At 33.2% G+C, this 144,179-nt stretch overlaps 9 protein-coding genes, 1 long non-coding RNA gene and 1 pseudogene across 14 annotated transcripts; 3 read left to right on the forward strand and 8 right to left on the reverse strand.

Annotated features, from left to right (window-relative positions):
• Positions 1-898: 898 nt before the first annotated feature.
• LOC128158168 (uncharacterized) lies at positions 899-12,058 on the reverse strand. The gene is made up of 7 exons (XM_052820919.1): positions 11,953-12,058; positions 6,727-6,793; positions 6,552-6,631; positions 6,233-6,466; positions 3,848-3,959; positions 2,174-2,282; positions 899-1,867 (listed from the first exon to the last, which is right to left on the reverse strand). Exons 1-7 carry the CDS (start codon positions 11,972-11,974, stop codon positions 1,694-1,696), a joined length of 798 nt encoding a protein of 265 aa, XP_052676879.1. The 5' UTR covers positions 11,975-12,058; the 3' UTR covers positions 899-1,693.
• Positions 12,059-19,370: 7,312 nt separating this feature from the next.
• LOC128159908 (uncharacterized) lies at positions 19,371-24,082 on the reverse strand. The gene is made up of 9 exons (XM_052823131.1): positions 23,950-24,082; positions 23,770-23,842; positions 23,454-23,536; positions 23,139-23,348; positions 22,963-23,022; positions 22,129-22,230; positions 21,510-21,633; positions 21,143-21,254; positions 19,371-20,887 (listed from the first exon to the last, which is right to left on the reverse strand). The coding sequence occupies exons 1-9, from the start codon at positions 23,969-23,971 to the stop codon at positions 20,573-20,575; spliced, it is 1,101 nt and encodes a 366-aa protein (XP_052679091.1). The 5' UTR covers positions 23,972-24,082; the 3' UTR covers positions 19,371-20,572.
• A 2,804-nt stretch (positions 24,083-26,886) lies between these two features.
• LOC128161565 (uncharacterized) lies at positions 26,887-29,960 on the forward strand. Of its 3 annotated transcripts, XM_052824876.1 has the most exons (6): positions 26,887-27,188; positions 27,494-27,568; positions 27,774-27,845; positions 28,449-28,578; positions 28,750-28,861; positions 29,503-29,960. In XM_052824876.1, the coding sequence occupies exons 1-6, from the start codon at positions 27,074-27,076 to the stop codon at positions 29,527-29,529; spliced, it is 531 nt and encodes a 176-aa protein (XP_052680836.1). In that variant the 5' UTR covers positions 26,887-27,073; the 3' UTR covers positions 29,530-29,960. The 3 variants fall into 3 exon arrangements, with proteins under 3 accessions (XP_052680836.1, XP_052680834.1, XP_052680835.1); XM_052824874.1 differs by having other exon boundaries at positions 28,750-29,960; XM_052824875.1 differs by having other exon boundaries at positions 27,515-27,568; positions 28,750-29,960.
• A 1,399-nt stretch (positions 29,961-31,359) lies between these two features.
• Positions 31,360-35,409, reverse strand: LOC128161566 (uncharacterized). 2 transcript variants are annotated; one of them, XM_052824877.1, is made up of 8 exons: positions 35,252-35,384; positions 35,078-35,156; positions 34,810-34,874; positions 34,177-34,386; positions 33,049-33,159; positions 32,198-32,324; positions 31,899-32,025; positions 31,360-31,683 (listed from the first exon to the last, which is right to left on the reverse strand). In XM_052824877.1, exons 1-8 carry the CDS (start codon positions 35,256-35,258, stop codon positions 31,411-31,413), a joined length of 999 nt encoding a protein of 332 aa, XP_052680837.1. In that variant the 5' UTR covers positions 35,259-35,384; the 3' UTR covers positions 31,360-31,410. The 2 variants fall into 2 exon arrangements, with proteins under 2 accessions (XP_052680837.1, XP_052680838.1); XM_052824878.1 differs by lacking the exon at positions 35,078-35,156 and having other exon boundaries at positions 35,252-35,409.
• Positions 35,410-36,363: 954 nt separating this feature from the next.
• LOC128160505 (probable ATP-dependent DNA helicase RecS) lies at positions 36,364-39,327 on the forward strand (annotated as a pseudogene).
• Positions 39,328-41,570: 2,243 nt separating this feature from the next.
• LOC128160727 (uncharacterized) lies at positions 41,571-52,060 on the reverse strand. The gene is made up of 9 exons (XM_052824073.1): positions 51,676-52,060; positions 51,468-51,535; positions 50,799-51,378; positions 50,030-50,749; positions 49,862-49,942; positions 49,676-49,750; positions 45,502-49,563; positions 44,749-44,841; positions 41,571-41,986 (listed from the first exon to the last, which is right to left on the reverse strand). The coding sequence occupies exons 1-9, from the start codon at positions 51,752-51,754 to the stop codon at positions 41,571-41,573; spliced, it is 6,174 nt and encodes a 2,057-aa protein (XP_052680033.1). The 5' UTR covers positions 51,755-52,060.
• Positions 52,061-55,928: 3,868 nt separating this feature from the next.
• LOC128160276 (uncharacterized) lies at positions 55,929-58,559 on the reverse strand. Its single transcript, XR_008240264.1, has 3 exons — positions 57,939-58,559; positions 57,438-57,537; positions 55,929-57,029 (listed from the first exon to the last, which is right to left on the reverse strand). It is a non-coding gene; the product is annotated as an uncharacterized LOC128160276 (long non-coding RNA).
• Positions 58,560-74,446: 15,887 nt separating this feature from the next.
• On the reverse strand, positions 74,447-75,212 carry LOC128158888 (uncharacterized). Its single transcript, XM_052821862.1, has 2 exons — positions 75,158-75,212; positions 74,447-74,984 (listed from the first exon to the last, which is right to left on the reverse strand). Exons 1-2 carry the CDS (start codon positions 75,210-75,212, stop codon positions 74,485-74,487), a joined length of 555 nt encoding a protein of 184 aa, XP_052677822.1. The 3' UTR covers positions 74,447-74,484.
• A 1,318-nt stretch (positions 75,213-76,530) lies between these two features.
• Positions 76,531-79,732, reverse strand: LOC128160728 (uncharacterized). Its single transcript, XM_052824074.1, has 3 exons — positions 79,608-79,732; positions 77,205-78,006; positions 76,531-77,091 (listed from the first exon to the last, which is right to left on the reverse strand). The coding sequence occupies exons 2-3, from the start codon at positions 78,003-78,005 to the stop codon at positions 76,531-76,533; spliced, it is 1,362 nt and encodes a 453-aa protein (XP_052680034.1). The 5' UTR covers position 78,006; positions 79,608-79,732.
• A 22,613-nt stretch (positions 79,733-102,345) lies between these two features.
• LOC128160294 (uncharacterized) lies at positions 102,346-106,935 on the reverse strand. Of its 2 annotated transcripts, none has more exons than XM_052823583.1 (7): positions 106,856-106,935; positions 106,706-106,765; positions 105,633-105,713; positions 104,487-104,627; positions 103,589-103,712; positions 103,383-103,485; positions 102,346-103,059 (listed from the first exon to the last, which is right to left on the reverse strand). In XM_052823583.1, the coding sequence occupies exons 1-7, from the start codon at positions 106,908-106,910 to the stop codon at positions 102,865-102,867; spliced, it is 759 nt and encodes a 252-aa protein (XP_052679543.1). In that variant the 5' UTR covers positions 106,911-106,935; the 3' UTR covers positions 102,346-102,864. The 2 variants fall into 2 exon arrangements, with proteins under 2 accessions (XP_052679543.1, XP_052679544.1); XM_052823584.1 differs by having other exon boundaries at positions 103,604-103,712; positions 106,856-106,934.
• An 18,054-nt stretch (positions 106,936-124,989) lies between these two features.
• LOC128160729 (uncharacterized protein K02A2.6-like) lies at positions 124,990-125,658 on the forward strand. The gene has a single exon (XM_052824075.1). The coding sequence runs from the start codon at positions 124,990-124,992 to the stop codon at positions 125,656-125,658; it is 669 nt and encodes a 222-aa protein (XP_052680035.1).
• The last annotated feature ends 18,521 nt before the right edge of the window (positions 125,659-144,179 follow it).

Consider the following 144,179-nt stretch of genomic DNA (forward strand, 5'->3'; position numbering starts at 1 on the left):
CATTTCCTTTATTATTATTTTCGTAATAACTCAGATTTGAAACAGAATTAGCACTTAATTTTTGCAATTTATATTTTCCTTCCCATAAGGATAATTTATGTTAAACTACGTTGAATTGGAATCAGTAGTTCTTGAGAAGAAGATTTTTAAAAATGCACCCCCCTTTTTCTACAGTTTCAAGGTTTTCTCCGCTTTGAATACAGATCGGACTTTTATTTTTGCAATTTATATTCGCCCTCACATAAGGATGCTTTGTGCCAAATTTGGTTGAAATTGGATAAGCGGTTTTAGAGAAGAAGTTCAAAATGTAAAAAGTTTACAGACGGACAGACAGACGGACAGACAGACGGACAGACGGACAGATGGACGACGGACAAAATGTGATCAGAATAGCTCACTTGAGCTTTCAGCTCAGGTGAGCTAAAAATCAGAATGCAGTATACCTCGCAGTGATTTTATCTTTTAAGTTAGTTATAAGTTGTTACCAATTCAATGCTTTAATAATTCTTAAAACAGCAGCTACATGGATAATTGTTACATTATGTCATTTGGCATAATTGATAATGTCATTCAAAGACATCATCAAACATGCACAAAAATGTACTATTTTTTAAAATTTTATCCATCTATTATAAAATGAAAGTATACCATTGAGGGAGTCAGCAAAAATCCAGTTTTCAAAGAGCAAGTTTATTTCCCGAGACGAAATAGACTTCCTATCGAGGAACTGGAATCTTGCTGACTTCTCAATGGTATACTTTAACTGTTTTATTATACCGATAAAAACAATCCAATATAAAAAATTAAATCAATAAAATAATAGTTGTTCGAGTATCAAACAATTTATAACGTCAAAGTAAATTGAGTTAAATTGCACGTGCGTCATAATGTGACAAAGGCAAGTTATGTTATACGGTAAAGATGAATTAGAGTAGAGCCAATCAAAACGGACTCTTTATTTAAACAATTAATCTTATTCAATATAATATATTGAATAAGATTAGGCAGCAGGCACGGCCTATTTTAGCTCTTTCCCTTGAGCGAACGTTGTCACTGGAATTAAATCATATAATTATAAATATTAATGACTTTCTTTGGGATAATTCGAAACTTTTCTTATGGCTAACAGAAATTACAAAGTGTTCCGAATAGGTGTGTATCAGTTCATCAAACTGATGCACTTCTTTCCAGGGAAAGAGTCTGTTTTGCAGGGAATCAGTCCCTTCACGGCAATTTTCAGGGAATCTACAAATTTAAACATTTCGTACTCTTATATAGTGAAAATTAAGTGGAGGAATAACAAATAGATTTTGTCATATAAGAAGTACTGTTTGTTCGTTTTACATGTATAAATTAATTTCATTTGAAGATTGGTTGGCGTATGATATCATTATATCGGTAGTACCTTATTTTAGGGAATACATATACATGTACTTCTCACTGATACTATCTACAATATCGTTTCCAATAAAATCTTGAACAAAGGTTTTGCCTGCCTCAAATATATAATTATGCAGATTAATTTAAAATTATTTTTGCTCAGTGAAAAGTTCAAATACATCGATTAACAACAATCGTTTTGTCAGAAGATTAATGAAACGTTGTAACAGTGATTATTAAAACATTTTTTTCCAGGTCGATTCAAACCACTTTTAAACATGTTTCTTCATTAAATGTTTCGCTTGCCAAAAATTCATTGGCACAATTTATTGATGTGAGTGTAATTATCCTCCAGAACATTTCCTCGTGTTGATTGGATCTCTGTAAGGCACTGAGCATGGTCATACGGAGAATCGTTCAAATCTGAATTTATCCTTGTTTCATGGAGATGGTTATAGATATCATCTCTCGTTTTGGTATTTTTCTCCTGAATAACAAAACAAACTATAAATTGTAATCAACAAAACATACGTGACATACGTTTTATTTCCATTGAAATATTGCGCTTTAGGGTGTATCTTTAATTGAAAGTATTTAGCTACAAATTGTCCGATTGATAATTCCCTATATCTCTTATTGAAGAAAAAAGTAAATGCATATTGTACATAGAAACAATGTTTGTTACATTGGTACAGTTTAACATTTTCATGTAGAAAACGACTGTGCATTTAAATTTTACTTATGCATACAATTTGTTTTTAATAAGGAAACTAAACATTCCGAAATACAGAACCTTATGCGTGTTGAGTTCAGTTGTCAAAGCCTTGCTTGGCATCTCTGTATCTGAAGATCTTTGACGTATATTTTCAGTATTTTTTCGAACACTAGAACTCTGTGACACGCTGTTCAAATGAAAGAGATACATTATGTCACTATAGTTTCTTTGTATAGCATTTACTTTTAAGAAATGTACATGTTAAATTCACTGTTTTCAGGTAGCAAAAATAAGTAATAAAGCAGCTTAGGTAACATAATATAAATTACGGTTTACAAACTTAGAAAAGCTTACAAAAATAGATCGAAATGAAAATATGTCATTGTTTAAAAGATAATGGTGTACGTCACAAATCGTACAAGAGGCCCAAGTGTCACATCTCTCACAAGATTTACAATGCCCATAACTCTCAGTAAACAAATTCAGTTATTCTTCAACAAGCCGCCAACAACTTTTTTACAAAAATTATGCCAGCTTTTTCATTCTATTTCAATTTAATTAATTTTTCCCCTACACTTAACAGAGAGAATTATATAACTTGAGAAAAACAATTAGCAACATAATAATTTAAATGATAATATCAACATAGAGGAATATAAGACTGTTTCCCTGTCATTGATTACAGTGCGCTTGAACTCGAAATCTATAATAACAAAGCAGTCTATTGTTTGAAAATAGATGAAGATTTTGATCCCGAACTTAAATAAATTCAGAATGAGAAAAAAGAGTGTCTAACCTATTAAGGCATTCATTTGAAAAGATAACTCTAGAGGTAAATTGTAACGTGTAATTTATATTTGGATATAATGTATCACATTGTTGCTTCAACTTCCTAATAACATTACTAAGAAAACGATATTAAAAGTGTGCTTTAGACGATATTTTATGCATATACATGTAAACCTATAATTCAATTCCACTCCACCCTCCGTGCCCCATTCAGACCCAGAGGGATAAAAGCAATGCTTAATTTAGAATTTACTATTATGGCTGTCGGTCCTTCAGAAAAATTATTTAAGGGTTCTTTTCACTTATTCCATTTATAAACTTTTAATCCCAGTTAGGGTCCCTTCCTGACCCCTTTGGTCACAATTTGAATTAATTTTAATATTAAAACCAGATATCAGAAATATAATTTCAACTTTGGATATTACGGTCTACGTAGTGCTTAGTGCTGTCCACCCTTATTTTACTATTTATTAATAATCTTTTCTATTAAAGAGAAGTGGTTCTGCGTTGAAAAATATTTGAAAGATTTCTCCCGCAAAAACTGTTGTGCCAAGTACGGCAATTTTTTATCCAAGTCTTTCTGAATATTCTTTTTTAAAGTAACCCTTTATTTTCATTAATTTTTTTATTATTTAATGCGCATTGTTTTTGTTTCTATTTCCTATTTATATCTTCTATGTAGACGAAGTGACCCCTCATTTAAACAAACTTAAACACTCTTCTCTCAAGAATGATTCGATTGAAATTGGACCAATGGAGAATATTAAAATGTGAACGGTTTCAATACAACGACATACAATTTGATAAGAAAAGTTCATTTGAGCCTTTTGCTCAGGTGAGCTTAAACCGGTAAAGTATTGTGAATTCATCGAAATAAACTTTTAAAAATTAAATAAGTAAAAATTAAAAACAATTATTACTTCAGTACCAGTTAGGTGTCAAGTACATGTATATTAAACATACCATAATATGCGTTTTACAAACTTTGTTTTAATCAACCAGAGGCCCAGAGATACAAGTATTCCGAATACGAGTCCTAAAAGTGATGTAAGGACTAAATATCCTGTCTGTATACCTGTAAATCACAATGCCAAAATCAATGTACCATCATTTGTAATTTGCAAACCAAACATACATTCATTGATAAGTTACTTGAAGTTTAATATTTTTGTCATAATTACATTTATAATTTTTTTTTATATATTAACCAAAAATTGAAAATATTTATCGTAAGAAATAAGTTTAAAGCTTTAGAAAGCATTCACTAACTTTCATTTACATGCCATGAGAAATCATACATGTGACATTAAACGTAGCTCCGTACGTCGACGTTCTTGCAGTATCAAAGTTTGGAAGAGAGGAAGTTTCTATGGAAGCATTATCCTTACATTTGTACTATTCTGACTATTACTGCAATCTAACTCATTGTTTAATTAGAATTAGGCTTGTTTTATAAGAATTATAATTTGCATAAAATATCCAGGTTTTTTAACAGTATATCATTAATCTTTGATTACTTTTAAATTGGCCGTTAAAGTAAATTAAAAATATACTGTAGATACCTTCTTTTTTTCGCGAGTACTAACACAGGATGACCCTCTGTCGTGCAGTCAACTGAATAGTAACTGAATGGTCTGCAAATGTGACTGAAGTCAAATTTTAGTCATATTTAAGTCATATTTCAGTTGACTGAATGCCACAGCTTCTTCCTGTGTTAATTCCGCGATTCGTTCGTTTCGCGTCTAATCAAGAGATCATAAAAACCGTAAAGCTGATTAGTTTATTATAATTTCATTTAATTTGCATCTGTCGGAAAAAATGAAAGATTTTATTATCTGCAAAATAGTGCTTCTCAATAGTTTACGCAGATATTAATTCATCGCGTTAAATAAAGAATATTAAGTACTAAACAACACCAAAAGTGAAGATGAATTAGTCTCTTCTTCGCTTTACTTCGTCAATAACGAAGTTTTTTTGTTGAATATACCGGTTTAAAAAGAGTTTTATCTCTTGTTTGCAGACTGAAAATTATGATGTAGAAGTGTGACCTTGTGAGGAACCGAAAGTATAACATCGTCTGCTAAGTCTTTATAGTTTATCAGTTTAAGAATGGCAACAAAATGACAAGCTTTAAGAGCTGTCACTATTCAAAAGAACTGCCATTGTTGAGTTAAATAGAGCGGGTTTCCACGGGGTCACAGATCGCAAGACAGTAGACATGACATCAACTACCAACTGTGAATGGATGTACAAGACGTTTGAAAGACCGTGGAAGTGTCGAAAACTAGATTTAATGTAGATGCCATCTTTGTTGTCTAAGAGAGATACTCAGAAACTTAGATCTCTCGTAAAATCAAACATAAGGCACCCCCTACATTATATATGTGCAATATATACTGAATTTATACCTTAAATTGTGTCAAAAGTACATGTAACAATCCAGGGGAAATATATTTAGAAAAGTTCCATAGATGTGTTTTTATTAAAAGTATTCCAATTCGTGCGGCCATTAAAAAAAGTGAGTTGCAAGGTGATTGAATAGACAGCAAAAATGTAAATTAAATAATAACTGGAGTAGAGTAAACTTTACTGCCGATCGGAAGGCGGGACTGAAAAAGGACAAACGTGATTTGGTTTGAAGACGACCAGAAAAATAATAGATACCTACTTGCTTGAATCCCAGTCACGGAACATTGATGACTCAAAGGACCTAAGGGTGTATTACTTACGAAGGTATGATCAATTTGAAAAAAAAAATTGACACCAATGCTGCAAAATATATAGATATCATTGATAACACTTCTGACGAGTAATTGCTCGCCTTTTCCAAAACACATGTTGTTCTTAAATTAGGTCATGCGGATCGAAAAACAATTTTTTAAAGAATTTTCTAAAACCAAATTCGTTTCATGGATCTATTTTTTATAAGTCTAGAACTTAACATTATAGAAAATGGGCTGCGGAACCAATATTATAACGAGTTTTGCAATGCATTTGGAACGATTCGAAACATAGAAACCTAAACAATTTTATCCCAAAGCGTATCCAATCTGTAATGAGGGCAAAAGGAAACGTTACAATGTATTTTATAAGTCATGTAACTTTTATTTTTCGTTTGAAATGGAATAGAAAGTTCAATTGGCTCAACGTCTAAAAACAACCGCTAACTTGGAGTTATCGTCACTTCTGACAAATAAACTGTTTATGGCTTCACATTTTGAGTATGTTTTATCATAATATCATAAAAGAGAGAGAGAGAGAGAGAGAGAGAGAGAGAGAGAGAGAGAGAGAGAGAGAGAGAGAGAGAGAGATGTGGAGTGGATATTGTTGAACTTATATCTATTTTACTTTTGGCATTAGTACAATCCTTGCAGGTAATTCCATCCGTTTTACACGTGATGAGGACCAGTCTTAGTTGATGGCAATTGGAACATTTCCCAATGGTATACTCTTTCACAATAACATTACTCGTCATTTCATTGGTAAGGTTAAATTTTACAGATCCATCTTCGTTTTTACATGAAGTATCTATCTGCACTGTGCATATATCTTTACAAACTGCTGGGAGCCAGCGGTTAGGATCTAAATGTTCGTATTTGATTGTATTCAAAATAACAATAACTAATGGTACAAATTGCAGAAAAGGCTGGAAAATTAATAAACTTACCACTGTTTTCATATGATGTATTTTTGCATACAGTTTCAAGGAAACTGTCATAAATATCGATAGCTTGTGACCAACAGTATCTGTGCAATGTTGAAATGGAATAAGAACACATCTAAACGCCTCAACACATAAATTTGTAGATAAAAGTATATAAAAATAATGGAATATACTCAACTGATTAGAAGTATCCCCACGGGATTGCATTAAAACTACAGTTGAAATGAACAACAGAAACATGTCACCTAGAAACACAGTAATTTCAGGTTACAAAGTTAACACACAAAGTGTTTCATATACGTGTAAACTAAGGGCGAATTTATTGACGAAAAACTGGTTTAGGTTTTAATTCGGTTTTGCAAACTTTTCATTTATCTGCAGAACCGGGTTTGAACAAGTTTCAAACCAAAACTTGTTTTTGTATTGTTCGGCTTTAAACTGAAACTAGTTTCCGGGAAACCTAAAACCACCTACGGGTGTGGTTTCGGTAGTTTTAAATTTGTTCAAGGTGGCAGAAAAGAACGTGTTCGAAAGAGAATTGTTGATTCTCAAGTGTGGAACATGCGGAAAAGAATTCAACTAAATACAGGAATTTTCTGCTCATATTCGCTGTGAAAGAAGGGGTAAGAAATCAATTTGTTTCATGTATAAAAAAAACTTGGTTAGGATCTTTAAAGATGTTAGCCACGCGAATTTGTTCAGTTTTTTCGTACAAAAACATGTGTTGTTGAAGGCCCTAGCGAACTGTTTATCGAAATGGATAAAAAAGAATATTGTTTTTTAAAATTGAATTTACGAGTATATCATGGAACAGAATGATTATGTTTTACAAAAGTTTGCTTTTGAATATCGAACTATTTTGAAATGTACATGATATAGGGCTAAAGGCTTAATCAATAAACAGCTGAGAGCAGTATAAGAATTTTACCCGAAGAAACTTGGAGAAAAAAATTTCAATTAAAACTCTGAGTTTTTAATGAAAATTTCGACCATGAAAAAAATTAACAAGAGTTCCGGCATGTAACATAATTACCGATAGTTATTTTCAGAGATGCATCAATCACGGATCAATAGCTCATGAACGGTTACATATACCAGTAGCTCAGGCATAATTACATATTGGTTTACACAAGGAACATGATCAATGGAATTTGTTTATCAATGGATTTTCTATTTAACAATGAGGGTTATATACCTGTTAGCTGAACATAGTTCATCGTACATATACTTTCCAGTTTGTTTATAAACCAGGCACTTAGCATCAAGTGGGCCGAAAAGGGTGCTCCCTCCCCCCCCCCCCCCCCCACACACACTTTCTTGCGCGCAAGTATTTTTCGTTAATATATATACAAAAAATTGAATTAACATGGACCCCCCCCCCCCCCGCACACACTTTTAAAGGACCATGTTAAAATCGAATTGAAGATAAGGAAACAAAGAGTACAATTGAAGTTAAAGGTATACTTTCCCCTCCCCCTCCTACCCCCACAGAGATTAAGAATTTTCAGGATTTTGTAAAATAACCTTTTTTTCTTTTTCTTTCTTTCTTTTTTTTTTTTTTTTTTTGCTAGTCAAGATTTTTTAGACGAGCCCCCCCCCCTCCACACACATTTAAAAAAACCGATGCTACGTGCATGTAAACAGAAAGATACTCTATAACAAGACCAACACTTGTTTTAAATTAACGTAGATTTGTTTTCCACAAGTTGGAAATTTTCACTAAGAAAGCGGAAGCTAGACACACGAGGAAAAAACTCATAAACTGTATATGTTTGAGTGAATAGATGAAACTTTTGTTATTTTTACAAACACAGTTGAATCTGGTATTGTTTCAATTGAGCAGTGAATATACGATTCAGTTAAATTAGTGAATCAATCCTTAGACAATATATGACAGTCTGACAGTAAATAAAAAGAAAAGATTGGATAAAATTAATTAAATCAAAGTAACAAGGTATTTTTATCCTTTTATAGATTCTGCAGATCCTTCCAATGATTATCCAGGCCCGTCTACATCAGCTGTCTGTGAGAGTGAATCAAGCTCAATTTTTTCCAGACGTCAAACGTGGGCAAAAGAAGCCATCTTAAAATTGATAGAATTGCACACCGAAAACGAGAAGCTTTTTGTAAAACCTGGTATTAAGAACAAATCCATATGGGAAGATATAGCTAAAAAGATATGAAAAATTGATTCATCTTTCTCTGTCAGTGGTGCCAAATGTGAGCAGAAATGGAAGAGCATCACTAAACAATATAGAGATACTATTGATTACAACAATAAATCAGGAAATGATCATAAAGAATGTCCATTTTACAATGAACTGAACAAGGCATATGGGTATCGTCCCAATGTTAAACCCATATGTCTCAAAGGATCGATGATAGTTCAAAGTCCTGACCAAAATGATAGTAAGGAAGACAGCGGATCCGATATTACTAATAACAGTGAGAGTCACTATTTGCAATCAACAACAGGCAAACGAAAACGTTGTGAAATGGCTGAGGAAACAAAGAGAAAGAAAACAGCATCGTCTGAAGAATCCATAATAAATTTTCTGGAAAATATGCACAAAGATATGAAAGAAGGCCTGAAAGAAGTTTCAGATCAACTGAAACGGCAACATGAGCAAAAAATGAAAACTTACGATGCGAAAATCAATTTAATGGCAAAGCTAGGGGACAAAATAACAGAGAAGAAATAATTTTGATAGATAAAATGTGTATTTTTGGAGAATTTAATACATATCCAAAATAATTCCTGATAAGCCAAAAAGCATGTATGATTGAAATTGGGTGTTTAATACATTTTGTTTTATTCACTAACAAAGTGTTATTTCCAACTTATGTCAATTGTATGTGTTTTTTTATAGCCCCGGTCTTTTTATGTGTTTGTCTGTAAAAATAAAAATGTGTGTCACTATGTATTGCAGGTGATTGACATTTTAAGACACTGTTTAAGTAACACCATATGGAGGAATTTGCATTGAAAAAATACAATGCCATTTTCCTTCGTTATTAATTGACTGTATATTTTGTGCATTCACATAAGAGGTTTTTAACAAGTGAGCATATATTGCACAAATATATAGTTCCTAATCATAGATAATTTTTTTTTTAATGTACATTTATTCATGAATTCTGTAAAAATTTTGATGTAATTTTCTTCAATTAAAAAATGAAAGAGGTTTGATTAAAACCTCACTTCTATGTAATAAAAGTGTGAAAATGACCAATGCGTCTAGTCCCTATATAGTTGTCAGTTTTTGTCATCACTTTGTGGTGTGAATATTCATTGATAGATTTGGTCTAAAAGTTTAATTTTAGTACACATTGTAATGACAAAGTCACACCTATTATGATTATTTAGAAGAACAGAGATGCTTTCTCGTTTTAATTCAGCAGACAATGGAACACCAAAAGCATACTGAAAGTTGTTTATTTCTTCTTCATCCCTTTCACCTTCTTGAATGTATTCATCGCCGCTATCAGAGTTGTCTAAACAAAACTCGTGCAGGGTACAGCTGCTAAGGATAACACTTATAATTAATGCGTTCCATATCAAGCATATCAATAAATTTCAAACGCCGGAATCTGCCTTTGAGTGAACCAAACGATCTCTCTATTGACATGCGCGTAGAACTATGTATATAATTATAATTTTTCTTAGCTGCATTCAAATTTCCATAATCTTTTTATGGTGTTAAGAGCCAATCTTGCAATGGGTACGCAGAACCTCCTAGTATGTGGGTATTGCCGGGGAAAAAATTTTCTGCACTGTTTGCTAGAGCATAAAGACTTGAATTTTTTAGCACCCTTGAGTCATGCACTGACCCTAGCCAGCCACAATATACATCAAGAAAATGTATTTTTGCATCGCATACTGCCTGGAGTATAATTAAGTGGAATCCTTTACGATTTATGTAATTTTCTTGATGTTCAGTTGGAGAACGAATTGGAATGTGAGAACCATCAATGGCACCCAGGAAACCCTTTCAACTGTTGAAACTCATTGATAGTCCTTTGTACTCGATGACCAGTAGGCCATTTAATATGAAGTGGCATTAATTCAGAACAGATAACAGATGAAATACGCTTAACAAGGTTAAACACTGTTGCCTCACACACTCCAAATATATCTGCAATTGTTTGTAGGGTTATCTGAGTAGAAACATATTTCACATATATCAGCAACTGCTTTTCAACATTAATCTTCATGCAACCATCTCGATCACCACGTGTCAAATAAGGTGCTAATTTGATAACTAGAGACTCAAATGTATGTCTGTTCATCCGAGACCTGTCTCTGATATCGTCCATTCTATACATGGGTAATATTGCCTCTGCATAATTAGTGATGCGAGCCTTCCTCTGTCGCTTCTTTTTAATAAGAAGTGTTAAACTGAGTATAGTTGTAGTGTGTAAAATAAAGTTGAAAAATGATCTTCCTCAGATTCCAAGAAAAAATCCAGTAAATATGTTAGAGCTGTGTCAGCCATTTTTCTAAACTAACTTTCCATTTACTGCTTAACCTTGAAACCATCTAACTGGTTTCAAACTGAAATGAAACTATTCTAAAACCATAAACCCAACCCGAACTAGTTTTAAACAATAAATTCGCCCTTAGTAGTATACATTTTACTTATGAATAACAGATTAAAGTTTATATAAACACTTGCAAACTGTTTGGTATACTTAAACACTTGTGCAAGAAAGAAAATGCAAATGATACCTTGTAATTTTATCTAAACCAACAATAAATGATTTTTTGTATACATGTTTAAATATTGGCATTAGATAAAATTTACATTGTCAAATATTTAAGGACAAGCCTAAGTGTGGTAAATACAGGAAGGAAATGTATCCTATAGCTACACGACCAGTAGCTCATGCACAAAGTGTGACTGATCTATGTGAGGGTTGCGGCGACTATAAGTGAAAATATAAAAGGGACACGCACATGTTAAGTTTATGGCAATTTTTCTCCATGGATGGCATGTATATTACCATTACAAAAATATATGTTTTTACTACATCACTTATATTACACTTGTCATATTCTGTTAGAAACTAAAAAGATTACATTTTCAATTGTGGCTTATGTTTTATAACGAATGCTTAAAGAAATGAGAAAATGAGAAAGGTACAGGTAGATATATCTTGAATTTCATCTGGTTTGAAAAAAAAGTATTTCTTCAGACAGAGTAGCACTGTTTTTATACCTTACAGGTGTTCACTTCATTAAAACAAATCATGTCCACATTGAAATTTATTTCAATATCAGCACATTGTTTATATCTTTATAACAAAAATCAAACATACAATCAATCAAAATTTCTTAAACTTCACCACCATAGGTCTTTTTTCTATCTACACATTCTTCTAAAATAGATGAAATAGCGATTACCTTTTGGAGCTGCTTTTCTCATTCTATCATCTATAGAAAACAGGTTTACATCCGTGTTCTGTTTTACTGATTATGGTGTAGTTGTATGTAAAGTTACACAGCGTATAATTAAAAACTAGAAGAAAGAAGACGGAAGTAAAATCCACTGTCATACATGCACATAACCATGAGTTGTTCAAAATACAGTCACCTGAGTGTTATAAGATCTAGTAAAATTAAGGATTAAAAAAACACCAAAAACAAAATACGCCGATTTAAAAATCATACGTTAATGATATATGATAGAATAAAATATGTGCACAAAAAATATTTTGGTAAAAGAGAATCAGTGAAATAAGTAGGCCTGGTATTCAGGGGCCCGTTTCTCAAAAAGGCCTACGTGCAGGCGTAAGCTTAGTCCAGACTGAATCAGGGACTAAACCTCAAAACCAGATTAAGTTGCGTTTCACAAAAAGGCGGAAACTTAGTCGGGACTAAATTTGGGTTTAAATCTACGCCTGCTAATGGGTTGGCACAAGTCCTTAGTCGGTATACAAAAATGGCGAGCGTTTTGTTTCTAAGGCATTTTTAATTTTTAGATTGTTTTACATCTTATTAAGGAAACATTCACATTTATTGGATATTTGCTCGTGTACATATAACTTTTTTATAAAAAAACAAAAAACAAAAAAAAAAACCTATTGTTCGATAACTTTCCTTTTTCTAAATATATTAAGATTAATTCACTCAATTCTCAATTCACTAAACGTATGTAATATACATTACTACTCGGTATACCCCGATAACCAATAAAAACACAATAATTAAAAACAGGCTATAATTCTAAAAAATACATGTATTCAACATCAATAACTCCGAGTTAATATATCGAATAGAATGATGTATACAAGCATGGATAATTAATTGATGTTTAAATCAATACTCAGTAAGCGAAGTCTGAGACCATTTTAATGTTTCTAATAAAATTTGAACCCATGAAACGAAACTGATTTCAAAACATTGAGAATACATCTTTGATAGGAGCATCTCAAAACGTTTACAGTTGTAATTTGTGCTTAGTTCTTCGACATTTAAACCTTGGACAAACTTAGACATCTACTACTAGAGTACTAAGCATGCACATATCATATTTCGTTTTGCTTTGAGGCTATGATTATATGTGGTGGATCAATTTTCAAATTCATAGTACATGTAGTACCCGAAAGTACGCATGTTATACTTTACCACTGAATGTGCATAGTTAAAGCTGTTCATGACATTTTATATTAATAAAAGTAAAACAAATGCCTATACACTTCTTAACATAATGAAATTTTAGAGAAAAACAGTTGATATGTAAGCGGCATATATAAGAGGTTTCCGAAACCAAATATGTGACAATTAAACGTATTGTAGATGATATTGAGGTACAATCTTACATATTAATTGAACGAAACAATACATAGAAATTAACTTCAATGTTTGTTTATGAAAGCAGCATATATAAGAGGTTTCCGAAACCAAATATGTGACAATTAAATGCATTGTAGATGATATTGAGGCACAATATTACATATTAATTGAACGAAACAATACATAGAAATTAACTTCAATGTTCGTGTAAACTTCAAATATTTATAGAATACAGGGACAAGGTACAGTGGATATGCCCCAATACGTCTGCAGAATGAGACATATGCTTCATATACTCTGTACATCTTTAGACATTTTCAGATGCTGGGATAAGGCTTGATTCTTTTTTATCAATTCACTATATTATTTATAGAAAATAATATGACCATGAGTATAATAGCAACCAACTGAAATCGAAAATATCTACTGTATAAATAATATTACATGAACCTTGTCCATCCTCTGTTCCAATATTGAAAGAATGTAGACAATGACTTGATTTTCTGCGATTCAAATGATAATAGTTTTGAAAGATACTTTAAATAGTCAACAATTAACAAGACAAGAATTTTCAACATTTGAGGCCGGGAAGACCCCCAAAACCCCTTTCCTGTTTTTGGTTTAATCGATCGATTGTTTTGTTTTGGGATTTTTTTCGGGGGGACGGGTTGAAAGTAATATACACCATAAACAGGGAATAATTCGCCCTGTTTAACTTTCAGTTGTCAGCGGGCGAATTTATGTTGATTTTCAATATTTTATATTAAGTAACTTAAGTAACAGCTGTGAATAATCGAAGTCACGTCAGAGTGAAACTGTTTGCTAGTGTAGAAGGACGGAAATTACATGGGACCAAAATAACCCTGAAAACAGTGTCTTGATTAAAATAAATATATAAAAGCAGTTATCTAAGAACACCCTTCCTATTTAAAGAAAGTTTTAAAAATAAAAGGTTTTTACAAATTTAATGGAAAAGGCATCTAAAAGATGCCCTATCCCCCTCCTGATAAGACATTTAGCATATTTGCAGTTTTAACAAGTACATGTGAGTTTTACTGTTTTCCTTATCTGCTTTGGGTTATTGGGGTGGGGGTGTATACAATTGTTTATATATGTATGACAAATGCAAGCTAGTTAAATTTGTAAAGAACGCACACTGTTGAAAAACTATTAAAACAACGCTGTTGTATTGCAAGTCGACAACTTCGAAATAAAAAAAACCTATCCCTTAATATACGTACATCTTAAACATGATGAAACAAAACTATCATGAATTTAAGTAATTAAAGATCAATTCAGTTAAATGAGTACAAATAAACAACGCATATATGCATATGCACGAAGATCATTGATGGTACATGTGCCCCATACCTTTTAAAAGAATTACGATCGATGTTAAATATGAACGCAATTGATCACTTCATCCTAGAATTAATAAGATTAATGAATTTGATTTCCAAAAATTCAAGGTGTGCATGCGAAAATCTTGAAAAACGCTTGTCAATAGATGTAAAATTGATGCACACTCTGCACGCTTCTAAAACATATTTTAAGGAATATTTTAACAAACAAAAATTAATTGTATATAAATGCGAGTTCATAAACAAAATTACATGTAGCTTTCATGCGGTTTTATAAAGATACATGTACTACATGTAGGAGTAAAAAAAAAAGAGGATGCATACGTGTTGTAAAGTTATAAGTTATATAGGTAAATATACAAAACATACAACCACACACAAGGACAAATTACAACTGTAAACGTTTTGAGTTGCTCCTAGTCATAATTTTGAAATCAGTTTCGTTTCACAGGTTCAAATTTGACTAGAAACGTTAAATTCTAGTGTATGCTTTCTGAGTATTGATTTGTACTTATAATTTATACATCTATCTTGTTGGGGAATACATGTTTACTTTGGATTTATATCATCTTATTTTAATATTGTGTTTATATAACTTATCGGGATATACCCATTCTTCATACTAAAGGTAAATTTCACTAACGAGTAGTAATGTATATTACATACGTTTAATATGATGAACCTATTATCTATCAAATTGATTAAATTTTAATTTATTTAGAAATAGAAACAGTTATCGAACGATAGGTATTTTTTTAAGTTATACGTACATGTACACATATTTAAATAAAATTAATGTGAATGTTTTCTTAATAACACATTAAACAAACCAAAAAAATAAATAAAATTCCCTATTTATTTTGCTCTAGAAACAAAACACTCGCCTTTTTGTGCACAGACTAAGAACTTACGCCTACCCATTAGCAGGCGTAGATTTAAGTCCACATTTAGTCTCGACTAAGTTTCCGCCTTTTTGTGAAACGCAACTTAGTCTGGTTTTGAGGTTTAGTCCCTGATTTAGTCCGGACTAAGCTTACGCCTGGACGTAGGCCTTTTTGAGAAACGGGCCCCTGATGTTTTCAAAATATTTGGTTTTCCTCATTGGTTGAAGGGGAATAAACTTTAATGAGTTTGTACGACAAACCTAGACAGCAGAACACAAAAAGTAAATGTCATTTCAACATAATAAGATGCAGGTCATGTGAGAGCAGCTTCTAATGTCTTTAAAGCTCTATGTATTTGACAGACAGAAATCGAGGAAGGTTACTTAAAAATATAAAAAAACCTTTTTCTATGAAACAAATCAGAATCTATAAATTTCTTTCTTCCAGGTCACATGTAAATTTCTATTATCAAGAGAAACTTTGCAATTTTTTGAAATTATAACTTTGAACGAAACGACAAATAGCTTTGGCAAATAATTTATTTTCTTTTAGTTTAAGGTTAATATATATATCCAAGAGTATACATGCATGCTGTTACCTACTTTTCAAGTTTTCAAGTACATATATGTAGTTTAAAAATTTAGTACATGCAGTTATCAACTCATGTTTATAAATTACAATGCAAAGAAAAACATTTCTCTATCAATGCAATATGAAATGAACCATGATGAAGACAAAAATGAGTCTCGATTTTAACCCATTCTATAAAGCAATTTCTAAAACACAATCGGTTTCTTAAGAAATAGAGGAGAAAATACTTACCAGAAATAAATATATATTTATGATTTTTTTAAAATGTTTTATTAAATATATCGTTTTTTTTTTACTATAAGCAAATGAATTGATTCACAATCTTAAAAAATACAGATTTAATATCCTGATTTATAGGTAAACCAAAATGGAGAGAAAACATTTTACTTTAAATAGGAATTTTTAAAATTTGTTATATATGCCTGTATACCGGTGAAATTCAGAGTTTTACAAGGTTTTTTTTTAAATGCATGTGCAAAAGAAAGCCTAATAAGTTTAATGTTTTCCTAGTGCAATTTAGAAAAGGAACTCTTAAATCATTAGAGTTTTGTATCAATCAACTTTTCTCTAACTTTTTTTATTTCGGTTCGTTGAAAACCAACAGTTATGTTTGCATTAGTTGCTGATCTTGGAGCAACTTCGTAATATTTTTCTCGTTCTTATTAATAATTCATGTTCTATTTTTATTTCCTATGCTCTTGGAAAAAATCGTAACAATCATGGTATGCCCACGCATGAATCTATCAACAATGGTACATTTTCTATGATATGAGTATCAATTTTATACCTTTAAGAGTAAAAGAGTTTGTCAACTAAAAATGATCAAAAAAATACGTAGTAAGAACATTGTTTACCTATTCTGCAACAACAATTTTGGTGTTCATTTCTCCAAGATTCCAACATGTGTAGCGTAATGCAAAAAATCCGCTTAAAGCAATATGAGCTGTATTTTTTATAATTTTATTTTAGTGTAAAAACCTGCTTGTATAATAAGTCTGCATGTAACTTGAACTTTTATGATAAAAAGGATTACAAATTATTAATTTTTGTAAAAAGAACGATTTCTCTTCTAAGGAATATATTAATAGCAAATCAATTTTTGTTCAGGACGACAATAATTCAATTTTGTTCCAATTAAGGCTTCTTAACGCCTTTTCCTACAAAAATATGGATAACAGAAATTTAAAAGCCATGATGATATTTTTTGTCTTTTAACTAGAAAATAACTTTTTTCGCGAAAAAAAAATTCAACATGAGAATTGCAGCTCATATTGCTTTAAAAAGTCGACGTCACAAAATTTTCCCGCTTCGCACTTTTTATTATGATCCTAGATCTCAACGTGTTTATACATGTATAACAAATAAATTTGATTGCAAACAAGATCTGCAGAAGATTGTAGAAACTTTATCAAAAAACTGAACTGAATATAAAATTTGAAGAAAATGAACAAAAAGTCAACAAAATCAAAACAATAATTTTGAAAATCCCTGATTCCCGATCAAAAAAGGATTGACATCATATGTACTGCAGAATTGTGAAAAACGCATGGTTTTTAACGAGAAAAAAATGGGCATAGTATTTGATAAGTTTTTAATAACAAAAAGATGACTGTAGATTAAACCGGGAACCTGTCATATTTAGTCAGTGATGAATCTCAGATGTTAGTAGGCTAAAACAACTGGGTAAATTCCATTAAAAAGTAAGAATAAAACAATCCAGTCATATTTAGTAAGTGTTTTCACGAATACATGTACTAGAATCAATAAGCTTTTTAGAGGGCCAAAGAAAAACCAAGATGATGGTAAATTACAAGTATTCGATCCATATTCTGCAACATTCATAAGAAAACCCAGCTAAATTTATTACTTTTAAGTTATATACATATATTAATTAATGTTATTATGCTGATATTATGTTTTCACACAGATGTTGTTGCTGTTTTAGAAATCTTTGATTATAAAAATAATGTATCGAGGAAAACAGATGTTCCTGAGGTTGTCATAGCAACTATGATGTCATTTCATTGAGTTGTGATTTTATCCAAATTATCTGTAATAAAATACTGTTTTCTTGGTAAAATATTAAAAGGTTTATATTTCACCCAGAATTGAAAAATTCAGATTGTTTAGATTGTACTGAGTAATTATTTTTAGGATTTTGTATACATATGAAACAAAAACAAGTTATTTGTTGGCATTTAAATCAAGCAGAACATTAAAACTCAATCTTTTGTTATTTGTTAATTGCTTCCCCGTTTTAAGACTTGGTAATTGGTATGGTTTTCATTGATGTTTAAAATTGCTTCTTAATGTTTACTGACATTTCGTCTTTAATGCTGTGATATATTTAAACATTCTTGTGTCATCAGCAGTCTGTGATTTATTTGCGCGTTATTTACTTGCAAACATCATGCAGTTTTTTAAAGATGCCCAGGGCTTGTGTTGTTGAGCAGTATATACATTGTGTATGCTGATATCGTTAGAGTATAATATGGCCAGCTATTAATTATTTCGACGTAAATGTCATAAAAATATGTTAGCATAACTATAACATAAAATAACTATCCATAATCAAGCAGAAGAAATAAATACTTTAAATGAGCTGTTCGAAGTCACTTTCAATATATGACATAAGGTCACCTTACAATGCATTCAAAATAAAGTACAAATGCATCGCAAGACGCAAATGGCATGACTTTTGAATTCGGACCAAATAGGCAACATCATAATTTGTTTTGTTTTATTTGTAACTTTAATGTTAATGCAAGTGCGATAACTCTTAAATCATTTATGCAATTTCCAGTATATACATTTGGGACTACGCAGTACCATTTTACAAGGAGGAGAGGCAAAACAATTCATTATTGAATAAATTGTAATTCTTAAGAGAATGTTGCCAAAAGAATGAGCATCTAAAACAAGTGAACTAAGTAATGGTAATAGCTCCTTATGTAATTTTAATCTTTTAACGATAAGTTTAACGTTCGTGATCAATTTAGTGTCCTTTACGTTCCAAATTTGATTCATATGTTAGACGATTGATATGTAAATAGTATCATATTGATTCTTAACGAATTCGACATATTAATTATGACTGAAGAAAATTCATGTTATGAATTCAATACAATGTTACGAGAAATACAAAACTTACTGCAGATATATGATCATCTTCTTTTGACAGTTCATACATGTAGTTATCTTCCCTAAAGTTTGAGGGATGAATGAGCAAAACAAATTGAGGAACAACATGATTTATAAAATAAAGGATTGATTTAATAGATAAAATACAATCTAAACAATTAATACGAAATAGCTAACTGTTCTGCCGTATTCGGTAACCTGCAATTACTCGTTGTATCCTCTTTCATGACGTTGTACAGGTTTACTTCCTATCTATTTGTAGTATGTTGGATATTTAATATATTGTCCTTGTTAAATAAAGAGACAGTGGTTACTTACACTCAAACTCCAAAAGTATCATTGGTTTCAATGTATTTCAACATATTTTTATATTTAATTTAAAATATTCGTGGAAGATAAAAACAAAAGGTAAAAATTGAATATTAAGTCCTTTTTTCACAGCACAATGGTGAAGTGGTTATAACTATCAGAGATGGGATGTACGCATAAGCTTTGGATTACTTGAATCACAGTAGTCAGAAAACATCGAAATGTGGTTATAACGAAGTTTTGGAGTGTTCAAAATCAAAAGACCAAAGGAAAAAAATATAAAACAGTAGCTGATCCAACACGAACAAAAATTATAGGTATGATCAGGTTACAAGGAGGTGTGAGTAACCTCTGCTGTTTTAGAAATTACAAGCAACAGAATGTATCATTTATGTTGCAAGAATATATTGGTAGTTTGTAATCAAATTAAAAAATCATCCTATCTACTTGCAACAGTAACTGTATTTTTTCAATTTCTCGAATGATGAAAATATTTGAAAAACACATACAGTAATAATGCAGTGTTAAAAATAAGGATGAATAAATGACGAATGATTAGATAAAATAATAATAGGACTTTTATAACTTTTGTTCTTCATTGTTAGACAATTTCAAAACTAGATTGATATTTCAATGTTTTTTTTCTGAAAGGAAAATAAAATATTGAGACTGTTAACGTCGTGGTATTTATTACATGTTGTTCTGAAAGACTTACATGTAGTATTTAACACAAATACATTTTGAACTTTAACATCCAAGTCTGATCGAATAACTCTGTGTGATTTTTATATAAACTATATGTAATACAGATTCTCATGCTGTTAAAGGGATATTTACGGTGGTTGATAAGATATTGGCATCATGATTATTCTTAAACAATAATGATTTAAAATTAATTTCATATCGCTGATACGTGAGAGCTACCTGCCTAAATTTTATGCACTATGATCTTTTATCATCTAGAACAAAGTAGTGATCATTTTCTTCCTCACTTCGGTATCTACTGTGCTCAGTCTCGTCCGCAATAACTTCTGTGTAATTATTGGCCTGTGGAGGCAGTTTCAGTGTTTCGTAATCCTTCTCTGTTGCAGTGAGTTCGAATGGTACACGGTGAGCATGATCATAGTGATCACCTGTATCTTCTATTTCCTTCTTTTCGTGAAGATGATTGTATATTGACTGACCAGGTTTTTCTTGATTGTACGTTCTTTGTTCGTGAATATTTGCGGTACCTTGGGTAACATTTTGATAAACAGTCTAAAACAGAGACGTTTTAAATGATTTTAAATTATTTTGAGGCATATAAGAATTGTCTTATAGAAAAATTTAGGTCTTCATTGATTTATTCTTGCGTTTTTTTTTTTGCCATAAATGAAAAAAAAAAACAATTAAAACTTATATAAAACTGATATGAAAAAGAATTATCGTTGTATTTTATTATCTGTAATATTTCTAGCCATAAAGAACTAATTAATGTATTATAGCATAAAAAAAACCAGACAAAAAACGTACGTTTGCGTTGACTACTTGTGCGTAGTATTTTTCGTCTGATTTCATAGGGTCCTTGGTATTTTCACCACTGTCTGAATATGCAGGGTTGTATTTCGACATCCCTGTAATGTTTCTGTAATATATGCAAGTTCGTTTGTTTCAAATATTTTTTTTCTCACAATAATTTAAAGCATATCAAACGACACTGCATTATTTTTTTCCACATTGAAAATGGATTTTCAACAGTTTAAACTTTAAAACAAAACCATGAAAAGGTGAAGATAAATAAATTTGTAAATGTGTGATGTTGTAAACACATCACATGGAAAATAAAATGAAGAATGCAATATGCATATGCTTTTTTTTTTTTTTATAAAACTAATATTACTCTTTAATCTTCTTGTTTTTTGAGTGTCGATTTCTTCGCAGCAGTATGATCAATAGATATTCCACGCCTGCTCCCAGAACTACGCCTCCAATAAGGGCACCAGTTATGGCGAGATAAGGTGTTTCTGTATTATATGAAAACAAATTTTAACTGTCAACTTTGAGTGTAAAAATAAAGTCTTTAAACAATTACATGTATTTATTTCGAAAACAACAATAACAACCATAATCAGGTTATAAATAACGTAATAATTTGCATTTCACGTCAAAAAAAATCTTGGCGTGCAAATTGCAACGTTGCTCGTATATGCCAAAAATAATCTGGCATAAGATTGTATAACATAGAAGAAAAAAAGAGTCATAACAAACGCAATTTTCGTTACTAAGCCTTAAACCAATTTATAATTTCACGTTCTTGCAGTTGCCATTCGAATCCTGTGACACAAAGTAAACTTTGAAACGTTTGCACCAGTATGTTTATTGATATTAGTAGATAGGTTTGAATATTACTTAATCAAGGAAATAAAGTGGAGAAAGGAGTATCCTCAGTGAAATTATGAAAGGGTTATCGTTTTCATATCGTTGGCAAATGGAGGAGATTTTAACACAAATCAACCTACCGCTATTTTGAATTGACCGATTTCCTAGCATTCCTGGGTTAATTGTTTTGCTCGAGTCTGTTGTGTAAGGTTTGTTCGTTGTTGGTGCCATTGTAGTAACAGCTGTATGAAATACAAGATATATGTACTTTTAACACCTTGCCAGATAATTATGCCAGTGTCAAGGTGGAATATGCCTTATGATAATATACACCATTAACACAATTGCTTAGAAAATGTATAGCCACATCTGTTATTGGCGTATCTTATATGTACTTGTCAGGTAAGATTTTTTTAAAATCCTACAGAAAAATATTTCCCGTATAAAAAAAATTCCCAAATGATTTTGTAGCTTTCATACCGGAATAGAAGACTAGCCATTAGACTATAAATTATGATAAGATTTGACCAAATCGTCCATAGGGTTTTAGATTTCAATAAAAGGATAAACTGCAAGTCTGTAATAAATTCCTATTTAAAAAAAACTTTCCTCCAAATGAAATATAATCATACAGCGTTTACAAAATGTTTTTGTTAAATATGTTCCTCCTATGGGGTTTGTTATTTTCCTACGGCATATTATATTTGGATAGGTGAGACACACAATTTTTTTTTTTACATCTTTTCTAGACAATGATTTTTTTGAAACAATCATCCGTTACATAGTTATGGAGTTTTAGGGAACTGCATCTTAAGTGGATGCAAAAATGACACCTTCATATTTACAGAAGTATCCAGCTCATTAATCGTTATATGCACAAACATGTACTGAATAACACTTTAATTAACCTAGTAGTTACACAAATTATTGCTAAACCTTATATGCCATTTCTGTTTGCATTTGGTGAGTTTTACCTTCTGTCGTTTCCAGTGATGATGAAGATAATGTGCTTGTTAAGAATGCATCTTTATGTACTACAATCATGAGAAAAATTGATGGTTGTCAATTAAAAAAAAGCAGTAAATTTCAATTAATACAAGTTTGACAATATATTGTAAAAATCGGTATGAAAAATTCACGAGACTCTTACCGATACTTTGTATAAGGACCTGACTGTTTATGGTACATTTAAAGATATACTCCTTACATTCACATTCATTTGTTAAAGATTTCGATGCCTGTATGAACTTTGATGTTGGAAATTGAATGAAGATAGACACATTTGTTCTGTGCACTCTCCAATATCTACAGTTCTCTTTCGTAGCATGGCAAGTAATCTCATCGTCATAACAATATTCACCTTAAAAAAAATTCAATTCAAATATGCAATTATTTCTTAAAAGAAAAAAGTTTTTCAATATATCTAGTATTTTCCACGTATAAAACGAAAAGTAAATAGTATTACCTTTAATACTTATATCAGTTGAACACTCTGAGAACAAGGGAAAATCCTTGTAGTTTCGTATTACGTTCCCCAAACAGCCAAATCTATTAGAAAAAGTCAATCAAAACATTGTATCAAATATACGTTTTTCATTAGTGCATATGTGACGGCTTGTGTTCATGTATATGAATAAAGGTTGTCACGCTTGCATTCCATGCAGTTACAACTCTATAATCCTGTCTACACGTACATCATTATAAGTTTATATTTAATGCATGTATTTCAATTTTATAACATCAATTTTGATTGCATTTAATTCCATATCGCGAATACTTACGCGTTAAATAATTCCTCCTGAGGCCATAGCTCAGAAGCATTCATCCAACATGATAGAAACAGGAAGAAAATTCCTGAAATAAATGTACATGAGCTTTTGACAAACAAATCTTATTCTCTCTCTCTCTCTCTCTCTCTCTCTCTCTCTCTCTCTCTCTCTCTGTCTGTCTCTCTCTCTTACCTTGAAGTAGAGTCATACCCATGTTGATAACGATTGACCTTTTTACTTTCCATGTATTTATAAATGAAACCGTCTTTTAGTTTGAGAATGTGGAGGTATTTAAAGGTCGTGTACACGTGTACGGTTCAGTAAATTGTATTTGTAAGCCATTGTTGTGGACTCAAATTTAAATGTCTAGCTTTATGTTTATCATGAAAAATGCGCTTCTCTCCCTTTAATTTATAAATTAAATAATCATGTATATTACATTGTATATTACACTTTTTATAGATGATAAATTTGAATATTATCCTTCGCTAAAGGTTACAGTAACCAGGCTGAAGCTAGCAATTATTAACAGCAGCCACTAAGCCCGTAGAAGCTAGCAGCCAATAAGGAATATCATCAAAATACTGGATTACTCGAACAGAAAATTATATTTTACTTTTTTAACGGCATATTTTAATTAATATCAAGAACATTTATGGATGAATAATTTTTCTGAGCATGGACAACCTCGGAGGCAGTAAAGCTCGCCTGAAAAAAATAGTAATGCGTTTGTGTCTAATGAATTCAATTGAATATTGGTAGCTGTCTATTCGTAAGCATAAAAATTGTTCCCCAAGTCTGTTTACTTTTCTCCAAAAATAACATGCATCAAAAATCATAAAATTTTAGGGCACCTATGACCCCTGCAAGGGTCCAGTTAGCTCACCCCAAATTTGCAGGTTTTAGCATTTGACAATGATATACGGATGAAATGCTAAAATATGGCAAAGTTCGGGTGAGATAACTGAACTCTTGTAAGGGTCATAAGTGCCCTCTAATGCTTATTATGAAAACATCTTGAGGTCCTCTACCAAATCCTAGTGTTACCAGGTTCTTGTGGTCAATCTCAAGTGAGATATAAACCCCTGAAATGAGCCAGAACCCCTTGGAGCCACTTAGTGGTACCCATACAGCCCAAATATGAGACCGGGAAATAATAGCCCCATAGGTCCCATACACGGCCCTGGTATTCGTTTGATGCACACTTCAAAGATAAAAGAGATAACGGTCCGCCTTTCACCTCTATATCATTGTGAAATGCTAAAACATGACAAAGTTCGGGTGAGCTAAACCGACCCTTTTTCATTGTCATTGTTGTATTATTCGAAGGTTCACGTCAAAACATGGCTGAGACAAAATAATCCCAATTTCACCTGATGATTTTCGCTGTTTTTGACTGCGACATATGATAATTTTTTTATGAGAATAAAATCACAATGCTGGGTGTTCTATTGTTTCATATAAGTAATAATACGATGTCTTTTTTGATTTTCGATTGATGTTATTTCCGGGGAGTGAAAAGGCCCGAGGATAAATTTTTAAAAACGCACATGTTCAACTTTGATGTAAACAGGTTATTTTGCCACATTGGATTGGCTTTCGGTTTTTATTGTTACTGTATCATTTTATGCCTTTTTATTTACTTTAATTTATCATATCATTTATATCATAATACGTTTGCATATCACTTTATACGATGTATATAGTTTTTCTATTTGTATCAATAAGACTTCACTTAGGATAACATTGTTTTCATTACTTATGACTCGTATAAACGTATTTCTTTCTATCCAACAAAGACGCATTTATAACTCTTATCCAGGCGAGCTTAACTGCTTCGGAAGTCGTCAATGCTCGTACAAATTTTTGAGCATTAATCATTTTGAAATTAGTTAAAGTATGTCGATCATTAAGTAAAATATAATTTTTTGTTCGAGTACTCTCAGTACTATGATGAATTTTCTTATTGTTTGCTAGTTTCTACTGTCTTAGTGCCTGCTGTTAGCGGCTGCTAGCTTCAGCCTGGTGTTACAGTAAGCTATAATCATTTAATGAACACATATGCGTATAGGTTCTGAGGAAATGCCGGGCGAATGTTCAATATCTAAACATAGACTAATTGTAGATAGAAACATATATAAATCTTAAATCTCGTCTGTAAAACAAAAATCTCACAAAAGTTACATCAATTAATTTATAGAAACCTATACAGCATACGATGAAACCCATCAATGTGTTTGCCCAAATTAAATAAGATGACTCAAGATATTGTGTTATGATTTCTTAAACTGCGTTTAAATTTTCAATGAAGAATGGCATTTAGCTCGTTAAACACAAAAAGCTTGATATGAAGAATGTCATTTAAAAACGAACTAAAAAATCATTACATAAAGAAATAAATAGTTATTACCGACCAGATAGAATTACTTCTCAAGTCACGACCGTTTAAACAATCAATCAAGCGAATCATTTACGAATAAATCAATAAGACGAACAAGTGAATCATTTAAGTGTTGTATTTTTGTAAGACAATGCAGTCTCAATAGAATCAAATAATAGAATTAATTTAAGAATCTTCTTATCCAAAACGTTACATAAAAAAATAATGTGTAAATATCTTATTAAAAATATAATCAATAGAAGTAAAACATACGTGAACCTCATAGCATTGCATGCATTACATTTAACAATGACAACTGGTTTGAGTGTAAACTGTTGACAAATTGTTCACTCATTAGACATGACTGACGTTTAAACCCCGAACATATTATGCAGGTGGAAGGTAACATATCCTCATGCACGGGGTCTAGTCCGTCGTATATGTATCAATCTCATCACTTGTGAGGAAAAAGTATATCATGATATAGGCTAATTTTAAGTGCAATGTTATTGCAACCCCATAGCGGGGTGCATGTGAAGACAGTGAATTTTTGCAGTGATATATAATGTAATGAATTTTAAAATGGCATGATATTTAGTTGAACATTGCTGAATATAATTTGCTTGGCAGTTTTATGATGCTTTATTTGTGTGAGGTTGACAGTAATCTCAACATGTATTTATTATTTAAAAAATTAGAAAAACCTGCCGTTATAAAAAGGAAATTATGGGGGTGTGAACAAACTTTATACTTCCATTCTTTGATGTTTGAATCATGGCATCACGATATGCAAACTAAGATATATTTCATAAAGTAAAAATAATTCCTTCCTATACGAAAACAAGATTGAAGGATTAAGTATCAGTCATGAATTTTAAATTGAATTTCAAAAATCAAGGCAACTCTTGAAGAACGCTTGTGCCACTGTTCGTTGGTATGATTCCAGGTCTTAAAAGTTTGCGTATATTTGTATTGAGTGGAATGATAATGATCATCACCTCAGACAGACCTTGGGGATATAGAAGGCGTTTTTGGAGTAAACGATGCTTTAGTAAGCACTGATTAATTGCTATAAGTAGGCTTTAAAAATGATTCAAGGTTAAGTATCGTTTAAAACAATTAATCCAGCAAAAGAAGTAACGAAATGAAATACACGTCAGTTTTAAAAGCTGTATTCAGTACAAATACAGAATATTTCTAGATTAAACGCGAGGATTTGACATCTTCATAAAATCGCGAGAGGTACATCTCGTGAGTTTCAAATTTCTGACTTTTATTTTTCGGACACATGTAACCATGTAAAACTAAATATGTATAATTGCTAACTTTTGACTTTCATATCCAAATCGTTCTTAGATTGTCCATGCTATAATGCAGATCAGCCAACAGAAGATGATCTCATTCCAACACAGGAGCCAGCCTTTATTACAGGTTAACAATCTCTAAGATTTTTTTCTCTCCATTTTTTAGACTCTTTAAACTAAGATAGAGGTACTGCCCATTTAAATTATTTTTCATTTTTTACCGTAAACGTCTATTATTTTTAAACTATATGCTATCAAAGAACTTTTATTTGTAAATGAACAAATATATTAAACACTAAGTTAATTTCAATATTGCTCACCGAAATTTGAAGAAGAGTGTCCGTGTCAGGAATCAAGTCAACCAGTAACAACTTGTCCATCACCTGCTACATACTTTGTAACAGGTAAATTTACCTCTCTCATCTCTCTCTCTCTCTCTCTCTCTCTCTCTCTCTCTCAGATTAAAAAACAGAACATATACTAGACGCTCATTGCGTGTTGAAGTTTTGTAGATTTCCTAGAAATTGATCTTTACGTATTTTTTGAAATATTTTAACTGTTAACAAGAAGCATTAACATCAACAACATTAAAAAAAACCGCATGAGAAATACAATTTAGGAGGCTCCGATACAAACACATAGATCAATTGTAGCAATGAAACTGAAACCTTCTTAACGAAAACGTATGCAAACCATACATCGTAGTATTTTCTTTGTTAAAATTACTTGTTTAACTACATTTTAAAACCTTGTTTTATAGTTTATTAAATAGATGTAGACATTCTAGCTTAAATAAAACAAATAATAAATAAGCCATCCAATTAAGATAGTTTCGATTACCATGAGCATCCATTTTATTCTATTATTATTATTTATTTTAAATAAATGATCAAAAATTCAGTCTAGTGGAATTAAGAGCGCATGATGAGACCATCATTGATATGACAAGAGGTATACATCAATTTTATTACAGTTATAGCTTCACTATTTCTTTTGTTCCAACTTAGATTTTCAATTCTACTTAATCCTTGGTGCTGGATTGGGGAGTTTTGTATTTGGAGTACTTGTAACCATTGCTATACATGCAATCATTCAGCGAAACAAACTTGCTATCGAAGAAAAGAAGTCAAATGAGACGTAAGTTTACTACCCCTTTTGTGTTTTTTTCGGGGATTTTCTTTTTGTTCTGCGTATATGTATAGATGATGTATGAATGTTGTAATAAAGATAGTTTAAAAACACACACACTAGACGTGTCACGTTTTGTATGTCACGATGTTGAGACGAGATGATGGAATATGATTTCAGTAGTAGCAAACAACTTCCTGAACACACCCACTGTGGATATATCCAGACGAGAAACCAACACCAGGTGCCTGGCGTGACTCAAGGGATCTATTTCTTTGACAGGGTAGAAGAGGTATTGTGCTGTGAAATTCAATCGATTCAGATTTTGTTGTTTTTGAAGGCAGGATGGTCAACAAATTTATCATCAGATCTACCTTAAAATTGTTGATATGATGTTTAACCTATAAACCTTTATTTGATATAGATATTTTTAAAAACCTTTATATAGAGCTCAATAGACTCCCAAAAATGGCCATGGTTATTCAACTCTCTTAAAAATAGCCATATGTATTGAGAAACCTATATATTAATTTTTTAAGAGGGTATTTGCACTTTTCCTAACAGCATTATACCCGGCATTTTCTCAAGCCCGTTATAAAGTTACTATTTTTTAGGATACTGGAAACTGAAATATAAGACGTATTGCGACGAAAATAAAACTTAACACAATAAATGTTTGTGTGTTTCACATGTAAATTTTCAAAAATGTGTTCGATATTAACAAAAGAAAATCAGATATTTGGAAACAATGTTTTGTAACTGTTGGAGATAAATAACTCAAAAAAGTTGATCAAGTTTCTTGTATGCTTTGTATTATTTCATATCATTGGCATGCTATCATTTCATAGTTATTTTCAGTTTTTTTAAGATATTTCTTTTTAAAACATTAACCATTATGTGGCTTAGCTGAGATTGTTTAAATTTGAAATGCAGGATGAACTGTATGAAAACGTTAAATGATACACCACGGATAGAAGTTTGGAAAAGATGTATTCTGCACGAAATCCACACAAACATGATAAAAATAGAAAATAGACAAGAAATTGTTTAAGTTACTGTTTGCCTGTTGTTTGAATGTATTGAGGGCAAACTGTGATGTAATGCACCGTCATTTAACCGAAAAGTCTTGTTTAAAGAAAGTACTAAATATGTATTTGACATAAAACTTGCTTGAATGGTTTTTTTTTGTATACATCGCTTAGCAAAATGCAGATTTTAAAAATATTTTTTTTTCTTCAATATTATAGTTTCTTGCTGAGAAAGCATGTATGTAATTTTTTATTTATCTGGGAAATTTCGTATTTGTATAGCGTCAAATTTTCTTTGAGTAAAAGATTAGTAAAGTGGTTTTTAAAATGAAAAGGTCAGCGTCAACGTATTTCTCTCTCTCTCTCTCTCTCTCTCTCTCTCTCTTAGAATATTTTCATGTATTTATATGTATGAGGCAATTCATAAGTGGTATTTTTCTTTAAAAGAATGATTTGGATATTAACAGTGAGTAATTTGAAGGAAACACATCTGTATTTCCGCTTTAATTTTTTTAAAATCAGATTTATATAGATTTAGTTTGGGAAAGTTGACAAAGTGTTCCCTGTTTTCTTTGTAATTTTATTGTCAAAACTCATAAGAAGATTTATTCTTTATTTGTTTTCCGTGTTGTATTAATAAGTAAGAACATTTGTTGCCCAGAACGTTGATACACGTAAGGAATAAGGAATCATTGTATGATTTTAATGAGGGAGATTATAAGGGTCGGACACGTGATCAAATTTAAGATAGATTTTATAGTAATAACCTCCTCATAAATGTCAAAGAATGATTCCTTATTACTTATAATTACAATATTTTTCAAATAAAGTGAGAACCTTTAAAAATCTTTGACATTTTTACATAACTTTCATCATAAAAACCACTTGAGTTTTTTAAGCATAGTTCATTTGGTACACAATCATATATATTTTTATAATTTTAACTAATATTACTACGCGGCAATCATCAACGATATTCTGCTGTTGGACATACCCATTTCATGATCAGGGCATGTGCCAATGTTGTAATCATTGAAAGAGAATAATGAAATTTTATTTATAGTTCTAACAAAGTTAAAGACAATGGAAAATATAAGCAGATTGAATATTTCGTTTAATTCAATGCAATATGCATGTATATATGAATATATTGTTCAGAACACTTATGAGGTAGAAACTTAAACATAAAAACATGTCAAATAAAAAATATTTTGTGAAATATCCAGACTAATGACAAATTGCAACAATTTTACCACTTAACTTAGACTTAAAAAAACCAAAATCTATCAGTGATTGTAGATAACACTAATATGCAACTTATTTTTAAAATGAGTGTCACTGTAGGCTCTCTTTAAAAAGTAATTGTACTTGAATATGAACACAAATACGTTGAATGGCAACAAAAATAAGGTTAACGTCGAGATGAAAAATTATAGTTTGAGAAATGTATGTTTTAATTATAATGAATTAGTTGCATATTGCAAGTCAAATATGGGCAATATACTTGAGATGAACTAAATTCACTCTCAGATTAAAACAAATCCGTTGCTGATCTTCTACATTTCAACCGTTATACTTCATGTGGACATGACACCTAGGATAAAAACTTGCATACTTATGATAAACCAGAGCATTTCACATAAACAAATAATCTCATGGAATGTAATAAGATAAAGATGATACTCAATAATGTGTACTTTGAAAAATTTTATATTACAGAGAAACACGCTTTATTCTTTATAACTTTAATGATAGGATATCTATATTTATAGATAAAGAACATGATTTAGTGTCCTTCTTTCCATGGCTTGGCTTAGTTACCATGGCATTCACCATGATTTAAAAATCCGTCTCCCACAACTTCCGTATATTCATTTACCGGATTAGCAAAAGCGCTAGAATTATTTTTCATACCATTGCTGTCATTCATTGATGTTTTCGATATACCCCCTGGTGGTCTAACGTGATCGTAGTTATCCGTTGTTTCTTTATATTCTGATTCATTCAGATGACTGTACGTTTCACTGTAAGTTGCGTTGTCTTCTTGGTCATATCTCACTATAGGTTTGACGTGGGAAACCTTAGGCTAAAGCAAAAACATATATATATTTAATAAAAATTAAAAATGAAAAAAATTTAAAATAAAACAATTGATAATGCAATTATTTTTCAGATTGTATAAGCAGAAAGATTAGCTATATGTAAGGATGCTGTAAAAGATGATTTCATTGTGCTTTCAGCAAAACAAAATAAAGCGGCTGAAATATTGTTTTCATAATAATAAGTAAAAATACCACATACAGTATTGTCATTGATCGTCGTGTAAACATGGGAAGTATTTCTTGGTCTAGAATTTGATTGTTGATCGACAGGCACAGTGTACGGTGTGGATCCATATGCTGGATTCGCTGTTCCTAATTCACTTTTTCTATGAATCAAAACAAAATGCACTCTTTGAATTAAATTACATCTTTTGCAACGGACTCTCTTTTATTGATTTCATTTATCCACTATCTATAGAATTTCTATGTCAGAAAAGCCAAAAAAAAATATTATACGAGGTTAGAAAACGTAAGGCGTTCTGATCTAGGCAATCTTACCTGGTGGTATGCTTCGGTTTTGCGTTTCGATACCACTTGATCCCAAAATATGACAAAATAACCCCCAAGACACCCAGAACAATGCCACCAAATAGAGCTCCGACTATTTCGCCAGCAGAAGAACTACCTTAAAGCACAGATTTCTTGAAATGAATGCAACAGTTCTAATTGATGTCATTATTATGTTGTTTATTCAGAATTATAAAGAAATTAGTCCGTCGCAACTATAGCGCAGAGATGTGTTTTTACTGATAGGAAGAAATAGCCAAATAGTAAATATAATGATGAACATGATTCTACTGTTTTTTAAAAACATAATCAATGTGTATTTCTGCAATGCTGATTATTCTTTAAACATATATATTATGAGGCCAAGTGCACTGTCTTTCCTTTGTAAATTGCTTATTCATAAACATTCTTATGAAACCTACAGAAAACTGAAATTTTGATACCTGTATATATTTCGTTAGACATAAATATACTAGATCAAATATTACAGAATGCATTTATTTATTAATTCAAATAGATGTTCTTTATAAATGTGTAAAATAAATTTTGTCCAAACTATTGCAGGTATTTTACATAACAAGATACGCCAATCATACGTAAAGCATGCATGATTACAAAATCAAGTTCAATAAGTCATTTGAAATACACTCAAAATGTCAAAATACCTTCAAGTTACATTTTAGCAAAGCAAATTTAAAAAAAAAATATCTCATTTTCTTTGAAATCTAAGGTGAATTTCTTCTTTTCTAGTCAACGTGAATTTTCTTTGAAATCTAAGGTGAATTTCTTCTTTTCTAGTCAACGTGAATCATTTAATGAAGAGAACAATTCTTGCTAATTACTTTTCTGGGTTGAGCAAGGGGTCTCCGCAGTACTACCATTAGAAGGCTTATAAACCTCGGTTGTTAATGGGACTGTTGGTGAGAAGGATAAAGCATCTTCGTTACACAGTTCTGAAATGATACCCACATTAAATATATATCAAGCATTAGCAATTCGTTTTATAAAAGAAGTTGGCCTAACTCTCATAAATCCCAATCTTTTGAATACGAATTTGCTTTAGAGTCAGCAAAATTACGTCAGTGTACATGTCACAAACTCTAAGAGTCAGATTTTCTTAAAACTTTAATCGAACTTAAGGACTCACAGACCATTTAGATTAACTTAACGATGTTGTGTGTATAAATATGAGGAATTGATATAAAACCCACGAGGAAATAATATACTTTATCAAGTTGTATATAGAGTCGATTTAAAATGAACAAGAGACTAAGAGTGAAATAAATATGCATTGGATAATGTCAATAAACTGTACGTGCTTCGTCTTGACGTCGTGGTGTCAAAAAATGTACTTTTATAAGTCGTTTAAAAATATATCTTGATAAATTGAATAAAACTAATATATGTTAGTTCTGAATTTAATGGGAGTTAAACGACAACGAGTGAAATTGTCTAGTACGTACTTTTTTGATTACTGATAAAGCTTGATCGAAGTCTGAGTGAAACTTGATTTTAATGGTATAGTTTTTGTCTTAATTCAAACGATATAATATTGCTGTCTAGCTCTTCAAGGGGGGGGGGGGGGGGGGGGTGGGGTGTAAAATATACATTGGCTGTTTAAACTGGCCTGTGTCAGTGATAATCATTGTTTTATTGCATTTGTCCTCTACTGACTATTACGACTCAGTTATTGATTCAATGTTGGTATACTTACCATTTTTGGCTAATTTTGAAGACACAGATACAGAATAAGTATATAAACATATTACACTATTTTTTTTTTAAATTACCTATCATTCATCGACCCACTCCCGAAAAACGATACCTCATTAGACAAACCTTGCTTATAAAATTGCTTTGATTCAATATCAGATATACAGTAAAATTTATACTACAAGTTTGACTGGTAGGTTTATCACAGAGAAGACATTGGAAAATGTAAATATATGTTTATCATAAATGTTACTTACCTTGAATGCCTGTAGTATCGTTCAATGAAACGTAACAGCTGAAATCTGTTCTCCCACATGCACACAATGTTGTAAACACTTTCTCGTTTTTAAGAATAGGATATGAAGACAAGAACACAATGATTGAGACCACGGTAAACTGCTGCTTTCGCTCTCCACACAGGGAATTGTTTCTATGACATTTTATATGAGGCGCTGAGCAGGCATTAGCTTAAAGAAAACGAAAAACAAAGTACTTTTTGGTGTGTAAAAATATGTAAATATATTACTATAACAGGTATATACATTTAAGCTCTATGATTCGGACACGCAATCTACATGTAAAGCAATATGTCTAGTTTTCTGAACAATACCAAATAATGTGGGGACAAAAAATACAAAATGCTGTTTTAGGTACAAAATATTATTATTTATTTAAATTAAAAAATACTAGCAAATCTGTTTCTATTTTGTAAAGGTCACAAACAGTTTTTTTAATGTAATATTTGCGATGAACTAGTTATATGTCAGCTTCTTTACAGATTGAATAATAATTATACAACCGGCAATGACAAATAAAAGCAATATCTTTATATTTCTAAAATTAATATAGTTGTTGGTAGCTTAATTTCATTATGATAAAAACAAGCTTACATATATCCCACGGACAACTATGAATGGTGCCGTAATCATTCAAAACTCTTCCCAAGCAAGCCAATCTGACAACAAAGAATGACAGGTGATAACATTTTTTAGATTTAAACATGGCGACACAAAACGTCTTGTGTCTATTCTCAATATTAACATTACGGAATTACGTTGAACTCGTTTTTTTTCCTATTAAATATACAATGTATATACTGTCACTTTAAAGTCGACTTTACTAAGAAATAATGTGGATTGTTATGCTAACACTGCTTACTCTTGTTTTGGAATATTGAACAGACACCTAGATCTTTTAATGAGTAATAGCATAAACATCCAGGTCAAAATGTATAGTTCTGAAATGAAAAAAAAGATATTTACATGTCCACAAAACCCAGTCTTCAAGGAATATAATATATGAATACATTTTATAACTATAGAAGACACTTACTTGTCATTGCTTGTTTTCTGGGTGTTGTTAAATATTCTCCCGAAATTTTGTTTAAAGTTTGCAACACACATACAGTTTAGGCGTGTGAATTTAAAGTCCACACTGTGAAATATACTGGTTATAGTAGAGGGAGTGTTTAAAGGACGATATGCACAGCAGCACACCTGTATAGAATGTACAAGATTGATTTCAGATTGACATGTCGTAAACCCACATGTGTGTAGTCATAAACGAAGTGTAGGAGGTCACTATACTAGCGAGCTCTTTTCATCACAGTAACTGTGAAAATTAACAATATTGAAAACATTAATTTACAATTCATTAATTAAAAGAATGCAACTATGCATTAGACAACAAGAAGATAAAATAAAAACAGATGCAAAAGACTATAGCAAAATTGCTACCTTTAAAAGAAATATAATTTTAAAGTTCTATAGGAATAGATGTAAAATAAAGGTTTATTCCACAATTAATAGCACTACTTATGTTGTTACATGTATTAAATTGTGCGCTCGGTTGTACGGTGTAGCTTTGAAAACAAGACACCAACAGGCTTTAATGGTCTACTGAATACCATAGCTCATACACTGTCTCATGTATGTATGTTACTATAAAGCTTCATTGCAGATGCCCTTATAGCGCTCAGTGAGTCCGTCCGAGATCACTTTTCCGGGGCATATCTTTTTTCCCTTTTGGTTTTTTCGATGACAACTGTCCTTGCAACCAGTCATCTTATCGTCTGGCTATTTCAAAATAAAATGAACAAATATTTAATTGTTAACGGTCGACCTATGTCCGCCGGCAATATGTTACCCGAGTGACCTAAATAAATTCAATATTCACTTCATGGCGTTATTTGTCATCCCCCGTGAAAAAATCTATAGGCAGTGAATTTCACAATTAATTGATGATTTTCACAGCCATATTAGCCCTGAACCTCCGACATTGGGGTTATGAATTTCACAATTTAGGGACATTCTTTTATAAATATCATAACAATTCATTTTATCTCCCCCTGCTGTAAATTAAACGTTTTCAAATTTCACTATAAAGTCATAAAGATCTCGCCAAAGGGTCTAAACCCATGGCCAAAGAGCCATAAATTTAACAATTTGGTGGAGAGATTCATGAGCATCATAATCATGCATTAAATTTATCTCCCACTTTTGTGAAAGTAGGAAAGATTTTCGAAGATTTATTTTATACATATTTACTCAATAACTACATTGATCACGCATTTCACAATTTAGCTAGAGTGTTTCATGGACATATTACAATTATTCAGTTTTTCTAAAATGTATAGGAGAGCTTAAAAATTGAAAAGTTACCTTTTTTAAGTAAACAGCCATATTGGACTCGCCTTGATTAATGTCTGAACCACTAACCCAGTAGCCATGAGTTAAAAAAATGAAAGAATGTTTCGGAAATCAGAACCACGCATTAAGTAGTTTTCAAATCTATATAGAAGTATAAAAACAATTTTAAGATTGGATACATTTTCACTAAATTGCCATAATAGCCTCATCCCTTCGTCAGGCTTCTGGTCCACAAACGCTGATATTTTCTCAAAATCTGAGATTTCTCAGGAAATGTTAGTTTTTCTAACCAAACTGTGCCACCAAAAAATTTTTTTTCTCAAAGTCAGACTTGTCTTGAAATTTTTCTCAAACGTGCGTGCCACCAATGTTTTTTTTTCTGACTGAAATAGGGGAAAAATTTAGATTTTTTAGAAAATTATGAGATTGGTATATAGCATCGTCTCAAGCCACGGGTTTTGTGTACATTCTATTTCCACAAACCCGTGGCTGTGTCCTGGGAAATGCCCACGTTTTACATGAATATTCATAAATGCTTTTAACCAATGAAGTGTCTGTCTGAAGGAAAGAGTCAGCAAAATCTGTCCAATGAGAATCAGCGTTGCAAATCCCAGTTGGAGCAACTCACAATATGGCGGAACTCGAACTTCGAGAAGTTCAACGTGTGTTTGGAATAGATAATTTTACACATTCAGTCGCAGGCCCTGAAATATTTGTTGGAAGGAAAGGATGTTTTCCTTTCCATACGAACCGGTGGTGGAAAGTCTATGACTTACCAAGCTTTTCCTTTCTTAGCCAAACCAAGTAATCCTTGTCACTGTCAGGTCTTGATAATCAGTCCGCTGTTGTCCATCATGAAAGAACAGGTTTGTTTTTATTCTCTTAATTCTAATCTAATTAACGTTTTGTAAAACATTCTTACGGTATGCTCTTAACATATATAAATCTATACGAAAGATATTCAATTAAGAAGAAAGTGTTGACATTCATCACATATATTTTTAATTTACCAAAATTTAGAATTTAATCAGACTTAGCTAGGATTTATGAATGAAAATAAAGATTATCTATAAAAAATGAATAAAAGTATTTGGCCGAAAAATATTGCATGTTGAACTGGTGGTCTAGTGATTCATTTCACGCTTAGAGAGTTTATCTTTGAGTGGATATTTAAGGGAGGGGCATCACCCTAGACCCCCTCCTTTATGCTAAAATTGCTGGATCCACCCTTGTATTACTTGTTTAAAACAACAAATAATACATTATATCCAGATTTTTGAAATAAATCCCAGTTTGATAAGGAGTAAAAAATTAAAAAATTGTGTATCACAGAATGAAGCTCTGCCATTCAGTCAACTGAATGTTAACTTAATAGTCTGGATCTAGTCTAGTCTAGCTATACCATTCAGTCACCTTGCAGTCGCATTTCAGTTGACTGAATGGCACAGATTCATCCTATGTATATTAATTGGAAAATTTTCACCAGCTACACTATTTTTTTAAGGTTTCCTATCTGAGGTCACTGGGGTTGCATGCAAATTACATTCACAAGGAATGTGATAAGGAATCCATAAAAGCAGGCAAAACAACATATGTATACACATCCCCTGAGGCTGTACTATCAGATGACATGTGGAGGAGCATGCTCATTGAATCTTCATGTTTCAAACTATTTGTTGTAGACGAAGCTCACATGGTTATCAACTGGTACGTGTGATAATTATTAACACTAGCATGATATTTTTATTATCAATTTTATTTTTTGAAAAGTATAAACATAAATAATTTACAATAGACTAAATTCCTTTTATCTAGGTGATGAAGAGGGGAAATTTATAGTGATTTGAGAAATTCATTTCTTTATATAGAAACACTGTCCTCATGAATCCTTGAATTGCGTTATAATCTTTAAACTTATTACAGGGGTGAAAGTTCTGGAAAAAGTGAGCCATTTCGGGAATGGTTTGGTAGACTTGGTGAAATCAGGTCCCTGATAGCATGTCCAGCACTTGTCATCACAGCAACGGCCAGGAGAGCAAGTAGGAGAAAGCTGAAAAAGAAGCTTGCACTCGTGAACTTCCATGAAATTGTGGAGAGTCCTGACAGAGAAAACATTAAACTTTTTGTTGAAAAGATAAAGGTGAATAAAAAAATCAGAGTGACCTTTTCTTGGCTGATTGACATGGTCATGGATCAGGGTGGTGAATGCCCACGACATATCATCTTTTGTCCGAGCATAAAATTGTGTGCAGATGTGTATTTTGCTTTTAAAGTAAGCTTAAATGAATGTATTAATTATATTGAAATGTTCCATTCTTGTACAACTGATCAGGTGAGGGATGCAATAAGAGAGGATATGGAAAATAAAGATGGACATATTAGGGTACTTATTGCAACTAGTGCTGCAGGAATGGGGGTGAACTACAAAAGTGTTAATAATATTCATTATGGACCACCCAAAGATTTAGATGGCTTCATACAACAGTTAGGACGTGCTGGTAGGGATGGCACTCAGTCTTATGAATTACTTATTTACAGTAGTAGACATTTACGTGAGTTAGATACTGATATGTTAGATTATGCAAAAAATACTGAAACATGTCGCAGGAAAAAACTGTTAGAATCTTACAATTCTGTTCCAAGTGCTGATTTAGTTAAACATTTGTGCTGTGATGTTTGCGATATGCAATGTGACTGTCATGAAGTAAATTGCGAGTCCTTTAGAACTATGTATCATATTTATTAATCTGAATTTGACATTGAAAGTTCAAGTGAATCCAGCATGTCCAGTGACAATTATAGTACAGATACATCAAAAACTATAAGTGAATCTGAAAGTGATTAAGTATAAAATTATGTTGTAATACATGTACAGTATTTGTACGTATTTCATAGTACTACTCCATACATGTAATAATTGTATACTAATAGATGCATTATACTAAGTGTGTATATACGTCAAGTATTTAGAGGAACTTCCGAAGTTGATTTTTCAGCAATTAATATACACTTGCTGTACAACTGATTTAGTGCAATTCTGAATACAGTAAAACTTGTCTAATCAGGATATCACCATAGAAATTGGCCAGATTACAAATTCTTTATGAGATATTTAAAACAACTGAAATAAAAATTGACAATGCACTAAAGGTGTTATAGGCATGTTTCATAGTACACAAAATCCGAATTTGACAAGTTTTGCTGTATACAATGTATATAATTATGTTCATTCGTAAAATGTTTTAAATATGTCAATGCAAAACAACTGATGTAAACTAATGTAATATTTAATTGAGCAGAAGCAGTTTTCCGCCAATAAATATTCAAATGTAAACTGTTTGCACTATGACAATTCGCTGAAATATTTTATTATGTTTATAAGAACTCATGAAATAAATGCTCTTTGTAAATTCTCATGTAAATGATATAAAGCAGAATATAAATAATTATATTTACAAAAAGTTTTCACTTCATTATTTTTAGCTCCCATATCCGTCATTTTTATTATGTATTTATTATTTAAACCAGTTAAAGGGGCTCAAAATACCAAGAATAAATGACTTGGACTTTTTAAAAATTATATGTGAAGGTGTATTGTAAGCCTTCTGTCTTACGAATCCAATTGAGGGTCAGCTCAAACTTAGTGATGACAAGTCCAGTATTTCTTTCTCAAGCGGTTTTATTAAGCGTGATCGTATAGTTACAGCAATTAAACGCAGCCCAAATCAAGAGTCTAAGAATCTCTATCTATATAAGCGGAACCTATCTCAATAAGCGGAATCTATCTAAATCTCCTCAACATCATTTTACATGGGTATATATAACATTTTACTTATGATGGACAGTTCTGACTAGTTCGGCCCATCTACGACGATCATGAGTGAACATTAAGTGTTCAAAATTAAGATTAATATTTTATTTCTAAATAAAGTAACAAAACCGTCAAAACTGCCAATCAAAGAGTCTGGATGCAGGATTTGAGTCTCCGAGTCCTGGGTCTCAGAGTCCCCCACCTAGTATGAGGCATCACTTACTCATAATACGATCATTCATACATAGCGTAAAAGGTAACAAAGGTTAATATATAGAATACACAATACATGAGTCAATATAGAGTACTAGAGCTATCGTTGCAGACACAGAATCGCCAAATATTTCACTTGTTGTTAAACTCTCAATTTGGATATTATTATGCCCGTATTATGCACCTGGTTTCATAACATCATTTAGGAATACTACGCATTGCTACAAGAGTTACAGAGTTCATTCTGTTAATTATCATTAACACCATTCAGTGCGCAGTACCTAGGTACACATAAATATCATAGTGACCATTATGTAATACTAACAATTCAAGGTCATAGCATTGCTATCTGTTTACATACGTCCCCCAAACAAAAGAAATATCCCGAAGGGAGATTTCTCATGCCTGGCGCCCTGAATAGGAAAGCGTCCTTGATCTACCCTTGATCAGACGAACTTCCTAGTGACATACCAGTCAGAACATCTATGTTAAGAGATAGTATCAAGTGACATGTTTCCACCTCCGGCTTGGAACATTATTCATCTATAACCATGATGTATACATAAAATCATATAGCCTGATTATAGCGCATTACAATCATGAAAACAATAATGATTAAAGTATGACAATAATGACCAAGATGAAATAACCATAGTTGAATATAATCGTAATTCAGCATCAAAGTAATACTAAGTATGGTTAAACTTAATGTCACATATATATACAAAGTCAAGGCATGCTTGTAATTTCACAAAATATCTCTTCCTTCTTAGGGGCGAGGTTAGCGTCATAGCTTCGGAGTCCATCGGTTTCTTCCTGAAGTTCTCCAGAGTGAATCACCAAATACAAGATTTATATTAGCACAAGATAACGCACATTTTTACTTTAACACATTTTACATAATTCACATTTTTAATTTTCACTAAATTTCACAATTCCTTTATAAGGAATACACAACTTCTTCATGGCTGCAGCTTAATTATTCATCCATCATCGGCACCCGTGGATAGAGGGTCGGCGCGGATGGCAAGGCGACTTCTTGCGGAGCGTCTCCTGCGTTCCTCTGTTGCGTAGACATCGCGGCATTCTCTTCCAGGTATTTACGTGCCAGCTCTGGGTCCGGTCGATAGTATTTGGTCCATGGATAGTCTTCATTTTTCTCCTCTCCAAGAAATTGTTGTGCTAGTTTAGTCGAAATTGTCCCCGTGTTACTGGTCAATTTGCGAGTTTCGAGTCTCCTGCTCCATCGGGGTTTCTCTTGAATCCTAGTGTCTTTCGGGATTGGTTCAAGTTCAATAATGTCACTAGAAGTCCATTTCTCTGGATTCACACAACAAAATACAGAGTCTTTGGAAGAACCTTTCTTATCTCCGTCACTACCCCTTTTTCGACAACCTGTCCAGCAACCACCACAGCATATACCACCCCACTTTTTAATAATTTTGCGTTTCTTAATACAAAGTCCTATCGTTATTGTTACTGCCAAAGTTAAACACACATAAAACAAGGGGCTTCCCACTAAAGACGAGGATTTCATGGGTTGCAAATTAGTTACTGGCAATTCCACTATAAGCGAATTCATAGGGAAAACTATAATATCTTTAGTCTTAAGACATTAAACCATGAAAACCTGATCAACTTTGTCCCATACTCAAGATGTTGATCGCAAAATTTGATTGTTTTTACCAATAATCTTAAATCACGTACAAAAATTAGTCTTACAGTTTCTTTACTTAGTCGCTGTTTCATGTATTTCGAGTTTATGTTAAATCTCTTTAACTCCGCATATACAAACAAATAACCGAGGTGCTGAGTCCGCGTTTACTAGTCGGCGCATATCAATACATGTTTTATGTCACAGGGGGTCATTCTGTCATACCTTTTTAAAAGCGTGCAATATATACAAAGCTAAGCTTATTCAAGATTATTTACATCTACAATAAACAGTAATATAACTTAATTAGTTTATTATTTTGGTTAATTCCTTCATAATAGCCAAACAATCTACAGCAAACTTTCGTTTGCTATTTTCCCTACGGGGTTTAGGAATTAGTTTACGCGGTTTAGGGATTGGTTTGAAGCCTAGACCTACTTTAGGGACTATTTCCATATTTTCATCTAAGGGTACATTAGGGTTATCTAAGGGTATTTCATAGTCTTGACCACTATTTTCATCACATTCACCTGATGAAATATCTGGTTTCAGCGCTGCGGAAACCCTTTGGAAACTCTGCGGAAACTTAAGGTTACTTTAAGTTTCCGACAGGTTTCAGCACGGAAACTTCAAGTTTCATTAAGTTTCCGCAGTGCTGAAACTTAGGCTGTCCATGAATCCAAATGGTTTCCGCAACGGAAACTTACTGAAACTTGAAGTTTCTGCATAGTTTCAATCTCCATATACGTTTGGGACACATATTGTTTACAAATGGTTTCCGCAACGGAAACTTACTGAAACTTGAAGTTTTTGCATAGTTTCAACCTCCATATACAATTGGGATACATATTGTTTAGAAAGGGTTTCCGCAACTGAAACTTACTGAAACTTTTTATATTTTTGCTTTCACAAAAGCTGAGCAAGGTTTCTACTTTATGTAAAAACAAAACAATTTCAAACAGTTCCAAATTTATTTTGTTCAAAAATCTGAAATTGTTTCCAACAATAAATAAAATACAGCCAAGATACAATAATGGAGAAACATCCATATGGCAAATCCCTTATTAGGGACTTTTATTTAAAAAAATGATAAAATTGCACAAGAAAAAAAAACTCCCATAGAAATCTTTACATTTGTATTTTTTTCATCTTGATTAAATGCCTATCAAATCTCCCTTTAAAAATGCAACAAAGATCTTATTTTTTTAAAAATATGAATGCAATTTACAAAAAAACTGCATGTACATGAATAAACAAAGAAAACTTCACTGTTACATGAACATGATACACTTGTCTCAATTTGTTTTGAACTACAATGAATATGTACACCATAAACTATTTTTGAAAAGTCTAAAGTATCCATCTTTAAAAAAAAAATACACTACAAGATAGTAGTTGACTATAAAGGTATGACCCAGATTTTATTTGAATATGTATGTCAATAAATTCCAAAATGAGGTCAAAGTGACCCACTTACAAGTTGGGATAAACCTTTTCTTTGTTAGTAATATAATCTAATGTTTTACAATAGAACAGGATTTGATATCATTTTTTGATAATCCATTATGTCCAAAGTGAAAGTCTCATTTCCACCAATGTACCAACTGATCAGATTTTAATACATGTATCATAAGCCTGTCAGTATTAAATAGATGACCCAGAGGTAGATATGAAAAGCTTGTTGGCCAATAAAAAGCTAACAATGGAGCAGTCTGTCAAATCATGTGAAAACTAGTGGGTATTGTTTTTTAACAAAAAACACATGTCTCCCCTTTATTATGTATTTGTAACAAAATGGAAGAACCTGAAATGGACCATCAGTTTTAAGAGATAGGAGGGAAATTTTAAAACAAAACATCTTGCTACATGTACTGATAGATGGTATATTGAGCTGACCCGCCTCTTTCTTGCTCTTCATGGCCAGAGACTTGAGGATATGTGATATATGTCATATGTGATATATGTACGTGTCATATGTGATGTAAAATAAAATTAATTTTTATTTCTATTTAGAATACATACTGTCAGCATTTTAAATTGGATCAATGTGATAATGTAACAGATACACACCATACACATTAAACAGAGCAAAGTTTATATGCAACTGTAATCCAGTGATCGCCTGAAAGTACTGTTGATGAATCTGTTGGAGTTGTGTTGACAATGGCAATCCGAAGATTAGAGTCTTTCCTTGTTTTTCTACCAGAAAGGGAACGACGTAATCCCAGAATGAAGAAATTAATGGGCATGGGTCCATCAATCCATGTAAAAGGCACAGAACTTGATTCAGCATTGTGGAGATGGGCCAATATTTCGATAATCTGAGTATCCATTAGAAAAGTTGGTTCATGGCCTGGTATACCAATTATAGAATTATACTGATGAATAATGCATTTGTCCAGCGTAGGTTGAATTTCAACTTCTAACCAGTTGTTGGTATTATGAAATATCCATGCAGTGTTTGCTGCCACATAGCCACATGAGACACTGTATTGTTGGGTACCAAGTGTGGGAACAACATTGAAGCCAACAGTTTGTAGCCACTGTACAAGATGAAGTGTGTTGTTGTTCCCACACCACATATCCACTACTCTCGCTGTTAAACCAAGATGTTGGTATAATGTTGTCATAAAAGGTGTATAGGGTAAGGGAAACTGTGGCGTGAAAGAATCGGCTTCAAATCCAACAATTGTTTTCCTTTTGTCTGGTATCTGTTGTTTATCAGTAATAAGCTTTTTGTTTTGAAGGTTTTTATACCTTTTAACAATTGGCTGGACTTTGGTGTTTGCTTTTACACTTGTTTTTTTCCTTTCTGCTTTTACACTTGTTTTTTTCATTTCTGCTTTTACATGCTGAACTTCACATATGTTAATGGAAATATAAATTGGCAGATGAAACGAAAAATAGGACGATAATACTCCACTTTTGAAAGATGGTATATTGCATATAAAAATGTTGTCGAGAGTTGAGCCGGCAATGGTTGTTGGGGAATGGATTACCTGCTGGAATTCAAGTGATAGAAATGATCGACCTATTTCACCAGTGCTGTTGTTAAAGTCACCAAGCACAACAATCTTAGGAATGTTGTTAGTTTTGCAAATATCAAGCAAACACTGTGGTACATGTAAAAACGATGCAAGAGAGGCATTGCAGTGCCTGTACACAGTAGCAACCATCGTGCTAATTTTGGGAAAGAAAATGCAGATCATTTCATAGTCATCCTTAGCATCAGTTTTTACAATATGGAAGGTGGTACCAATTTTTATATAAACAGCAGCTCCAGCCCCTCTGTCCTGGACACTATTTACAGATTCTAGATTGAATCCATCAACATCATAACATGTCTGATTTGAGTCTTCTCCAAGCCATGTTTCTGTAGCACAAAAAACATTAGGCGAGTAGAATTCTAGCATTTTCTTTACATCTGGGAAATGTTTTCTAAGTGACTGTACATTGTGATGTAGAAGTAAGAAATTATTTTCTCTTTCATTCGGCTGTAGGACAGAGTCTGTGAGTGACAAAACCTCCATCTGATCCAAAGATTGTTTTACACTAGAATCAGCATAAATCACAGAAGGGTCATAGTCAAGTAAATGCAGTCCCTCAAGATGTGTGACCCTACTGAGTGCAACGTATGCCATTCCACCCTTGAAAACTCTTTTGAGGGACACTGCTACTTCCTTGAATGTTTGTCCCTGTACTTTATGAATAGTACAAGCCCAAGAGAGTGTAAATGGGAACTGGAATCTTGTTATATATCCAGTTTTATACTGCACTTTCTGGGACAAGATTCTAAATGGTACACATTTGTCATCGCACGGTTGTGTAGTATTACGAATTCTGTAATTATTACCAATGTGCTCATCTTCAAACTGTAATACAATGTATTCTGGAAATCCGTATGGCATACTTCCATTAACAATATCTATTACTGTTCCAAGTGTTCCATTTACTAGGCCATCGGTTGTGTCTATGTTCACTGTCAACATAACTCTAGCACCCATTGCCAGTTTCAGTTCAGATTGTAAGCAGGTATCTAAGTTCTCAAAGGGTGTCTGTCTTTGAAACACTTTACCACTTGATGAATGTAATATGTCAACTGCTGTCATGCTGATTATTGGTTTTCCAAGTTGATGTAGTTTGGAAAGGTTATGATGACGAACTTGTTCATTAGTAGAGAAGATATGAATTGCATCACTTGGACAATTTGAAGTTTCCAAACGACTTCTCAAGAGATTTTCCACATCTTGATTCATGGGATCATCACGATCCTTTGTTCGAATTATGTTTAAAGCTTCTCCAAAAAGTAAATCCTCTTTCTGTCTCATTATCTTTTGTAATTTGTGCACTTTAAACAAAGTCCACAGATCTTGTGGAAGAGCTCCTGCGTCAACGCAAAGAAGACTTTTGCCAAACACGGGTGGTATCTGGTAGAAATCTCCAACACATAGAACAGATATGCCTCCAAATGGTTTTGAATTCTGCTGCAGGGATTTGATTTGGTTTAGTCTTCCTGATATATATGACAAAACCGTTTTGCTGACCATTGATATTTCATCAATAATAAGTAGCTGAATGTTTGAAAGCCTGGCTCGTAGAGTATTTAAATCATTTTCACCTAGAGGTTGATACTGTGTTTTCATGTTCTTCTTCAATGCAAAGGCTGAATGAATAGTCTGACCATTGATTTTCAAAGCTGCTTTTCCAGTGTAAGCAACTTTAAGAATAATGGCATCATCTGGTGTTTCACGTATTTTGTGAAATAATTTGTTTGCCATGTGGTAAATGCAGTGAATGAGCAAAGACTTTCCAGCTCCCGCTCCCCCCGTCAGAAATATGTGAAAATTGTCATGAGAGTTTGAGTGTAACACCTGCAAGCACCACTCTTTTATAAAATTGAGCAGTTCCATTTGTTCTTTATTCAGCAATCTGTACATCTGCAAAAGCTTTTCATCAGTTATGGTATTGGGATTTGGCTCCGTGTACACATTCTGTGAGTATGAATTCTTGTTTGTCTGTGGTGTAGATTTCATTTCAGGAATGTCTACTGCTGAAAGAAATTCTTCATCACTGAGCAATTCCTTTTCTTCTTCATTTTCCATTCTTTCCTCTTCTGAGTTAGGTGCCACTTGAGCCCATGCTTCTTCCAGTGGAGGCATGTCTTTCATTAGGGACCAAGTCTCATCAAGCTGATCAGTTAGTTTTTGGAATTGTTTCATATTTTCATTAACAATATTACAAACTAACGTCAATCCTAATTTTCCTGTTTCATAGTACTGTTGGAAGGAGTTATACTCAGATGGAAGAAATCTATTTTCTCTGTGAGGACAATATAATCTCAACAAATTAAAATAATATTTCTCAGGATCTTTGGATTGTGAAAACTTTGGATATCTAATGACTGCATCCTTTTTGGTCCTTCTTGTAATTGTACCCATGTTGTGAAGCAGCCGTATTTTTTTCCCAGTCTCTGTCTTTGATTCCTCTTCTAAATCTGCCTCTTCTGTATGGGTGGAGTTTGCTATCACTCTATACCTTGATACAAAAGTTGCTAAACACATATTGGCAAATTCATTTATCAATGGCCTTGCTAGATATCTATCCAAGATGCTTGTCATCCATATGTTGTCATCATCACGAGATGCATTGGATTTTATCACATGCATAGGAAGTGTTATTCTGGTATTTTCTGTATCAGTTGGAATCCATACAACGTCTCGAGAACAATGTTTAAGCTTTAGACCACAAACTCTGTAGACTGCTTCCATAACACTTATCTCCCGATGGGTGAGATATACATTTCCAAGCTTTCTGAGCTCCTGTATTGCCTCTTCATTATTCTGTCTTGCCTCTCTTTGGGCAGCTTTAATGAGCTCTCCCAATTCTTTTTCTGCCTTGGTAATATAGGACATTATGTACATAATACAGCTATACGGGTCTAGTATAAACTGTATATCCATGTTACCATTCCATGCCTGTAGAAGAGCAGGATTATAAGGATTCACCCAACAGTCTTTGGCTTCTCTTCTGTGAACCACTGTAGGTCTTTGTGACAATACATTTAGTGCCTCTTGTAGGATCTCTTGGGTAATGTTACCATGGCTCAAAATGTCTGCTGTGCACAAGTCCGACTCAGCGGTAAGTAGATCCCAAAAAATTTTCAGAATGTCTTTAGCAGTGTTTTTTGACATTTTGTTTAAATTATTTGATTGTTTTGGTTCTATGTCTTCATCTTTGGGTGGACTGGCAATAAATGTTTGCAAGGAGCATGGGCGAGGGAAATTAAAACGACAATCTTTTCCTCCTTTTTTGCATGTTTTTGTGTGTGCTTTACTGTGTAGTTGCACTGAGGAAACTATATCAAATAGTTCCTTATTTTCTTCTTCATTTGGTATTTGACAAGAAATGTACTTGTCAATAAAAGCTGTGACTTCACTATCAGGGGATTTCTGCCATTCAGGGGCATTTTCAATCCAAACTAGTCCATGATAATGTGGCCAACCTCTTGCTTGAAACTCAATTCTTCCAAAAATGTCGGTTACCTTACCAATAGGATTGGATGGACTCATAATGACTTGATTAATAAAATCATGAAGTCTTTTATCAAACATCCGTGTAGCAGTTACAATGTTGCTATTCAATATGTTGTAGTACTGCTGCCAATCAGGGTCTTTAGGAACTTCAATGCCTTGCTGGAGACAAATTGCTTCCATAATTTCTGTCCATCTTCTTTCTGCTGCAGAAAAAGTTATGAAAAACGTAGGTATGCCAAGCTGTTTAAGCATGGCAAAAAGATCTCGCATGGTTTTTTCCCAGTATGCTGGGGAACCGCGAACTGCCTGCAAAAAGCGGTAACATTCATCTTTTTTAAGCATCTTTTTCATTTTGGAAGAATCCAAGAAGGTAGATGAGGTCAAATGGCTCAAATCAACTGACTTTCGCATTGCAATAGAAACAGAAGAAAAGATTTCCTCAAGTTCTGCTGTATACTGTGCAAAAAATATATATTCTGGATCACTAGCAAATCTATGGTCACTTGAAAACAATCTACTGTTGAAATACCGTTTCATTGAAATTTTTGTATTGCGTTTGTCTGTGTATGTTTTTTTTCCATTTGGGAAATGAATTGGAAATGCCTGTCCTTCAGAATGGATGACTTTTGTAGGTGTGTTTCCTTCTGCCGGGGCAATACAAAATATGGAGTTTGGATTTTGATCAGCATAATACTGTGTTAAGTCTGATGGTTGAAGAGATGTATCAAGTGGTGGTGCAAAGTCATGAGATTCTTCTGTTGACTCTTCTTCCTCTGTGTCAGGATCTGTTGAAAACAAAAAGGCATTATTTAACTGTTTACTTCTGATGCACCAACAAAGTGCCCCAAGACTTCTGTTAAAACATGGATTTCCAAACAACAGTTCAATAGTTTTTACCATCACATTCAGCATTGATGTTGCTTTCATTGTGGTCATTATTTCCAGGTTCAGATTCCCTCTCCTTATCAGCACCTGTTTTGTAAATAATTTACTTAAGTTTTATCACTGTAATATTTTTTCATATGTGTTCATTCAGTTTATGTTAACAATGTAAAGACATTCTTTAAAACACTTAAAACTTACCACTGCTATCTACAGCTGAGTAGTTTTCACTATCATCTAGATATTCTCCACTTTTAAATATCTCATCTTTAATTTCTATATCTGAAAAAAAGAACATTTGTACCATTTTTCATCATAAAGGAAAAAATGAATTTCTTCGTACTCCATAAGTTGCTAAAAATGACTAACCTTCAAAGTGTGGGTTTGTTTTCTTTAGAAAATCAAGTGCTTTGAAGATTTTATTTGGACGTACTTCCTGGTAGAGATGATGGCCTTTAAAACACAACTTGCGCTTCAGTTTTACCTTGATGAACGATTCATCAGAAATGTTTCTAGGCAAAGTTGTCGTAACTTTCGTAATATCTGAGCGAACTGAAATTACTGGTCCATGAATTCCTTTTTGTGTATGCTTTGGCAAATTGACTATTTTCATAAATGGAATTACTGGAGATACCAGGTGTCTCTCCAGTTTATTAAGTTCACTTAATTCGGCTCTAACAGTACTTAAATCCATATTGTTAGCTAAGGCCTGTGCTGGAATTTTGCCATTTTTCATGGTCTTGTCACATAAAACACAAATATGTTCCATAGTGGTTGCTGAAAGACTGTTCAGTAAAGTAGATATTTGTGTTTTTTTGTATTTCTTCTTGACAAATTTATGAACCTGCGAACGAAACATAATCCGTCCACATACAACACATGGATAAATCGGATATTCTTTGCATAAGGTTCTAAATTTCTGAAGTGCTCCATCACCATTAGTTAGTGATTTAGCTTTCTTTGTGTGATAGTTTTGTAAACTTTGTTCTCTCTTCCTTTTTCTTGTTTCTGGTATCTGATATTTTTGTTTTTCATCTTCTCTTTGTTTTTGTGCCTTTTCCCGAATCTTGTAGTTTTCCCTGGTTCTCTTTCTTTTTCTCAGCATTTTCTGGAATACTGTAATTTTCCTTCATACTCTGTTTCATTTTTTCTGCATTCTCTGGAATACTGTAATTTTTCCTGATTCTCTGTTTCTTTTTCTCAGCATTTTCTGGAATACTGTATTTTTCTTTCATACTCTGTTTCTTTTTTTCTGCAATCTTTGGAATACTGTAATTTTTCCTGATTCTCTGTTTCTTTTTCTCAGCATTCTCTGGAATACTGTATTTTTCCTTCATACTCTGTTTCTTTTTCTCAGCATTCTCTGGAATACTGTAATTTTCCTTCATACTCTGTTTCTTTTTCTGAGCATTCTCTGGAATACTGTATTTTTCTTTCATACTCTGTTTCTTTTTTTCTGCATTCTCTGGAATACTGTAATTTTTCCTGATCCTCTGTTTCTTTTTATCTGCATTCTCTGGAATACAATATTGTTCTCTCATGAACTGCTTTTTTCTTTTGGCCTTCTCATCATCTTGATACCTATTTCTTTCATACTGTTTTTTCTTTTCTTTATTTTGTTGGTACCAAATTTTCATTTGTTGCTTTCTTGTAAGTCTTTGTTTCTCAAACTGCTGTTGTTGTGAAAGATAGTTACACAACCAGTCTGGTTTTTCTGCCTAAAGATAAAATTTTAATATGAATCTTTTACTCTAATAATGATGTTTTAACATTTACAAAGTAAAATCAAAAGTCTGGTAATTTTTACCTCAAAACTTGAGCTTTTGTCTTGCTCTGCTGCAGTTGATTGTGATTCATAATTTTGGGTGGAAAGACCTGGTGGGATATAGAATGCCAAATAAAAAAAAATCCATTTATAATACAATAATTTAATGATGCTTAATTTTATATCTCTCTGTACTAATAAAATTGTAAACAAAATAAAATGATATACAGCAATCATTTATGATTTATACCTGCATTTTTCGCCAAATTTTCTGAGCGAATTTTCTTTTTCCTTTCTTTGTCTTTTTTTCTTTTGCTTCTTCCACTCATGATTATTCATCATCATTAGCAATTCTTAAAGTAGCCTGAAAAGAAATTTATTTTTAAAAACTAATGCATGACATTCTTATATGCACATAATGAACAGGTTTTCTTTAAATGACACGAATAAAGTACATACATGCATTGATTATCAATATGTATTTTCATAATGAAACTAAATTTCTATGGAACTAAAACATAATGTATTTTCGATGACAGCAATGGGTCTTTAGGGTAAATACTCGCATGCATGTACTTAGCAGTTGAATATTTGAATTAGAAGCTAACTTCTATGAGTTTGAAATCTTTACTAGCTTTTTGATAAATGTTATATTCACATAATTTAATATACATGTAATAACTCTCATAGGAATGTACTTATTTCATGAACAAGCAAGTTGTTAATGTTAAATAAGCAAATGATAGGAATATATATAAACAGTAAAATAAAGATCTAATATTCTTGACGTATCTCCTAAAAATATAGATATACACTGCATTAAAAGTAAAACAGAAGAAACATTTATTTTTTTAAATTTTGACTAATATTTTCTAAAATACAGTATAGCATAACAAAGGTATTTCCTAAAGAAAAAAGTAAAGTTCGACAAACAGAATCTTCGCTGCATACTCTGCACATAAATTAAAGGAAATGTCTGTAAAATTAGTCAGGTTAGAAGTTAACTTCTGTTATGGATATGTTTATTTGTCTTTTGATGATCCAGATTTCGGATTTGGAGAAGATTTAGCATCTTTAGAAGATACATCACTGCAATCTTGAGAAGAAAGGAAGAAATCATCCTCTTCTAGGTTTTCGATTTTCTTCTTTAAATTTTCAACTTCCTTTTTCATTTCCAAATTTTCTTTTGAAAGTTTAGAATTTTCAATTTCATTCAACTTTATGATTGTTTTAACTTTTCCTTCCATGGCTTTTAATTTTCTTCTTATTTTTTCTACAGCCTTAATAGCTTGTCCACTGTTTTTATTAGAAATGTCATAGCAGACAGCTTTTAGTTCTGTGTCTACCTCCTCTGTAAAGTCTGTTAGGAAAGTATCCAACCTTTGTATTTTTGACGGTGAAGCCATCCTGATCTAAACAAAATTACAATTATAATTTCTTTAAAAAAACAGTTAATGGTTTTGCTATGAACTGAATGACCTGAAACTACCAAAGGCAATGAAACAACATTAATTTGTTGACTACAGATGAGTGCTAAAATTTAAAAAAAATCAAGATTAGTGAATAATTTTTCTCTTTTCCTGTAAATCAAAAAGGGAAATTTTGAACATTTCCAATGTTCTCCATGATTCCTTTAAATGTGTTCTGTATGACTCCATGTGTATCTAGAGTAATGAAAATGGAATGAAGAATTCAGGAGGTCCGATACCCAATGAACGTTACAGAGCATTTTGGAACCATTTCAGATATGTAATCATTAACCTCTTCTGCTGGGAAGGTGCAAATCGAAGTCCTAGACATATATTCTGCAAATACCTCATTAAAAATATCATATATGAATCTAAGTATCAGAGTTGTGACTGTTTATAATGAACACACACAGAGACACACATAGGGTGTATTAAAAATGGGAGGTAATGCAATACATGTATCAGAAAAAATAAGGATACAAAAAGGAACTATGGTTGTAAGCATAACAAAAGTTACTATGGTGTCATGAATTATTTATTGAACACCAATTTTTGTGGATTCATGGTTGAGCAGATCAACAAAATTTAAAGATCATCTAAGAATATATGAAAACAATTTCTATTGAAAGAGTTCTTGTCCAGGAATTAATGTGTCCTTCAAACACTGTGTGTTCGAGAAAATTCATAGAAAGTGGTGTCAATGAAAATTAATGATACCATAATGACAAGCTATTTAGTAAAAGAAACATGCATTGAAATATATCACATAAAAAGCATGATCTTTTAGCCAGGCTCATTGCTATATGAAATATGTAAGTCAAATGTAATACTGAAGTTACAAGGATTTATGGTTTAAAATTTCAGATAAGTTTTTGTGATGAAGTTACGCAGAAGATGTGAAGCAAGAGCGCATAACAAAACTATTAGTGACAGAGAAGCTCACTATAATACATAATACTACAGTAATTTAAACAGCTACAATAGCAAGGGGTCTGTTACTAGTGCCACCACGAAGAGGATCCTCATTATACATTTGTAGCCAGACATGTATATTAAAGACAGATCATGCAAAGTGAAATCTAATAGTCTACAGTACACTGTGAAAGTTGAAATAAGTTACATTTTGGTAATGATTAGTTAACCAATAATAAGTAGTACATGTCAGTTACATGTGTTATATGTTAATTTCCAGACTGTAAATTCTTTGCTAATCTATTTTTTAATAAAAAGTAATGAAACCTTATTTTAACCATATCCAAATATTGCCTATTAGATATCACTTCTCTGTGCAAAGTTTGAATCAAATATATAATGATGCAAACTTTGCTTGGCACCAAATGGATTAGATATATGATAAGAAAGATATTAGATAAAATATGATACTCACCTCAGTAGTTCATAAAAATTTCTTCAATGTATTTTCTTTCCAAAGACCGTGTGGTTTCCGTTGTTAAGTATTTTTTGTGTGTTGGTAGGAAGTGCAACAACATAAGAAGTCACAGACACCCAAAATAGCTTGATAATATTTGTAATTGGCTCCCAATTTAATATTTTGTTAAGGAGACTCTATGTCAAAGACATGATTCAAACTTTTTTTTTTAATTAGGCCATAAACAATAAATTTGGGACAACATTCAATTGGTGTCATAGTTTTTGTCTCAAGTAAAGATTTAAATTTAAAAAGTGTTGTATAATTCAAAAGTTATTATTTAGACTATTTTAACCAGTGCATCTCTACTTGATGTCATTTAACATTAACAATATTCCAAGTTTCAAGCTCTGATCTCATAAGGTGTTCAAGTTAGGGCCAGAAAATTTTCCTTTGAAAGAGGAGACATTAATTTTAGGTCAAGGTCAAAAATTTTGGTTGGGTTCAGCTAGGTTATATACAATCTATCTATGATACAATGAATGAATGATGAAATGCTTGACCTTGAAATGAAAATTAAAGGTCAAGGTCAAAACTTTTGGTAGCGTGCACTCCTTCTCAATACCATCTACCTATGTTCCAAATTTGAAGTCTTAATGTCAAAGGGTATTAAGGTTATGACCCAGACAAAATTTTATTATTTTTTTCTCAATTTGACCTTGAGTAAAACAAGGTCAAGGTCAAATATTATTCAATAGTACACCTAAGTGTATTTTGATTGTTCTTTGTTCAAAGTTTGAAGTCCTTCTGTCAAAGTATATTCAGAAGTTGAACAATGAAGTTTTTTCTCATATGACCTTGAAATAAAAATTCAAGGTTAAGGTCAAACATTTTGGTAAGATTCAACTAAGTTATATACCAATTATCTATGATACAAGTTAAAAGTCTGTATGTTAAAGGAGTCTTGTGTTATGATCCGGACAATATATTTTATGAAAAGCTTGACCTTGAAAAACAAAATAGATCAAGGTCAAATTATTTGGTGGCGTGCACTCCTTCTCAATACCATCTACCTATGTTCCAAGTTTGAAGTCTTAATGTCAAAGGGTATTAAAGTTATGACCCAGACAACATTTTATTATTATTTTTTTAATTTGACCTTGATTAAAACAAGGTCAATGTCAAATATTATTCAATAGTACACCTAAGTGTATTTTGATTGTTCTTTGTTCAAAGTTTGAAGTCCTTCTGTCAAAGTATATTCAGAAGTTGAACAATGAAGTTTTTTCTCATATGACCTTGAAATAAAAATTCTAGGTCAAGGTCAAAAATTTTGGTAAGGTTCAACTAGGTTATATACCATCTATCCATGATACATGTTAAAAGTCTGTATGTTAAAGGAGTCTTGTGTTATGGTCCGGACAATATTTTTTATGAAAAACTTGACCTTGAAGAAAAATATACGTCAAGGTCAAAACTTTTGGTGGCGTGCACTCCTTCTCAATACCATCTACCTATGTTCCAAGTTTGAAGTCTTAATGTCAAATGGTATTTAAGTTACGGCCTGGACAAATTTGGATGAAGAAGAAGAAGAAGAAGAAGAAGAATAAGAATAAGAAAGTCGACAAAAACAATATGTCTCCCCTTTGAAAGGGGAGACATAAATATGATGTACACATTTAATTAATTATGCTGATTGCAACACACTTCATTCCTGATGAATAATCTTCTTTACACACGGTTTACCTTCCAACATTTCACTACTGTACCTACATTAATATTTTTAAATCCAAGACATGAAGTAAAATATACATTGTTTATATATGTCAAGTATTACTACATGTACATGTACTTGCTTTTTGTAGCATGAATGTATAAAGTACAAAGTATCACACAGATCATTCACCTTACAATTCTCATCAATACCAGCATTTTACTTATGATATAAAAGCTAATTCCAATATTAATTGCATAACACAGATTAAAATAAAACCCACATGGAAACAACTTTCCATGCAAGTAATTTTGTTATATAAAAATTGTTATACATGGGGTATATGTTGTCTTTATATATTTTTATATACGACATAATTGAATATTGTTTGGTGTATTTTATCATTTCTATGACCCATGCATTCATCTCCTAATGCAGTGTTTTTACATTTAAAAACTAAGTTATCAATAAATGTTTAAACAAAGAAAATGGGAAAAAAAAGTAGTTAACACTTATCAACTTGGAGGTGTGAGGATATATGTTACATGGAGTCTAATATTTTATGCAATATTTGCAAATATAAAAAATTATTTAAGAAAATGAAAGTTAATATCTGCAAGGTCTAATCAATCATTTAATAAGTCAAAACCATGTGATTTTCTAAGATTCTAGCTTACAGACAGACATTGTAATATACTGGTATTTGATCATATAAAAGAAGTACTTTTATAGTTTATAGGTTTTTTGAAATGAGAATACTTTACAGTTAAAAAGTCTTGTTCTGCATAGGTTTAGTCGGGTCGTAGAGATGTGTCCATTCGAATCAATAAGGAGTGTCCTTGGCTGTTGTTGATGTAACCTGAGTCGTAGTTTATGGAAATAGGCCTTTTTAGGGGATTTTCGAGCATTGTCCAGACCGGTGAAGCACTCATATGATCACATCATGGTTACAGCAGACTTAGTAGTTCTGGACAGTGGTAGCATTAAAATTCTTCTTCTTGCGATGAACTTGTTCCTTTTACTGGGCTGTACTTTATGTCTGTTCTATTTATCTTAAACAAGAATAATAAAGTTTCATTTAGATTTTTAAACAATAAACATTCAGCCTAATATGTAATAAAAGCATTCTGAATAAAATTTTAAATACAGAAGCTACTATACCATGCTATATACAGTTGCCAGTTGCTGTTTAAACTATGTCATACAATGACTACAGTAGTATCTGGTCTATAATGTTTCATTTTATATTTGAAGCAATGTTATTTTCATTTTGATTCAATTATTGTTTGTTGAACAATGGAAAAACTTATCAACAATAAGTGTGTTTCACCCCCCCCCCCCCCCAACCAACCTCCTTTTCGAGAACTTAGACCTGGATTTCCCAAAAATTACTACAGTAAATTATAAACATCCAACACATGTATAAGTTATGGTGAAAATAATCAATTTCAAAGCAATACCTTGCGTTCACATCGTCCAGCTGGTCAAAACATTCACCCGAATCACCGAACAGAGGATGCAACTAATCACCGGAAACATTGACTTTGTATGCTGTCAATGCTGAAAAAGAAAAACGTGAATGATTTCATTTTCCGGATTTAATTAATAATTTTTTTTTAATATTTACGTTACATTTAGAGTTTGTAAATTGTCTAATGTGCGAAAGATTCATTGTTCGTCTTGTTTACCAACCAAGCATTCATATATTAGGGACGTTTATATAATTATATATGTGTATACCCTGGATAATCTTGATTATCGTGCATATAAAGTTGGTTAATAATTAACTTGATCAAAACGTATATTTTAAAGAGATACGGTGATAAAAATTAAAATGCCGAACCAAGTTTGAAAAAATGACGCCATCTTGATTTGATGGCGCGAGATCTCGTTTACAAATGAGAGATAAATTAGAGCCTTGAAAATGTTATTGGGAGTATCTATATTGTGAATTAAGTTACCTTGACATGAGTTCTTCGTTCCTGCATTATCTCCTTGTTGTAGAGGCTATTAATGCTTCTCAATTCTCCATTTTACAACAGTACCTTCTTGTCCATTTTAACCTTCGCTCGGAATCATAAAGTGCGCCAATACTGACCAATCAGAACCCGCTAAATCTTGGAAAAGTGCATCTTGGGATAGTTTAAAATGAATAATATTTAATCAAAATTATCATTTTTTACCGAATAGTATACTTTGTACATGTATATTTATTTTAAATAAGAACTGTCGGAGTCAGTATTTCCTGGTTAAATACGACAAAGTATTGGCGTGTGTTTGTTACAATTGTATTTGTAACACGTGATTAACAAAAAAAATGGCCGACTGTTTGTTTACAAATGTCTAATGAAATTAAACAAATTCTAATGAGACATATGTATCAGATTTTGCCTTTAACTATATTTTATTTACATGTTCTGATGATTTTGCCAAACTAAATATGATAGAGTCATATATAGTTTACTGACAAGTTAGTCTTGACTTGTCCAATTTTCACCGCGATTCTAAGCACGGTCATATTCTTATTCAAAATATAGAGGTGTGAAAATATTATGTTCATCACAGAGCAGGTTCTGCATGAACACACAGAAATCACAAACATAATTAGATGCCGATAAATTAACGGGTTCCGATTAACAGCGTTCACCCGTACGGTGAATTTACAACTACGATGAATTGATGGCAATTATTTTACAGTTACACATGTGCAGTGATTGGTCATACGATGAACAGTACGTTAAGAATACTTATGAAATTAAAATACAAACGCGTTATTAAGCTGGGAAGTAAGACGTACACGTCGGACTGATATATAAACAAAATATAATTTTAATTATTTGGTATTATACTTTATACATCAAATGTATACGAATGTATAATCAAATTTTAAAAATGGTATTAAAATCACGTGCACCACATGGCTAGTGCTGGATTTTAAACTTATTTTGTAATATAACGTATAACTTCAGTAAAATTATAAATAATGCTTATTATATTTTATAACAGAAACATATGTGCATGTTTCATAAACATGTATCAATATCTGTGTTTACAGTACAGAAAGTAAATACAAAGTATAGAAATGCACGAATCACATAGGCGTCGAACCGGGGGGGGGGGGGGGGGGGGGCTTAGTGCAAAGTTAGACTTAACCATTAGGCACATAGCCCCCCCCCCCCCCCCCCCCCCCCCACTTTTTCTCGCCGGAAATGTAATTGTTCCTAAATTTACCTTGACAGATTGAGAAGTTGGAGTAATAGGCATACTAGCCCATCCCCCCCCCCCCCCCCCCCCCCCCGACCCGGATTAGGAATTTCATGATTTTGGGAAAAACAATTTGGGTAGGGAATTTTTTTTAAAGTATATAGTATGGGTATACCCCCCCCCCCTCCCCCCACGGATTAGGATTTTCATGATTTTGGGAATTATGGTTTTTCCTCAATATTTCTGAGGATTAGTCTAGCCCCCCCCCCCCCCCAACTTTCAATTTTCTTCCGACGCCAGTGAATCATGATACAGTCATACATGTAGTAAAGTCTGAAAGGCATGTAAATAATTAAACAATTATTATATTAGACTCAAACTCCAGGTGGGTTTTATTTGTTATTATCAACTGTAGAATTTAAAAACAAAAATTCCCGTGTACATGTGTTGGCGTGGTATTAAAAAAGACATAAATTAGCTCTAAACTTCAGGTTGTACGAATATTTGGTATGATTTGTAAAAATTTACAACGACTTTACCTTAATTTGTTTGCTTAATTAGTCACTGTACCTAAAGGTTCATTAAAATGATTACTAAAGGATTTGAGAAGGAGTCTTACAAAATAGGTATATTAATTTATTGAGTGCACTAAGTAAAATTCTTCCTCATACACTGTTTGCGATATACACCTAGCTAGATTTTTTTTTACTAAATAATTATAATTTACTTATCAGTTTTACTAACTCAGGTACACACAAATTGAAAAAAAAATCCTGCCGGGCTCCAGTTATAAACTCACACTTCGTACTGTGTATATGTTATGTAACAGTCTTTTGTTCACTCCTGACAGAAAAAACCCTGCAATCCACACAGAATATACAGGAAAATCACGGAGGACTTGAGGTCACCTGGACAAAGAATGTATACACATGTATACACGTGCCCGAGTACCTATGATTTCATCATATGCATTAAACAAGATCAGACCTCAGTTTTTCTTTTCAAATTCAAATAATTACTTAGTAAGGTTCTTAATCGCCCTATTTTCCACATCTGAAGATAGTTACACGTATACATATAGTTTCAGTCACGCTGAAACCTTACTATACATTTTAGTATGTACGGATTCATTATCATTAGGCTAGAATTAAACTTAAACCTGTTGAAAATAAATGATATCACTATTAAACTAAAATCAATTTTAGTAATAGTTTCAGCAATGCGTAAACCATTTGGAATCTAAACTTAAAGTTTCAGCATACTGAAACCTAGCGGAAATGTTCAGAAACTGATTGATATTTCCATAATAATTTACAAAACTTTTCACACGATATAAATTTAGTTTCCGCATTGCGGAAACCATCAGGAATCTTAGACTAAAGTTTCTGCTGACTGAAACCTAACGGATACTTGCTGAATCGATATAATGGTTTCCGCATTGCGGAAACTATACATGAAACTTCAACTTCAAGTTTCAGCAAGGTTTCCATATAGTTTCAGTTTTGCTGAAACTTGATTTTTCATCCAGTGATTGTTCTGACTCATGGGTCTCATCAGATTCTGAATCTACGGTCTGATCGTTCTCGTGTTTATACTGCTGATCATCCATGAGCTTCTAAGCTCTTATACGTCTTTGAAGTTTTGCTAGGGGAATATCCTCTTCGTCTGAAGATCCTTCTCTTTCCCATTGTTTGGACTGTATAGCTCTTTCCAATGGTTCTGGTTGCATGTCTTCATTTTCTGAAGACGATTCATCTTCTGGTGGCATCTCATAGTTAGTTTTTCTTAGAGTTCTTACACCATCTTCAGTAGTTGATGAAAGGGGTTAGTGCGAAATGTCTGCCAGTCTTAATTGTCGTGCGTGGCATTTGGTGGTTAATCCAGTCAATTGATCTCTCACCACGAAACTAACTGGTCCTTTCTGCTCTATGATTCGATAATATGGAAGCCACTTTTTATCTAACTTATTTTGTCTTCTGTTGTTCTTAAGGTAGACAGGGTCACCTACCTGAAAATTTTCATCTTTGCTTCTCTTATCGGCCTGAGCTTTCTGTTTCTTCTTGGCTTCCTTCATATTACGATGTACTAGCAGGAAAGCTTTATGCTGTTCTTGTAGGGCGATCTTGTGTTGATCTTCTCCCGCATATCTCCTTCGAGGTTTCATAAACGCATCAAGAGGTAATACAACATCTCTGTTGTACATAAGGTAACATGGAGAAAACTTTGACGAATCGTTAGGATGGAAACGAATGGCTGCCAAAGTCTGATTAAGATGAATATCCCATGTTTGAGCGTTGTCTGTTGTTTTCTTAGCCATCACGTCATGTAGAGTTCTATGAAATCTTTCTACTTTACCATTACCTTGAGGGCTGTAATAAGATGTTTTGATATGGTTGATATTCAATTCTTTTAAAGTTTCTTCCACTTTCTTATTCACATTTTCTGTTCCGTTGTCTGTGAGGATTTGAAGAGGACAGCCATATCTTGGTTATATTTCTTCTAAGATAAGATGTACTATGTTGTCAGCTGACTTATCAGGAACGGGGAAAGCTTCTGGCCAACCAGAGTAAATGTCAATAAAAGAAACTATGTACTTGTTTCCCGACAAGGATGTTGGATATGGTCCTGATAGATCAAGTCCTACTTTAGCCATTGGAAAAGGTGGTATATCTGTCTCTTGAAGTGGAGGTTGATTTTTCTTATTGCTCCTCGTTTGGCATACTACACATCCTTCTATATAAGAGTATAACCTTTTGTACAAATTTGGTATGTAGTACTTTTGTCTGATTACGTCATATGTTTTGTCCACTCCCATATGTCCAAGTCCGTCATGATACTGTTGCACTACTAAAAGTTCTAACTCACGTGGTACATACAGGCGAAGTTTTGGGCCCTCTGAGTCTCCATCTGAAAGATAGTACATTAAACCATCAATTTCCAGAAACTTCTTTTCTTCGGTTGCCGTTGCTGTTCCTTTATTTAACCGATTCTTCAGTTTCTTGATCTGCTCATCGTGTTGTTGACTTTCTTTGATGTTGATTTCTTCTGGTAGATCAATAAAGGGTTTGACCAATTCGTCGTGTTGTTTAACTTCACATCTGGCTAATCTCTTAGGCGAAAAGGCATTGGAGTTAAGTACGTTTACTTCAAAGAAATTGTCCTTAACATCTGGTTCATCATGCTCTGATTGTTCTTCCTCTTCACACTCGAGGTTGACTGTCGGTAATCTGGATAAGAGATATGCACAGCAGTTAAATCTTCCTTCTATGTACTCTACCTTACAGTTATATCCAACAATTCTTAATGCCCATAGTTGAATTTTCTTATTTTGCATTGGAGATTCTAAGATATACTTGAGCGGCTTATGGTATGTTCTTATAGTAAACTGAGCACCGTGTAAATAATGGTCTAACTTCTGAAGGGCGTAATGGATTGCAAATGCCTCCTTTTCTATGGTTGACCACTTTTCTTGAGTTTTACTTAGCTTGTGGGATAAGTAATATATTGGCTTATCTTCTCCCTCATCTGTCTTTTGAGTAAGGCACGCTCCAATACAATTGTCGCTGGCATCGGTGTACAGGATGTACGGCTTATTAGTATCTGGATATGCTAGTAAAGGCACTACCGTTAAACTTTCACGCTTTTTGGCAACATGGTGTCCATTTGAACCTTGCATATTTTCTGGTTAAGTCAATCAATGGTTCTGCAATCTTAGAGAAGTTCGGTATAAATCTCCTGTAATAACTACACATACCTATAAAGCCACGAACTTCTCGGACTGTAGTGGGCGCTGGTAACTTTCTTATAGCTTCGACTTTCTTTGGATCAGGTGTAACGCCATGCTATTCTGAATAACCAAGCTATTCTGTCTGTTCCTTGAAGAAACTACATTTCTTTACTCAGCTATGTTAAGGGCGTCCATAAAAAAATAGCGATATTTATCACATAAAATGTTAGCCTTTGAACAATCTTGGTATTCTACTCCAAAAAAATGTTAAACAAAGTGATATTTTATCGATTATACAAATTAAATAATTTGTAATTGCATGAGCAATTTTTGAGTCTCTTGGGAATACCCTGTCACGTGATACTGCTAAAAATAGATTAACCAGGAATAATACGAAAAAATGCAAAGTGCAAGGGCATAACATAAACAAATATAGCTATTTCTGTTTTTAACTTGTAAAATAAACCTTCAAAATTTCGAAAAGTGCTGGGAGCTTAAAATATTCAAGTAAGAACAATTATTAAATTCAATGTAAACAGTGTTTGAACAGCAATTTACTGGGATTTCCCGCAATTAACGCTTATTTATATGAAATGCGTAGGACTTCATACAGCTCCCAGCACTTTTTGATATAATGGGGATACAATGGTAAGACATGGAAATTTTCTATATATTTGATCAAGTGTATGCCCTTGCACTACTGCATTTTATCTGACCCATTTCACTTTCAGCGTCATTTGCGTGAAATTCAAACGCAACACTGACTAAGATCATGATTTAAATTTTCACTCTTAAAATAATTAAACGCTGTGAATTTCACTAAAATAATGTTAAAATGTTGTTTCTGTTCACACCAATCATCATTACAAAATTGTTGAAATTGGGGGGGGGGGGTTTAAGTGTTGATTTGTAATTTACACATTTATGTTTCATAATAATTTATGTTACTATGCTGGTGAATAAATTCTTTAAATGTATAATCAGGTTTACTTGTAATTATAATTGATATTTTACTACTAATTAAAGAAAGCAAGAAGAAACAATTAATATATCAATATTATCAAGAATTTATTTTAATAATCAACTTTACAAATACTATAGAGATTGCTTTTCTGTGATAAACTGTTCAACAAGACTGGTGTTTTCTGATTTTTAGTATTTTTCAGTCATAATGTGGAATTTATGGAAATTGACAATTCTTCTTGCACACTACATGTTCTTCTCTTCTGTCTTTTTGATATTAGGAGGTAGTTCAGTTGATAAGAAAACCAATACCTGAAATGATGAATATATATCAATTTCAAATTTCATTTCAATAGATATCAATGCAAATTATTGTAATAGGCTACATAAGTATCATTATCAATATGATATTAAAAAACAACAAACTATACATGAAGTTGAGGTTAGTGAGTAAAAGAAATATTTATATAGTACCTACTTTTTATCAACATCCCAAGAAGTGTTTTCAGTGGATCATCTACTGCCTAATTAACCCTGAAAATGAATAATGTGTCATAATTAGCAAGCTATTGTGTTAAAGATAACATGAAAATGAAACATTACTCTATTATTGGGCATATTAATGGCAGTTTCAATTCCAGTGATATTACAACAGGCATACTCAAATGTTTATTATTTAAAATGGGTGGAAATTCAGTTTGAACACACTTTAATTTTGTCTTAAATAAAATTAATTAGATCTTCATAAAAGAAGGCTGAATAAAATAACACATTTCGATTTACTTAAACAACATTACAATCTTGTCTATAATCATTCAAGATCCTCACAGTAATCTTTGTAGTGCTAGCACATACAGTTTTTGGCCATGGACTTTTTATTGTGTACTTTGAACATGGAAGAAATGCGATCTCATATTATCGCGATATGAGACCAGTAAAAAGCTACAATGAGCCTCAATGCTCTTAATGATCAAAACTAACGAAACGCAGAACAATTACTTTGCCTGACTGAGTCACCAAACTGATGTTTGAACACAGTATTACATGAAAAACAAATGTAAACAAGTAAACAAAATCGAAGCCGAGGAATTTCACTTCGTTTCCGTTCCATCCAACAATATTAAATAATATAAAACAATATCTAGGGGAAGTACAGATAAATCCTACCTTGTTCAGTTGAATCCTATGCCGATTTCTGTCCACGCTGGTTGTAAACGAGTTAAATTCCGAGATATATCACTGAAGTCCACATGTTTATTCTGATCACAGCTGCAAGCGCCGATGTGACGTAGTCAGCCTCGACACGTCATCAGACGACTTAGGAATTTCATGATTTCGCGAGATATAAAGAATAGTTTATGATTTTATTTCAGTACACCTTTCTTGAACCATTCAAACCCAATAATTAATCATATTCATTTTGGTAGATGTTTGTTAATTACCGAAATACCCATATCTCGTAAAATCTCATGAATAAAGGGCGGGGCTTATGCAAATTTTTCTAAATCACACGTGGTAGAATTCTTAGACCTTCCTTAACATAGCTGAGTAGCTTCATTTAAGTCCATGCTTCCTTAGGCGGTTGAAAACGTCTTGAATATGACGAAGATGATCTTCCGGTGTCTCTGAGAATACAAGAATGTCATCAAGGTATGCGATAGCAAACTCCTCTTGTCCTTGAAGAACTATGTTCATCAGCTCCTGAAAAACTGCTGGTGCATTACTCAACCCAAATGGCATACGGTTGAATTGAAATAGTCCTTTGTGACATGCAAAGGCCGTTTTTTCTTTACTTGAATCTTCTAATTTCACTTGCCAATATCCACTCTTTAAGTCTAGTGCAGTGAAATATTTTGCCTTACCTAGTAAACATAGGATGTCATCAATCAACGGTAGCGGGAATGATACGGGTTTCACTATCTTATTCAAGCTTCTAAAGTCAACGCACATCCGGTCTGATCCGTCCTTTTTCTTCACCATTACTAAGGGAAATGACCAAGGCGATTGTGATCTCTGAATAATCTTTGCGTCCATCATTTCCAGTATGGCCTTGTCAATTACCTGTCTTTTATTTAAGGGTACACGGTAGGGTCTGTTCTTTATTGGGTGGTGATCTCCGGTTTCTATCTTCATTTTAACAGTATCAGTCACTCCAGGATCACTGTCTTTCTTTGCAAATAAATCATTGTTTTTGCTCACAAGTCTTTTGATTGAGTGTTCAAATCTTTTAGGTACATCAATTTCTTCTTTTGTGTCTTGAGTAGTCTGTATTTCTGAGATTTCCTTCTGTTTTAATGCGGTAATTCGTCCTACTATGTAGCCTCTTGGAATTTTATAATTTTTGTTAGTTTGGTTAACGAAGATCATTGGAACTTTCTTATCTTTCCGAACTATACAAACGGCGTCTTTTAAATATAGTCCTGGGTCTTCCATAATGCAGTTATTGTCTATGCTGTTCACTTCAACCAAGTCACTTTTTTCCAGAGGAAAATTGTTATTTATTTTTCCATAGAATACAGTCACCGTGTTTGGTCTCATAATAAGTTTCTTAAGAGTTCTTACAATAGCTGTGATGTGTAAATCTTCTTTAAGTTCCGCGTATACTTTGCCATCAATATGCATGAGTCCAAGATCAAAGTATAAACGAACATTGTTTTTCTTGAGCCAATCACGACCGAGAATCATGTTTCGGTTGAGTCCCTTTGTCACATAAAGTTTGTGGTCTAAAGCTAATCCTGAAATCTTAAAGGAAATATTTACATACCCTATCGCAATTAAAGAATTGCCATTTGCTGCTTGTAAAGTGGGGATATCATTATTAAACAACTTGGGGCGGGGAAATAGATTATCATACATTTTCTTACTAATTAGAGATACGGCTGCATCTGTATCTACCAAAGCTCTAAATTTATTTTTACCTACTTTTAATAAACAGCTACTGGGGTTGTTAGTAAAATTAATTCACATAGAGGTCTCTGATTAAAGTTCTTTCTTCGGGCTTCAACGAAGAAAGAACGTCTTAGTTTTCCTGTTTTTGTTTGTCAAAATAAGAGCGAGGTTTGACATTTTAAGACGATCCCCTATTTAATTGGTTGCTAGATTCATATGTTCGGCCTTGACGGTTTGATGGTCTGTCCCGATTTTGCTGCGCTCTTTGATACATATGCGAGCTCCAACAATCTGCACGCACATGACCTACTTTACCACAATTCCAACATTCCACAGGTGAACGGGGTTTCTGCTCTATATTATGGACGGGTTTGTTTTGACTGAGTCGTTTGTTCATTTGAGGCTGAGACCTGACTTGGGGTTTATTTTGAGGACAAAAACGAGCCCTATGACCCGTCTGTTTGCATTTAAAACACCTACTATTTCGCGCATGGTCAATTTCCATTGGTTCTACATGCCTTGTTTCTACTAAGGTAAGATTATCTGCTCTATCCTTTAATAAAGGAAGAGTAGTATCAACATTTGTAAGAGTTCGTCTGTTGTCATTACTTTGTACAATTTCTGTCATATTTGAACCTCTTATCGCTAGCCTCTGTCTCAGATTTGATTTTGTTCTCGCATTGCTATTTGAATTGCGGATTCTAAATCTTTAGGATTTTCTCGCAAATTTTTCATTCTGAGATAGTCGAATGTCAACCCGTCACAAAAGATATCTACTAACTGTTGTTGTATCAAAGGATCTTTTAGTCTGTAATGACTGTAGGCGTCTTCCGCGATTTGCAATAGTCTCTCGGCGAACAACTGAACACTTTCATTTAAATTTTGTCGAGTCTTACGCATTACTGCAAACGCGTGTTGGGGATCTGTTACTTCTGCAAATCTATTTTTAAGGGAATCCTTAAGATCGTTCCAAGATGGGATTTCTTCAGACGCATCTGTTTCATCTAAATACCTTTTAATATAATCCCCAACTGAACCCTTACTCGTTATATATGCAAGCATGGGGATCTCATGACCTTGTTTCCCAGACATAACACTGTACTTTTCAACTTCCTTTATCCACTGTTTAAATTTTTAAGCATCTCCCTCAAAAGGAGTTATCACAGAAGATATGGGCACTGAGAGTGCGGCTGTTATCGCTTTAACTTGACCAATGAAAAAAATCTTTATCATCATCCTGATTTGGGACTCGGTGTCGAGGTTCACGAGTTTCATACGGCCTAGCATCATGATATGTTTCAAAAGTATTTTGTTTAATCTGCCCTTTTTCTGGGGACTTTTGACCTGTTTCTTCTAATTGCTCCATTTGATTTCTAAGTTCTTTTTTATAAAACCCATCACCTGTCGCCATATTGGTTGCTTAGACAAAGTTGTTTACTTCGAGATAGCTATAAGAGACATATAGAAATGATTCTTACCTTATTCTGTTTTGAACTTCGCTAAGTCCTGGTCACGGGCACCAAGAAAGTTCATGTAAGCCTTCTGTCTTACGGATCCAATTGAGGGTCAGCTCAAACTTAGTGATGACAAGTCCAGTATTTCTTTCTCAAGCGGTTTTATTAAGCGTGATCGTATAGTTACAACAATTAAAAGCAGCCCAAATCAAGAGTCTAAGAATCTTTATCTATATAAGCGGAATTTATCTCAATAAGCGGAATCTATCTAAATCTCCTCAACATCATTTTACATGGGTATATATAACATTTTACTTATGATGGACAGTTCTGACTAGTTCGGCCCATCTACGACGATCATGAGTGCACATTAAGTGTTCAAAATTAAGATTAATATTTTAATTCTAAATAAAGTAACAAAACCGTCAAAACTGCCAATCAAAGAGTCTGGATGCAGGATTTGAGTCTCAGAGTCCTGGGTCTCAGAGTCCCCAACCTAGTACGAGGCATCACTTACTCATAATACGGCCATTCATACATAGCATAAAAGGTTACAAAGGTTAATATATAGAATACACAATACATGAGTCAATATAGAGTACTAGAGCTATCGTTGCAGACACAGAATCGCCAAATATGTCACTTGTTGTTAAACTCTCAATTTGGATATTATTATGCCCGTATTATGCACCTGGTCTCATAACATCATTTAGAAATACTACGCATTGCTACAAGAGTTACAGAGTTCATTCTGTTAATTATCATTAACACCATTCAGTGCGCAGTACCTAGGTACACATAAATATCATAGTGACCATTATGTAATACTAGCAATTCAAGGTCATAGCATGGCTATCTGTTTACATTATATACATGCACATGCATGAAGTTTATCCAACTCAGTCTTAAAACAGTGTTATCAGAAATACTACAGTCAAACTTTGTTATCTTGAACTAGATGGGGCTGTTTAAATACTTTGAGATATCTGAGTATTCGAGATATCAAGAGTAAAATACTAAAACAATTAGTAGTTGGGACTTAAAAATCACTTCGGCATATCCATTGAATTGGAGATATCAGTGTTCGAGATATCAAAGCTCAACTGTATTTATACTATATGACCACTTACACTGAAAACAGTGGACAAAATCTATACATCTTTCCGATAATTTAACATGGTGTTATTAGAAATAATCGTGTTTTCAACAATCCACTGGTACAGTTTTAAAGCATCAATTGATTCAAGCGGTTTTTTTTAATTTCGTGAAACTTTTCCATTCCAGATCAGTCAACTGTCCATTGCACATACTTAATATACAGTTCGCAATAGTCATAATGTCAGTGCGCTTATCCACACCTGGCCTAACTCGGGATGAACGAATAGTGTTATTTTCCTTTAGAAGGCTCATTTTCACAAGAACTTGCGTTGTTAGTATTATGGTTCTCGCTGAATTGAAACTTTTGTTAGCTCCCTGAGTCTTGAGCTGGTTCTTTATGGTCTTAACTTGAAGTTCCACGCAGTTATCGTTCGGAATGTTTTTGTCAAATCCACCAACTAGATTAGTGCTAATGTTCCATTTGTATTCAAAGCTTTCACGAGGAGACAATAAAGCAATAGTGTAGGAAATCATTCTCCATAACCAGATTTGATATTTGTAATGCCTTGTTGCTGATGCATATAACCACTCCAATTTTGCATTTCGTATACATCTTTCTCCATCTGCCATCTTGTACGCATCACTGGTGTCATATAATAAGCATGCCATCCTCAGAAAACAAGTAACTGCATCACCCAAGCTCACCGTTTGTGAAGGTACATGAAACTGCCACTTATGAACTTTGCACAAATGCCGCCTAAAATGTCCATCAGTCTTGTAATGTTTCCCACAGAAACAAGTAAATCCACCAGGACTTTTCATCGATCTGATGAATGTTCTGCATATCTTGATCTAAAAGATGAAAGTTGTCTCTAAGCTTCACAACAGCCTTTGTTTCATCTATACCTAAGTTGGTCATCACAGCATCAGCTTGTGTTAAAATCCATTGCAGCTGCTCTTCACTACTCATAATGGAAACAAGAGGCCCATGGGTCACATCGCTCACATGAGGAACAATAGGTATTGGGATATATGGGATATAAACCTACATCAAATTCTGAACCTTCTTGTCAAGCCAAAGATTTGTCCTGGGGCCAAAGTCTTAACAATTATAAAGAATCATCTGGCTGGTTAGTTTCTGAGAAAAAGATTTTTATATATTCCTATGTTCAACCTATTTCAACCCCCATTGTGGCCCCACCCTACCCCCGGGGGTCATGATTTTCACAACTTTGAATCTACACTACCTGAGGATGCTTCCACACAAGTTTCAGCTTTCCCAACTGATTAGTTTCTTAGAAGCAGATTTTTAAAAATTTACTCTATATACATGTATTCATGTGTTAAACTTAGACCCCCCAATGTGGCCTCACCCTACCCCCAGGGGTCATGATTTTCACAGCTTTTTATCTACACTACCTTCCACACAAGTTTCAGCTTTCCTGGCTGATTAGTGTCTGAGAAGAATGTTTTTAAAGATTAACTCTATATATTCCTATGTAAAAGTTCGATCCCCCATTGTGGCCCCACCCTATCCCCGGTGGTCATGATTTTCACAACTTTGAATCTACACTACCAGAGGATGCTTTCACACAAGTGTCAGCTTTCCTGGCTGATTAGTTTCTGAGAAGAAGATTTTTAATGATTTACTCTATATATTCCTATGTTAAAGTTCGACCCCCCCCCCCATTGTGGCCCCATCCTACCCCCGGGGGTCATGATTTTCAAAAATTTGAATCTACACTACCTGAGGATGCTTTCACATTAGTTTCAGCTTTCCTGGTCTTATGGTTCATGAGAAGAAGATTTTGAAAATTTCACGAAATTTTTTATAAATTCCTAATTACCTCCCTTTGCAAAAGGGCGTGATCCTTAATTTTCACAACGTTGAATCCCCTTAGGCTAAGGATGCTTTGTGCCAAGTGTGGTTAAAATTGGCCCAGTGGTTCTTGAGAAGATGTTGAAAATGTGAACAGACAGACGGACGACAGACAAAATGTGATCAGAATAGCTCACTTGAGCTTTCAGCTCGGTGAGCTAAAAACTGGATATCCTACGCAATTTGTGTAATCAATGTCCTTCAGACCACTTAATATAAAAAATGCTGCAACGATGCATCCTTCTAAAACATCCTGGACAAAATGGTAAAGATCTGCAACAGATAAAAATATATCGAGAAACACTGACAGTTATACTTTGTTAACCGTATACATTGTACATGTATATTTTAAATATGCTTAAAATATAGCATGAAACTCTTATAGGGGGGCCCTAAGGTCATCCAACAATAAAATCTCAAAGGGGGACCTAGGGTAATCTCTATCTATTCCGTTAATGGGGGCTAAAAACATAAAGAATGCCTATACCTCTTTTTCCGTGGAGTGATCTTTGCTGGGCTCTGTCTGTGAAAAAAAAACAATCAATGATTGAATTTGAGTATAATTGTGATCCATATACATGTAGGTTAAAGATTTCTATATCTATTCCGTTAATGGGGGCCAAAAACATAAAGAATGCCTATACCTCTTTCTCTGGGGAGTGATCTTTACTGGGCTCTGTCTGTAAAATAAAACGATCAATGATTGAATATGAGTTTAATTATGTGATCCATATAGGTCTAGGATTTCTAAGCCTCAGCTTTCTTTAAATGAGTCTTTTCATACCTTCTGCAGGTCTCTTTTTCTGACACAAGGCTACAACATGAGTAGATGGAGTTGTTATACTTGAGACTTTACATATAGCATGAAACTCTTATATAGGGGCCCTAAGGTCATCCAATAACAAAATTAAAACGGGGGACCTGGGGATTAAAAACGAACAACATTATTGAATAGAGATAGTAAAAACTCCTATATGGAGACCTGAGGTCACCCAACAACAAAATAAAAACGGGGGACCTGGGGTCATCAATTTCTATTTCACTAATTAGGGCAAAAAAAATGAAGAATGCCTATACCTGTTTTGCGGTGGGGAGCTGCCCAGTGGGTTCAGACTTTAAAAAAAACAACAATCATGATAGCGTAAGACTATAGTTATGTGATACATGTAAGTCTCAGATTTCAAAGTCAGAGCTTCCTTTCATTAAAAGTCAATCAAATCATACCTTTGCCAGATCTCTCTTAAGGACACTATCCTACAACATTAGATTATAAGAGTTGTAACATTTTATACTTTAAATATAGCATGAAACTCTTATATGGGGCCTTAAGGTCATCCAACAATAACATTAAAATGGAGGACCTAGGGTCATCTTTATCTATTCCGTTAATGGCTGCAAAAATATGAAGAATGCCTATACCTCTTTCTCTGTGGAGTGATCTTTGCTAAGCTCTCTCTGTGAAATAAAACAATCAATGGGTGAATTTGAGTATAATTGTGATCCATATAGGTTAAAGATTTCTAAGCCTTAGCTTTCTTTAAATAATTCAGACCTTACCTTATGCAAGTCTCTTTTTCTAACACAAGCCTACAACATGAGTAAATAGAGTTGTAACATATAAGACTTTGAATATAGCATGAAACTCTTATAGGGGGTCCTAAGGTCATCCAACAATAACATTAAAATGGAGGACCTAGGGTCATCTTTATCTATTCCGTTAATGGGGGCCAAAAACATAAAGAATGTCTATACCTCTTTCTCTGTAGAGTGATCTTTTCTGGGCTCTGTCTGTAAAATAAAACAATAATTGATTGAATTTGAGTTTATTTATGTGATCCATATAAGTCTAGGATTTCTAAGCCTCAGCTTTTTTTTAATGAGTCTTTTCATACCTTTTGCAGGTCTCGTAGACCTGTGTTTTTCCCCATGTGCTATTTATAGATCCTATAAGTTTTAATGCAGAAGTAAGCTAGGGTATCGTGAATGACAAACGTATTTTACTCATTATACATGTATGTATTTCAAATTAACAACTGTTAAGCATATTAAAAATTAAGTTGGATATTTAATTAGGCAAAATATAACGACCACCTAGTTCTCCGCGGACATGCGCAATGAGGTCGGTTTGCTCTTCCTTCATCAATATTCATGAACAGGTATATTTTCCTGGCAGGAAAATAAACAATTATAGCGTGTATAGCGTTAAGATATATTCATCCTTTGTGAAATTTTGCGGGAAAAAATTCATGATATTCCGGAATTATTGTCCGAAAGCAGAGCAAGTTCTACAGTGAAAGGTTATTATAGAAGTTACAAGAAATGGGACGATTGGTTGAAGAAGAATGGTGTAGTGATTGAGCAAGGATCTTCAAGAGAACCATTCAACTGATTCGGAGTTAGTGAAAATGTGTTTGAATCGGGAATAAGAAAACTGTGTATACCAAGGACGAAAAAGAACCAATTACTGCAGATTTATTAAAGAAAATGTATAACAAATATTTTCAGAGTGAAAATATCTATAATCGGAGATCTATTTGCGCTTGTTTAATTGCATATGCTGGTTTTAAAGAAGCAATGAGCTTTTGAACAAGATGTTCAGATGTGAAACTGAGGAAATCATATGGCAATTTTTTTTAGAGAAGTAAAACTGATATTTACAGAGACGGGCAATGGGTGGTGATTGCTAGAAAAACATTTAGAACGGCCCTATCCCCAAATTAAACAATATTGTACCAAAAGGTAGACATAACTATGTAATTTCATAAAATAGAAAGGTTTTGATAATGAGACCATTATTTTTATCTGTACCACTACTCCAACGTAGGGTCCTTTTAATAACGTTTTAGTGACGTCGTTTGAACCAGTGCAACGTCATTTGTGGTTTTTAAAAAAAAATTATATACATGTATAACTTAATAATTGTAATCCATGGCTGCATTGAGCTTTAAAAATAACCTAAAGACCAAATGAGGTAAAATTGTGGCATTTATGTCATTTAATCATGTATATATGTATACTAGTTTATATTCAAAGTACATAAAAGTCCTAATATTTCGTATTTTTTCTGAAAAGATTAATAAGGAAATACATTTTAATTCAACAAACAAACAAGTCTTTAATAAACACAACATCAATAAGTCAGCAAAATCAAATCATCTAAATCATGCATTTACATTTTTAGTTGAATTATAAAATTAATTTTATTGATGGAAACGTATTTTCTTTCATAAATCTATTCAGGTTCATATTGTAAACATTACATATACCGCACAAACTACGTGTAAGTCTGCTAGCTACTCTTCCTGACCCTGATTATCCAGAGCGTCTTCATCTTCGGAGCTGTCAATGGCTCGAGCTGCATCATCCACATCCTCTGTCCAATCCCGAATACCAAGAGACTCATCTCCTGCATTACTAAGATGTCCGGCAAAGGCCAGGTACCAAATAATGCAGGATATGTGCCCACACATTCCAACGACTCGTGCTCCATTTTTACAAGTACAGTACCAGGACACGATAGTTTCACAGTATTTAATCCACAGTGAGTACTTTTTGGCTGATGTGTGGCGGCTTTGAATTTTAGCACAAACGATATTGGGAACGTCATTGCTCACCACAATTTCAAACATTCCATCATCTGTGAGGTGCTCTGTTGCATAAGACTTCGCCGTTTTTAACTGATACACGCCGATGGTGAGTTCTCTAATGTCCTCTTCAGCAAGTCTGGGGAAATCCTTTACGATGTTGCTGTCAGCATCGATGGAAGTCCATTTCATGGATCTTTTACCCAGCCCTACAGTATTCAAATGTTTCGATCTTCAAAACGCATATGAACATATCTGTATATAGTATATACATGTATACATGTCTTATAAAAAGTATTTGCACGTATATATATATATATATATATATATATATATATATATATATATATATATATATATATATATATATATTTCAACATACCATTTTCAAGAACAAACTGTTGGAGTTCGTTTGTTTTCTTGGCCAACATTGTCATTTTAGAAGCGACTGCAATATCAGCGTCAAATGTTCCTGAGGTGATCGGAGGCCGATATTTGTTGCAAAAACTGCAAACAATCATGACGTAGTCTCCGATATATGGAATTTGACTGTTTGGAAGCGTCTTGCCAAGTTATTTCCATGTTTTCACCCGACCGTTAACAGATTCAACAACCCATCTGACCTATAATAAACAAACTCTAGTTAAGCATTTCAATTTGTTTCCCTGTGAAACAAAAGCTTCGCGGGGGTGTTAAGGAAGCATATGGAATCTGAGTTACATGTAATTCCGTGAAATCACAAATCTTAGTTATTATGTACATATTCAAATATATAAGCAAAGAAACGTAGACCAAAAACAAATAAAAAATACTGAAGACAATTTTTGCCAGAAATTAGTTTGTATTACGTAGATTTACACATTGATGACGTCATGACTAAAAGTTGAATGTCGTGTGAATTTGATCGGAAAGCATTGTAAACATATTCAAAATATAACTAATCTAAGAACTCTAATAAAGTATTGTGGTGTGATTTATTGAGAATTGAACATAAGAATACTGGAGGAGATGTTAGTTTTATCAATCATTTGCTAAAAGGTATGTAAATTTGCTTTTATTTCTCGGCCAGGCTTTCCTCTGTCGTTGTTTACGATATAAAAATCCGGCTAGAACAACACTACCCCGTGTATATTGAACTTGAAATTTTATACGTATCGTTAGTTTGATCAATGCTTGAATTGAAAAGTGCTGCTAGAATCACATGTTGTGTGTTGTTTTAATGCAATTTGCCGTTTTCCGTGCAAACTTTATAAAAGTTGGGAAGGTTTTACGAGAACCGGATGAATAACTTTTTAATGAGGAAAAACATAGGATTCTAGCAGCGGTTTTGATTAAATTGAGATGTTTTGCCTTCACTTGGTATGTTTATTTTATTTTGGTAACCGCGGGGTAGTGTTGTTCTATCTCATTTTATGTTAAAAGGAATATACGTAAGCTATTTATAGTTGTCACGTGATAATGCACCAATGTGGCAGTGATGTACTACCCGATTTTATTGCACTGACATCTATTTGAAAGGATAATACTAAGTTTTTGATCTTATTCAAAATAATGATTTAATTTCACGATTTTGAATACAACAATCTAAATAAGACGGCATATTGCCCGTATGCTTCCTTAACACCCCCGCGTTATGCTTATATCGATATAATCTTTCAACATACCCGGTATGTACATTGTAAGTATTTGTATAATATTATAATAGTGATAGTAAAAGATAAAATAATAATGATAGTAATAAAACATAAAGACTACTCATTCATTTACTTTTGTAACGAGCCTGGAGTTGTTTGCCTCCACCGTTGATAGTTGTTTTTGGCCTTTCGGGATAAACGCAGGCATCTCCATCCGAATACCAAGGTCGTTTAAAACTAATTCTGAGTCACGGAATCCTCTATCTACCACAAAGATGTCGTCCTCCTTGATCCATCTTTGTATTTCCTCGGTATTCAAAAGAATGGAATGGTTCAGAATAGAGGAGTCGTTATTCTTTGGATCCGCTAGGTATGGGCCAAGGACACTGACGATATATCCTGTCGTTGAAACAATCATCATCGGCTTCAAAAGCGGCCGGCGCTTATGCATACTGAAGGAACGTCTGGAGAAGGTGTAGTTTCCACTTTTTTGGATATATATATAAGTTCCGTCCAGCACCAGTATTGCGGGGGCAGTTGTTATGTCTGAAAGTAGATGTTGTGCAAGTGGCCTTGTATGGGTCTTAATAATCTCCTCTCTGGTGATGTGGGGAAATCCAATGTTCCTCGGGACGAAGTCTGACATAAGAGCCTTCCTTGCAGACTGTACTGCCCTGCGAATCTGCAAAATATTTCTTTATTGATACAAATCATATTTTCATTAATTGTATACTCAGTATTGTGAGAAAATACCACCATTTGCAAATACATGTATAACTTTATTGAAATGTTAACCTGATATTTTGTCATATTAAAGATAGTTCCGAGCATTTGGTTGTCCATTCCACAGCGTAGTTTTGTCAGAAGGATGACTAAGCAGGTACGGATTGACCTCGTCTTTGTGGGCCTAATGTTGTTCACATGAGTGAAGACGTCATCAAACTGCTCCTTAGTGAGTCCAGTTAAGTTGTGGTAGTCAGAGTCACTCAAACATGTGGGATCATCGAAGTCAACTCGCTTACCCTCCTTTTTAAGGACTTCCTCTCTGGCCTGCTGTAGAAGCTCAAGTATCGATGTTCTGTTCAGATGACAAGAACTTTTGGTGGCTTTTACTTTTTCCAAGGCATCTCTTGAAAGAATTCCATCTTCAATATGACATGGACAGCATCTTGACCCGGATTGGACAAATAATTCACATTGAATATAGGCCCTAAATCTAGCATATGTTGAAGCAACAATTAACTTCGGTCCAGGCTTCTTACAAACAAAACAGTATGAATGACTTGTACTTGTGCTCGGAATGGCTAGTGTCACCGACGGTGGACTTCTGTCTGGATTCTGAGGCCTTGGTACCTTCACGGGCGGATTATAAACATCTGAGACAGATCTTTGACTTTGTGCTATTGTGTTTATATTTTGCTTCTTCTTGTAGCAAAGATGGGAGCATTTGTTACATATCACGGCTGATTCCGAGATATCAAAAATTGCAAAATATTTTTCTAAGAGCCTTCTTGTTTCATCATTAACTTTTCTCCTTTCCTTTTGGGTATGACGTCTTTTGCACAGTACACAACTATAATGTTTGGATTCATTCATTCTGAAATAATTCAGCATTAGAGAAATCAATACAGTCATGTGTATTTAAGAAAAAGTTTAAAATCAAGACATATAAGGGAAATTCTCTCTCTCTTTCTCTCTCTCTTATTTTCTTTATAATAATATTTAATGATAATATACTAGACAGTCAGTGTAGATATTCTCTCTCTCTCTCTCTCTGAATTGAAATCTAAATTGAATTCTTTCCTTGATTGGACTCCATAATCTCTCTCTCTCTCTCTCTCTCTCTCTCTCTCTCTCTCTGAATTGAAATCTAAATTGAATTCTTTCCTTAATTTAACTCCATAACATTCACTCTCTCTCTCTCTCTCTCTCTCTCTCTCTCTCTCTCTCTCTCTCTCTCTCTCTCTCTCTCTCTCTCTCTCTTTCTCTGTGCATATGTGTACGGTAATACATGGATATAAAATGCCTTAATACATTATTTTACATTTTACGCAAAAATGAAATTGAATTCATTACTTGATTGAATTCCATAACAGCACTAAATTCTTAACATTACTGACAAGTTTGCTCCGCCTTACTCGACATATGTGACGTCATGCTAACAAACTTTTCAAGCACATGCATTTTAAAAAAAATTGCACATGGATTAAGTGTTTCTGATATATTATCTGAGAAGCTTTGTGAAAGGATATTTGATTTATGATGTTGAAGTAACAGTTTGTTGTTTTTATGCCGTTTACAATGATTTGTGGTGTTGAAATAATGTGTTGTACTTGTGTCGTGTACACATACATAAAAACAAAGATTCTTCTGTGGACTAAATTAAATGACCTAGCTGCTTCTGTGAGGTAAGCTTAGTAAGTCAATACTTTTAAATTGTGCTTTAAGTATTAAGTATTAACAATATTCTAATGAGAAGCATTATATTGGGAGATTTCTTCATTTATTATCAAGCGATGTTACGGTAACCCCCCCCCCCCCCCCCCCCGATTTTTAGGTTACAATAGAATTTTTTTTTTCTCATACCATACATTTTAAATTAGATCGATACTTGAGGAATTGTGTGGTTTTATGTAATTTGATAGGGACTAGGGAGATATATGTAAGCTTTATTTGTCTTTTCTTAAACTGGTTGTGTAGGTTCGCAATGTAAAAATGGGAACCAGTCAAACCCAAGTTATAAATAAACAAAACATTATACGGCTCAGCAGACGGTCACACGCTGCTTATTTTTCACCAATTTTATAATTTTTAGGAATGAAGCACCATAATTATAATATATTATAGATTTCTATGTATAAACTTCCAATTTGATATCCGTAAATGACAAAACCATCAATCGGTGCAGACGATTAATTATTTTCTGAAAGCTGCACATTTTGCCTGCAAAAGAGTCTATCATTGCTACATATTTACACCTTAATTAATAGAATGTATTCATGTACTTCGAACACGCTTATTAAAACAGTTTTAATCAATTCATGTTTGCTATAGTATAAGTTGCAGTATTATTATATGTTATCAAGACGTGCATTTTAATTAGTGTTAATGTTATATTTAAATGATTATATACATGATTATTTTTGCCAAAAATGTTATAAAAACTTGTGAAAAATACTGGAGATACATTTATCTTACCTGGACAAGATTTCTTCCTCGATATATCATTACTTGGCTAATAAAACTGCATCTCGTGGTACACCCCGACTGAATCCGCCCCAAAAACTCGTCACAAAACGGGAAATTGTACTACCAGCGCAGGCCTCGAGCAGAATGAATATATGTTTAATTTGTTTCTCTTTATAAGTATACTTGTTTAAATCATGTTTGGTTTTGCTCGAGGCCTGCGCTCTGTATTTTATTTGAAGTTTTATGCTCAAATTTATTAGGAAAATGTGAATTTCCGGTAAATAAGGTGCATATAGGTAAAGTTAGCTCGCAAGGTAATTTATACGGATAAAAAGTTTGCACTTGACTTCTTTATTGTTATTATATAAGAGTTTTCTTCTTGTAAGCAACATAAAAATTGTCCGAATTTTTAGGCCTGTGTACTATTACAACCTTACCTAGTTCTTTGGGATTGTAAACATTGCGTATATCTTTCTTTCGTTCTGTATCGGACGTGAATGCACAAAATAATAAATATTATAGAAAAATGGGGTGTTAATGTTATGTTTTATTCGAGATGGAAGTACATAAGAAATATATTTTCTTTCGTTTGAACGTAGTGATTTAGATTGAAAATATTTTCTTTTGTGGTAATGATGAATAATCATGAGGTAGGCGGGGTTCGAAGGTGATTACGGGTAGAGTATGTCCGAGTAGTATTCATTCTGACGATTCCAGACGGCACGAGAAAGTCGATTTTATTTAAGAATTAAATATTCAATCTAAAGATTTTGAACATGTCAGATGTTGCAAAGATGCATATATGATGCACAGTTTCTAGTGTTACTGACAAGGTGCTTGTCATGTAGCAAGTTTTTTGAATGGGGGGGTTTGGATTGATGAAAATGTGTGTTATTAGGGCTTTTCGACTTTCGGTCGAAAAGACCTATTGTTTTCGTTCTGTTTTATTAGGGCTTTTCGACTTTCGGTCGAAAAGACCTATTGTTTTTGTCTTTTTTTATTATTATTAGGGCTTTTCGACTTTCGGTCGAAAAGACCTATTGTTATTGTCTTTTTTTATTATTATTATTATACTCGACAGTTTTTTGTCAGCGATTTTATGAAAACTAGAAGACACGACGATACAATTATGCATGGATCTTGTAGCAAATCTATCAATCTATGGAATGTAAGGTTTTGGATTTCTGGTTTTGGTACTTCCGGTTTTTACAAGGAAAATTGTAAAAAATATATTAAACATAATATTTTGTTTATTTTTTGAGTTAGAGCAATCAAATTTTAGAATTAAATGCATCATGGCTAGATGTACAAATTTGTTTGCGTAGACATTTTTCTATATCTTAGCGTTTTTGAGATATAATGCTTCAAACTTTAGAAAAGGGGGGTGAACAAAATAAAAAAATTCAAATGAAATTAAAAATTATATTTGACGCCTCGACATTATTAGGATTAAGGTAATTAAGATATATTTCAAGTTACATTAAAAAATATTAACTACTTCCGGTTTTATAAGTCGATGAAAATCGTCTATGGGAATTTCAGTGTTAAACTAAAATCACGCGTCATTCGTTTTCTCAAAAAGTGTGTAAGTAAAAATTACAATATTTCTTTTGTGTAATGACACTACCAATGCGCAGACCGGAAAAGTTTTTGGGTAGACAATTCGAAAAAATAAGGGATCTGCAGGGGCAAACGTACAAAACAGGTCTTTAGTTGTAACTTTTTTACCTTTCATCCGAAATTAAAAATCTTTTCAGTTTATTGTTTACAATGAAGAGTTCTATCTTAAAATTATGGTCCGAGGGGCCACTTTTTGACTTCTTATAGGGGTTTGGAGGGCCCAAAGACCATCACTGGTTGAAATTTCAAAATGTTTTTTAGTAAGATTTATCTCGCTTTGATGTAAGAATGTAGAGCATAAGTACTATAGGCATACCAAGTTTTGTGTCCCAGGAATGAATACTTTCTTCAAAATGATTTTTTAAAAATATTCCTCTGGAAATTAGAAGTGTAGCTACCTGTAAAGTTCTGGAGTTATCTTTCTTTTCACATTGCACTACTCATAAGTTCCTATCTTAGCAACTGGAGATACCAAGGCGTTTAGAACACTTGGAAATAAATTAGAGAATCATTTTTTTTTTAACATTTAATTAAAAAGGGATAACGGGGCTGTCGAAAAGCCCTTACTTTTTGTTGAAGACAAAAAAAGTTCTAGTTATTATTATTATTTTTCTCGAAAGATTTCTGTCAGCGATTTTTTGAAAACTGGAAGATATATTGATACAGTTTTGGGACGGTCTTACCGCAAATCTATCAATCTATGGAATGTAAGGTTTTTAACTTTCGGTTCCGGTACTTCCGGTTTAAACAAGGAAAAATGTAAAAATTGATTAAAACGCAATACTTAGTTTAGTTTTTATATTAGAATGTTCAACTTTTAAAATTAGATGCATCTTGTCTCTTTGTACAAAATTGTCAGCGTAGACAACTTTCTATATCTTACCGTTTTTGAGATATAAAGTCCTAAACTTTAGAAAAGGGGGGATGAGAAAGCAAAAAAAATTAAATCAGCTTTAAAAAATTATTTAACGCCTAAATATTTTTAACATAGATGTAATTAACATATATTCTAAGTTTCAATAAAATATACTGACTACTTCCGGTTTTATAGGTCAATGAAAATTGCCTATGGGAGTTTCAATGTTAAACAAAAATCACGCGTGGTTCGTTTTCTCAAAAGGTTTTCAAGTAATTGCTACAATATTTCATCTTTATAATGACACACACAATCCGCAGACCTGAAAAAGTTTTGGGTAGACAACTCGAAAAAATTAGGGATCTGCAGGGGCCAACGTGCAAAACAGCCTTTCAGCTGTAACTTTTTTACCTTTCATCCGAATTTAAAAATCTTTTCAGTTTATTGTTCAGAATAAAGAGTACAGGTTAAAAATTATGGTCCAAGGGGCAACTTTTTGAGTCCTTATAGGGGTTTGAAGGACCTAAAGATCAGAACTTGTTCAAATTTCTAATTTTTTTTTAGAAAGAGTTGTCTCGCTTTGTTGTAAGAATAAGGAGCATTAATACTGTAGGCATACCAAATTTGGTGTCCGGGGAATGAATACTTACTTCAATATGATTTTTTGAAAATATTTTTCTGGAAATTTAAGGTGTAGCTACCTGTTAAGTTCTGGAGTTATCTTTATTTTCACATTGCACTACTCATAAGTTGCTATCTAAGCAACTTGGTAACCAAGGCGTTTAGAACACTTGGAAACAAACTAGAGAATATTTTTTTAAACATTTAATTAAAAGGGGATAATGGGGCTGTCGAAAAGCCCTTACTTTTTGTTGAAGACAAAAAAAAAGTTCTAGTTATTATTATTCTTCTCGACAAAGTTTCGTCATGGATTTTTTGAAAACGGAACAGAAAAATAAAAATTTAATGTTAGATTCTTTTAGCAATTGTTTAGTTCTCCCGTATGTCCTTTTTTGGACTTCCGGTCTATATACTTCCGGTTTACACTTGCAAAAAACAAAATATTAAAAGGACCTTTGTATCTATTTTATTTTTTGATTATAAACAAAGAAATTTTGGATTTAGATACTTCAAAGTATGATATACAAAATCGTAAGCGACACCTTTTTTGTATCTCTTGCTGTTTTTGAGATATTAGACTTCAAACTATGAAAAAGGGGGGGGGGGATGAAAAAAATAAAAATTGAAATAACCACCAATTTTTTAAAATGGGGAATGGAAAATGTTAAAACTGTCATAATTATCATATACGTAAAGTTTCGTTTGAAACAATTGAGAACTTCCGGTTTTATAAGTTGATAAAAAATCGTCTATGGGTGTTTTAATGTTAAACTGAATTCACGCGTGCCACGTTTTCTCAAACAGTTTTCAAGTAAATATTTCCATATTTAATATTTATATTCAGGGACCTAATTTGCAGACCGGAAAATGTTTTGAGATAAAAATTTTGAAAGATAAGGGATCCAAAGGTGTCAAAGCTAAAAACAACCCTATAGCTGTATCTTTTTTATTTTTCATCCGATTTTTAAAATCTTTTCGGTTTTAAGTTTTGAGTAAAGAGTACAATTTAAAAATTATGGTCCGTAGGGCCATTTTTTGACTTCTTATAGGAGTATTAAGGGTGTGAATATTGCAACTTTTTAAAAGTTGAAAAAAGTGATTTAGAAAGAGTTATCTCGCTTTGCTCAATGAACGTAGAAGATTAATACTCTAGGCATACCACGTTTTCAATTTGAGAAAGGAATACTTACTTTTTTATGATTTTTTGGAAATATTCTTTTAGAAATTAAAAGTATATTTACTTTTTAAGTGCTGAAGTTATCTTTTTTTGACATTGCATTATTTATAAGGTTATATTTCTAAAAGGCAACTGATTATACCAAGGCGGTGAAGAATTTTAAAATAAAAAATAGATACGAATTTACCTGACATTTACAATCAAAAAAGGGAAAGGGGATGTCGAAAAGCCCTTACTTTTTGTTGAAGACAAAAAAAAAGTTCTAGTGGTATTTGAAATTGAAGGAATTTTTTTTAATGAGCGACTACTGTATCGGACGTCAATGCACAAAATAATAAATATTATAGAAAAATGGGGTGTTAATGTTATGTTTAATTCGAGATGGAAGTACATAAGAAATCACGACTCTTCATTATTCTTTATATTCAACTATATTGATCCCAAACCTCACTTCTCTAATCCCAATATTAAATAACAGCTTGTTGCTACTAAATTCTTTTTTTGCTGTCTGGTGCATATCAGTCCACTTTGTTTCTTTAATGGTTCGATTTGAAATTCTTAAAGCATTAATCTTCCCAAATTTTCTTCTTTTTTCGCTCGTGATGGTATACGTAATAGTAAATTAGCTGTTAATTATATCGATATTTTTTTCCACCAAGTCTGCAAGTAGTTGAATTTCGCTTGTATCAAAATTTCCCCCTTGTTTCTACCTGACTTTTCTGGCAAGATGTTTACTAACATCGCAGACGTCCCGTAATTTAAGTTGATGAGCATGGCATAATTGGTAATATTTAAATAAGAACGCTTTAATGACTCATTAATATTTTAATGCTGCATTTATTTAACTAATAAACCTTTAATAACGATTTTGTACAACAGCCTTTAATGTGTTTATTAACTAATGGTTTATTTAAAATTTAATGATTCATTAGGCTTAATAACACATTTAATTTAATGAACCGTTGGTACAACCGCATCCTGCAGACCTTAAATAAATATTCACAGTCTCATTTATTATGCACACAAAATGCATGCAGCTTTTTTCTACAACCATTCTGTTTTCAAGATTAGGATAAAATTGCTATGGATGACAAACAGCAATTACCCAAGTAAAAATACATGTTCTCTGAATGGTCATTTTTACCACCCTCTCTGTTAAAAAGCCTCCACTTCTGATCTGGGAAATGAATATGACAGAGCATGACTAAATCTCCCACAACTGTGATAGTACAGGAAAAATATTAAATAAATGCACTTTTACTGTGTTTATTGGCCTCAACAAGGGTCTGGACCCCTTATCATGAATTTCACATTTTATGTAGAGGGCTTCATAGACATCTCAACCATGCATAAATTTTCATCTCAAATATTAAGTATATGGTAGAAGAGAACAAGATTTTATATAATTTACTATATGGCCATATTGGCTCCGTCCTAGATGGAACCCCCATCCCAGAGACCAATTTCATAATTTAGGTGAAAGATTTGTAAACATCAGAATGATCTATTTAGTGTTTTTTCTCAGATAGATATGAAAGTTCTAGTAGAACAGAAGATTTCCAAGACTTAAAATAATAATAACTGCAATTTTCATACTGGTATTTTTTTTATGGAAAATGTTAATTTCTACTTAATTGACCAAAAATATCATGGTTTTTAAATTTCTGATGGCCTTATTTTTGTGGTAAAAGCAATTAAGAAACTATAATTCAAACAAAAATGAATTATTGTTGTCATGTACAAAAATTTATCTGCTATGTATTCCTTAGAAAAGAAATTTTTCTACTTACAAACATTAATGATTTTTATAAACCTTATTTATCATTAAAGTTTAAGTTACATGCAGACTTAACATATTACCAGGTTTTTGAAGCAAAATAAAATTCTAAACAAGAGATGTTTGTGAAACACTTATGTCCCCCTCCCTTGGAAACATCCACAACGAAAATGAACTTAAATTGCAAATATTTGGAATGTTTCCAAGGGGCATAACTCTGTCGGAAATTGCTCTATCAAATCCAAAATCAAACTTGACCTAGATATTATTTAGATAAACCTACATACCAAATATCATATTAATATGTGCACCCTCTGCGAAGAAAATGAGCGGAAACTGCAAATAACTCGAATTTTTCTAAGTCCAAGGGCCATAACTCTGTCGAAACTTGCTCGATCGTACCCAATATCGAACTTTACCTATATATTATCATGATAAACATGTATACTAAATTTTATTTCAATATGTTCATCATATGCGAAAAAAATGAGCGGAAACTGCAAATAACTCGAATTTTTCAGTCTAATGGGCATAACTCTGTCAAAAATTGCTCGATCGTACTCAATATCGAACTTGATCTTGATATTATCATGATAAACCTGTATACCAAATTTCATTTCAATATGTTTATCCTATGCGAAGAAAATGAGCGGAAACTGCAAATAACTCGAATTTTTCTGAGTCCAAGGGCCATAACTCTGTCGAAAATTGCTCGATCGTACCCAATATCGAACTTGACCAAGATATTTTCATGGTTAAGCTTTATACTAAATTTCATTTTAATATGTTTATCCTTTCCTTTGCAAAGAAAATGAACGGAAACTGTTGGTGGACCGACCGACCGACAGACAGCAGCAAAGCAATATGCCCTCCCTTCTTCGAAGGGGGGCACAAAAATACAGCTCATATTGCTTAAATACCTATATACTACATATGACTATATTGGCTTTGCTCTTGAGCCCAAACCCATGTCCCAAAAAACTTAAAATTTCACAATCCATGTAGAGAGTTTCATGGAAATCATAACTATGCATTTAGTTTTTTCCCCACGTGTTGGAGTAGGAAAGAAGATTTTTAAAAAATTAACTGTTTTGGCATATTCGGCCCGAGATGGTAGGGGCTATGAATTTCACTATTTATGTTATTCTTACTTGTAGAGATGGTAACAATTGAATGTTTTCAAGAAAAGTTATTAAAATTGTTAACGAACGACGCACAACGGGCTAAGACCAATGACAATGGGTCATCTGAGTGACAAAGGTAACCTTAAACTTAATAAGTAGTGATTTTCCCTATTTAAGTAGAAAAAAATAAGTAGTGATTTACCCTATTTAAGTAGAAAAAATTAAAAAACAATACTAATAGAGAGCGTGATTTTCGGACAACCCAGCTATGCATCTAAATATCTTGATAACTTATTGATTAAGAAGATTATTTTAAGATTAATTATTATTTTTTTTAGTGCTAATAAAATCAAGAAAATGGAAGCGTGAATTCAATAAATATTCAATAACGAAAGAAAAAGAACAGTAAACGTGGCCACTGAGGAGTCAGAATGTAAATATGAGAATACAGAGTCAACTTCTTCTGATGCAGCTAAGAACGGTCCTTCAAATGTAGTTTTTATCACACTAATTTTTGATGAGAGTCAATTTTTGGATGATAGTAAGAAAACTGCGACCATTGCCTTCTATTTTGAGCTGATGAAGTAGTTCTATGGAGTACTGTTGGAAGGTCACGTCAGCCTCAAAAGATTTTGTACTGGCTTAGCAACAAGGCAGTTTAAACATGAGAAAGGTTACGCAAACAAAGGGGCAATTAATTTATAAATGGCCAACCATTCTGACCTCAATAATAAGAAAATAAAAATTAGGTTGCCAGTTGTAAATCTTGCGAATCTCCTGGACATGTTGTTTATAAAAATATGTCTTTTTTACTTCTCCCAGGTAATAATTGTTCAAAGTTTTTAAAATAACCACAATTATTTTTTATAAGCATGTATTTTTCGTGTTTATCATAAGAGTTGTTACAACCTAAAGGACTATGTACGGTATGGTCAAATATCTGCCCCCGATTTCAACCAATTTTTAAATAGTATCGTATGAAAATGAAATCTTCACAAATCATTGTAAAGAGGATGCCTATAACTTTAATCTTGATTTTAGTCATCATTGCTCACTCGCTGTTTATCTATGACGTCACTTAAATGACCTAATTCCCGCAAATTTGCAAACAAATGAAGATAGTCTCATTTTTGCTCTATGTTTTGCATTCGGAAGTATAGAGCGCAGGTCTGCTCAAGTGCGATTTTAACATATGTTTTTCTTCAGATAGTTATACATATTATACTTAAAAATGGTACTTGAGCAAGCCTGCGCTCGATGTTTCCCAGTCGAAAAACCATCGGAAAACATCCATATTTTGCTACAAAACATCAATTTATCTAAATAATGCAATATTCATGACGTCATTTCTACATTATGACGTCACTGTGGTGATAACCTTTTACACCTTTATTTTCAATATGATTTCAACTATCTTTCACCTTATTTTAAAGCTCTTTCTAAAACTTTGATTTTGGGGGGCAAAAATTGCATAAAACCGCACTTAGTCCTTTATTTTTGTAAATGAGGCCCTTTGAGGGGTTATTTGACATGATTATGTCTGTTCATTTTACAATGTAGCGAAATTGGTAAACCATGTATAAATTATCGAGTAAGCGAGGATATGTTCCGTTTATAGAGTCCCTTTAAAGCTGACATGAATTCATAAATACGCATTATTTCCCTTTTATCTCCGACTACCGCCATATTAGTTGTCGATTTCTATCGTTCTGCTCAATCGCTACACATCCCTATATAAGGCCAAGAGCCCTCGTCATGCTTCACCGCATTCAGGAATTTCATACACCCGAACACGTTACCTTGTACGAAAAGACTTGTAAAAACGCGTTTTGAACAAAAATAATATTACAACAGTTCACTGGCAAGATATATCTAATAAACGACGAAACAAGACAGACTAAAATCCAGGCGCAGATACTTAAAAAACTCCTTGATAATTGTAGACCGTTTTCCGGTGTATGTTATAACATCGCACATGCGCAAACCACACACTCTGGCAGGTCGAGCAATGTCAATTTATATCGCATGGATTTTATAAACGGTGAGTTTTTGTAGGAACGGATGTAAACGTTGTTACTTTCTTGGATTTACTATAATTTAGCTACTGTGTTGGATGTAATGTTGCTGGGGTTTCCAAGAAGATGCAGACGTTATGTACTCTGTATTAACGACACACGTGCTTAACCTTCGCGTGCAGGACTTTGAAATGATTAATTCGAATGGACAAAAATACGTTCAAAAAGAGTTATCAAAAAATCTTTAAGGTATTACAAACGAAATTGAAGGTACAGGGGGAAGATTGTACGCCACCAAATCTGAATTATGTTCAGTTCAGTCTTTTGAAAAATATTTGTCTAAAAGACACGCTGGTAATTTTCCTGCACTCCGATAACGAGGCAGTATGGTACAGGAACGAACCCCAGGGGGTTAATACCATGACAATTTTTATGAAAAACATAAAAAAAAAAACCTGCCGGACTTTCTAGAGAGTATACAAATCACTGCATAAGATCTACCACTATAACTCTTCTAAACCACTGTGGGTTTGAATCCCGCCATATAGCAACTGTTAGTGGTCACAGAAACGAATCTTCGTTGTCCAGCTACTACCAGGACACATCAGGTAGAGTAAATCGATTAACTATTTATAAATTGTAAATAACCAAACACCTAAGTACCCTCTCTTAACAATGCACAGATCTCTATATCTAATCAGTATGCACTTTCTATCTACTCTCCCTATCAATTTGTTCTTACTTTCTATTTGTGAACATGAGGTCGACTTAACAAGACATACAGCTAAGGTAAAATATTCGCATCGTTATATTCTAACTTAAATGTCTGAGCTTAAAATAATATCAGCAAATTGTCAGGGTCTGCATAATTTTAAGAAAAGGAAAGATGTTTTACAATACTATAGACAATTAGAATGTAATATTTTGTGCTTACAAGATACCCACATTACTATTGATATGGAAACAGACATAACGTAATGAATGGGGATACGATGTTTATTTTGATTCATTTACCTCTCCGTCTAGAGGTATAGCAATATTTTTGAGTACTAAGTCTATAATACAGTAAATGACAATTCTGGTAATTTCTTGCCCTTGATATTGAATTGAGTAATATTCGTGCAAGTTTAGCGGTTATATATGGTCTTAATGAAGATAATCCTGGTTTCTGAGGGCTTAGAAAAATCCCTCAGAACAACTATTGATGAATTGAATAATTTTAATACAATCTCTAAACTCAAGAATAATTTATCAAAAACACAATTAGTCTGGATAGGCAGCAAAAAATATTCTACTGAAAAATTATGTCATGAAATGAATTTTCATTGGACAACACAATTGAAATTACTAGGCATCCAATTTGACGTAGATCTAGCAAATATTCCAAAACTCAATACGATAAAAAGTTAGTTAAAATTAAAGAAATCATCAATCAGTGGAACAAAAGACATACAACTCCTATTGGTAGGATTACTTTGATCAAATCTCTTATCATATCACAAATGAATCATTTGTTTATTTCACTTCCAACACCATCAGGTAAATTTATTAAAGACCTAAATTAAATATTGTTTGATTTTCTTTGGAAATCTAAGGTAGACAAAATAAAAAGAAAACAAATTACACAAGAATACTCCAATGGTGGTCTCAAAATGATTGAAATAAATAATTACATCCAAAGTCTAAAGTCATCCTGGATCAGAAGATTGATAAATAGCCCAAATTCAAAACCGAATATATTATTAAACTAGACACGATCTCGTTGCGAGCAACGAGGAGGTCTTCCGTTCGATTTTTAGGTCATGGAATGACCTTACTCTTGATCTTCGTCAACGAAACGTATCAGGAAAAGGAGGCGGGATCTAAGAGTAATCGGTGAAAGACTATCTATACCTTTGGTGCCCTTATTTGAAGGATCAGCTCCTTTTCATTCATTTTAGTTAAAAGGTATTTTTGTGTACCGCTATAAGTGTTAAGAAATTGGTTACCATTTTTGAGATATCTGGGAAAATCGTTTTGATATCCTTTCCTAAAACTCATTTTAGGATCCAGATAACAAACAATATATGGTTGTACATTGTTAAGCACATTATTTTGAGCATATTTTGTTAAATACTGCTTTCCATAACTTTCCTCTATTTCGAGATAGTGAGGATCAAAGTGATGGACTTTCTGGCTCCTTAAAATCCCTAATTACATAACATAGGAGTAAATGATTGCCATGTATAGGAAAAAAACCTTATATTAAACATAATTGCTTCTATAACGTATCACAAAATATTTCACAGTAAAAAGTTATCATTAAAAGACTTTAGAGTCCCCTCAGCCCCTTTTTTGAAGGGCCAGCCCCTTTTCTTGATTTCAAATGAAAGCTCTTGTCAATTTAAACACATTTTGTTCAACAAGTAAATACAAATTGTGTACCGTTCTCGAGATATCTTTAAAAGGTCGTTTTAGGGGCCGACCCTGTAACTCCCTTTAAGGACCGCATAACAAAGAAATTATGGTTGCAGATTGTTAAGCTCAATATTTTGAGCATCTTTTGTTGAATATTGCTTTTCAAAATTTCCCTCATTTTGAGATATTGAGGATCAAAGTTTTGGAATTCTGGCCCCTTGAAATCCCTAATGACGTAAGATAGGAGTAAATGATTGCCATGTTTAGGTGAACAACGTTAGAATGAACATAATTGCTTCTATAACGTATCACAAAATATTTCACAGTAAAAAGTTATCATTAAAAGACTTTAGAGCCCCCTCAGCCCCTTATTTGAAAGGCCAGCCCCTTTTTTCATGATTTCAAATGAAAGCTCTTGTCAATTCAAACACATTTTGTTCAACAAGTAATTACAAATTTTGTGCCGTTCTCGAGATATCTTTAAAGGGTCGTTTTAGGGACCGACCCTGTAACTCCCTTTAAGGATCGCATAACAAAGAATAAATGGTTGTACATTGTTAAGCTCAATATTTTGAGCATCTTTTGTTCAATATTGCTTTTCAAAATTTTCCTCCATTTTGAGATATTGAGCATCAACGTTTTGGACTTTTGGCCCCTTAAATCCCCTAATTATGTAACATGGGAGTAAATGATTGCCATGTATAGGTGAATAACGTCAGAATAAACATAATTGCTTCTATAACGTATCACAAAATATTTCACAGTAAAAAATTATCATTAAAAGACTTTAGAGCCCCCTCAGCCCCTTATTTGAAAGGCCAGCCCCTTTTTCATGATTTCAAATGAAAGCTCTTGTCAATTCAAACACATTTTGTTCAACCATTAATTACAAATTTTGTGCCGTTCTCGAGATATTTTTAAAGGGTTGTTTTAGGGACCGACACTGTAACCCCCTTTAAGGACCGCATAACAAAGAATAAATGGTTGTACATTGTTAAGCTCAATATTTTGAGCATCTTTTGTTCAATATTGCTTTTCAAAATTTTCCTCCATTTTGAGATATTGAGCATCAACGTTTTGGACTTTTGGCCCCTTAAATCCCCTAATTATGTAACGTGGGAGTAAATGATTGCCGTGTATAGGTGAATAACGTTAGAATGAACATAATTGCTTCTATAATGTATCACAAAATATTTCACAGTAAAAAGTTATCATTAAAAGACTTTAGAGCCCCCTCAGCCCCTTATTTGAAGGGCCAGCCCCTTTTTCATGATTTCAAATGAAAGCTCTTGACTTTATAAAGATATTTTATTCTACATGTTATTACAAAATACTATCGATGAAAGAGATATTGAAAGAAAACCACGAAAAATCACGACGCTTTTTTAACCGTAATTTTCAAGCTCGGGCGAGCTTCGGCGCTTTTGGTCACAGGAAAATATATATACCACATGTCAGATCTACAACCTTTTGTCTACAATCCCTGAAATTTTGAACTCAATATCTTAAATCGTTTAGGAGTTTACCCCTGGACAAGCCGACCCTCTGAAAATCGTTAAAATGTGAATAACTCAAACCCGGAAGTGACATTATCGGTAAAAAAAATTTCCAATAAGATTCAGATCACTATCGTTCTAATCTGAAAGTTTCGTGTAAATCGGTCGAACAGTTTTTGAGAAATCGCGTACACAAAATTTGTAAGAAAAAAAAAGAAAAATAATAATAAGAAGAATAGGGAAAAAGAAACCTAACGAAAACAATAAGGTCTTCCGTTGGAAACGGAAGACCTTAATAAATCAATTAATACGGACATAGTGCTGAAGACTGGGTCAGACTTCATATCCTGAATATTAACTAATTTGGTTAGAAACTCCTTTTGGAAGGATACATTTATTGCTTTTAAAAATATACAAGATAGAATGAAATTACTTACATGACAATAATTTTTTACACAACCCATATGGTACAATAAGAACATTACAATGGGGGAAAATCAATTTTCTTTATTGATTGGTTTAATAAGAATATTGTTTATATCAATGATTTGCTGGATAAACATGGGTCATTTTTAAGTTTACAAGACTTTCAAAGTAAGTTTGATGTCAAGTCAAACTTTCTTACTTATCTTGGTTTACAGAAATCTATTTTAACTAGTTTACATTATCATGGAATCTCAAAAGAAGATGATAACCCAAGGCCTTTTATACCTTTACACATTAAATTATTTTGCTCAAATCGAAAAGGATCTAAGATCATGTATAATATTCTAAACATGGAAAATGTTACATCTTTCAATAAATCAAAATGGGGATTATTTTTTATGTTGTCAGATTTACAGTGAAAAACCATATACCAGTTACCTTTTGTCAACACCAAAAGTACCAAATTACAATGGCTGAAATTTAGAATTAATCACCACATTCTAACAACTAATAAAAATCTATTTAAAATAAGAAAGGAATGTAGTAACTAAAGTTATGTAACTTTTGTAAACAACATGATGAGACAATTTTCATGTACTATGGGAGTGTCCTAATGTTCAAGAACTCTTTCAGCAATTTTTTGAATTCTGTCAATCAAAGAGAATTACAATCCAAAGAGATCCTTTAATTTTTATATTTGGGCTACACCCTGACCCAATCTCTACAGACATTTATTCTATCTTCTTGGTTATGAAATCCTATATCTACCGAAAATGATGTCTTAATGAAGCACTAACAATTCATTAATTACTTATAGATATTAAAACACATATATCAACTCTAAGATATATTGCTACCCGAAATTGCAGATTAGATGATTTCTATAAGAGATGGGAAACTTGGCTTTTTCTTCCTAATAGACTTGACTGAACAATTATAGCAGACTCTGACTGTATAGAGATGATATGAAACTATTAATCAATTTCTAACTCATATTCAACAACCAGTTATCTCCCTCTCTCTCTCTCTCTCTCTCTCTCTCTCTCTTTCTCTCTCTCTCTTCCAAGGAAACATGTTGTTTTGAAGTAAATTTTCTCAAAGCTGTTATAATCACTTTTTTGTATACAAATGTATTTGATTGTTCAACTTCAAATAAAAAAAAATTAAAACATCGAATATATTATATATATATATTAAAACATCGAATATCAGGTGCTGTATCAGGTGTGTAATCTATATGAATAATATTAACTCATATTAAACAAAATACTTAACGTCTAGTATTCAAGTATTGATCGCAATATCTAATTTATTTCATAATCTATGGGCAGTCATAATTCTAATGATATCATGACGGATGACGAGCTAGTAAACTGTACATTGACACTAAAGGCAACAGATGGAGTGGGAGTGGCTCAATCCTATTCTGGAGGTCGACAACCAAAATTCCTATTCTCTGGATGCAACGTCAACATCAACAATCACTATCATTAAACGTAATTGATATATATTCCAACGTATACACGTTAGAATTACTGTTATTGTTGCCAGAATGAATGTTCAATCAAATGTTTTGAAACAGTCAACACCTTTTTTTCTTGAGTTTGTTAAAAGTTCCAAAACAACAGTTAAATGAGATACTCAGCATGAGACATCAATAGAGATTCAACTGTGTTTAGCATGTATTATGCCTTAATAGTACATGTAGTCAGGGTTTGATACATAGTGCTCAACACAACACTATTATATAAAATTGAGTACAGTAAATACCTTTATTAGTCCCCTACCGGTTTTCACCGGAGGGGACTATAGCTCTCCTCTGCGTCAGTCAGTCCGTCGTCCGTCCGTCTGTCTGTCGGTCCGTCCGTCCGTCCGTCTGTCTGTCCCACTTCAGTTTTCCACACTTTTTTTCTTTATGCGTTTGAGGAATAATATGAAATAGCTGAACAGCTTCAAAATGTCAAACTACAGATCAAGTTTACACTTTTGTAGCGTTTGGTTGACCTATTATCGAGAAAATTCAAATTTTATATTCCATTTTTTTAATGTTCGGGTTCGTTATTGGGCTCGGTGTGTATAAAATAAACGAAGAAAGTATCTTGTCAGTAATAATATCGTGCATATCTTGGACCATTCCTTTTATTGTTTCTAACAAACAAATACGTTCTGAAAAATAGTGTCAAGCATTGTGTTGTAAATTTAATCGACAGAGTTTTATGTATTATTACAATCGGGTTCGTTATTGGGTTGGTCTGTTGAGACGGTAAGAAGTGATTTACTGCATAACAGTGCATCGTTTTCACAAATTTCTACAAAACCGGAATAGGACGTGTATTGCTTATGCAATATTCTCAGAATGCTTGTTTTGTTGGTGATTATGCATAATTTGTTGTTGGAAACAAATTCGTGTTATCGGATACAGTGGTTATAACGTACATATCTCCATGTGGTTAGCTCTCCGTATTTTCCCGTTGCATCCCTCTTTAACAGAATAGTCTTTATTCAAATCATTCAATAGAGGTACATTGTATTAAAGCATCATCGTTAGTGCTATTATTACGCCATATTTACCCATTGTTAGTACTTTTATATGACCTTTGAAAATGATGAAAAAAATGGAACAATTATCCCAACTCTCCTTTTGAAAATATGTGAAAAGTAAACACATTTTTTAAAAGAAGAGTTCGGGTGTTGCTAGTAACGGCCGATTGAGAAGAATAATGGTAGAAGCTTGACTTGAATTAGTACGAGTACCTTTTTACTTATTAATAATTAATAATTCAACTTACATAGACTGTAGTCTCATTGAATAATTCAGGGCTTCCCAACACTTATTTTGTAGTACATGTAATATCGGATGTGGTATCTATTATTGCATGTATTCAGTGGAGGCGTCGTCCATCGACATACCGTTATTTATGCACTGTTTTAAATATAATATTCAGTTTCTTTAGAAATAAACCTGCATGTTATTTTTGTCGTGGAAGTTGTTTCCAGTTTTAACCATCAGTAATTAGTTAAATATAAAAAAAATGACCCAAATGACTTCAACACAGCCCTCAATAGTTACATGCTATTTTAATACTGAGCGCAGCGTGAGGAGGGCGAAGGGAGCCTCACGAGGCGAAGATTAATCATACTTGTAAAATGTATATATAAGAAAATCAGTGAAAAATGAGAGTTGAATTAGGGGCACTATGAGCTAAAATAATTTATTCCAGCCTTTGGTGCCACCATATTGTACGCCATTTTGGTTTTCAAAGGTTAGTTCGATCATTGATTGACTTGGACTTATCGATGTTTATAGCCCCTAAATTCGATTAAAAACGTTTCAACTGAAGATAATTTAAATTAGAAGAAATTAAAGTGGAAAGAAGATGAGCTCAGTAGTGCTTCAATCACGAAAGACTAGTTCAATCTACCATGTCAAGTTATCAAGTTACCAGATGGAAAATAAAAACATTAACACAAAGGAACTGATCTTTTAGATACTGAATAAAATATTCAATTTTATTACCCCAGTAGTCAACATATGAATTAAATTGCTAAGAAATGAAAAAAGAAACATTTTTTTCGAATCACGTAACTCTTCGACTATTTCCTAAGACAAAAGTTGTACGTTTTACGTTATAAAACACAATTTCATAACATAGAATGAGCACGCAACGTTTGGTTTCAGTTTGGCTAATGATTTGAGTAGCTTATAGTTAACCAGGCTGATCCTGCTGTGTGCAGGTCAAATAAATTTTGCTATACAAAAATCAAACTATACTTTGTTAAGTCTGCGTTCGGTCCAACGGTCCTATCGTTTACACAGTAATATTATAATACATGTACCTGTTATTAGTCCCCTACCGGTTTTCACCGGATGGGGACTATAGCTTTCTTCTGCGTCCGTCGGTCCGTCCGTCCGTCTGTCTGTCCCACTTCAGTTATCCACACATTTTTTTCTTTATGCGTTTGAGGAATAATATGAAATTTGTCGAACAGCTTCAAAATGTCAAACTACAGATCAAGTATACACTGGTTGACATATATTCGAGAAAAATAATTTTTAATATTCCAATTTTTTAATGTTCGGGTTCGATATTCTGCATACACTGCATTGTTTTTACAATTTCCACAAACCGGTAGGGGACGTGTATTACTTATGCAATACTCTCAGAATGCTTGTATTGAAAGAAACAACTATTATCTGCTGTTCATATATTTTGTAGCCGTTTTAATCATTATACATCTTTTAAAGAATATAAAAAAGGTAAATGATATCAAAAGACCTCCTCAAGATAGAAACTACCAGATTTCCGCTTTTGAATCTGTGTTTGAAGAAAAGGATATTGATTTTGTAAAGTTGATGTAATAAACTTTAGTTTAAACAATATATATTCATTATAGATTTAAATACATTTACATGATGATAATTACAATTGTACGATCGGGAAACATGCGATAGATCTTATATTAATCCATCTTTTGCATAAACTGCAGAACTATACCATAGGATTTTTGCCGATTTCCATTAATTATTGTCATAAATATAAGTGGAGGGAATAAGATAAACAGGCAGTTAAAAAAAGTATTATTATAGTACAACATTCTACGTGATAGTATGGTTGCTGAATCTTTTACTATCAAGTATAAATCTTTTGACGGTGCGAAAAATTTGTTTATTTTCTATAATACTTATATAATTAGATCCGTAGAGCAGTAAGATCTGTAGAGTTTGTGAGTGTGTTTATTGTGTAGCATACTTTGGACAATGCAGAAGATAATGTTCAGTGTTTTCTACTGACCCACACGATCAAAAACGAGATGGAAAAAGGTTTCTGTTGAACATATTAAGTTTTGAAGTACTACATGTACATTTTAAACGTAGTTGAGAGTGGAGAATTTGACCTATACGAGACCCTATGTGATAGTATTCGGGAATAGTAATGTTGCTTTTGTTTAGATATTTTTTTAAGCTTCTAATCGAAGGAGTGTACTGTACATTGCTTAGTATTGTGTTCTTAAGTCGTATGGTATTGGGAAGAAAAGAGTAGTAACAAGGGCACCGCAACGCGGAGCATCCCCTCGCGACGTGACTTGTTGTAGGGGGAAATGCATTATTTAGGAAAATACATGTAAATTTTCAGATCAAAATTTATTAGATCAAAATAAATATGACAAAAGTATTTCTAAAACCACTTTGAATTAATAATCTTTTTTATCCTAAACCCCAAGCTTTGTGGTGTATAAATTGGGGGAGAGGGGGTGGGGGGGGGGGGGGTTGTTCATGTACGTGGTTGCACAGTTTTTCTATTCCTAGCAGAAGCTCAACACATGTATACATATGCTTTAAAATTGAATAATTTAGATTCATTAAGTGACATTCATTTTTATATAAGCATACATAAGCGATCCGTATGTATCATTAGCTGAAGATCTAGCGATCTGTAGTGTGCTTTGATGGACAATTCTAGTTGCTTGTGGTATGTAGATATGCAGGTATTATTATTATGAAACAATCTTCGCGTGATAAATGTGCGATAATGTCTAAGTCTCCTCTGAATTTTGGACTAGTTCTATTGTAAGTAATACGAAAGTCGACTGCTTGTTTCGATGTCAATAGGATGACTTTAATTTCTTGCCCGCCTCAACTTTTACCTATGGGCAATCTTCTAACCCTCCAATACTACAAAACGTTTGTTTGGGGTTTTTTTACCTTTACTAGATTAAAATCCCAAAAATATCAAGTTGTTGATTTGAACTGCATACATGTACGGTAGCGATTTACTTAAAGTCGTACACAAATAACTGGAAATGTCTATTGTCAAGTCGTACATAAAATTCATATTTTAACTTCGCATTTTTACGATTATTTAACAAATATTTAAACAATTGACTTGGAAATCACTAGGGTTTGTCTTTTTACAATGCCAAAGAAGTGTACAAAGTTCGATGAATATTCATTGGAGGGTTTTCTTGGAATTTTGCTAAAGAACAGACAATGGACACACGCACATACATACAAGCGATGCAACAAGTTGCGCGAGGGGATAATAAAGCTTAGTTCTTGTGTAGATTTCTCGTATTAAGTAAGCGCTTCTTGTATTTTGTGATTCATTCGAGGCAGCTGAGTCTGCAAAAGGTTTAATAGATAGTTGGGAACTTTGTCGTGAAACATTTTAAACAAAAGAATAAGCTGGCGGTCTTCCCGACGCTTAGATGAAGGAACCCAGTATGTTTCTTTATATAGAATACTTTTGGAGGCTATTCCATTACCCCCTTTCACCATTCGCGCCGCTTCAAGCTGAATTTTCTTTTTTATTTTTAAGATATTCTGGTATATTGTTCCAAATAACATCGGCATATTCCAGGACTGGTCTAATACAGGAAAAGTACCATGTTTGAAGACTATTCCTATCTAGTATATATTTTACCTTTCTCATTAGACCCAATTTCGCGTATGCTTTAAATATTCATCTAAATAATATATTAATTCCACATCAATCAGTGGCGGATCCAGGAATTTGAAAACGGGGGGGGCGCAGTTAAGGCAGGGGGTCTGGGGGCCGCCTTGAGGCCCCCAGTGGGTTACAGGGCGAAGCCCTGGTGGGGGACCAGGGGGCGAAGCCCCCGGAAGCTCCTGAAATCTAGATATTTTGAAAGGCAAAATCATGTTGTCTGGAGGGCCAATTTTTACTTATTTTCCCGTCATTTTAGTCACTAGAAATGTTACCAAAATGTTATGAGACATTTAATTTTGTAGTAACAAAAGCTGCAGAAAGTTTCAATTGAGCTCTTACAAATAAGAAGTATTTATTTCATTGTATCTGGGATAAGACTTTTAACTAAATTTTGTTCATTTTGTAGGCTTTTGCAATTTTACTCAATAATATTGTTATTTGTCATAATTGTCCAGGAGAAAATTTGCACCAATGAGTTTGTCGGTCGTAAATAATTAAAATAAATAAAAACAAGAAATACTTCAAAATATCGTACACAATTATAGCTGTTTTATTTCAATGGATTGTTAGACACCATTCTTCTTGGGTTTTTGTTAATGAAGATGTCGACAATTTTCTTGTAGTGTAGGGGAATATCTCTGTGAATTTGGAGAAGAGTAAGGGCGTTTAACCGGTCCTGTCCCATAGTACTTCTCTGGGACGATTTAATACGTTTTATTGCTGAGTTTCCTCGTTCAACAGTAGCACTCGACACAGGAATAAGTAATAGAAGAGTAATTATTCTGTGAATATTATTTACTACATAAACCGAGTCTTACACAAGAAGTCCACAAGTTGAGCCGTTCCTATTATTTTTTATTACTAAACTATATCGAATGAAATAACACTTCTACATGAATATGCCTACAAATTATAAATCTTTGTATTTTTCATTTTACAAATTGAATTTAATATTAAAGTAAAGCATGACTTTATATGATCAGAAAAAAATCATCCACAAAAAAAAAAAAAAAAAAAATCAAACGGGGGGGCGCGCGCCCGGCGCGCCGGCGCTGGATCCGCCACTGTCAATTCAAATTACTCTACAATAAATCAGTTACTATGTATAACAAACGACTTTTATCGGGCTATTGATCAAAGCACAGAGATCAGAATGGTATTCTTTGATATCAGCAAAGCTTTTGATAAGATGTGGCATAAAGGTCTATTGTATAAACTCGAACAATTTGGTATACGAGAAAACGTATTACGTTATCTCTATGATAGAAAACATTATGTTATTAAGGGTTCTCGATCAGAATTTATGAACGACAAAGCAGGAGTTCCACAAGGCAGCATTCTAGGTCCACTCTCTTTTCTTATTTTCATGTGGTTGATATCGAATGCAACTTACATCAAACATTTTGCCGACGACACTTCAGTTTATATAACTGTTGAAAAACCACTTACGTCCGGAAATTTACTAAATTCTGACCTTGAAAAAATAAACGAGTGGTCGAAAAAATGGGGGTGTTGCTAAAACGCGGAACAGAAAACGGAACGGAACAGAAAACGGAAAATCATATCTAATGGTATTTACATTATAGATTTATCAATCATGGCAAAAACGATATACTTTATATAATTCTTAATATTTTTGAAAGATTAGCAATATTAGATCATTTATTCAAGAAGGATTATTTCCTCAAAATTAACAGTACATGCATTGCCCACTATATTCTGTCCCAAAATATCTTCCATTCACATTTTGCTGAATAACTCGATATTTATGTATACCTCACTCCGACCTCAGAGTTCAAGCGATTTTCTTTCAGAAGCATGAACAATTCTCATACTATTCGTCTTCATGTCAGCTGGTTTCAATACACGGCTAAAAATAAAGAAGTCTACGGGGTTTTACATTTCAACAGACCCGGATAATAACGTTGAAAATTTGTGCAAGGTCTTCTGAGTGACTTCTGACGAGTTATGCAAACATAAATAAAATTGCATTGCTAAAAATACTAGTTTTTTAAAGTACCGGATAAGGTATTTTAGTTTTGAATGTCGTCAGTCGTACGGGTTTTTTTTTTATCTCAATGATACGTTATCGTCTGTATGATTTAAGATCGTATAGAACACTGAAAATTCAATGTTGATGTAAGATACACATTATATTTGAAATATAAAAAATACTCATAAAACAAATGAAACGCTTTCACTAACTGCGCACGTTACACTGATATTCAAGCAATACCATAAAAGAAACCATAAGTAATTGCTAATTTACTCGTTTAATCATGTTAATATTTCAAATTCGTTTACTTTGATTTTTTTCGTCTCGTACTCAACTAAAGCCAATGAAATACAATGCTATATTTGATAGACGTTCATAAGAATATCAATAAGCCATCCACATTTTGATAAACATTCATTGGATATGAATAAATGAAACATAGTAAATCGTTTCTGGCCAGTCTATACCCTTTTTAAGCGATAAACGCGATATGATATTTTCCGTCCCGTTCCGTTCCGCGGTTTAGCAATGCCCAAAACATGGCTGGTAACCTTTAATCCAAACAAAACGGAATGCATGACTATTTCTCTTAAACTAAAGAAACCTTTTCCTCCCTCATTAATATTTGACGATGTCCATCTCAAAGATGTAGAATCGCATAAACACCTCGGAGTAACTACAAGTAGCAATCTATCTTGGAACTTGCATATCAATGTTTTATCTAATAAACTTTAGACACATGTTTCATCAAATAATCCTATATTCAAGGTTCATCAATTTCAAATGTTCGATAGACATTCAACAAAACCTTTTTATTACACCCATAAAAACTTTCGTATCGTACATGCGTTTATCGTTACATTTCCTGTTATTTTTTAGAAGCAAACTTTGAAATGCAACATATTTTAAATTGTAATAACAAAACAAACACAAAGTTTTACAAACCAAGACGTAGGGCGTATAGTTTTCCGTGTTTATTTTTCACGATCAAGGAAGGATGCGTCGATGGATAGAAAAATATTTCCTGATTGAAATTTAGTCAACATCTTCCCTCATTTTTTTTTTTATTCTATCTCCCGTTAATCGTATGCTTATACGAAAACCTCTTATACCAACATGAAAAATAACAGGGAAATTTCACTTTCATAAACACCGCAAAACCAAACATCTTTCACCAAACCCACTCCCAGCCTTCGGTATATCCTACATGTGAAGTGTAGTTTTACAATGAGATACATGTATCCAACCAAAAAAAAAAACTGAATAGCTCAAATGTATGTCAGTTAAACCATTGTGAAAAAAAACAACAAAATTATGATTTTTCTAACACAAAGTAATCATCGGGTTTTTTCTCTTCAATCGTTATCTGCGGAACTGCTTTGTCATATTCAGAACCTGTAGTTTCATGACCATGTTGTGGTTTGGCATGATCGTAGGTGTCATCTTTATTCTTTTGAACCTCTATTTCTCTCAGATGATTGTATACCCCAACCTGGTCTTCATTTAACTACAATTTGAAATGCATACTGCATTATGTATGTGTGTACGTTATTTATAATTAGTAAACTAGTAAGTGTATTCTCTTTAAAATTTAAATCAGAATCATACCAATTACCCAAAAATGCTATTTACTAGTAACATTCAAGCTATTACGATAATATGAATATAATTAACTAAATATATTGTTTTATATTATAAACTACTGAACAGATGATTGTTTCAGTATTATAGGCATGAAAACACCCTGCATCATAGACTACAACACATATAAACGTTTACAATTAAGATAAACTACGTTTTAAAAAAGTGAAAAGCCTACAAAAATCTTACAGTTTCCATCCTAACATCGCTGTAACCCCCTGCAGCTTGAGTGCGTCGAACAGTATCATTAACATTTGTTTGTTTATTCTTATTTTCAGTCATTGACTCATCCCTATAAAAGATTTACATCACAATTATAAGTTGTAAGTTAATTTTGTTTCTTTTATTACCAAATGCAAATCAAATATGATGGATTAAAAATTAAATTGAAGTACAATTTACTTGCTAACCTCTGACATCTTTTACGTTTGCAAATGAATATCAAAGATGTCAAGATTATTCCTACGAGAAAGCCACCACTTCCTGCTCCAAGAACTATCCCATACTTTATGTTACTATCTATTCAAAATATTGCAAAAATAAGGAATTCAACAATAATATCTGAAGGATTTCCTAAAACATATTTATGTCAATTATAATTGCATGTTGGACAAGTTTAATATATTTATGTTTATATTTGCTATGATGTATTTTTCAGTGGTCGGTATTTTTAGTGTAAGCATGCTCACTTGCAAATTTTGCATATTAGCTAGTCTGTGCATGCGCAGTCGTTGCACATTTAGTAAACATTCAGCATTTTCTTCCCACCAAACTTCTCCCCGCCCACTTTCATTTGTGAAATACCCCATTTGTTAAGGCAGATGGACATTCCATATCTATATCACTGATAATATAATTATAAAGTAAATACTTAATTATCTTTTCCCTCCAATGGTCTAAAACGATCTCAGGATACTGTGATATTTTTGTGATATTTTTGTAATACATATTGTTCTATGAATTTCTGTCATTTACTAAAGGAGAGTTGTATCGTGTACTTGTTACAACATATCACATGAGTATATGAGTGTAATGTTCTGTTGTTACTATGATTATATGACACTGAGATTATTGTGCTTTGTACTCTTCAATAAATGGCAGCTTTGGTTTTTTTTTATAAGAGTCCACGTTTCTTATAATTGATCGAACTTAGGCAGGCATAAACGACACACAGTTGATAATTGAATTATTTTTTTTTGAATTCTAAAGTTTAAAAACAATTGATCGGTACCTCAGATAGTCGTGTTAATATATGTAACATAATTTATTGCCAAGAAAAAAACGTATTTATACCTTGTAATGTATTTAAGCAAGGTTTTGTCATTGTATTGATTGTGCCTGAAACCATCGCCTTCGTTAGACTCTCCTGTGACAACGTGGTATGTGATAGAAATGGTAGTTTTCCCATAGTTGATGAACTGTATACTGCTTTATCTGCCATAAATATTTTTTTAACATGAAAATGTATGTTTTGAACAACAATGCACATAAACCCGTTTAATTTAAAGACATTGCCATTTTTATTAAATATTGAAATGAATACGTTTGCATTTAACGATACTGAATCAATTAAAAGCATAATAATGATACTAAGAATAAACTAAAGATAATAAAATCGAGTGCCTACATTTAGTTGCAAGTAAGAAGAACATAAAACAGTTTTAATCGAAACTTTTATTCAATGATGTCCTAAAGCATTTTTTTAGACTCTTGTTTACGCGTTATCTTAACGTTCACCAGTCCTCAGATATGCTCGATATATTCTAAATTATCCGGAATCTGTTTATTCGTACGATAAATCTTCTTTTTACATAGGCAAATCTAATAGAATTACGCACAGTCTTTCAACAAAATGTTTGGTTTAGTGGTTCCATGGAGACCTACTTTATAGAGGCAAAACCAATACAACCGGTTAATTCTTATTTGATCTCAACTTGTATATGTATATCATTATATCAACCGTTGGGGTAATAACTTTGTAAAATGCATAGAAAACATCAAAAAAATTATGTTATTTCATTTCATGTATAATGTTTAAGAGACATAACATTTTTAAGATAAAAAAAATTGAGGCTGAGGATTTGAGAACCATAACTAAACAATTGAATTTACAAACGAAATGTCATAACTAAATAATTAGACTCATTTGAATACAGTAAATGCGATCACCGTCATCGACAATTTATCCTCAACAAAAAATAAAATAACAATCGGGCATGAAATCGATAACATAAATATATAACGCAAAAAAACAAACCCATAATTCTTTATTTAATTATAGAAAAGTGAACTGGTTTACCATTATAATCATCTACACTTATCTGTTTATTACTGTGACTATATTTGAAATCTTACTAAATCTCTACAATAACTGTACCATAAATTGCTAGATTATTATGAAATACAATAGTTGCACGTCATTTTTATCTCAATCCTTACATGTGCCTGTCTTATGGGATTTGGGTGTCCGTTGATTCCCTGTCATGCCTTTCATTTGCTTTGTAGGGGTTATTTTCTTCTCTGTAATTAAGAGCAAAAAGCGCTTATTTTGCCCGCAAAAATAAAATTCACGAATAAGTGGTATTCCAAATTTTCAAGTCGTTTGAATAAAATAATGGAATTAAGTTATACAGTTTATGGGAGATTGTTCGTAGGTATAGGCGCCATGTCATGTTACGATTGAAGAAATATAATAATATAATTGTCCTTAATCAATTGCATCAGTTGTTTTAATCTCAAAAATATAATGTTTTTAATAGAGGTACTTGTAAAATGCGAAACAAAATAGACACGAAACGAAATCTACCAGAACGAAACAAAACGAAACGAAATCCAAACCTCCCGAAACAAAATCATTATGAAACTTACAGAAACAAAATATATAAAATAAAATCGAACAAAATAAAATCAAAATTAAAATGCTATTGGTATATTATTTTTCAAGTGATTTGATAAAAATGGATTTTAAAGTTCCATAAATGTATGGTTTTGATTTAATTAAATTTGATGTTGCAATTTAACCGTATAAGTTCTTCAGATATTGCTTATTCTCCTCTTTTAATTTACTTTTTGTGAAAGTGCGTGATCTGATATACATGTAGTTTTGTATTGGATCTGATTTTGCGTTTACAAGTATACATTAAAATGGATTGTATTTACAAGAACCCGGAAGAAATTTTTAATCCAGTCCTATGTGTTTGTTTTGCACTAAAGTAAGCAATAACTTTTTAATTGTGTAACCCACTTACACATTTTATGCGCACGTTTAGAAACGCACAAATTCATTTTTATCTATCACTGCGTATCAAAACAAACAGAGACTCGTTTCTTCTAAAATATACACTATTAATAATGTCTTTTAAATCAAAATGGTTATAGAGCGTTTAATTTTGATTTCAATTTGCTCGATTTTGTTTTACACTTTTGTTTCTGTAGTTTTTGTATGTTCACTAGAATATATAATGCATCCTCTAAATAAGATTAAACTAGTAAAAGGAATTTGTTAAACTTACCATTATAATTGTTCTCGTTCTTAGCAAAAGTTAATGCTAAGATCATCCACAGAAATGAAGCTAAAAAATAATATATTACCCATTCTATTAAGTTGATAACAGATTTATCACAATAATAGAGAATAACCATTTTTTATCAGTCCCACCTACCAATGTATATCATAGCTATAATGTCCTTCAACTGACAAAAAATACCAGATCGCATGACGACAAATGCCGGAAGTTTAGTTCGTAAGCAACAGGATGTTTGTTGGCGTATCAATAGCATTTTCGATTTCAATCATCAGGAAACAAGGAGTTTAAATCTTAAAGTAAAATCTTAAAGTATATTGACAAGAGAAGTTGCTGTTGAAATGAAAGATGAACCTTCTCTAAAATTAGAATTACTTGATGTTTAAGATTTTTTACCTACCAAAAAATGGTTCACTCACTTAGCAGTTTTAAAAAGCTATCAAAATCAAACATGACATCAGATATAAATTCAGCTCAATGAATAATATACCAAAAATACCAGTATTTCATTATCGAAAAATCTGAAATAGTAAAAGAAAACGGGTGAAGTCAATTCTTAGCAAGACGTAAACATATAAGAAATGCTTTTATACAACGAATAGCTGATCACACAAACTGATTTGTAGAAAAAATTACTCAACTCCTGATAGGCTGCATATTTTACAATAAGTGACGAGCATGTGATTTCATTGCCAAAACAAAGGAAAATTGTTGTAAAACAGGCATTTCGTGAGCACATGTTCTCTACCGACATCCCAAATTTCAAACAATTTTCGTTTTAAGTGCTAAATGTAGCTTTATATTTGCATATCCATTGTTCTTTCCCCCTGTAAGCCCATATGGCGGAGTTGCAATTAATTCTCTATAATCGCAATTGCTCTGTCTGTATGCACAATTGCCCCCATAGTCTTTCAGATAGCAAATTCTCTACAATTTCATGATGATTTTTAATCGTTTATATAGTGAATATTTCTAATAAAAAAAATATGTTGTGTTTAATATACATTATCTGAAGTAAAAAAAAAATGCAGTTTTATTTTAGTTTTATTCATATTTGATTTTAATTAATTACAAATGTTATTTATTATTGTATAACGTAATTAAAATCTATGTAATTATTCCTTTTGTCTATGAATGTGATTATGAATAATTAAATTAAAATCTTTAACGCCGTTATTTATTTTTATTTCAACGTTAGTGGGAGAACTTTTTTTCCGGAGGTAAACATTTAAGAAATAAACAACGTTATTTAGTAAACATGGCGTTATGAATAGCAATTGCTCTGCTGGCATATTCCATGATGCGCGCTAGCAAATACTCGCAAATACCCTGTATTAGCCCAGAGTTTGACATTTAGCTATTGCATCAAAATAAACATTCAGACGGTAATGTATCTTTTTAATTCACATTGATTTGTTAACAGAATCAATGATATATTATAACAGTAATTCCTAGAAAATGTCATTATAAGAAATGTTTTAATATTAATACATCAATTTTATGGAGTTGAAGAAAAACACATGATGTATCATATAGTGGTTTAAATCTATAACGTCATGGAAAAGTATATGACGTCTCACCTTTATGACGTCATAGTATACAGACAGAGCAATTGCGATTATAGAAATATTATGCAGTTCCTTCTTATGGACTTCAGTGGGAGAGAACAATGGATATGCAAATATTAAAATATGATCACATAATTTACTTTGACAAATGTTTGAAAAATCAGTGTTTGTATGCTACTGATTCATCGACGATTTTACATAAATCAGCAGCAATGTTATCTCCTGTGATGTTTTTAAAAGTGTCCTCAAAGTCATCGCCTGTTTATGACTTCCCTTCAAGCTGATTGTACAGAAAAAGCGAATCAACAATACAATCTGCTTGCCATGCTTGTTTTGATCATGAGACAGACTATTTTTCCGGCGTTGACAGAGGTGTAAGCGAAGCTTGTGTAGCACAAACACTGGTGAGAGAATGTGACGTCATTAAGGTGTGACGTCATATACTTTTCCATGACGTTTTAGATTTAACCCTCTGGCTGCGGGAGGGACATATATGTCCTTTAACCGTTGGCTGCGGCAGGGACATATATGTCCTTTTAAACGTAAATTTAATTATGGCGTTATATAGGCGTTATAAAGCGTAATTTTGTGCAATTTTGAAAAAAAATAGCAATGTCTGGCTCTGAAATTTTTTTTAAAATGTTCTCAATATATTTTATATGTAAAAGTGTTGAGTTTTTAAGGTACATCTGTGTTTATTCATAATATAAAATAAATCCGAAAAATAAACAAGAATAGAATTCCTGGGTCCCCTGCCGGTCAAGCAGTATACTAGTATCGACTAATGCTGATTTTCGAACTTGACCAAAGTATTAGTGGTATATATATTTGGTATGAATTTATTGAAAATCCGTCAAAATTTGTAGGCATGAGAGCGCTTACAAGGTCAATTTTGGGATAAAACGGAGTCATTATTGTGGTCAAAGTCCCATAACTCCAACAAAAAATATCGACCAATGCTGATTTTCGAACTTGACCGAAGTATTAGTGGTATAAACATTTGGTATAAATTTAATGAAAATCCGTCAAAATTTGTAGGCATGAGAGCGCTTACAAGGTCAATTTTGGGATAAAACAGAGTCATTATTTTAGTCAAAGTCCCATAACTCCAACAAAACGTATCGACCAATGCTGATTTTCAAAATTGACCAATGTAATAGTAGTATAAACATTTGGTATAAATTTAATGAAAATCCGTCAAAATTTGTAGGCATGATAGCGCTTACAAAAACGTGTGACGGACGGACACACGGACGGACGCCCGGCATTTTTATGTTCCCGGTCCGCGTTGCGGCGGGGGACAAAAAATATATATATCGTCGCTGGACTTCAATTACGAAAAACAAAGTTATTCTTTTTGTGATATATTTGTATATTAAAAGAGAAACAAAGCCGACATATCAATTATTTAATCGAATTATAAAGCAAACACATTTAAAACAATTTAATATGACGATTAAAATGATTTTTAAATTAAATGAAAACATCAAAACTGGAATGCATGCATTAATTAAACGTAATAAAAACATTTCTTTTGAATGTTATTAAATTGATTTTAACGAACAAAAGAGGCATTAAGATTTACTCAGAATTTCCCGTAAAATTGCAAATTTTACGTCATTTCAATAAATTACGTCATTTCAACGGCGTTTTTGGAGAAATATGGATTCCGCTTCGGGAAACGAATCCGATTTTGAAGTAGTTTTTGACGAATCTGAAACTGATGATGATGATGATGATGATGATGATGTTCCAGTAGTCGACCGATTATGGACAAATGTACGTTATGTTGAAAACTTTGAATATACATGTATACCCACATGAAATTAATCCCTTCTCTCGCCATATGGGTCCTGTGAACCCTCCAGTGAATGATGCTCCCCCTGTGGATTATTTCCACAAACTTACAGTTCCAGACGATGGCAGGAATCTTATTGAAGTTCTTGTTGAGGAAACAAATAGATATGCAAATCAGTTTTTGTCAAGTCCGCGAGAACTTTAAAATGGCACGACACAAATGTTGCAGAGATGTCCGCCTTCCTAGGCTTGTATCTATCAATGGGAATTGTACAAAAGCCTAGCATTGAGGCATATTGGCAGGAATCCGAGCAAACGTATCTTTTTCGCACTATTGGATTTGCAGAAGTCATGACGCGGGACAGATTTCAAATTCTATCCAAATTTCTTCACTGCAATAATAATTTAACACAAATGCCACGTGGAGATGAGGATTACGATCCATCACACCGACCAATTCTTGATCTTTGAAGTGAAACCTTTCCAAAGGCCTATGACTTAACTCGAGATTTAACCATTGATGAAAGCATGGTCGGATTTAAGGTATACACACACATTAACACCATACCGGTATATCAATGGGAAAATATACATGTAAAATTTACAAAGTATACGATTTGAATTAGATATTCTATCTTCCTGCATAGATACATACATACATAGATGTAATGTAAATGTTTCTATATTAATCTTTAAAGGTTATAAAATTCAGTAATATAATGAAACACTTCATTAACATATAGTCAAACAAATTACGATTCAACAACATACACATGAAATGTTATTGAATTTATAAAGCACGGTGGCGGACCACGTGATACGCGTATGATCAATTCCACGAAAAAATGGCGTTTTGGAGTTCCACCTGAAGGAAAATTTAAACGGTAAGAAACACTTTCCTTTACGTTTTTAATCATTTTACATTCACCAAAGTGTAATAATTTCAGCAATGGATACTTTGTTATTCTCAAAATATCGTAGTTTTGCGCGTACTGCTAGAACATTCGTTCACAATCCCCGGCTCGATCAACATTTCACGGGATAGTATCCACGATCATAAACTGATTGACAATTTATTTCCAGTTCAATCGTATTCATGGTGTTTAATAACGTGAAAAGTACAAATACTTTACCCTCTTTGTAGTGGGGATGCTCAATATATTTAGATTTTAAATGCATGATATGGAAAACACGTATAAAGTTTGTTTGTTGAATATGATCAGTAACCACGATACGAAAAAGTAAAGATTAGTTCCACGGTCGATTTATAAAAAATTGAACGTTTTCTTTTGCAGACCACGAAAGAGAAAAAAGTCAAACCTATCATTAGACATAAAAGACATAAAAGACACTGGCGGACATACGAAAAAGAAAGAAAAATTTATCTCTCTTCTTTAAGGTGGCTCTATACACCCACAGTTTATTCTAATTTTCAATAGAAGACCACAAAACATATACATGTACTTATCAAATATTAAAATGACGATAGGGATACTATAGGTATTTTAAAAGAATTGTTTAATGTTTTTTCGTGTTTTTGTAAAATATTTTTTAAAAAGACAGCTATCAACAAATTGAAAGAAATTATTTTGTCATATGATGGATATTTCCTTCGGACACATAAAAAAAAAATATAACACTTCTTAACATTCAAAAATGTTATTATTGCAATTTTTTTTAGTATTTCCCAAAAACATATTTTTTCATATTTTCTTACTCTGTTGACAAATCATCTAAAAAAGTTGCTTGATGTTATAAGAAAATGTATTTTAATAAATGTGAAATAAAAAATTGAATGAAAACAATTGCAAATAAACACAAAAAATATTTTAAATTTTATTTGGTATGAAAGTTCCTCATGTAAGGGTTATCGTTCCTAAGTCCCAAGGCCTAAACACCTTGGGGACTTTTCATTTCAGAGTTGAAGAAAATTTCCTAAAAATAATGTTGGAATGATAAATACATGCATATTTCATTATAGACTTTGCCCTGTATAAGTGAATATATTCGCTTTAGTGCAAAACTAAGTCAAATAAATAAAGGGGAACATTGACTAAGCTAATAGGATTTATGTATCCCAACCTGAGAGAAATTCAAAGCAACCCTGTCATCCCCGTTAGGTGTCAATGTTAATGTGCATTAAAGTATATTATAATTGAAATATTTTCACCTGTTTAGAATTTTTTTTCACGGTATTCAACCAAAAAATACGTTTTAGAAATTTTTGGAAAGTTAAAAAATTTATTGTTTTCAACGGGAATCGAACTCATGACCTACTGGTTTGTAGTGAACCCACTAACCCACTGCGCTACGGTGTAACATATCGATGAAGTTTAAGAAACTCTTTAAAAATTTATACTTGATTTTATTGTTTATTTCGATAAATATATAATACCACACAACGTGAAGGCGTAACACACCACATTACTTGTAAGTAATGAATTTTCCAATTATCAAATTAAATCTATCCATTTAACAATTTTTTCAAAATAGCGGTTCCCATACAATTCACCTCAGTTTAAATCAGCCAGTACCGGAAATGCATGTTTCCAGATTTACTTTTTTGCGTACTGCGTCATCAAAAAGTGGTGTATAGAGCCACCTTAAAATCACCGCTTGTTAGTCCAACAGATACCTCGTACGGCATTCAAAACTGTCAATCACCACGTACATGTAGAAATAGTATAAAACGTAAACTAACGAAATCTCCTTTTACTCCCAAATTTGCATTGTCCAGAGCATGATATATATCCTCACCTCTGGCAAAGCGAGGTAAAGGAGATGCAGCCCGTGTTTTGTTTGAAAACGTAGCGCAAGACAAAAGCACAGTAATTGAAGAAGACGAGTTCTGGCCTTTGGGTGTGGAATGATCGATATCACGTACGGGAAACGAGGAAAAACAGTCACTTACACAAGAGCCCATAAAACTAGCGCCTACAGTTATGGAAAATCTTTCCATAAGTGGAAACATAAACCATATAATGCTAAGTTTCTTTAGGCTTGTGGCAGAGCAACAATTTCCTTTAGACAATATTTCACTTCATCTCTGGACTGAAGTTGTGAAATGGTTTTCGTGTAGCAAAACATGTAGCATGCGTTACTCTGAAGAGTCGAAGAAATTCTGGAAGCTTGGCTGGAGATTGTTTGGTGCCAAATTCATTCATTTTATGAGTGGATATAAAAATGAAGGAGCATTGCTACAGAACCTTTCAACCAGTCATACACCTGATTCCTCTGAAATCAATTTTGCTGTTCCAGACCTTAATATATTGAGAAAATTTGACCCCTATAAAGTTAAAGGGGAACGGAAACCTGGCATATTTGAAGACACAATAGCCGTCATGAAAAATAACCTCTTTCATTAATCTGCATGTTTAACTGTTGATGGAAAGAAAATAAAACAAGGTTTACTCTAATAATCGGGTTATGTGGACTTACTTGGATTTGAAATGAACGAGACCCTGAGTGACAAAAGGAAAGATTACTGAAGCGATTAAAAGACATCGATAACGTTTTAGAAGAACTTAGACAACATGACGGGAATTTGAAATATCTTAACGAGAGAAGTACATTAAATTTGAAGAGAGTTTTGATTATGGAAGTGTCTTCTACATTGAATAATATATTTCAAATAAAGGAAATAAAACAGAAGAAAGACTACGCAAAGACAAAGCTTTTTGAGAGAGGAGGAGAGTCTGATTGGAGAAAAGGAAAGTATGTATACGCAATAAGCGCTATAATTGCGTTTATTCACGACATTGATAATTACTTAGATATTGCCTCGTACATCACAGGTAGAATTGCTTTGACTGTGGCTTACATCAACAATAGCGACATTGCTGAAGGAACGAAAGTTAATTTAACAGAGAATGACAAGTACAAGTGGGTTGACACGGCAATAACAACAGAAAACACAATATTTGTTAAACAAAGATCAGATGAATGGTTTCAGATTAGAAAAACAGTGAAAGTTACGGGAAGCACTATTTATACTGCAGTGGGATGTGACGGGCTATATAGACTCCAGGATCACTATGATAGTGTTATTTGTGGAATAAAGCAGAAAGAACCGTCAGATTTTGTAAAACAGGCTATGAGACATGGCACCGAGAATGAGGAAAATGCAATTGCAACTATTGTTGGCAAAGTGATGCCTGTATTTTTTCCAACGCTGACATTTAAAGAAGAGGGCTGTGTTGTGATCAAAGAAAGTGAGAAGCCCATTATGGTAGTTTCACCAGATGGTAGTTTGAGACAGGGAACCTCCCTTAGTTCTACCAAAATAGCAGTGGAGATAAAATGCCCTGTCAACAAAGTACACTCTCAATTCCCACCACGATATCTGTTACAATGTCTTGGTGAAATTCAGGCATTAGAAGTAGAAAACTTAGTTTTCGTAAGTTGGACACCTCAAGAAACAAATGTATTCATGGTGAGGCGAGATGAAAGCCTTATGAGAAAGCGTTGATGATATCTAAGCAAATGTATTGTGAAAAGAAAAAAAACCCAACAAAATTGAGCGATGACCAAAGGCTATTAAAACTAGAGATCGCAAACAAAAGCAAAGAAATTGCCCTTGTTGCGAGATTTACGTCGACATTTGTCACTGACAGTGAAAGTAACAACTGCAAAGAAAATTCGATAGAACTGAGAAAAGTTAGGAAACCATTGAAGGATATCAATAACCTCATTAAAAATCAATACGAACTCAAACGAGAGCGAGCAAGTGAAGCTATGGTCTTTTTGGTTGCGGGACTTGATAGAAGCTGGGAAAAGAACCAGATCAGAAGTGCACCGGTGTGCTGGTTTCCAAAAGGGTATAGTTTAAGCACCGAAAACATGCGCTTGATTGTAGAAGAGATACATGAAAATGCCACAGTCACGAAATTCATATTCCATATCAGTCCTTCGACGGACAATGGCATGGGCTCGTAACAAGAACAAAGGCCCATTGGCCATCTTGCAATTGCAAAAAGATGTGTGAAAAGAAGCAGAACAGAAAAAGAAAAATGAAATCATTGCCTACTTTAAGCAAATGAACAAAGATGTTAAATGCAACATGCAATTCAGTGCTCAGAATGACATGGATATTGGCAGGAAGGTAATTGAACTTTCCAATGGCGATATAAGACTCCCAAGAAATCATGCAAACAAGATGCAATACAACTTTAAAAGGAAAGAAAAGGAATCAATTAAGTCAACCTTCAACTCTTGCTGATGTAATTCCCGACACAGTTAAGGAAGTGCACAACATTGGTGACAGTGTCTTAGCTATGACATCGATAAGTGAGGGTTTAGAGATGGAGGTTTTTGCGAGTAATATACCTGCAGAAGAGTGGGCATCAGAACTAGAAAGATGTCATGATGATTCACTTGAAAACACTGATCATACCCTTTTGAACCAAAATAAAGAAGAAACTCGGAGCGAAATATGTCCTCAGTCAGAACCACAAAAAACAGTAACGGAAAACCTTCATTTGGATATTCAAGATATGGAATGTATGCTTAACATTTTCAAAACAACCAAAGACTGCAATTAAAAAAGAAAAGTGGAACAGCGTCACCCCAACTGAACTTCTTGAATACTTTTCATCGACTGAGAAGCTAATTTGTTTTCTTGATGTTGAGCTGCGCGCTGTAATACAGTATCTAAAGAAATCAAAATCATGTAAATTAAAGGAATCAGTTGAAAATCAATGAAAATACAAGACATTGCCTTTCTTCTTGGTTTAGAAACATCCCAAAGTTACCCCAACGTCTCGAAAAATTCCAAGGGCAACATGCGTGCGAAGAAAGTCAAAACTCTTTCCGAGCTCTCTGCTTCTACTGTTTCAAAAATACCGAAATTCTTCCTTAACATTATTTATGCAGAGATGGTGTGGCCTGAAAAAATGAAAAGCTGGGCATCTGCTGTAGAGAATGTCACAGTTGAAGGTAATAAATACGATTGGTTCTATAAACCGGAGTTCAGCCCTTCCATAAATCAGTATGAGGTGCGATGTATTGACTCTACACATCTGCTGACTAGAACGAGGACCAAGAAGTGTAAAGGAGGACTAGAGAACTTGAACAACAATGGTTGGATGAAAGTTGCTCATTCAGGGAAGACTCTCTTGACCCCAGTAATGATTCAAGAAATTGTGGACCTAATGTAACGGGATTTCCCAGCAATAATAAAACAATCCTTTCTCCAAATTTCTTTAATGGTGTTATATATTTTTTATACTCTGTAATATATTATGATAAAATAAATATAACATAATTGTATAATATCAAGTCATAAAATACATTATTACAATAGAATTATCTTTAAATACATTTCCATTGAAATATACATATTTCCCATATACATATAATTTCATTCAGTCCAAGATCAGAAAGACACAATTAAGGGAAATAACTCTTATCAATTTTAACATACAAAAGTTGTCTTTCTTTTACAATAGAATATTAAAATACACAATTATAAAGCATACCAATTTATGGAATTGAGTCCGGTTCCAAACCGTTCAATATCTTCAATAACTGATGTTAATTGATCTGAATATTAAATATATATCTAAATACATGTTCCTTACATATATTTCCTATTCACAATATAAAACACTTTAATATTTCCTTAGAAATATTTACTATTATATATTAAGCTGTATTACAAATGCTTGTCCATCAGATTTATCTACATCTGACACAATGTAAAAATACAACTTTACTTATCAGATTTATCTACATCTGATATATACAATATTTACAAAGTAATTCCTTCTAAATTCTTAATCCTGATATTTCATACTATAAACTCCAATTTTCTATAATATTAGTAAATGGTTAAAATAGAAACTTACATTGTCTGGATGTCTTCAAGTCTTCAGAATAATAGGAATAACAAACTAAACTTCTCTGCTTAAATTCTGAGAATGTTCTGCCTGAATACTGTTCACAAGACAATGAAAACTCTTGACCAATAAAACCCGAAAATTTTCAGTATCAACCAATGAATGTAAAATGTTTGAGTGTGTGTGTGGATCGTCAGCGTCAATGGCTATAACTCATTTTTCAGAACAAGTAGAATCAGTTATGAGATTAAACAGAGATATCGCCAGCACTGGTTTTTGCCGTGACGTACGCATGTGGTGGCAGGCAGAGGATGAACCAGGAATCAGCTCAGCGGAAAGGCACAATATGAGAATGAACTTGAGAACGCGGCTCTTAAAGCATGTAATAAAATCAACGAATTTCCTCCACCCACTATGTACATTTGGGGGTGGCCATGTCAGTTGTGGGAAGCAATTATTTCCAGTATAGATGCAAAAGCATGGCTGTATTATTTTTGTCATGGAGGTACTTACAATGTTAGAGCAGTTTTAGAGCAATGTTTAGCAGTATGATAGGGAAGACATTTTTCTCTGAACTGACCATGAATGATAGGAGAAGACAGGGAACAGTTTCTTGTTAAGAGTTTGGCCAATTCATCGGAAATACAATAGAACAAGTTCAGATTCGATTAGATTCAGAAAGGTGATCTTGAAAAATCGATTATCTATTATAGTAACAATTTATTTCTCGGTCACACACAACGCTCTTGTTTTTACCTTTTTGATAACCAATTTGATATTGAGACCATTTTCTTCAAGATAGTTTCACTTTAATTTCAGAGATCATCATTTTGATACACAACTGCGGAAACGCGTTTGAGGAAAACGTAAAGAGGGAACGGTCCTGACAGAGCGAAATTCGTTACAGAATGGATCTCTGGGTGTTCGCTGGGAAAAAGCACGTTGTGATCAATCAAAAATCTTACCGACTGTCAAAATGGGATTATTGTAATTTCATGTTGCACGTATAGAATTGCACAAGTTCATGTAAAATATGAGTCTATAATAATTTACTACAAACTTTATTATAGAATATCATTGAAAATTTCTAACAGAACTGGTAAAATCTGTATGTAAATAAACAAAATTAAGAATAACTTATCAAATAGTAATAACGAAAGTTTACATCTCAATTTACTTTAATGAAGAGTTTATATTCCGGAGCATGAATGGACAAAATGTCAGATTCAGTTTGATTTGCACGTTCGTTTATGGCGATATAGGTTTGTTTGATGCCTAAACGATCTACCACAAGGACATCTATTAATTTTTTCGCCAGTATGGGTTGTCATGTGATCCTTATGCTCCTGTTTTTTTTCTTAACGACAGCCCACAAATTTCACATTTAAACTGGGGGTCTCCATGGCTTTTCATGTGTCGGTACAAATCTGGTTTTATAGCAAACTTTTTTTCCACAGTGATCACATGCAGATGGTTTTTTTTTTTATCATGCACTGCACATCTGTGAAGTTTAAAAGAAAACACATATTACTATAGAAAATGATAGATACATGTATAAAAAATTAATATTCATCCATAAATTATTATGAAATGCCTCAAATGACATTTACTAAGATAGCAACGCCAGCGCTAGAACTAAATTAATATTCTCTCTCACTCTCTCTCTAATAAGTAAGAGAACAAACTGATGACTCTCTAACAAAACGCAGTTACTTCGTAATAAAAATCAGATTTACATAGTTGTACACATAAATATTTCAATCTCCGAGTCAAATATGGCCCCAATATATTCTTACCTATGTCTTTTAAGATAAGCTTTGCTGTAAAACCTCTTGGAGCAACACATATATGGTGCCTTCCCTATGTGTCCCTTGTCAGGATCATATACAGCAGATCTACTCTTGAACTCTTTTGCACAAAACTTGCAGAGTTTATTATCCATTGTAACCTTCAAAATATATAAATGTATAACTTACTCTGTCGTGTTAACACGCACAATTCTTACATATATATTTTAAATCGACCGTGGAACTGATCTTTACTATTTCGTATCGTGGTTACTGATCATATTCAACAAACTAACTTTGTACGTGTTTTCCATATCATGCATTCAAAATCTAAATATATTGAGCATCCCCACTACAAAGAGGGTAAAGTATTTGTACTTTTCACGTTATTAAACACCTTGAATACGATTGAACTGGAAATAAATTGTCAATCAGGTTATGATCGTGGATACTATCCCGTGAAATGTTGATCGAGCCGGGGATTGTTAACGAATGTTCTAGCAGTACGCGCAAAACTACGATATTTTGAGAATAACAAAGTATCCATTGCTGAAATTATTACACTTTGGTGAATGTAAAATACGTTTTTGACTCTGTTAGTAAGAATTAATTTTAAGAAAACACGAAATAATAGAAATACTGATATTAGAAACATATAATTATGTACATGAGTATTGAATTGATTAATTAAATTAATTTGGTACTTATATTTAAAGCAAAACATTATTTATTCACAGAATTAGCCAAAAATATTACTTCTATAAATGTATTTTTTGCTCAAAAGAAATATCCATGATTCTTATTAGTCCCGTAAATAATAAAAATTCCAGAGAAAAAAGTTACCGTAACACAATATTCAATACCAAAAATAAAATCCGTATGATTACAAACTGAAATCGGTTTTTCAGTATTCGGCGGGATTTGTTTTTTTTCTCACATTAATATTTTTATTGGTTTCAAATAATACGATGTAAAAATACTAACTGTAAATAACTGTAATTATTTACATTGATAATTTGGTTTTTCAGTATTCGGCGGGATTTGTTTTTACTTCTCACATTAATATTTTTATTGGTTTCAGAGAATACGATGTAAAAATACTAACTGTAAATAAACCTGTAATTATTTACATTCATAATTTTGAAAGTTATGTAAAATAAAATTAGTCACATAAGTTAGAAAAATGCTATAAAACAACCGAATAGTTTTTTTTTATGTCGAATCATTCGCGTAAATAAATGTTCCGTACATAACATCACAGAGAAAAATGAATAGATTAAACAATAAAGAAAGTTGGCATTACTATTTTGGATTTCGGAAAGAACATAAAATAAAAAATGATTTAGATTTTTGTCTCAATATTCGTATACATAACCGGCGCCCCGCATAACGGCGTACAATACATGTATATCTATTATAATCTATTTGAATTAAGTACCATGCATATAGATTCCCATAATAATTAATTGCATGTGTACATTTTAGGAATATTTCAGTGTGTTAATTACTTGTTGTTTTCCGTTATCAGTGTTTAAATAATTAAAATAATAAATTGTAGAAATATTTTTAATCGGGATTCAGAAGAATTTACTTCCCGCATAGAAATGAACAGAATATTTTCTTTCTATGTTTAATTTTAATTTTGTTCAAATTAATGATAAATAATCTATCATTGAAATTGTTTGCATCATCAAATACTGATTCCGACTACCTTGAAGTCATTAAATTTCTATTGGCTATTGACAAAAAAGAGACGCGTGACCATCCAAAGAAAACGAATACACAGAGTTTGATTGACAGGTTCAGCCAGGTGCAGGTCTTACCCGATGTCCGAGGTTATGTGAACTGGTTGTACACAGCCGAATAGTCTCAGTAACTAGTCTTCTTTCAATACGCATACTTTTCTTTTGTTTGTTAAAAATTAATTCAATTTTGTAAAAAGATAAGTACATCATCATTTCTTATAGATTTTTTTCACGAGAATATCTCAAAGGAGTTTTGCCAATCAGTTTAGAGTAATGTTTAACACGAGCGCTATTTTGAAACAATTAAATTGTCAGAGAGTTCCGAATGAAATCTGAGGAACGTTTCACACGGTTCTCGCACGCTTTGCCCGAAACGCTTTACACGCTTTGCCCGAAATGCTAAACGGTTTACACGAAACGCTTCACGATTCACACGAAATGCTAAACGGTTTACACGAAACGCTTAACGGTTTACACGAAACGTTTCTCGCACGAAAGTCGCACGCTTTTTTGGTGTAGTAGTACGTTTCAGGGTCTGTACATGTATATCATACAATGCTTATGAAACCAACTAACAGAGTTTGGTGTCCAATCGCAAAATTTATGACCCCCTCCCCCCCTGTAAACAATGTCAAATAGATAATAATGCAAACAATATATATAGTTACTGACTAACTGTTATTTTATTTTTAATCAATTTGTTTTTTAGTAGTTTCTGTGGGACAGGTTTCACTCATTATCATTTTGTGGCCACTCACATATCTTTTGTGGCCATCTAACCGAAAAGCTATGCATTTATCTGGAGAAAAACTTTTCAGACTTGGGCCTTCAATCATAATGAATAAGTGTGCCTGTAAGTTAGCCTGAGTCAGTTTGCACCTTAATTTCGACTTTTAAAATTTTCATTTGAGAAAAAACCCTCTCACACTGTGCAGTGCTTGCACTCAGAGTTAACATAATTTTCACTAATTTTAAAATTGTTTCAACTCTAGAGGGACAAGTCGTTTCCCACTGTGGTAAATAATTCCGAGCTCTTTTTTGTTTTATCATATTTTGTTGTGTATTTTACTATGTTCGTATTATTCCGGGATTCGTTAATCCGCACCAGTGATCCGGAATTTGTTCATGTTGGTTTTGTATGTTGCATTCATTAAAAACGTGGTTACAACGACAACACGTGTTATCATATTTCTCACATAACTTAGCCACACGGAAATCTAACAACTGGCGACGAGGTGTAAGTACGAACCTACTATCGTTTGTTTACCATGCCACACATCGGTAAAATCGAAAAATTTGACGATTCAGTTGAATCTTGGGAATCCTACGAGGAGAGATTGCAGGCATTTTTTCTCGCTAATGCCATAGACAACGCTCATAAGGTGCCTGCTTTAATCAGTTTAATTGGTCCCAAAACGTACACACTTTTGAAAAACTTAATTGCTCCAGCCAAAGCAACAGATAAAAACATTAAGGACCTCCTTAAGGCACTGCGTGAACATTTGAGCCCAAAACCCTCGGTGATAGCCGAACGATTCCGATTTCACAAGCGCAACCAACGGCCTGATGAATCTGTACTGACATATATTGCCGAACTACGCAACTTGGCAACTCATTGCCAGTTTGAGGCAGCTTTAAACGGCACATTACGAGCCCGACTAGTAGTAGGTCTTCGTCAAGAGTCTATTCAAAAGAGACTACTTTCAGAGACTGACCTTAATCTGGAGAAAGCAATCAACTTAGCAGTTGCTATGGAAACAGCAACGAGGGATGCAGCTGAAGTACAGGGGGTGAAACCTGAGACAGTGCACAAGATCAACACACAACCCAAACCGCGTCAACCTCAGCTATTCAGCAAGAAACCTACAGTAAGAAACACTTCATCTTTTGCACGTCCAACAACCAAGAGAAACACATGCTACCGCTGTGATGGTGAACACCCAACCTCCCAGTGTCGACATATTAACTCCGTCTGTTCTTACTGTCAGAAGGATGGACACATTGAGCGAGCATGCATGAAGAAGAAGCGCAACAGAAACACGGGACGTAACACTTCCCTATTTTACAATGAAGAGGAGGAATTTGATTCAGAGGAAGAATACTACCAGGATGGTGAAGGAGAACCACTTTTACACATTACTAGTACCTTCCATATGAAGTCACATCATGAACCACCAATAACAGTGCACCCAGTTATTGAGGGCAAGGTCATAAAGATGGAAGTTGACACAGGGACAGCTGTTTCAGTGATCTCAGAAAGTGATTATACATGTAGTGCAAACTTCAACATGGTTAATCTTGAACCATCCAGCGAAATACTGCGAGCTTATTCAGGAGACACAATCCAACCCTTGGGCAAGATAAAAGTGAATGTGAAACTCAACTCCCAAACAGCTAACCTTGACTTACTTGTTGTACCACATGGTGCACCACTACAACTCAACTGGCAGGAGATCAAGACTTTGCGCGCAGTTAATTCAACTTACCAGTCATCACTGAAGGATCTACTTGACTCGCATAAGGATCTGTTCGCACCTGGGGTCGGGACCCTCAAACATATAAAAGGGACAGTAACAGTGGACCCTGAAGCCAAACCGATATTTATGAAGGCCAGAAACGTCCCATATTCCTTGAGAATGAAGGTTGAACAAGAACTTGAGAAACTACAGGTAGATGGAATTATTGAGCCGGTGGCACACAGCAAGTGGGCTACCCCGATAGTCCCAGCCATCAAGAAGAATGGCAGTGTTCGGTTGTGTGGTGATTACAAAGTAACCGTCAATCCAGTAATGTGTGTGGACAAGTATCCTCTACCCAAAATTGAGGACATATTCGCAACTCCTGCTGGGGGTAAGAAATTTTCAAAACTTGACCTGACGCAGGCCTACCACCACATGAAACTGGATGATGATTCACAGGATCTACTTGTTATCAACACCCATAAGGGACTTTTTAAGTACAAGCGCCTCCCATATGGCATCGCATCCGCTCCAGCTTTATGGCAACGAGCAATCGAGCAAGTACTACAGAATATACCATCAACACAAGTGATCATTGATGACATTATTGTTACCGGTCACAATGACGAGGATCACTTACAGAACTTAAAACTTGTCCTGGACCGTCTTCAGTCTTATGGACTACATGTGAACCTTCAAAAGTGTGAATATTTTCAAGCTAAAGTCAGCTACGTTGGACATGAAATTGATGCTTATGGCCTACACAAGTCACCTGACAAAATTAAGGCAGTAAAGGAAGTCCAATGCCCCAAGAATGTGTCACAGCTCAGATCATTCTTGGGTCTAGTGAACTACTATCACAGATTCATAGACAATCTGTCAAGTGTAGCAGGACCATTACATGAACTTCTCAACAAAGGAACCAAGTGGGAATGGAGCTCCAAGAGAGAAAGAGCTTTTAAAGAAATCAAGGAGTTGATTTGCTCTGACAAAGTGCTGTGCCATTACGATGCTAAACTACCCTTGAAACTAGCTGCAGATGCTTCGCCCTATGGAATCGGATCTGTACTTTCCCATATGTTTCCTGATGGATCAGAAAGACCCATAGCATTTGCGTCACGCATATTGAACCAGGCAGAGAAGTCTTATTCACAAATAGACAAAGAAGCTCTTGCTCTGTATTGGGGTGTGAGGAAGTTCAATTCATACCTTTATGGTCATAAGTTTACTCTAGTGACAGACCACAAACCACTGCTTAGTATATTCAATCCTGTGATGGCAGCGGCACGTCTTCAGCGCTATGCAGTATTCTTATCAGGATACCAGTATGACATTGAGTTTCGTGGAACAAAGTTACATGGTAATGCAGACGCACTTTCCCGTGTACCGCTACACAGTCGATCAACCACAGGATGAGAAGGACCCTATTGATTTGTTTTACAACAAGTATTTTAATGACCTACCTGTAACATGTGTGCAGATTCGTAGAGAAACACAACGTGACCCACTTCTTAGTCAAGTTTTGGATTATGTGGTAAGAGGACATTTTCCCCAGGGTTGTGATAACGAGCTAAAACCGTACTTCAATCGCAGAGATGAACTCAATGTTTATCAAGGATGTGTGACTTGGGGAAATCGTGTGATGATACCAAACATTTTACGTGAGAAAGTTATGACAGAACTTCATTCCGGCCACATTGGTATTGTCAAGATGAAGGCTGTAGCTAGATCCTATGTATGGTGGCCCAAGCTTGACGAAGCAATTGAGGAAATCTGCAAGGTTTGTTCTGGTTGTAGAAGTGTCCAGAACACACCTTCCGCTGCACCAGTGCACCCATGGAATTTCCCGCCAAAGGCATGGCATCGGTTACACATAGATTTTGCCGGCCCATTCCAGAGCGCCATGTTTCTAACTGTTGTAGACGCGCATTCAAAATGGCCAGAGATTTTTGAAATGAAAAGCACCACAAGTAATGCTACAATTAACACCTTACGGACACTGTTTGCACGTCAAGGGATACCTGTAGAGGTAGTGTCCGATAATTGACCTCAGTTCCGGTCAGAGGAATTCCGCCAATTCATGGAATCTAACGCTATCCGACATATAACCTCCTCACCGTTCCATCCGCGGACGAATGGTCAAGCCGAGAGGTTTGTTCAGTTGGTTAAGAAGGCAATCAAATCAGCATCAGGAGATTCTACATGCATCAACAAGAAACTTAACTCATTTCTTTGTAAATACAGAATCACCCCACAAGGAACCACAAATGAATCACCTTCCATGTTGATGTATGGCCGAAATATTCGTACCCGTTTAGACATCATGAAACCAGACTTGGCTACTACAGTCCTCTGTAAACAATATGGTTCAAAGGCAAAACACTGCGGAAATGATATTCGGGAGTTCTCTGAGGGTGACGCAGTAAACACACGCGATTACCGCTGTAATGCAGACAAGTGGACGAAAGGACAAATCCATTCTCGAACTGGACCCCTGTCTTACAAGGTGGACGTCAATGGAACGCTATGGAGAAGGCACGTTGACCAGATAGTTGGAACTTCAAATAATCAAGCTGCTGACCCAATTCCTGTGGACATCACTGCTGAAACTCCGTTTGAGTCATCCGTGAATGTACCATGTCCTCCTGACAGTAATAAGGAATGCGTGAAGGACACCGCGAGCAGTACACCAACACCACGTCAAAATCCACCGCGAGCCGGAAACAAACCGGACAAGTTGAACTTGTGATTTTGTTTGTAACTTGGCATAGTCATGTTAATTTACCAAGATGAACTAATGCTGAATGTTTGGTTATTTTGTAACATTTATAATTGTGTTTTATTGATTTATTTAGAACTAGTTTGTGCTATTACATTTTCACTTTTGTTAATATGGTAACTCTTTAACCAGTCAGGGAGGAGTGTTGTGTATTTTACTATGTTCGTATTATTCCGGGATTCGTAAATCCGCACCAGTGATCCAGAATTTGTTCATGTTGGTTTTGTATGTTGCATTCATTAAAAACGTGGTTACAACGACAACACGTGTTATCATATTTCTCACATAACTTAGCCACACGGAAATCTAACATATTTCATGTTTTTTTAAGGCACCGTGTCTTCAATTTTGGCATCAGTTTTATCGACATTACGATCAGTTTTATCGACATTACGATCAGTAGTATCCAGCTGCTGATTAGTGTTGTCATCAAGGCGATCAAACGAACGTTTACGCTTACTTATCGTCAGGTACTTCTCCAAGTTTGAAACAAAGCGTCATTGTCATGCGGACCAGCGATTAGTACGCACAGTGCACATACATTAAAGCGAATTAGAAATCTTGATTTTGCATTTAACAGTTCAGTCGTACATAAAATCTGTCGACGTTATAATGACACTTACGGAGGTCTGATTTCATTTATCATCGTTAATATGTTTTACGGTGCGACCGTTGGGGCGAGCACAGCATGTGATCAAACAATGAATTATAATAAATTAATAAAATAAAATTAACAACGTGAAATTTGAATGCCAAAAAATAAGATATACCTATTTTTCAGTAAATTTTCATTATTCATAGTTTATAAGATTTGTTATAATTTATTTATTTATATGTAGAACAATAGTTTAATCTCAGATACAATGTTGTTGAATAATAAAGATTTTAATATATAAATATTCATTGCACTGCATCTCCTCTTTTAAAGTGATTGTGATTATGATTGATTGATTGATTTCCGCCTTTTTTTGGCAGTAGACATTTTTTCTTAAACTTACATATAAAACTTGACTCATCATAGAGCTCCCCCCATGCTTATTTTTTTTTCATTTTTGTCAATTTATACATAGAAAATCGACTTACCATGGATTTGCCCCTCCACTTAAAAAAAAATATTAATGTTTAATTTTATTTTTAGTTTACGCTTTAAAATATTTGCTTATCATGTTAAAAGAACATGGTGTTGCCCCCCCCCCCCCCCCCCCCCCCGCATGTAATAAATGGAAGTGAAAATAAAGAAACCATTGAACTGCTAAAGCGCTGAAGGGTTAGAATTTTCATGATTTATTTTTCTTTTTGCTTGCAAAGATTTTTTGGATGAGGCTGCCATCCACCCACCCACCCCTTGAAAAAAAGGCGCTGCTACGTTTAACGTTACGTTTCAGGAAATTACCGTAATTATAGTGAATAAAATATTTGTGAGCATTCATCTAAATAAGTGCAATTTACAACTGTTTCCTGTATCTGAAGAAATGTCCTTATTCGTCAGCTGTTCTTTATCTTAGCCTTTGCAAGATTTTCAGAGGATTTTGGTCATTTCAGCAGATTTACAATAACTTCAATTAGAGTAATTTCCCCTTATCAGTGCTTATTGTGACGTCAAAGCTGACGTTGGTTAAGTGTCGTCTTACTCTTTAAAACTCCCCTGAGAAATAAAAGTATGCGAAGTATACTGCTTTATTTACTTAAAAAGCATGATGTTCTTAAAATTACACATCTTATAAGCTTTTCAAAGGTTTTACTTTGATTCTCGGGAGAACGTGATGTTGGAACGTGAGGTTGGAAACCATTGGTACTATGAATTGTGGGTCAAAATTTACTGACTCCGAAAAAATATATCGGATCAATGTGTAAACGTTTGTGACGTCACACGATTATTTTTTATTTATTTGTAACATTGACTGTATGTCGCTTACATCGTTATTGTTTTTACTGTCTAAATTTGTCTTGCTGATTCTCGTGAGAGTGTGAAGTGATAAAAATTGCCATGATTACAGGGAACTACTGGGACGATTAAAACGATGCATTACTGGTCCGATTTACTGACGCCAAAAAAATCCGTTGAATGAATGTGCAACTATAGTCCGAATTTTCTATTCACACACGCTTTCCGGGAAAGCTCGCTTCGCGCCGGCGCTGCGCGCCGGCGAGCTGCGCTCGCTATTATTTACTAGCCCGACGGTTTACCACAGTGAGGATGTCTGCTAGCCTGACCTCTAAAATCGGTAGCCCCGGGCGTCGGGCAATGGTAATTGCTCACCCTTGCACTCTGTGACAAGAAAACCGTAACAGTTATGTCCACGCTATCCCAGCCCAAGTAAATTTATACTATAAATCATTACATGATTATGGTGATTTTAAAGTTAGAGTAAATTAATTTACAAAATTTATGATTCATAATAAAACAGCTTCATACGCGTTTCATTCATACGCAGGACAGTTAAGGCAACATTTTGCTTTTAAACAGCAGTAAAAGGAGGTCGTTTTGCTTTTGTCTATTCATTTCTGCATAATGAATAGTTCTAAACTATTTTGGGTGTTATTGTAAAGATATGGGTCTCCTTTACTTGACCATGTCTAAATTTGTCTGTCACGTGACTTTTTAGGGTCACGTGGGCGTCTTTTAGACAAAAATCATCGATGCTAAATTGAGACAAAAAGTTCAAGGGCAAGGCAAATAAATTTAAGAGTAAGTAATATGGCAACATATTAAAAATTATCCATACATCATAGAAATCAATGCTCATTCAGTTGTAAAGTTTACTAGTTATGTAAATTTCTTTAAAAACTGGTTACTTGTTCCTAAAATAGTGCATTTTTGTATATTTTCATTAAAATTACAAAGTAAACCTTCATCTCTCAACAAATGAGCATCAGTTTTTATAAAGAACTCGTAAAAGGGAAGAAAATCATACCAAGTTTAATAATATCTATAGCCGTCTTGCACTTGAACTTTTGCATTTAATTTCTCAATCTAGAAGTCCTCTCAAATCAATACACATTTCAAACGCACAAGTGATCCCAAAAGGGGAGGTAACTCTTTGAGCGATAACTCTTCTGATATAGGCGCGATGTCATTTTATCACATAATCCGAATTAATTTTAAGATATGTTTCAACAGTACATTATGTAAATGGTTATTTAAACATAGTGCTTCTGTTTTATTTATTTTAAAAGAGACAAGATGGTTACGATGAATCGTCCGCATTTCCTCTGTCGTATCATGGATGTAAACAAAAAACCGTTGTGTATCAGTTCTCTTGGTTAACCGCATTCGCGGAGTTATTGGTTTTTCAATATTTTTTTAGTAATGGGAGAAAAATATATAAGAGCTAATTGTACACAATTATTTGAGGGATTATAAATGAAGCCCCTGATACTAACTAAATTGTTCTCATAATATATATTAAAAAATAAGAGTATTTTTTCATTATTTATGATTTAATGTCAGATGAATGCATGTGCAGCCTTTGCCCAATGACTGCATATTCTATAGCACTGCTTGGTTCTGTTAATATTATTCTGGGGAGGGGGGTTCAAAGGGGTAACTTTATTCTCTTTGCCAGGGGCCAGGTACCATGGTGTTTTACTATGTAAATTGTGAATTATATTAGAATTTGCCACGGGGACTATGTACATGTAGATCTGCCCATGTATGAGGCCTTTTCCCAACCCCCATAAGCAATCAACAGTATTCACCTTTGTATTACACATGTTACACTTGTAATTTAAACACTCATTAAAATTGACTTTTATTTTTATTCAACACATGCAGAATGATTAAGATTAAGGAGAGGGGGAGGGTTAGCATATCTATTCATGCATTCACAAAATAAATTCTAAACGCTCATTTCTCATTACCGAGAAAGGAAAGAGAGTGTGTAAATCCTGCAACAAGGCGATCAAAAGCCATTTTTGGTTCACATCAATATATTGGATTTAAATAAGTCTGAATTCTCCTATGTGAGAGACTCTCTCTCCCGCCCATTTACATACCATCCCCTTTCCACTTCTCAAACAAAATTATATATATAGAAACAATTATATTAAGATAAAGGGACTTTCTGAAAAAAAAATTATGTGACAACATTTAAACCTGACATATGCATGCAAACTCAAAATTGCAATTTCTTTTTATGATGTCAATGTGTTTATTGTATGACTTCTTAGTTCTGCTCCTCTTCTTGTATTGTTGATGAGCAATATTCAAAATTGTAGATTTATAAATAACATAGGTTTATAACATCAATCATTTTAAAACATTAAATGAAACCATTCGTACTTGAAAATACTTTTTCTAATTGAATTGTCTCATGGAATAATCAGATTGGTCATTATTTCAATGATAAATTATTGAACTTATACATGTATGTTATTTACTTACATTTTCTTCCAGCCTTTTTTTTTCGAATCAGTGTGACTCTTTTCAAATTACTCTGCAAATAACAAAATATAATTATGAGAAGTCATACAATTTAATTTACATGCATATAAGGACATGTCAACAGTAATTTGAACATTTTTGTGAAAGGTCTACATATATTATGCATGGATGGGTAAAATGACCAACACTTCAAATTTTATTTGAAAGTTACATATGCACATTCTACACAAACAATACCATATATGACCATGAATGTAGATTCCTCATTTAGAGAAAATCAGATGGAGACATGCAGTCATTTGTTTATTATTATTTAGGTTTTTTTTATTACCAATGGTACAGCATCATAAGTATGAACCCAGGTGACAAGATTACAAACAGTGTTATGGTAGTAATATACTGAGTTCTAAAAACTAACTAGTAATAATTAAGAATTAATGTGCATAAACATCTTAATATATCAACTGGATGAATGTGTAAAAAATATAAATGAACTGTCATGGAAGAATTTTGAACACAGTAGAAAGGTGTTATTGATCAGCTGTTCATCAATTTCCAGAAAATGAAATCAGCATCTTTTAGCCTGCACTGTACGTACTGATTTTCAGAAAATCAAATCAGCTGTTTTCACACAGTCTTTGTATTGTTTACTTACAAATTGAAAAAAAAAACAGCTGTGTAAAGCTAAATATTGTCAGTACAAGTACTATGAACTGATTCGTGTCGATTGGTGAAAATGATCAACAATTTAACGGACTGGCAATAAAGCTACATGTACAATGTACATTGTATATAGGCCTATAAATGTAAACAATGCAGTCTCTCCTCATATTTTGAACGAAACAACACATTAAGTCGATCAGAAATGCATCAACAGTATAAAATCACAATAAAATAGTTATTGAGCTATCTGGTACATTACAAATACACTGTATATCTATTCTACATACCTGATAAATCATCAAAAGATCGCCATCATCGGGAATATCAGCTACACGTGTTTACATCGTCGGACGAGCGCTTTTGGGACGCAGATTCACACCCATACGACAGATGCGTTATGGAAATTCTTCGTATATTCTGATTGTTGTAAACTTATAAAAACACACATGAGTGATTCGTAGTTATATTTTTCTTATGAAGTATTAAATCAGCCGTATTTTATGCTTAAACTGCTGTTTTCGGTATATTTTCTATATATGGTAATACAGAAGCGGGGCGTATATTAAGACGTCATAACTCATTATCCCTTCATTAGCATATCAAAAATATGTGTTGCCTTATCTGTCCTGCGTACATAAAACTGTTCCAATAAAGGAAATTTATGTGAGTCTATTTTACAGCGTTATTGCGACATTTTTCAACGTTGAATATTGACCCGGGGGGTCTTTTCTCAACGTTGAAAATTGAGACCAAAATCGTGAAATTTATACCCGGGGTCATTTTTCAACGGTATGAAAAAGATTTTTCTAAACTCTTTTGACCACGACACGTTGAAATTGATCCTGTTGAGAATTGACCCCAACATCAGAGTTTTGATCTAAACTGTAACTTACTCTACACGGTTTAAATGTTAAATCATGCACATGTTTGAAAGTTTCAGTTTAAAATTTTCGTACTGTCCGATACATATGCGGACGTGGCTGATTTATTTTAGGTTTATATGTCTGATTAATCATTTAAACTTGATACTGAAAATATAATATTCATTTATTAATACAATACTATGTAAATAAAGCTAAGAAGTAGCCGTTTGCTTCGAAATGGAACGGGCGAGTCCGGTTATAATAATCTTTGACAGAATTGATTGTTATTCATGTGACAGAATTTAAATTTTAAACTTGTCATAATCTCTGATAAATATATCTTACGAATATAGACTCTTATCGTTACCTTTAAGGCAATTCAACCAAGAGCTTTACTCGACAGGCACCTGACATTGTATATTTTTCTAATAATTAAAAAATATAACCTCTATACTGTTATATTAAGTAACGGGTATATATATTTATATTAAGTCAAAACGATATAACGTCAGGTACCTGTGCTTAATTTTAAGAAGTCAGAATATTTCCCTGTCAAAATAATAAATGAATGGTTGTCATATTTTTATCCAACAAGTCGTTAACAGTTTTTATTCATTTATACGACTTAACAATAGTTTTTCATAAACTTGCCAGATAAACTATTTTTGATTTTCTGCATGTGCAAAGTCATAGTTTAAAAAAAAATTCAATTCATCTCTATTATTTTAAGTTTTTAATTCCATTGTTTACCTGTAAATTAGAAACACAGGCAACTGACGTTATATAAAAACAAATTCCCTCTACAGTAAAAATGTAAACATGCGATTTAAAAAAGTAGGCTTACATCTACATGTACAGTCAGAGGATGGTTGATCTAAACATATTAATGGTACATATGAAAGGCATGCAAAACGTTGAATAGATAAAGATTTCTCAACCATACTATTGATAGAGAAACACTAGTTAAAGTTCGGCTTTTATCAGACCTAAACTGGAATATAGTGATGTTGTGCGGGGCAACTGTATCAAGGAAAACTCCGAAGTGCCTAAACATGACTGTACAAATTGAAGCAACCAGGACATTAACAGGGATGAGAGTTAATTCTTCTAAAATCATTTGAACTTGGTTTGGAAACCTTACAATCTCGAAGGGATTAACATAAACTTATTTATTCTATTCTGCAAGATTATAAATGTTTTAGCATCACAATACCTGATAGATTTAATTCAGTCATACTTTCCAACTGTTCATGCATATAATCTTAAGTCGAGTGACCTTTTTTACTATCTTCCACTATATTGGACAACTTATTACAATAGCTTTAATTTGTTCCGTCTACATGTAAATTATGGAATAATCTTCATGCAGAAACGAAAATTTCATTAAGTTAATCTATTTTTAAGTGAAAACTTAAAAATCAAAATATAACAAAAGCTTACAAACACTTCAGTTCAGGCAATAGGAAAGAAAATATTATTTTACTTCAATTACGGAATAAATTTAGTCATCTAAATGCTTACCTATTTAAGGATTTTTTAAATGATGAGTGTCGATGTTTATACTGTGGGTCTGAATCTGAAGGAAATGTAAAAAAAATTTCTTGGATGTCCAAGATACACTCAACAAAGAGACGAACTTTTTAAACAACTTATTGACATTAGTGTACCTTTTCATATTAAGTATATATTTTATGGTATTTCTGATTTTTCATATAAATAAAATTGTAAAATTGTTTTACATGTTTATAGTTACAATGTATATTAGAGCTCCCAAGCGTTTTTGATTCTCTTAAGTTACAATACTTAAACATATTTAAGTATTATACATGTTTACTTACTTATTATATAGTACCCTTTTATTTACTGTTCTTTTCAAATGTGCTGGATCATGAAAATCTCATTTTTATGTTTGTATCTCTGCAAGTCTAAATGAAGGTGATAGGTTTGTTCATGTAGGTGTGAGTGAACATGTCTACCAACAATATGTCTTACAATCATATATGGTAAATATTCAGATAATTATTCAATATTCAAGTATCCTTCGTCTTAAATACACAAAATATCAATAATATTCTGTAAACTAGTAATATATATTCTTATGATTATAGATCATTTTATAACACCACTTCTTGACTTTGTATGTTTGAAAGGGTCTACATAGGCAATGTCTGTTATCCGATCCATTTGAATTTCAATAAAAAAACGTTTAAATTAAATTAATAATGTAGGTGCCTGTGATGGGGAGGTCAGACATCTACTCAAACGCTGCTGTATGATCTTCTACTACATATTTCTATTCAACAAATTTTACCAATTTATTGACGAAAACAATTACTGTTAGTAAATTTATTTTAAATTTTTGTGATTGAAGCAATTTAGAAACTATAAAAGCAAAATTATTTGATGGTCATCTTGTACAAAAATTAGGTTGCCAACTTGCTACAGATTCCATGAAGCAGAATTGTTTATGCCTAGAAAAATTAGCGATTTGATGATATTTAGTTACATCAGAAGTTATCCTAACGGAACAACTAAAACACTGAAATATATCGGCTTTCGAGATAAATAGTTACTACAGCATTGTTCATGAAAGAGTACATGTTAGCGTATCATCATTTTGTAAACTGCTCTTGGCTGGATGGGTGTGAATATAAAATTCAGATAATCACAGTTTTAATAAACACAGTGGGTGCAAAAACAAAACTCACAATATGACATACTGTAAATTATGTATTTACACCCACCCAGAAAATTTGCAACGATCAATATCAAAGTTTCAATTTACTGTGTGAATGTAAAACCAAAATCAAACAATGTGACGTATTGTAATTTTCTTTTAAAATTATTTATATTTGTACACTTATCCAGCGAGTTTAAAAAAAAAAGTGTTATTGAATTAAATAGTTTAACGTGTAAACATGTATACAAATACATGTATTCTTAAAAAACATCTTTTTTTAAATATAGATATCACACAAAACAGCAATACGCGAAAATTTTATTATGAATAAAATAGTTATTACATATTTATAGGGATAATATGTAAATTTGAAAAATAATCATTGAAGTCTCATGTCTCATTTTTGCCCCCCCCCCCCCCCCCAATTTGAAACGTGAATATGTAAATCTAAAGAATGAATATGTAAAAACTGATAATTTTTTAATTAAATAAACTCAAGTTATAAATATTGATTCGTTAATTTGTGCTTCTTTGCTGTTGAATTTTGAACCAGTTTCATGATCAAAATTCAACGATGCGGGTCAATTTTTAACGGATTAGGGTCTTTATTCAACACATTTCGTCTCAATATTCAACGTTGAAAAATGACCCCCGGGTCAATTTTCAACCCGGGTCCAAATTCTTCGTTACACCGGCAGTCAACTGCATGTACAAACAAAATATGGGTGGTGTCGACCTGTGCGACAAAAGTTTGGAGCTCTATGATCCTGACATTAGGTCCAACAAAATGTGGAAACGGATCCTGTTCAACCTCCTTTTGAGAGTCATTTGTAGGTTTCATACTACAAATCAACTTTTTAAAGCAAAATAAAGAATTGCTTGACTAACACCCGAGTTTATAAAAGCCCGCAACAGTCTGTACACTGTATCTACATGTATATCCATTATAAGTTAAACATAATCCCATCTTATCAAACTGATATGATAAGAGCAGTTTAATGATAAAGAATTTTAGAATGTGGTAAATTGTACGTTTCAATCAAACAGTTGTAGGGGCGTAAAATCCGTGAATCTAAGAGAATCTTGAAGACATTACCTACATGTATCAATACGGGGGTCAAAAGTCATCAGGCGACATGTGCATGGACTCCGTACTTAAACATTGCAGACTAAATATGAACAAAGCAAACAAATTTTTAATGCATATCTTCGTAACCAGATAATTGATCAAAACTCACTTCGATTTACTTATTTTCAATTTTGCAATAACCATCCTTATTTAGTTATTTAAACAATAAAATGCTTTCTTTGGTGATTCATTCAGGATATGAAGGTAGCGACATTGCATATATTATATTAACATCTTTCTTTAACTAATTAATAAACTGATTATGAAAAGTTAGTAAAATTCACTAAATTACTGTTAATGTACAAAAGTACGTTAGCTAAAAGAAACAGCCAAATCGTCTCCTGTGAGACTTTGAGTCGGGCATCGTCATGATTATTTCGTGCAATTCCTTTACAGATTCGTTTCGGTAGCAAAAGATAAACAATGGCCACCTTCGCCGAGATTATTCGGACTAAACTTGGAATCGAAAAATTAACCGATTTCCAACAACAAGCCATAAATGCTTTGTCAGAAAAACGTGATGTATTTGTGGGGACTAAAACTGGAAGTGGCAAAACAGTAATATATGAAGGCATCAGCATATTAAACGAAAGTGTGACAGTAGTGTTAGCACCACTCCAAAGCATAATGGAGGAGCAAGTTGAAAGACTGAACAAGCTAAATGTATCTGCTATACACATAAAAAGTACCCAAATGCATGTAAACGATGTCATTGCTGGGAAATACACGTTTATATATGGAAGTCTGGAAATTCCCATTGACACTATAAAGTGGCGAGAGATGTTTTGCCACCCTTCATTCGCCAGAAAACGGGGCTTAATTGTCGTTGACGAAGCTCACACTATTTTGCAGTGGTAAGAAATGTTATGTTAAAAAACTTATGTTCAGTTTCTTTTATACCATCTTAATTTTCTAAAGATAACTATCTGATTCCAATAAGTATATGTGCAGGTACACAAGTACATATTTTTTATGATCTTGTGATTAAAAGTTTCGTATTCTATATTTCTATATAGGTTTAGAGATGTAAATAAATTTTATTATTAAATTCTATTCGATTTTGCATCTTAAGAAATTGTTTCTGATTTTGTTTACCAAGGGGAGAGAGAGTCATAATGAAGAGGAGCCTTTTAGGGAGTACTTTTCTAGAGTAGGAGAACTACGCTCTCTGTGCCCAGCAACTCCAGTTCTTGCATTAACCGCAACAGCCAGTCCCACTAACCGACGCAAACTTATGAAAAATCTCTGTTTTTAATTGAATCATTGTGTGATAGTGGGCAGTCCAGACAGAAATAACATAAGAATTTCTGTAAAAAAAAGTCAAAAACAATTCTGAAGTGGAGGACAGTTTAGACTTTATTTTTAGTGGTCTGAAAAATAAACGTAAAGACTTCCAAAAGCATCTAATTTTTTACAACACAATAAAAGAATGTTCCATTGTTTACTATGCCCTGGTTCAGGAATTTGGTACGATAATTTTATTAGTTACTATGTATCACAGTAAAACTCCTGACGATGTGAAGATATTCATCCAAAAAGACATGGAAGCAGAATATGGAAGCATTCGCGTCTTAGTAAGCACAGGTTCTGCAGGAATGGGTGTAAATTTTAAAGATTTACAGAACATTGTACATTTTAGCCCTCCGCGGGAAATGGACACATTTATTCAACAAATGGGACGGACTGGAAGAGACGGGAAGTTTTCTTAAGAACTTATCTTATATAAAAGTCATAAAAATAAAATGAAAAATCTTGATCATGAAATGATGAAGTTTATTACCACCGATTCAGATTGTCGAAGAGAAATAATTGCAGAATGTTATTTGACAAAAAAAAACATAGAAACTGTAACTGATCATAATTGCTGTGATATTTGTGAAACCAAATGCAAATGCAATAATATTGAATGTCCTCGCATACATCCAGCATTTTCCACTATGGACGTTTCAGTGACTCAGGAGCCGATAAGGACCAGAAATGTTTCTGTTGAGGATTAAGAACTTTTGAAACATACGCTAAAATTACTTAAGGAATCACAAGACCAAAATTCGTCATCTTTCATAAGAGACTCTGAGAGGATTTCTTTATCAGCTATAGAAAACATCACCAATAATGCAAGCACATTATTCACTGTTGATGACATTTTGCACCATGTTTGGTCATATAGCATGGCAAAAAATGTTCATGAAATTATTTGTGATGTTTATGATAGAAGACTCAAGCTCAGATTCAGATTAAATTTGTTGAATGACCGATTTTTTTATTGTTTATTTTACTCATAAATGAAATAAAATTGCTAAGGCCACCTTAAAAATACTGATATTTTGTTCTCCCAAAACATTGTCCAAAGTTTAAGTCTGCTGGTAAGCTTTTAAAAATAAATTTGACGGTAAATTTGACACTGGGACGGTAATTCAACAAGTGAAAAGCTGTCAATGTGACAGCAAACCGGGTTTTCTTTCATGTAAACTGTATCCATAATCCATGTCAACCCTTATCCAGTGAAATGGAGTACCCCACATGTAGATGCAACATTTTGCCAAAAAATGACTAAGTTCAAAAGCTGGTATTTTTTTCATAAATTATCGGAAATCAAAATCCTAGCAATATGCACACCTCTGATATATGTACAATTGATCTGCAAAAGAACAACTTCCTATCTTGAGAACTGTAGGAGGAGTTATCCGTACAATGAGGGTACCCTATATGCAACATTATGCCAAAAAATGACTAAGTTCAAAAGCTAGTATTTTTTCGATAACTTATCGGAAATCAAAATCCTAGCAATATGCTTACCTCTGATATATGTACAATTGATATGCAAAAGAACAACTTCCTATCTTGAGAACTGTAGGAGGAGTTAACCGTACAAAGATACCCTATATGCAATATTTTGCCAAAAAATGACTAAGTTCAAAAGCTGGTATTTTTTCGATAAATTATCGGAAATCAAAATCCTAGCAATATGCATACCTATGATATATGTACAATTGATCTGCAAAAGAACAACTTCCTATCTTGAGAACTGTAGGAGGAGTTATCCGTACAATGAGGGTACCCTATATGCAATATTTTGCCAAAAAATGACTAAGTTCAAAAGCTGGTATTTTTTCGATAAATTATCAGAAATCAAAATCCTAGCAATATGCACACCTCTAATATATGTACAATTGATCTGCAAAAGAACAACTTCCTATCTTGAGAACTGTAGGAGGAGTTATCCGTACAATGAGGGTACCCTATATGCAACATTTTGCCAAAAAATGACTAAGTTCAAAAGCTGGTATTTTTTTGATTAATTATCGGAAATCAAAATCCTAGCAATATGCACACCTCTGATATATGTACAATTGATTTGCAAAAGAACAACTTCCTATCTTGAGAACTGTAGGAGGAGTTATCCGTACAATGAGGGTTCCCTATATGCAATATTTTGCCACAAAATGACTAAGTTCAAAAGCTGGTATTTTTTCGATAAATTATCAGAAATCAAAATCCTAGCAATATGCACACCTCTGATATATGTACAATTGATCTGCAAAAGAACAACTTCCTATCTTGAGAACTGTAGGAGGAGTTATCCGTACAATGAGGGTACCCTTTATGCAATATTTTGCCAAAAAATGACTAAGTTCAAAAGCTGGTATTGTTTTGATAAATTATCGGAAATCAAAATCCTAGCAATATGCTTACCTCTGATATATGTACAATTGATCTGCAAAAGAACAACTTCCTATCTTGAAAACTGTAGGAGGAGTTATCCGTACAATGAGGGTACCCTTTTGGCAGCCCCCCCCCGCCCCGCCCCCCCACCCGCCCGCCCGCCATTTTAATAACCGGATTTTTCCGTTGGAAAACCCGGTTAAAAATCAAATTTGGTTGTCAGCTTTGAGAGGACAAACATACAATTCTTAAGATGACCTAAAATTTAAGTAAAAGCAAACTATCAGAAAACCAGTATCTGATTTCTTGAGTGACTATTTTGTTAAGTCCTACAGCTGATGTTAAGCAGTATCAATTAAAGAACAAGGGGCATTAAGACCTAAAATTTGCCCAATGCATTGAAAACATTTCATGGTTATTTTTTAGTAAATTATGATCTGTTAACCCTATTTCAGCCATATTTTCAATGAAAAATTACATTTTTGTCATTTTGAGGGCAAAAATAGGAAAAAAGCAAAAAAATCACTAATTTCTGGATTTTTTAAATATCTTGTCTTTTCAAAATTATATCAGATAATATCTGGTGATTCCTACTACTATAAAACAAAACAAGTCATAGGAAAACATAATCTTTACCCAAAAAGTGACTTAAACTTCAATTTGGAGATAAAAAGGGTTTTTTATATATAAAAAAAAAAAACAGATTTAAGGAAATGTTATTTAACAGTGCCTTTTTAATAGAATATTTATGTACTATATGCATATGTATGCTTCTTTTATATGGTATTAAAATGAGTTTAGAATACAACACAATGAAGTAAAAAAAAACTGCAGATAGAAATTAAAAGACCAAAATCTGAATTTGCAGTAAAAAATTAAATTCAAATATTAATGTAGCACAAAAACTAATGAATTTCAGTGATTATTTGTTTTTTACACTTATTGCTCGGTAAAGAAAAGAAATCCTGTGATATTTTTAAAAAATCAACCATATAATTAACATGACAAAAAATAAAACTTAATTAACAAAATTAACAAGCAGTTTTGGGTGTTGGATGGGGTGGGGTGGGGGTGGATGGGTTATTAGTTAAATCCTTGTCCAAGCCATGAAGGCTAAAGAGCCGGTGCTTATCCCCAGTATCTGTGCATGGTGCTAAATGGATGGGAGTCATAAACATCCCCTGAATGGAACAACAGTCCACCCCAGCATATGCCAGTACCCAAGTTCAGCTGGGTGGAGTGAGACAATGTAGATTAAGAATTTGGGGGATTTAATGGGACAATATTTGTTTAATAATTTATCATGACATAGTTCACATATTAATCACAATGTTAACCTCTTTTCTTAACATGACTAAAACTCAATTTTATAATAAAATGGGTTTTTTTTATTAATAAAACAATTGATACTTCATTTCAATGAAGGTGAATTCTAACATTCACACATTACATAATTAACAAACATAACCACCACTGACTAATGTTCATCACAAAAAATCTTAAATTTTTGCATATGTTCTTCTTGTTATAATTTTATAGTGCATGCATAAGTAAATTACACATCAGATAATTGATTAAATATTTCATAATCTAACACAACTTTTTATCTATAAAGTTTATACAATTGGGTGAAATAGTATAATAGTTCTAATGAAAATATCACAGATTTTTAAATCATTAAACAAGAGACCCAGAGGCCACACCTGAGCGACAAAAGCTTATCAAAGAAGCACTAAGTGTACAATATCAAATTCAAAATATGTTGACAAATAAGTACAGTAGATCTTGCACAAAAAGTTGTGGCCCCACCCTACCCTACCTCTTGGGACCGTGATTTGAACAAACTTGAATCTACACTACCTGAGGATGCTTCCACACAAGTATCACCTTTTCTGGCCAAATGGTTTTTGAGAAGAGGATTTTTTAAAGAAACATGTACCAACAAATTTCATTTTAATAAAATTAAATCCCTTCACCTAAATAAGGATGATTTGTGCAAAGTTAGGTTTATATTGGCCCAGTGGTTTGGGAAAAGAAGTCGAAAATGTAAAAGCAGACAGACCGACGCCAAACAAAGAGTGATCAGAATAGCTGAGCTCACTTAACCTTTCAGCTCAGGTGAGCTAATAATGAACAATGAATTTCATTGACTAAAAATCGCTGTCACTTTTATGTTTCACTTTGTTAACTTTTTGAACTACCGATAATTGCCGAAAACACAGTCCTGAGTAGCTCTTCCATAGAGAGTGTGTGTCTTTAGTAATCAAGGTATCAAAGAACTGACCCCATCAACTTTCACACCAGTGCGACATTGGTTGTACCACACATGCATTAATTAAGTAATGGCTCCAGAAAAAATGTTCAATCCATATAGGATATTGTGTTCCTAAAATGTACTGACTATCCATATCGGCAGATCATCAAGATTGTCATAATTTACCATGTCAGATGATATCAATCACTTTCATAATTCGTGTGCTTGGCACTGTTTATTCCTTTGCAAGCTTTAGTAAGAAAAACAGCAACAATCAGATCACTGAGGTTTCATTCTGCAGCATTACTTCATGGGATCTATGTCACCCTTGTATGCATGTTTTCAGAATTCCCATAGCTCTCTTGAAGCTCATCATTTGTCAAAGATGCTAAATACTGAATTGAAAAAAAAATCAATTTTTTAAAATATCATGTTCATTTTATATTTTTATACATGTTCAATTATAAATGTGTTACTTAGTAATGATGTGAAATGACAATCATTATATACGATACGATAGGGTAAACAATATATACATGTACGTTTATTTATTTTAATCATTTGTGTGTGTGTTTCGGATTCCTCTAGAGGCCGAAAAGCTAGGGCAATAGTAGAGAAAGTAAATACTAAATAGGTAATTGGATATTGATTTTGTTACATTTACATGTATGTAAAGAAAATGTTTACCAATTACAGTAAGAATGAAAGAAAGAATTTCAAAAAACATGTTACAGGATATTAATTGTATAAAAATAATATTACCAGGGGTTTTTAGAACATACATGTATTCTATATAAATAACCATTACATACATGTCGATACCCAATTTTTATTAAAGCGATTATCTAAATAATTTAAATGCAATAAAGTATAAAATGTAGATCTATTTTAAAACATAAAAAATAACAGATTTCTTATAAAATACACAAATAGCAGTTGTGTGCTAGGGTATCATTTACTCAAAACACAAATTAACATAGCCCTGGTATTAGAGGGCAATTTGATAAATAGATTGAAAACATGATTTTTTGATTGTTAAATGTATGTTCCACGTGTTGTGTAATGTCAACCTATTGTCGTAATGCTATTTAATACTCAATCAGGTAAAGCTGACATTCAACCAACAGTTGATCAAAAGCAATTTAAAATGTAGCCGTGTTCTTACTTATCTTAGTTTTCATTGGAAGCGGTTTCATGAACGATATCGATATCTCTTTCCTTTAAAATTTTATTACATTTTCAAACTACTTACTAGAAATAAGACTATAGCCTAATGTATTCCACATGGTGTAGTTAGCGATTGCTGTCAATCATGCAAGTTCGGTCAGCTGTCGATCTCGTAAACATGGTTAAGAATGCAGATCAATTACAATACCCATTTAAATTCATAATGCATAGCTGTATCTTTAAGTCTTATACTATTTTCACACATTCTTACCAGTTAATGAAATGATTTTTCCTTCATATCTATGGCTGTCGTCCGACTTTCACTTTTGTTTACGTCTGCTGTGTATAAAAACCGAAACCGGAACCGAAAAATTCGCACATCGTAAAACAACATAATTTATTTTTTTAACAGTGGCCGCATGCAAACAACAACAAAATATTTTGAGAATAACATTCTTTCGTTATTTTGATTAATCTGTTAAAATTTTACCGTGTTGTTTGCATGCGGCCATATCTAATTCTTGTTGGGAATGTGACCATTTCACAGGAAATACGAGATATCCGGAAAATAACTCAGATCAAAGAGGGATAACTCTACTAAAAAAACATCGGTGACAATTTTGCGACTATATATTGAAAAATAAACATCCCATCAACAAAAAAATCAAATCATGTCAATGATTGAGCTTGTTTGAAAATTTTAAAAAATATTGGGCAAATAATATATGCTTACTGCCCCTTGTTCTTTGCAACTTTACTAAAGACAGTTTTTTAATCAATTATAAACATGCATAATATGAATTTTAAAAATACGTATTTGGTTGTTTTTACTTTTATTTAGAGAAGAATTTCATGCAGACTTGCAAAAATAAATTGATTACGTATTGCAAATATATAATTAGAGTTATCATACTGTTTCATCTTACAGTTTTTTTTTCTCAAAAAACTTCACTCGATGCTCGAATCTTTTGCTTTGTAATTCATGAATGTAATTTGGGAAGGTTTATTCTTTCGTATTCACCTCTAAAATTGTCAAAAGAACCATATGTTCTGCCTGCTTCAGAATGGAAAACACGAGCTTCAAGGAGTTCATTCATTATATGGTACACATCATTGGAACTATCTGTTTTGGTTCTAGTTTTTCCAGCTTTTAAACTTACTGCATTTTCTTCATGGGCAGAGAGAGCTGCTTTTTTGGCACTCAAATATGTTAAGTTCCATCCCTGTTTCTTGATGATTTTTTTTTCACTAGCTGTACATGCAATTCCATCATATTATCATTGGGAATATTTTTTTCAGTACCTCCGTTTTTACTTGCTGTGCAGTTCCAGAGATATTCTTTAGCCTCTTTTTGAGTCAAGATTGCAGTAACATATGCTTGAAACCTCCATAGCCACAACTTGTACTTGGTGTGACCCCTAACTGAAGCACACAACATTTCGAATTTGGAGTTCCTTAATATTCTGTCTCCACCCCCCATTCGAAATGCATTATATGTGTCTCTTAACAGTAAGCATTTTTCATGAAAGATGCCCTGTACAATGTTATCAGATCTGTTTTGCTTTGTGACTGGTCTTGCTCCGGGACAGCAAATATCCAGTTATGCTCCTTTATCAAATTCCTTTTAAAAAACCCAAGTGTTTTGTACTCCTTTAGGCAAGTACATGTGTAGTTCTTAGTTAATGGGT

The sequence above is a fragment of the Crassostrea angulata genome, chromosome 8 (genome assembly GCF_025612915.1).
Source record: "Crassostrea angulata isolate pt1a10 chromosome 8, ASM2561291v2, whole genome shotgun sequence".
NCBI classification, from domain to species: Eukaryota; Metazoa; Mollusca; class Bivalvia; order Ostreida; family Ostreidae; genus Magallana; species Magallana angulata.

Bases quoted from the DNA above. Each gene is read 5' to 3' on its own strand.
- LOC128158168 (XM_052820919.1), bottom strand. From the start codon at position 11,974: ATGAGAAAAGCAGCTCCAAAAG. The intron at 6,794-11,952 runs GTAATCGCTATT...CTGTGTTTCTAG, and splicing joins GAGAAAAGCAGCTCCAAAAG to GTGACATGTTTCTGTTGTTC. The intron at 3,960-6,232 runs GTAAAATAGATA...TGTGATTTACAG, and splicing joins GGATTGTACTAATGCCAAAA to GTATACAGACAGGATATTTA.
- LOC128159908 (XM_052823131.1), bottom strand. From the start codon at position 23,971: ATGGGTATGACTCTACTTCAAG. The intron at 23,843-23,949 runs GTAAGAGAGAGA...CATTTATTTCAG, and splicing joins GGGTATGACTCTACTTCAAG to GAATTTTCTTCCTGTTTCTA. The intron at 23,349-23,453 runs GTAATACTATTT...ATTTTTTTTAAG, and splicing joins AACTGATATAAGTATTAAAG to GTGAATATTGTTATGACGAT.
- LOC128161565 (XM_052824874.1), top strand. From the start codon at position 27,074: ATGATTCCAGGTCTTAAAAGTTTGCGTATATTTGTATTGAGTGGAATG. The intron at 27,189-27,493 runs GTAAGCACTGAT...AATCGTTCTTAG, and splicing joins TTGGAGTAAACGATGCTTTA to ATTGTCCATGCTATAATGCA. The intron at 27,846-28,448 runs GTAAATTTACCT...GTTCCAACTTAG, and splicing joins TGCTACATACTTTGTAACAG to ATTTTCAATTCTACTTAATC.
- LOC128161566 (XM_052824877.1), bottom strand. The intron at 34,387-34,809 runs GTAAGCTTGTTT...GTTTTCTTTAAG, and splicing joins TAGTTGTCCGTGGGATATAT to CTAATGCCTGCTCAGCGCCT. The intron at 33,160-34,176 runs GTAAGTAACATT...GTATCATTTCAG, and splicing joins CGATACTACAGGCATTCAAG to AACTGTGTAACGAAGATGCT.
- LOC128160727 (XM_052824073.1), bottom strand. From the start codon at position 51,754: ATGAGTGGAAGAAGCAAAAGAAAAAAAGACAAAGAAAGGAAAAAGAAA. The intron at 49,751-49,861 runs GTAAGTTTTAAG...TTTACAAAACAG, and splicing joins CTCAGCTGTAGATAGCAGTG to GTGCTGATAAGGAGAGGGAA. The intron at 41,987-44,748 runs GTACCCAACAAT...GTTGCTGGACAG, and splicing joins CAATGTTGTTCCCACACTTG to GTTGTCGAAAAAGGGGTAGT.
- LOC128158888 (XM_052821862.1), bottom strand. From the start codon at position 75,212: ATGACAATGTTGGCCAAGAAAACAAACGAACTCCAACAGTTTGTTCTT. The intron at 74,985-75,157 runs GTATGTTGAAAT...TGAATACTGTAG, and splicing joins ACAGTTTGTTCTTGAAAATG to GGCTGGGTAAAAGATCCATG.
- LOC128160728 (XM_052824074.1), bottom strand. From the start codon at position 78,005: ATGAATGAATCCAAACATTATAGTTGTGTACTGTGCAAAAGACGTCAT. The intron at 77,092-77,204 runs GTTAACATTTCA...AATATTTTGCAG, and splicing joins TTAATATGACAAAATATCAG to ATTCGCAGGGCAGTACAGTC.
- LOC128160294 (XM_052823583.1), bottom strand. From the start codon at position 106,910: ATGCGATCTGGTATTTTTTGTCAGTTGAAGGACATTATAGCTATGATA. The intron at 106,766-106,855 runs GTAGGTGGGACT...ATTATTTTTTAG, and splicing joins TATAGCTATGATATACATTG to CTTCATTTCTGTGGATGATC. The intron at 103,486-103,588 runs GTACTTCAATTT...AATCTTTTATAG, and splicing joins CAGAGGTTAGCAAGTAAATT to GGATGAGTCAATGACTGAAA.
- LOC128160729 (XM_052824075.1), top strand. From the start codon at position 124,990: ATGGAATCTAACGCTATCCGACATATAACCTCCTCACCGTTCCATCCG.